Source organism: Cherax quadricarinatus, chromosome 22, assembly GCF_038502225.1.
Source record: "Cherax quadricarinatus isolate ZL_2023a chromosome 22, ASM3850222v1, whole genome shotgun sequence".
Classification (NCBI taxonomy): Eukaryota; Metazoa; Arthropoda; class Malacostraca; order Decapoda; family Parastacidae; genus Cherax; species Cherax quadricarinatus.
In genome coordinates, this window is record NC_091313.1 from 28,580,843 (window position 1) to 28,725,021 (window position 144,179).

Sequence of the window (144,179 nt, forward strand, 5' to 3'; positions counted from 1 at the left end):
GAACTTACTGATACGGATCTACTGGAACTTAATGAAGTGGAACTACTGGAACTTACTGCAGCTGAACTACTGAAACTTGTTGATGTGGAACTACTGAAACTTACTGCAGGGGAACTAATAGAACTTACTGATGTGGAACTACTGGAACTTACTGATTCGGATCTACTGGAACTTAATGAAGTGGAACTACTGGAACTTACTGCAGCTGAACTACTGGAACTTACTGACGTGGAACTACTGAAACTTACTGACGTGGAACTACTGGAACTTACTGATGTGGAACTACTGGAACTTACTGCATTTGAATTACTGGAACTTACTGCAGATGAACTACTGAAACTTACTGATGTGGAACTACTGAAATTTACTGCAGCGGAACTGCTGGAACTTACTGGTGCAGAACTACTGGAACTTACTGCAGTGAAACTACTGGAACTTACTGATATGGAACTACTGTAGCTTACTGATGTGGAACTACTGGAACTTACTGCAGTGGAACGACTGGAACTTACTGCAGTGGAACTACTGGAACTTACTGCAGTGGAACTACTGGAACTTACTGCAGTGGAACTACTGGAACTTACTGCAGCTGAACTACTGGAACTTACTGATGTGGAACTACTGGAACTTACTGCAGTTGAACTACTGAAACTTACTGACGTGGAACTACAAGAATTTACTACAGCAGAACTGCTGGAACTTACTGCAGTGGAACTACTGGAACTTACTGTTGTGAAACTACTGGAACTTACTGATGTGGAATTGCTGGAACTTACTGCAATTGAACTACTGAAACTTACTGATGTGGATCTCCTGGAACTTTCCACAGTGGAACTACTGGAACTTAATGCAGTTGAACTACTGGAACTCACTGATGTGGAACTACTGGAACTTATTGATGTGGAACTATTGGAACTTACTGATGTGGAACTACTGGAACTTACAAAGAAAGACAGACTGAAACCCGTTAAATTAGAACTTCTTGAAATAAATGGGGAAGATGTTCTGAAACTTGAATAAGAACCATTAGTACTAATGAAAGAAGAACTACTTAAACTACTGGAACTTGATATGAAAGTAATACTGGAACTTGAAGGAGGAAAACTACTGGATTCTATTCCGGAAGAACAACCAGAACATGACATGAGGGAACAACTAATGCTTAATATGGTATAACTACTGAAATTTGATGAGTAAGAACTTCTGTACTTTAACCTGGAATGTCTGCTGGATTCCAGTGAGGGAGAACTACTGGAAGTTAAGGAAGAACTACCGGACCTTGATAAAGAAGAACTGCTAGAATTCGTTGAGGAAGATTTTCTTGAACTCGTTAAGGAAGAACTGGTGGAAATTGGTGAGAAAGAACTGTTCAGTCTTGATGAGGAAGAACAGCTCAAGATTGATGAGGAAGAACTGCACAAGCCTGATGAGTAAGAACTCCTCACGCCTGATGAGTAAGAACTGCTCAAGCCTGATGAGTAAGAACTGCTCACGCCTGATGAGTAAGAACTGCACAAGCCTGATGAGTAAGAACTACACAAGCCTGATAAGTAAGAACTGCACAAGCCTGATGAGTAAGAACTGCTCACGCCTGATGAGTAAGAACTGCTCACGCCTGATGAGTAAGAACTACTCAAGTCTGATGAGTAAGAACTGCTCAAGCTTGATGAGTAAGAATTGTTCAAGCCTGATGAGTAAGAACTGCCCAAGCTTGATGAGGAAGAACTATTCAAGCTTGATGAGAAAGAACTGCAGGAAACCAGTGTGGGAGAACTGCTGGAATTTGTGAAAGGAGAATTACTAGAACTCGCTGAAGAAGAACTGCTGGAACTTTTTAATGAAGATTTTCTGAAACATGATAATGACCAACTCATAGAACATAATAAAGAACTACTAGAACCTATTTTGGAACTTGAAAAGGAAGAGCTACTTGAATTTCTTATTAAAGAATTGGAAACTGATAAGGAAGACCTAGTTGAACTTAATAATGATGAAAAATTGGAACTTGATAAAGACGAAACGTTGAAACTTTCCGATGAAGAACTCCTGGAACTTGATAAGGAAAAACTACTGGAACTTACTGTGGCAAACCTCAAAGAACTTGATGAAGACGAAATTATGGAACTTAAAATGGAAGGCATCTTGGAACCTGCAGAAGAACCGCGGGAAGATGAAGGACTTCTCGAACTTGTTAAGGAAAAACTACCGGAACTTGCTGGGAAAGAAATTCCAGAAGTTGACGAGAAAAAACTTTTTGAAATTAACAGAGAACTACTGGAACTCAGTAGGGAGGAAATGCAAGAACTTGATGAGGAAGAGCGACTGAAACTTATTGAGGAAGAACTACTGGAAGCTAATGAGAAAGAACTGTTCGAACTTGATGAGGGAGAACTGCTTAATTTTTCTGACGAAATGCTACTTGAATACGATAAGGAAGAGCTGGAAGAACTTCTGGATGCTGTTGGTGAAGAACTACTGGTTCTTGGTAAAACTGAAGTACTGTAATTTGATGAGAAAGAACTACTACAACTGGATGAGAGAGAACTACTGAATATTGGTACAGATGAACTGTTTGAACCTGTTGAACCAAAACTGCTGAATATTAGTGAGGATGAACTACAGTGAACTGAGTGAGAACTGCTGGAATGTGATAGGGAAGAAAAGTTCATACTTGATGAGGAGAAACTGGAAGAACTGTTGGAAATTGACACGTGAGAATTACTAGATCTTGATGAGGAAGGGGTTCTGGAACTTAATGAGGCAGAAGAAATATTAGAATATAGTAATAAAGTACTACTAGAACTTGGTGAGAAATAACTTATAGCACTTGATGAGACAGATGTATCAGAGCTGAATGGGACAGACCAAGAAGAAATTAATAATGCACTCTTGGAATATAATGAAGATTGACTGCTAGATAATGAGGGGGATGAGCTGCAGGAATTTGTTGAAGAGCTAGAGCTTGAAGAGAAACTGCTGGATCCTGGAGAAGAGCCGCCACAATTTGGCAAATGTCTTGAACTTGATGAGGAAGATTTAATAAAAACTGATGAGTGGCTACTGGAACTTGAAGAGGAACGACTTAAACTTGATAAAGACGAAATACTTCTCGGTTCACAGATACAGTCAATGCTTGAGGAGCAACTGCTGCCACTTGAGGTACTGCTACTTGAGCTGCTACTATGACTACTACTATTGGACTCACAGATGCAATCAATACTTGGGACGTAATTGCTATCACTTGAGATACTGCTACTCGAGCTGCTGCTGCTACTACTACTACTACTATTGCTTCTTGGTTCACAGATGCAATCAATACTTGGGGAGTAATTGCTATCACTTGAGATACTGCTACTCGAGCTGCTGCTGCTACTACTACTACTACTATTGCTTCTTGGTTCACAGATGCAATCAATACTTGGGGAGTAATTGCTATCACTTGAGATACTGCTACTCGAGCTGCTGCTGCTGCTACTACTAGTGCTTCTTGGCTCACAGATGCAGTCAGTGCTTGGGGAGTAACTGCTGTCACTTGAGATACTGCTACTTGAACTGCTGCTACTACTTGGCTCGCAGATGCAATCACTGCCAGAGAAATAGCTACTATCGCTGCTTGAGATGCTTCTGCCTGGGAAACTAAAGTCTTCACACAAACAGTTCATGATCTCATTAACGTGTAACCGGTGACGCACGAGGCAGTAACAGTTGTTACCCGAAGGTTTCAGACAGTAACAGTTCTCGGAACCAGTTCTGTTATAAGAGGTGGAACTATTCGCCGACGACAACGAAGATGAAGACGGGTCCAGCTTTCGGCAACCTGAAACTAATCTGTCCCAGCTCGGTGGCCACCAAGGCGCTGAATAAATTTCTTTGCAGGCGAACAATAATGGTTTCTCAGATGAGACAATCTGGTTGGGCACGTCCTTTTCCCAGACTTTTCGGGAAGTCTCGTTGCATCTCAAACCCACAAGAGATCCTGTGATATTCGGCGACACTGAAAATCGAAGTCGAGCGACGCATCGAAGTAGCTGACTGCCCTCACCTTTTCTGTAGAACACCGCGTTATCATCGTAGACATCCTGGGGAGGGGGAGGGAGAGAATGGGGAATTAGATACATTGCTGGAGAAAGATAGTTGAAGACACACACTGTAAATCAAGCTTTTACTGAGGCAACGTCTCGCTCTATTAGAGCGTCATCAAATCGTTTCTTCAATACTGTTGCCACTCAGTCTTTTAGATTCACCTTAAGAGAGTGTAAATGAGGTATATAGACATGCTGGGGAAAGAGAAATGAGTTAGAAGCATAAAAATGCCACTCATAATGCATTCCAACTCATTTGTATTACCAAGCTAAGATTCCTATTCTCAGTGCGAAGTTTCGTTCACAGAATCTTCCACTGAGTTACTAGCCAGACCTGACAGAGCTTAACTTGACTAGCTGGAAGAGCTAGAGTGTTATAATTGTTAGCAGTTATCATAGTTGTTAGTGGTTATCACAGTTGTTAGTGGTTATCACAGTTGTTAGTGGTTATCATAGTTGTTAGTGGTTATCATAGTCGTTAGTGATTATCATAATTGTTAGTGGCTATTATACACGTTAGTGGTCATCATAGATATTAATGGTTATCACAAATGTTAGTAGTTATCAAAAAAGTTAATGGTTATCACTGATGTTAGTGGTTATCATGAAGGTGGGTTCGACGTCCCGTGGTTTGAATGACCTTGACATGTTGTTAATAATTAGCCTCATATATTCTACCATTCAGTCGTCTCATATCATTAAATGAGGTGCCCATTAACACTGATGGATCTCGCCTGTAAACGAGGCACTTATCAGCTAAATACCGCAACGATTGCTATATGATACTTATATTTTAAGAGGCGCGCTGATAAGCTGGTGGCGAACAAGGGAGAAATGACCAAAGGCTCCACTAAATAGGTGATTTTATGGTGACCTACTGAGGAAGATCCTCACCCGTCAGGCGAAATTTTCCCCATTTCTCCTGACGAAGAAAATACTTGCAGTGATAGATGATCTGTGATATATGATGTACGCTCTTTCACACCTGCAAGAGGGCAGCAGCTACACCTGTGGAACAAGCTGGCTATAATATATCCATCTTCCGCAAGGTCAGGAAACTTATGGATGCGCCTGCAGTACCAACAAGAAATGCAACTCTCTCGAGGTGCACAGGAAGCGGTCTCACTGTCCATCGCTCGCTCTACGTACTCTGAGTTTAAAACTCACAAGAGTTTCTTCAGCAGTGATACCACTTCGTTACACAAATAACCCACAGGTAGGAGAGACAGAAACTTGTAAATGGTCCAGCGTCGTGGTAAGCTCTCTCCTATGTGCGGGTTATTTGTGTATTGTACCATTCTGATATATAATCTTTTTGAACTTGGAAAGTATGTATATATGTTTTTCTCTTTCACTATTTTTTACTATTAAGTCAATGGTAACAAATTCGAACAAGTTGATGGATAAGACACATATACAATACCTGGATATGTCTATCATGAAGACATTTCGCCAATATATAACATCTGTACCGAATTGAAAACGTCACTGGTTGGAGAAACGTCTTCATAATAAAGATTCCTACCCTTATTTACTGTTATTGTTATGTCATTTATTTATTTATTAAAATGAGAGGAGCGGGCGATTCTCCCAGTTTACATAGAGCAGGGAAACCACTCAGTCATTTCTACGACAAATGCCAATAATAGCCTTGGATCTACGAGAGAAGACGTGCACTCTCGCACCTGCCAGGCGAGCCACACCTGTCAACCACACTCACGATATATTAACCTCCTTTCGTCCCAGTAACCTGCACATGCGGTGTCAGGCAGATTAACGCGCAGTAACAGCTTTGCGGAGTTCAGTGTTTTTTTTTTTTTTTTTTTTTTTTATTCGCCAGTATTCTCCCCGCCCGGGTCTTTTCCAAGTAGTGGTGACCCGGCCTTGGCTCCCTATCTGGGGAGTGTCTCGAGACTTAAGTCTCCCATGGGAGGAGGTACAGTACCTCCTCATCTTTGGGACCAAGTGTCCCCAGGCCTAGCCACATTCCCCGCCCTCACGGGGCTCGTAGGGAGAAGCTAGGCCTCTGGTCTGCCATCTACCCCGCCTCAAAGGGGCTCGTGGGGATTGCAGTCTTGTGAGCTGCAGATGGTAGCAAGCTCAGGCCTTGAAACCCCAGTTCAGTGTTAACATTTAATGTGGAATATTTAACCCATCGTGGAAAGTGTCCTGATGCCGGTGAAGAGTTCTTGACCCAGGATGTGGGACGGGCTTAGCGTTCCTTCTGTGAATACAATAATCATCTACTCTCTCTCTAAGGAAGCATCCCGGGGGAATGGGGGAAGAAGGGAGGGAGGTTAAGTAAACAGCCAGGTAGCATATCTCTCTCTCGATTTAGCGAACGAAGGATCGAGCCTCCATCGCTCTCACGCTGAACGACACACACACACACACACACACACACACACACACACACACAAGACTACTCAGACGAGTCACATGGACGTTAGGAAGTATTTCTTCAGTCATAGAGTTGTCAGGAAGTGGAATAGCCTAGCAAGTGAAGTAGTGGAGGCAGGAACCATACATAGTTTTAAGAAGAGGTATGACAAAGCTCAGGAAGCAGAGAGAGAGAGGATCCTGTAGCGATCAGTGAAGAGGCGGGGCCAGGAGCTGAGTCTCGACCCCTGCAACCACAATTAGGTGAGTACAATTAGGTGAGTACACACACACACACATACACACACACACACACACACACACACACACACACACACACACACACACACACACACACACACACACACACACACACACACACACACACACACACACACACACATATACTACACAGAGTAACAGAGACCGATAGACTGCATGTTCCTTGACTGTAAGAAGGCGCAGAAACAGTGCGGACCGCGGGGGCGTTGACCCCTGAAACCCTCTCCAGGTATACTCCAGGTGAATGCTAGAAACAAGCTGACTGAATATATTTATATTGAAAAAAAAGTTTTCGATAGAATACATCACACAACTATTTACATGGAAAAAATGAATATAGAAAAGTGCAGTGGTCGGAGAAGTGGCAGATGCAGTTTAACTTAGACAAATGCAAAGTTCTAAATGTTGGAAAGGAAAATAAGCATGCCATATATAAACTAAATAATGTAGATCTTAATATTACTGATTGCGAAAAGGATTTAGGAGTTCTGGTTAGCAGTAATCTAAAACCAAGACAACAGTGCATTAATGTTCGCAATAAAGCTAACAGAATTCTTGGCTTCATATCTAGAAGTATAAATAATAGAAGTCCTCAGGTTGTTCTTCAACTCTATATATCCTTGGTTAGGCCTCATTTAGACTATGCTGCTCAGGAAAACGTACAAAGGAGGATGATCCCATGTATCAGAAATCTTCCATATGAGGATAGACTGAGGGCCCTGAATCTGCACTCTCTCTAAAGGCGTAGAATTAGGTGGGATATGATTGAGGTGTATAAATGGAAAACAAGAATTAATAAAGGGGATGTAAATAGCGTGCTGAAAATATCTAACATAGACAGGACTCGCAGCAATGGCTTTAAATTGGAAAAAATCAGATTCAGGAAGGATGCAGGAAAGCACTGGTTTGGTAATAGAGTTGTGGATGAGTGGAACAAACTCCCGAGTACCGTCATAGACGCTAAGACGTTGCGTAGTTTTAAAAATAGGTTGGATACATACATGAGTGGGTGTGGGTGGGTGTGAGTTGGACCTGACTAGCTGGTGCTACTAGGTGGGATGCAGTGCTCCTCCCTTAAGTGATGTGTCTGACCTCCCTAGGTCAAGGCAGTGGCTTAAGCCAGTGGGAGAATTGGAGCTGCCTCGCATAGCCCAGTAGGCCTGTTGCAGTGTTCCTTCTTTCTTATGTTCTTATGTTTCTAGAGAGGATCAGCTCTCGCAAGGAGAAATTGTCGAAGCCAGACTGAGAATTATAAAACCTAGAATCACTATTAATAATAATAATAATAATAATAATAATAATAATAATAATAATAATAATAATAATAATAATAATAATAATAATTATTATTATTATTATTATTATTATTATTATTATTATTATTATTATTATTATTATTATTATTATTATTATTATTATTATTATTATTTTTATTAATTATCATTATTATTATGATATACAAGATTCTGGTAACAGGCTAAAATAGGGATGAACAGACATTGGAATCTTGAATTTATTGATTATTTGGCTTTGAGTTTATCCAAGTCGGACCGAAACGTCGCCATAAGTTTCATTCTCCTATGTGCAAATTATCTGTGTATTACGTGATTCAAAAATTATATAATGAAAAACGTAAAACAAATTAAAATATAAATAACATTACGTAAGAGGTTAATTATGGTGAACTTGAAGTCTGTGTAACGACACCAGAGAGTACAGAAGAGCCAACAGCCCCAGCAGCCCCAGCAGCCCCAGCAGCCCCAGCAGCCCCAGCAGCCCCAGCAGCTCCAACAGCCCCAGCAGCCCCAGCAGCCCCAACAGCCCCAGCAGCCCCAGCAGCCCCAGCAGCTCCAGCAGCCCCACCAGCTCCAACAGCCCCAGCAGCCCCAGCAGCCCCAGCAGCCCCAGCAGCCCCAGCAGCTCCAACAGCCCCAACAGCCCCAGCAGCCCCAACAGCCCCAGCAGCCCCAGCAGCCCCAGCAGCCCCAGCAGCCCCAGCAGCCCCAGCAGCCCCAGCAGCCCCAGCAGCCCCAGCAGCCCCAGCCTCTTAATAACAATCAGCATTTCACTGTTGATAAGACAGTCAAACGGGTGACTGTTCACCAGCCTTAAATAGGGGTTATCTGACTGTGTATATCAGAATGCCTGGTGGGTCTCGAGTCACTCATCACCAAGAGGACACCTGCTGCACTACGCATCGGGAATTTCATTTATTTCATACGATGATTTACATATATATAGCAAGAAGTATGTTTCTCTCTATGTGTATATACGCATTGACAGATTACTTTAATCACTGATTTAGTAATAAAATATCCCTGACTGTGGTGTACAGTGACTTGGAGCCTTAATGACTCTCGTCTAGTATCCATTATATAGTAATAACTTTCTTTTGTGTCTAACCATACGGGAATCAATGCCCCGCGGCTCGGTCTGTGACCAGGCCTAGCGCATAAAAATAAGCAAAATTTTGAATTTGAATTTGTGTTTGTAACCAGCACACAGCAGAGGTGTTGGCGTCAGTGACGCTTGTAGGCACTGGGTACCTTTATTGACGTCTTCAACTCACATTCAGAGGGACCGGGATTCGCTGGCTCTCCGGCACGGGTGAGGCGTTAGGAATTTTTCTTTACCCCTGCTGTCCCTGTTCACCTAGAAGTAGGTAGACACCCGAGTGTTAGTCGACTGTTTTGGGTCGTATCCTGGGGGGATGGGGTTACAAGATTAATGGACCCCAATGGAATTAAAGAGACAGTCCCTGATGACGCGCTGTGTTGGTATATCCTGAATGGCTAACCCCCCCCCCATCCCGGTTGAAAATCCCAACAAATCTTATCTTATCTTATCTTAACAGCTCGCCTACACAGTGGGCGAACTGTGTGCTTGAGACGTTGTTAATTGAAGTAACCTCTTCACGTAAGTATTACTTACAATGTATTTATTTTCTTCATTTGGATTCACAACTGGTAATGTGGTATAATAACGTGAAAAAAAGTCAGTGTGACTTTGTAAATGGTCCAAGTCGGACCGAAACGTCGTTGTAAGCTCCTCTCTTCTGTGTGCGGGTTATTTGTGTATCGTTCCAGTCACGGTATTGTGCTTTTTTTTGTTATTTAACGTGAAAGAAAGGTACAGAGTATGATCATAAAGTTGTGTGATCACAACAGTACGTGCACCCTGGTTTTGATAGGAAGGTCGCGCTCTCTTCTCTCGTCAGGAATTTGGTCAGTCGGGGTTCAGTAGGACGGGAATCATTTCTCGGAAGAAACTTCAAGGCTCCTTCGGTCCACACAGTTATATTATTATGGGGAATTATAGACACATAAAAAGACAGATTCACAGCATCATAGAGATTTGGTGATGTATGAAGGAGGGTAAGTTTGCAAGATAAACGGATCACCTATCACAAAGCTAACAGAGGGAAAATTCTTAGGAATCCACCTTGATAATAGACTCAAATTTCATACACATATACAACAAATTTCTAAGAAAATTTCCAAGACTGTAGGCATACTATCGAAGATACGGTACTATGCTCCACAGTCAGCCCTCCTGGCCCTATATCACTCTCTTATTTACCCCTATCTCACCTATGGAATTTGTGCATGGGGCTCAACAACAAGTAACCATCTCAGACCACTAATTACCCAACAAAAGGCTGCAGTTAGAATGATAACAAATTCTCACTACAGGCAGCACACTCCACCAATATTCAATACACTCAACCTACTCACCATACAAAACATCCATACTTATTACTGCACCTATTACATACATAGAACACTCAACTCTGATATTAACCCTCCCCTCAAACATCTCCTTGCCAACCTCAACAGAACACATGACCATAACACAAGGCACAGATCACTCTTTGATATTCCTCGTGTCCATCTCACGCTATGCAAAAACTCAATGCACATAAAAGGCCCTAAAATCTGGAATTCATTACCTGTTAATATAAAAGAAACACTACCTGTTTATAAATTCAAGTCTCTTCTCAAAGATCACTTACTCACCCAAAACCAAATAAATACTGAATAACTGAACCTTATAAATTGTATATCTTAAATGTTTCTCACAATTATATCACATAAATGTTAAACCTAAAACCCAATCTAACTTTATTATTTTTTAAATTCACTACCTAACAGAATACTCCATTCTACTGAATTTACAACAATGCATGCAACCATATGACCTGTCTTTGTAATACTCACTTGTGCTTTATAGTAATCAGTTTACATTAATGTTTTTCACTGATTTCATCATTGCTTAGTTAATCTTAAGTTAATTTTAAGCCAGCCCGTAATGCTATGCATAGTATAAGTGGCTTTGGCATGCTGCTCTTATCTGTATTTTTTTTTTTTTTGTACCTCTGTAAGTGTGCTCAAATTATAAATAAATAAATAAATAAATAAATAAATTACACATACGCTCCATATTTACATGTAAATATTTATGTAATTAGAGCAGTACGCTTCACTTACAACTTGGTGTGACTAACGGGCTAGCTTGTGCTGGTAAATATAGGGCGGAGAGAGAGGATATCCTCAAGTAACCCACAGGAATGGAAGCATTACTCAAATAACCCGCAGGTAGGAGGCTGACTTGGACTTGGACCATCAGTTAGTCACATAAAGAAATGTGAAGGGATGGGAGCCAGAATATATAAGAGAGGGGGGCTGTGAGCGGGAGTGGTAGAATGGGAGGGAGTAATAGTATTATTGCAGTAGTAGTAGTGGTGGTGGTGGTGGTGGTGGTGGTGGTGGTGGTGGTGGTGGTGATGGTGGTGGTTATTATTATTAGTAGTAATAGTAGTGAAAGTTAAGACACATGTGCAACATCTGGATATCTTTATTGTAGACGTTTCGCCATCCAGTGGCTTTATCAATACAGATTCTAGGACATAATAGGAAGACAGTAGAACTATATACAAAAGATGAGGTAATCAGTCCCTCAGCCTTGGAGTTAGTGTTCACAGCATCGTGGTGGAGGAGAATCTGGAGCAAAGGCAAGAAGACTGGCGGTTATATAGGCGTCAGTGGATAAGGACGGGCAGCAGACGAGGGTATAGTCACTGGTAGGCGGGATTCCCCAGTGGAAGTAGGTCCTTCCCAAAGAGATGGGTTAGTTGTAGCAGCCGTGAAGAAGGTCTTGTAGATGTCCTCTGAACCAAGATTCCATGATGTTGCAGTGTCTGACAAGTTGGGAAGGACCTACTTCCACTGGGGAATCCCGCCTACCAGTGACTATACCCTCGTCTGCTGCCCGTCCTTATCCACTGACGCCTATATAACCGCCAGTCTTCTTGCCTTTGCTCCAGATTCTCCTCCACCACGATGCTGTGAACACTAACTCCAAGGCTGAGGGACTGATTACCTCATCTTTTGTATATAGTTCTACTGTCTTCCTATTATGTCCTAGAATCTGTATTGATAAAGCCACTGGATGGCGAAACGTCTACAATAAAGATATCCAGCTGTTGCACATGTGTCTTAACTTTCATATTGTCGGTATTTTATACCTTTCTTGCACAGTAATAGTAGTAGTGCAACAGTGATAGAAGTGTCATTTACTCATTTCTAAATATTCTATTCCACCGAGGTTAAAGTCATGGATATGTTGGTACAGGGTTACATAGTTCTGAAGGTCGTTCGTTCCCATGCTTCTTTTCAAAGCTTGCATCACACACACACACACACACACACACACACACACACACACACACACACACACACACACACACACACACAGGTCACTGACGAAATCTTTCCCTCACACTCAAGACACTGACGGAACTTCTTCGCCAACGCAGATCACGAACGGAACTTCCCTCCCCGCTCAGGTCACTAAAAGCACCACACTTTCACACAGTTCACCGCTAGAACTTCCCACCCACACAAATCACCGGTGGCCTCCCGTACATACCTTATTAGCGTAGACGCCGTAGAAGAGGAGCATCAGAAGGAGCATGACAATCCGGTAAATGTAGAGTGAGGAAGGCAGTGGGTAACGAACCCAGAGGGTGGACCAGAGATGGTGTAGAACCATCATCGTGGCATGCAAAAAGACTGGACCGTCCCTTCCACAACAGCAGCGTCAGGTCAGTTGCTCTCGGTAATGGCACTCCGCTGAGAGCTGCTCTCGTGGACAGCAACTGCCGCGGAAAATATTTAGGCTCACCACTTGTGTCTTTACGTCCCATAGCCACGTCGGATCCCACCCACCTGCTGCTAAACACCAAATCCACTTCCTTCACTAACTCCACTTTACCAGCCTTATAGAGCAAAGGTGACGGGGGTGACTACCACCAGAGCATTTATCTCCACTCGCCATTGTCAAACACAGAGAGACGAAGTGACCATTTTCATTGATATTAACGCACTTAAGTCTCTTGAAAATATTTTTCAGATAATCTTTGGCAACTGACTTCAACTTTACACCTGTAACCTGTCACCTGTGAAACCAACAAGTATCACTGAATGCACACATGGCCCTTAACATCTATACCCTTAATTAATCAACCTACTAAATGAAAGTCTTTACATCCCATAATTGATCACGACATAGAAACACACACACACACACACATTCATATATATATATATATATATATATATATATATATATATATATATATATATATATATATATATATATATATATATATATATATATATATATATATATATATATATATATATATATATATATATATATATATATATTAGGTGCTGGTTTCAGAGTCTGTATATACTGTATAAAGACTAATAATCTAAGGTGAAGAGAATTAAACTAAAAAATTCAAAATTAATAATATATTCTGTTATAATGGCTGGTTTTGTTATCTGGTCTCTGTTTACCCAACAACTTTATGTTATTTCATTATTTTGTTGACTCTGATGTGGAACAGGGACTTAAAAACAACAATTGAAATCTTCTTTAAAATTGTGTGTTCATGACTCTTTTTATATTCAGATTGATGGAGTTACAGCTGGTTCTCCACTCTGGCCTACATTTACTAATGCTTTAATAATAGTCTAATTTATTTTAAATCTGCAAAATGTTTCAGATTACAGGCAGAACTGTTGTCCAGTCAGCAGAAAAGCTTATTATAAAAATCCTTCCTGAGACCAACCTCCTTCTCGTCTTAACTACAGAGAAGAACATCCTGTGTGTTCGTCTTGGTGACCCCGTTATCCTCTGAGAAAACGAATTACAGTATCTTAAATGAAAAAGATTGCCTGTCATACAGTAGGTCGGTAACCCAGCTTCGTCTCCAAGGGAAAAAATATTATGAATATCCTATTCCAGAGGTGCCCAACATTCTTATTAAATCCTCTCCGCTGTCGTTCCTACTTCTTTGATCTCTGCCAATGTTTATACTCTCCACCAGAACACTCTTCTTCGGCGGTTCCTTTGATGCATCCACCACCATCTTCAAACACTCGAAAAAACGGCAGTCCAAAACTTCCTACCATCCTATAGTCCCTTCACAATATCCTTTTTCTATTAGTCTAATTCGCATACTTCCACTACCCCATCTGTACATACATACACCCCCTTCCCTCCTCTTCAGGAGACAACAAACCACTGCCCTGACCACAGAAACATTTGAGGCCATATACCCATTCATGGGAGAGACAAAGCTCAAATGGGATCTCGACAACCCCTAACTTAAAAAGCATCATACAATGCTAATTTCGACAGTACATTACCTTCATATAGTCTTCCTCCACACACCCCAACGTACACACCTCCCATGCACAAATCTCTAATTAATAATTTACTGCTGCCGCCACACATCGACTTTACTAGCCATCTTAACTCACAGATACCACCTGCTCTCTAGTACTGTTTTATGACTGGTAACCAATAATGATATTACAGTGAGGTGAATGAACTCGTATACAACATTTAGGAAACATTTCTCTCGGCAGGAGCTTTGTCAAGCCTTAATGTGAGCGAAAAATAGCCTGCAATAAAGTGCCATTAATGTATTATATTTGTCCATTTGCCTAACACACTATCCTTATTTTCATTCCTTTCATACTCTAACATTAGAATATTCTATCATAGGATATACGGAGAAATTGGAAACAGCTCCAAATGTTGATTTCCCAGTTTTTTCCCCTGAATGTCGTTTACCAGAACCCAGGCTACATACCTCGGCTGGAATTCCAATCTCCGGCACAACAGCCGACAAGTATTATTACAATATAAGTCTACAACACTGGCTAAGATTCATCAGTACTAAGATACTGAACTCCGGCTTCCAGGTTGAGAGACAGATCACCTCATATTTTACTGTCTTCTGGGTCTAGTTCTGCAACGCAGAGGGACTAATTGTCTCATCCTCTAATGTCGCCGTACATCATCTCTACTGAATTGCAAAAGTCACTAGTTGGCGACACGTCTTTGATTATGTAAATAATCACAAACAAGCGAGCTTAATAATGTAAAACAAGCCACACTGGTATGCAAAGGTTTAGCGCAAGAGCTTTTGCAGTCTCCTGCGTCAGGAGCTATGAAATGTTGCAAGTCTAGCGTTAGATGATAGGGAAAAATTCTCTCAAAGGCAAAGTAAAAGAATGCCAGCGTTGACCCATACCATTGGCGGGATTTCCACTCGTCACACTACCGTTCCGACGCCTCTTCCCGGACAGTCAGTCGTTGTTTTGTTCCTGTTAAGCATTCCTTCATCCTCTCTAGTGCCCTCCCTGTTATTCCTGCCTGATTCTCTGGTATTTGTCTTAGCTTCTTGTCTTAGTGTGTACCCGCCTATTCGTGATTGCAGGGGGCGAGGCCCAGCTCTTGGCCCTGCTTCTCATTTTGCCGCTTGCCTGATTTACTCCCTGTGTGTGTGTACTTACCTATCTGTGGTTGCAGTGGTCGATTCACAGTTCCTGGCCCCCGCCTCTTCGCTGGTCTTTACTAGTCTCGCTCTTTCCCTGCTCAGTGAGCCTTATCGTATCTCTTAAAGATATGTGTGGATCCTGCACACGAAAATCACTCCTTACGACTGCAAAAGACTCGGCAGACGATGCAACATCCCCCCAATGAAAAGCAGGGGTGCCACTAGCACCCCTAAGTGTCAGGGGCCCAAGACTGTTCAACTGCCTCCCAGCATTCATAAGGGATATTACCAATAGACCCTTGGCTGTCTTCAAGCAGGCACTGGACAAGCACCTAAAGTCAGTACCTGACCAGCCGGGCTGTGGTTCGCGCGTTGGATTGTGTACAGCCAGCAGTAACAGCCTGGTTGATCAGGCCCTGATCCACCATGAGGCCTGGTCACAGACCGGGCCGCGGGGGCGTTGAACCCCGGAACTCTCTCCAGGTAAACTCCAGGTAAACTACATCACTCTCCAGATTGTTCCTCTTCCTGACAACTCTGTGACGGAAAAATACTTCCTATCATTCCCGTGACTCATCCGAATCTTCAACTTCCAGATGTGACCCCTTGTTGTTGTGTCCCATCTCTGAAACATTTTGTCCTTATCCACCTTGTCAATTTCTCTCAGTATTTTATAAATCGTTATCATGTCCCCCCTACCCCTCCGGTCCTCCGGAGTCATCAGGTCGATTTCCCTTATCCTCTCATCGTAGAACATACCTCTCAGCTGTGTGTGTGTGTATATGTACTCACCTATTTGTGCTCACCTATTTGTGGTTGCAGGGGTCGACACTCAGCTCCTGGCCCCGCCTCTTCACTGACCGCTACTAGGTCCTCTCTCTCCCTGCTCCATGAGCTTTATCATACCTCGTCTTAAAACTATATATGGTTCCTGCCTCCATTACATCACTTGCCTGACTATTCCACTTCCTGACAACTCTACGACTGAAGAAATACTTCCTAACATCCCTTTGACTCATTTGAGTTTTCAACTTCCAAATGTAAGTAAGTAAGTTTATTCAGGATTACACAAATTCAGTTACATAGATTATCATACATAGCAGTATAAATGTAGAGAACCTGGGATAACCTAAAAAGTCAGACAGAGTGACTTGTTTCCATTGGGGTCCTTTTACCTTATTATTATTATATAAAAGAGATAATATCTTATCATTATTCTATAAAGGTGATAATGTCTTATTATTATACTATAAAGGAGATATACTAGGAATAAGGGAAGATTACATGCGTGTTAGCTAAAAAAATAAAAAATCATTCTCCTCCCTTTCTGTCGCTACATTCATTAGGTACCTCTTGGCTGTCTTCTTGAACTGGTTCATGTCATGACTGGCTATGACATATGCAGGCAGTTTGTTCCATTCCTTTATTGTTGTATGATAAAAGGTGTTCGAAGCCTGGCCACTGACTGTATATACTACAAAGTTGTGTTCTCTCCCCCTAGTACTGTGATTGCTTTGGTTCCCAGCCTTAACAAAATTGTCAGCAAGATATTCTGGATACTGTGAGCAATTTTATAAACTTGATTTAACTTCAGGAGTTTTACTCTGTCTTCAGCATTCAGCATATACAGCTGTTGTAATTCATTCTGGCCTACATGCTCTCTTGGACCCAGGTCCAGAATGAATCTTACCATTTTGTTCTGGGTGATTTGCAGTCTATCTTTCAGTTTTTTTTGTCAAGGCAGAGTACCATTAAGAGCAAACGTAATCCATATGACACTGTATAAGGGCCAGACATAGGGTCCTACGAGCCTCAGTAGGTAGACACTGTGCTTGTCTGTAGAGGAACGTCAGTCTGGCTTTCGTTTTCTTTACTACACTGTTCCCTATCAATTCTATTGACATCTCTGGGACTTCCTGTACTCACCTATTTGTGGTTGCAGGGGTCGATTCATAACTCCTGGCCCTGCCTCTTCACTGATAGCTACCTGGAGTTTACCTGGAGAGAGTTCCGGGGGTCAACGCCCCCGCGGCCCGGTCTGTGACCAGGCCTCCTGGTGGAGCAGAGCCTGATCAACCAGGCTGTTGCTGCTGGCTGCACGCAAACCAACGTACGAGCCACAGCCCGGCTGATCAGGAACTGACTTTAGGTGCTTGTCCAGTGCCAGCTTGAAGACTGCCAGGGGTCTGTTGGTAATCCCCCTTATGTGTGCTGGGAGGCAGTTGAACAGTCTCGGGCCCCTTACACTTATTGTATGGTCTCTTTACGTGCTAGTGACACCCCTGCTTTTCATTGGGGGGATGGTGCATCGTCTGCCAAGTCTTTTGCTTTCGTAGTGAGTGACTTTCGTGTGCAAGTTCGGTACTAGTCCCTCTAGGATTTTCCAGGTGTATATAATCATGTATCTCTCCCTCCTGCGTTCCAGGGAATACAGGTTTAGGAACCTCAAGCGCTCCCAGTAATTGAGGTCCTCTCTCTCCCTGCTCCATGAGCTTTATCATACCTCATCTTAAAGCTATGTATGGTTCCTGCCTCCACTACCTCACTTGCTAGGCTATTCCACTTCCTGACTACTCTATGACTGAAGAAATACTTCCTAACATTCCTATGACTCATCTGAGTCTTCAACTTCCAATTGTGACCCCTTGTTTCTGTGTCCCCTCTCTGGAACATCTTGTCTCCGTCCACCTTGTCTATTCCACGCAGTATTTTGTATGTTATTATCATGTCTCCCCTAACCCTCCTGTCCTCCAGTGTCGTCAGGCCGATTTCCCTTAACCTTTCTTCGTAGGACATTCCCCTTAGCTCTGGAACTAACTTTGTCGCAAACCTTTGCACTTTCTCTAATTTCTTGACGCGCTTGATCGAGTGTGGGTTCCAAACTGGTGCTGCATACTCTAGTATGGGCCTGACGTACCTTACTAAGGTATCGGAACGTTATTCTCAGGTTTGCCAGGGGTGTTATACTCACCCCAAGATCTTTCTCCTTGAGAGAGGTTTGCAGTCTTTGGCCACCTAGTCTATACTCCGTCTGCGGTCTTCTTTGCCTGGTGGCAAAAGCTCTCGCTTCACACGCTGAATGTTTGGGTTCGATTCCCGGCAAGGGTAGAAATATTGGGCGTGTTTCCTTACACCGGTTGACCCTGTTCACCCACCAGTAAAGTGGGTACCTGGGTGTTAGTCGACTGGTGTGGGTCGCATCCTGGAGCAAAATTTGCCTAATTTGCCCGAAATGCTCTGCATAACAAGGGGCTTTCTATATAGCAGTGTGTCATTGATGTCAGCTAGGCCTGTATACTTTGTATATGTACTTGTAGAAATAAAGATTATTATTATTATTATTATTATTATTATTATTATTATTATTATTATTATTATTATTATTATTATTATTATTATTATTATTATTATTATTATTATTATTATTATTTTAATAGTATAAGGTAGTGAATATACGACGGCGGGTGTGGTGGCCCTAACATCCATCAACAACACAAACAAGATGGCAGGTGACACGAAGGCAGCCGAGACCAATGAAAAGCTCCCCAATAATCCCCTCTCGAGGAAGATCAACAAAATTCTTGAAACCAGGCTAGAAAATGACAAGGTACCTTACGTTCTGCCTCTTACCGAGGCCCAAGTGTTATCATAGGGCTCGTGTAGGTGGCCCACTAAAGTGCCAGGGTGGCACCTCTGAGAGATGGTCGTGTGTTGTATATTGGTTGCGCTGTATAGCCCTTATGGTTTAGCGCTTCTTTTTGATTATAATAATAATGTACATTGGTTCTGATTTTTAACCCCGGAGGTTTAGCCACTCAGGATAACCCCAGAAAGACAGTGTGTCACCAAGAAAGACATGTATTCTAATTCTTTATTTATTTACCTTTGATGCTGAAGGGCTCTTGATCCTGGGAATTGGAACGGATCTCCATTTCCTTAGATCGAACCTGATTACTTTCCATTCCACAGGCGCTGTGTGACTCATATGGGTTTAGTGTTTCTCCATTAATACAATAATTAAATTATTCTTTATGTGGATCACCCTTCCAGAGCCAATTCTGTGTATTAAGAGCCGGTGAAGGGCTCTTGAGCCAAGGGGTTGGACCTGTCCTCCCTTTATCAGTGTATCACTTCCCCTTCCTTGGATTGAACCTGATTGCCTCCTGTTTTCCATGCATTGTATGATTTCAACACGGGTTTAGGGCTTCCCAATTATAATCATAATAATAATGACTATGTTAAATAAATTTATTATTTTAGTATGGAGCTACATTATATATTCTGTACATTACTTAAATTTTAATTTTGGAGAATTTAGTTTAAAAGTTTCTGAATATGTGGCTAAAAATTCATTACAGAATAAAATGAATTTCACTTAATAACTTAAAACAAAGTCATGAAGTCAAGACTGTAGATATTATCAGCATAATCTCTATGAAATGATTGGGAAAGGAAATAAAAGACATAGTAGGTCTAATTTTTTATTCATTTATTGTGTTTGAAAATTATTTCAGGACACACTTGATGCACTGAAGGAGTTATCTACATTCTTCTCTGAGAACACATTAAGGAGTCGCAGGAACCTGAGAGGTGAAATTGAAAAGCGAAGTGTTGGAATTAGTGAGGTATGCACGGATGTGAATTATGGAAGCATCGGATAATTATTAATCAGATTAATGAAACATCAGCAAATTTAATGGTATTTGCAGTAAATGTCACTTGTAAATGACATGCTCTTGAATAATATAAAAGGTGCTACTAAGTTTTTAGTGACACTATCAGTAAAGAGTCAGACACACCTACTAGTTTAGCTACAATCAAGAGTTCAAAAATTTCAGTAGTCACATGTTTTTACTATTTTTAATTTATGAAGTCTATGTATAATCAGAGTTGTATTGTGTATCTTATGTTTCAAATAAAAAGGCACAGTACCACGACTGGAACAATTCACAAATAACCCACACATAGGAGAATGAAGCTTAAGTTTCATTCTCCTATATGCAGGTTATTTGTGTATCTTATGTTTATTAAAACTTGCCATTGTAAATGCATGTAATGTGTTTTGCAAGACAGTTTGTGTCTTTACGCTTGGGATTACTGACCTGTTTGTAGTTAGAGCAAAGTTATGCTCATGGTATTCAGTGTAAGTATTTTTAGATTTCCTGTGTTTGTAGCACATATTACTAAATTGCTTTTTGTATTTGAGTCTAGCAGTCGATCACTCTATTTGTAAAGCATTGTTTTCTAGTATAAGTTTGGCACTGCTTTTCTAAAAGCAGTGCCAGAAAGCTGAGGCTTCCTGATCTCCCTGTTATCTTTTATGATCTAAGATGTGGTTATGTCTTCTCTCTTAATCCTGTCAATTAGCATTGGATTTTAGTGTTCTAAATTTTTCTTTGTAACTCCCTGCTTATGTTTGTTTGGTGCATTTAAATTCTTATTTTATATTAGTCATTCTCTCATCATGGTTTCACCACTTCCAGACACACTCTCAGTCTGTAAGTGATGAAACCAAGATGACAGAATGATCAATGGAAAATAAGTATTTAAATGCACCAAATAGACATGTCCCTCTGTGTCTTTTATTTGTTGTTGTTGCTGTAAGATTTACTTATCTTAGTTCATTTTTATAGTTCTGGCTTTTTGGTGATATTATTGAAAAATCATGTGTATGTATATGTAGAATATATGGAAGGTAACTACACATAGTCTGGTATATTTAATTTTATTTACTTTTGTCAGAAAATTGTCTCATCCTCAGATTTTCTTTTTATAATATGCATTGAATGACTTTTTCAGGAATTTGTTCTTGCCCTTCGAGATGTAAAAGAAGCAGTTGATGAGATATACACAGAGGTTAGCTCCATGAATGAGGTGTGTGTTGACATGAAGCGAAGACTACAATCAACAAAATCTGAAACACGCCACCTTATTCATCAGACGACCTCACTGCAGAATCAAAGGTGGGGCAGTGTGAATTTTAGAATTAGTGTATTCCCTCTCATATTATGCCTTTTGATGTATAGTATATTCCAGTGATGAATATTTATTAATGCACTGTATATTAAAATCTACTGTATATGTAAGTCTACACAAAGTAGACTTAAAATTATCTGTTTTCCCATACTTTAGAAGCTGTTGCACATTTAATGGCAGCAGTTTACTGGGGATCTTCAAGCAGCGGCTAAATTTTAAATTTTTTATAGTAATATTTCTATATTAAGATTCTTGAACCTCTTTGGGATTATAATTACCTTTTCTTGCATATCTTTATTGTAGATGTTTGGCAATTTTATTCCTTGTTTTAGGAAATAAAATATCATTGATGTTACTGCCTTAACTACCCTCACTAAACAGATTTTAATGTTAACAAATCTGAACCACTTTGTAGCCTCCTTTTTTATTTTGTTTTTGTCCTGTCATTCAAGGTTATTTTTCTCAATCTTAGATCTGTATTGTTGTCTTACCCTGCTCTTATATGTCTTTTTTCTTTTGTCCTAGGTTCATGCTGTTAGATTCTTGAGGCAACCCATTTATCCATTAAATTCATGATTCTATGGAACACTTTCCCCTTCAATCAGCTCTTTAATAAACCTCCTCTTTTTAGTGCAGTTTTTTGTAAATCTGGTTGAAAAAGTAAATCAAAACTTATATAGCACATGCTGTGAGAACCTTTCCATGCACTGTTCAATTTTGGATGAACTTTTTCAATCACAATTCTAAAAAATTGCATGAGAATAGAGGAGCTTTGTAAGGGAGCTGACTGTGTTTAGTAACATGCGATAGCCAGAAATTTCAAGGAATTCTTTTGCAATTGATTCACATTGCAGTTTTCAGTAATTGTTGCTGACATAAAGGTATTTGAACATGGTGTCACCCTTAAAGGCTGAAGGCATTTGAAATGGTTTGTTAGTTCATTCCCCAAGGAAGGGAGTTTTCATGGGGAACTTCAGTACAGGCATACCTTGCTAATACATCAGGGTAGGTTCCAGACCACTGATGTAAAGTGAATATCGCCTTAAAGCAAATCACAACCTTTTTTTCCCCCTTCCCAATACATATAAATGCCTAAAAACATGTTTACACTATTATTAAATGTGCAATAGCACTATGCCTAAAAAAAGATGCACAAATGCTGTGAACAGACTGAGCACGGGTAACAAAATTGCGCCAGTCAGCTGATGCACGCATCACTGCCAAAAACAATAAATATGAATATAAATGAAAAGCACCATATTAATAAAGTGCTTTAAACCAAATGCCGTATTAGTGAGGTATGCCTGTACTGAATTTTTTCAATTTAACCTCCTAAGATTCTTGCAGCTTCTCAGTGTATTCTTGAAGAATACACTGTAGAATACACTTGTAGAAATATACCTAGTTGGATGAATCTTATTGTGGCTAGCTGGTCTAGTGGTTAGCGCGACGGGCTGGAGTTTTGAGACTCTATGACCGCGGGTTCAATCCCGGCCGGGGGTATGGTTTATTTGCAATCGTGTCATTACGATTTCTTAAGTCAAGTCTTTGATAACCCCTTCTGTATATCAAATTAGAACATAGGAATGGAGGAACATGTCCATTCTTATGTTAACAGTTGAATAAGGAATACAGTACAATGAAAGTGTAGAGAGATAAAGACCTTATATACTTGAATATATGTATATCGTATGTTTGTATTAATTCTTTACTTTTCTGCAGTAATAAATTACACATGGAAGAAGATGTTGCTGATGCCTTTGTAAGAACCTTTCAACTAACTCCTGAACAAGTGGCTATTATAAAGGGCTCAACTAGGGAGTCACCAGTTACCCTGGAGTTTTTTGCTGTTCTAGAAAAAACGCAGAAGATTCGAAACAACACAAAATATTTACTGCAGGTAAGCAGAATGTTAATGTCTGAAATCATTTCAAGTGGATTAATGGCTATACAGGTACTCCTCGACTTACGATAGGGTTATGTTCCAACGAACCCATCGTAAGTTGAAAATTTTATGAATATGAATATGATATGACTTATATGATGTGACTTAGGTCACACTACACATACATGTACACGTTTATTTATACACACTCATCTGAGTTTTCTTTGATTTTATCTTAATAGTCCTTGGTCTTATTACTTTTCCTTTTATATCCATGGGGAAGTGGAATAAGAATCTTTCCTCCGTAAACCATGCGTGTTGTAAAAGTCAACTAAAATGCCGGGAACAATGGGCTAGTAACCCCTTTTCCTGTAAAGATTACTAAAAAGAATAAGAAGAAGAAAATTGTCAAAGTGGGAAGTCTGAATGTGCGTGGATGTTGTGCAGATGATAAGAAAGAGATGATTGTGGATGTTATGAATGAGAAGAAGCTGGATGTCCTGGCTTTAAGTGAAACAAAGCTGAAGGGGGTGGGAGAGTTTCAGTGGAGAGGAATAAATGGGATTAGGTCAGGGGTTTCAAATAGACTTAGAGCTAAAGGAGTAGCAATAATGTTGAAGGATAAGCTATGGCAGGAAAAGAGGGACTACAAATGTATTAATTCAAGGATTATGTGGAGTAAAATAAAGATTGGATGTGAAAAGTGGGTTATAGAAAGCGTGTATGCACCTGGAGAAGAGAGAAGTGTAGAGGAGAGAGAGAGATTCTGGGAAATGTTGAATGAATGCGTGGGGAGTTTTGAATCAAGTGTGAGAGTAATGGTGGTTGGGGATTTCAATGCTAAAGTGGGTAAAAATGTTATGGAGGGAGTAGTAGGTAAATTTGGGGTGCCAGGGGTAAATGTAAATGGGGAGCCTTTAATTGAGCTATGTGTAGAAAGAAATTTGGTAATAAGTAATACATATTTTATGAAAAAGAGGATAAATAAATATACAAGGTATGATGTAGCATGTAATGAAAGTAGTTTGTTAGATTATGTATTGGTGGATAAAAGGTTGATGGGTAGGCTCCAGGATGTACATGTTTATAGAGGGGCAACTGATATATCGGATCATTATTTAGTTGTAGCTACAGTTAGAGTAAGAGGTAGATGGGAAAAGAGGAAGGTGGCAACAACAAGTAAGAGGGAGGTGAAAGTGTATAAACTAAGGGAGGAGGAAGTTCGGGCGAGATATAAGCGACTATTGGCAGAAAGGTGGGCTAGTGCAAAGATGAGTAGTGGGAGGGTTGAAGAGGGTTGGAATAGTTTTAAAAATGCAGTATTAGAATGTGGGGCAGAAGTTTGTGGTTATAGGAGGGTGGGGGCAGGAGGAAAGAGGAGTGATTGGTGGAATGATGAAGTAAAGGGTGTGATAAAAGAGAAAAAGGTAGCTTACGAGAGGTTTTTACAAAGCAGAAGTGTTATAAGAAGAGCAGAATATATAAAGAGGATAAATAAATATATAAGGTATGATGTAGCACGTAATGAAAGTAGTTTGTTAGATTATGTATTGGTGGATAAATGGTTGATGGGTAGGCTCCAGGATGTACATGTGTATAGAGGGGCAACTGATATATCGGATCATTATTTAGTAAAGCAGCTGGAACTGATGGGATCATGACAGAAATGTTAAAAGCAGGGGGGGGATATAGTGTTGGAGTGGTTGGTACTTTTGTTTAATAAATGTATGAAAGAGGGGAAGGTACCTAGGGATTGGCGGAGAGCATGTATAGTCCCTTTATATAAAGAGAAAGGGGACAAAAGAGATTGTAAAAATTATTGAGGAATAAGTTTACTGAGGTTGGTAGACAGCAACCACCCAGGGAAGTACTACCGTCCTGCCAGATGACTGTGAAACAAAAACCTGTAACTGTTTTGCATGATGGTAGGATTGCTGGTTTCTTTTTCTGTCTCATAAACACGCTAAGATAACAGGGATATCTTGCTACTCCTACTTACACTTTGGTCACACTTCACAGACACGCACATGCATATATATATATACATACATCTAGGTTTTTCTCTTTTTTCTAAATAGCTCTTGTTCTTTTTTATTTCTTCTATTGTCCATGGGGAAGTGGAAAAGAATCTTTCCTCCGTAAGCCATGCGTGTCGTATGAGGCGACTAAAATGCCGGGAGCAATGGGCTAGTAACCCCTTCTCCTGTATACAATTACTAAAAAAGAGAAGAAGAAAAACTTTATAAAACTGGGTTGCTTAAATGTGCGTGGATGTAGTGCGGATGACAAGAAACAGATGATTGCTGATGTTATGAATGAAAAGAAGTTGGATGTCCTGGCCCTAAGCGAAACAAAGCTGAAGGGGGTAGGAGAGTTTCAGTGGGGGGAAATAAATGGGATTAAATCTGGAGTATCTGAGAGAGTTAGAGCAAAGGAAGGGGTAGCAGTAATGTTAAATGATCAGTTATGGAAGGAGAAAAGAGAATATGAATGTGTAAATTCAAGAATTATGTGGATTAAAGTAAAGGTTGGATGCGAGAAGTGGGTCATAATAAGCGTGTATGCACCTGGAGAAGAGAGGAATGCAGAGGAGAGAGAGAGATTTTGGGAGATGTTAAGTGAATGTATAGGAGCCTTTGAACCAAGTGAGAGAGTAATTGTGGTAGGGGACTTGAATGCTAAAGTAGGAGAAACTTTTAGAGAGGGTGTGGTAGGTAAGTTTGGGGTGCCAGGTGTAAATGATAATGGGAGCCCTTTGATTGAACTTTGTATAGAAAGGGGTTTAGTTATAGGTAATACATATTTTAAGAAAAAGAGGATAAATAAGTATACACGATATGATGTAGGGCGAAATGACAGTAGTTTGTTGGATTATGTATTGGTAGATAAAAGACTGTTGAGTAGACTTCAGGATGTACATGTTTATAGAGGGGCCACAGATATATCAGATCACTTTCTAGTTGTAGCTACACTGAGAGTAAAAGGTAGATGGGATACAAGGAGAATAGAAGCATCAGGGAAGAGAGAGGTGAAGGTTTATAAACTAAAAGAGGAGGCAGTTAGGGTAAGATATAAACAGCTATTGGAGGATAGATGGGCTAATGAGAGCATAGGCAATGGGGTCGAAGAGGTATGGGGTAGGTTTAAAAATGTAGTGTTAGAGTGTTCAGCAGAAGTTTGTGGTTACAGGAAAGTGGGCGCAGGAGGGAAGAGGAGCGATTGGTGGAATGATGATGTAAAGAGAGTAGTAAGGGAGAAAAAGTTAGCATATGAGAAGTTTTTACAAAGTAGAAGTGATGCAAGGAGGGAAGAGTATATGGAGAAAAAGAGAGAAGTTAAGAGAGTGGTGAAGCAATGTAAAAAGAGAGCAAATGAGAGAGTGGGTGAGATGTTATCAACAAATTTTGTTGAAAATAAGAAAAAGTTTTGGAGTGAGATTAACAAGTTAAGAAAGCCTAGAGAACAAATGGATTTGTCAGTTAAAAATAGGAGAGGAGAGTTATTAAATGGAGAGTTAGAGGTATTGGGAAGATGGAAGGAATATTTTGAGGAATTGTTAAATGTTGATGAAGATAGGGAAGCTGTGATTTCGTGTATAGGGCAAGGAGGAATAACATCTTGTAGGAGTGAGGAAGAGCCAGTTGTGAGTGTGGGGGAAGTTCGTGAGGCAGTAGGTAAAATGAAAGGGGGTAAGGCAGCCGGGATTGATGGGATAAAGATAGAAATGTTAAAAGCAGGTGGGGATATAGTTTTGGAGTGGTTGGTGCAATTATTTAATAAATGTATGGAAGAGGGTAAGGTACCTAGGGATTGGCAGAGAGCATGCATAGTTCCTTTGTATAAAGGCAAAGGGGATAAAAGAGAGTGCAAAAATTATAGGGGGATAAGTCTGTTGAGTGTACCTGGTAAAGTGTATGGTAGAGTTATAATTGAAAGAATTAAGAGTAAGACGGAGAATAGGATAGCAGATGAACAAGGAGGCTTTAGGAAAGGTAGGGGGTGTGTGGACCAGGTGTTTACAGTGAAACATATAAGTGAACAGTATTTAGATAAGGCTAAAGAGGTCTTTGTGGCATTTATGGATTTGGAAAAGGCGTATGACAGGGTGGATAGGGGGGCAATGTGGCAGATGTTGCAAGTGTATGGTGTAGGAGGTAGGTTACTGAAAGCAGTGAAGAGTTTTTCCGAGGATAGTGAGGCTCAAGTTAGAGTATGTAGGAAAGAGGGAAATTTTTTCCCAGTAAAAGTAGGCCTTAGACAAGGATGTGTGATGTCACCGTGGTTGTTTAATATATTTATAGATGGGGTTGTAAGAGAAGTAAATGCGAGGGTTTTGGCAAGAGGCGTGGAGTTAAAAGATAAAGAATCACACACAAAGTGGGAGTTGTCACAGCTGCTCTTTGCTGATGACACTGTGCTCTTGGGAGATTCTGAAGAGAAGTTGCAGAGATTGGTGGATGAATTTGGTAGGGTGTGCAAAAGAAGAAAATTAAAGGTGAATACAGGAAAGAGTAAGGTTATGAGGATAACAAAAAGATTAGGTGATGAAAGATTGAATATCAGATTGGAGGGAGAGAGTATGGAGGAGGTGAACGTATTCAGATATTTGGGAGTGGACGTGTCAGCGGATGGGTCTATGAAAGATGAGGTGAATCATAGAATTGATGAGGGAAAAAGAGTGAGTGGTGCACTTAGGAGTCTGTGGAAACAAAGAACTTTGTCCTTGGAGGCAAAGAGAGGAATGTATGAGAGTATAGTTTTACCAACGCTCTTATATGGGTGTGAAGCGTGGGTGATGAATGTTGCAGCGAGGAGAAGGCTGGAGGCAGTGGAGATGTCATGTCTGAGGGCAATGTGTGGTGTGAATATAATGCAGAGAATTCGTAGTTTGGAAGTTAGGAGGAGGTGCGGGATTACCAAAACTGTTGTCCAGAGGGCTGAGGAAGGGTTGTTGAGGTGGTTCGGACATGTAGAGAGAATGGAGCGAAACAGAATGACTTCAAGAGTGTATCAGTCTGTAGTGGAAGGAAGGCGGGGTAGGGGTCGGCCTAGGAAGGGTTGGAGGGAGGGGGTAAAGGAGGTTTTGTGTGCGAGGGGCTTGGACTTCCAGCAGGCATGCGTGAGCGTGTTTGATAGGAGTGAATGGAGACAAATGGTTTTTAATACTTGACGTGCTGTTGGAGTGTGAGCAAAGTAACATTTATGAAGGGATTCAGGGAAACCGGCAGGCCGGACTTGAGTCCTGGAGATGGGAAGTACAGTGCCTGCACTCTGAAGGAGGGGTGTTAATGTTGCAGTTTAAAAACTGTAGTGTAAAGCACCCTTCTGGCAAGACAGTGATGGAGTGAATGATGGTGAAAGTTTTTCTTTTTCGGGCCACCCTGCCTTGGTGGGAATCGGCCGGTGTGATAATAAAAAAAAAAAAAAAAATGAAAGAGGGGAAGGTACCTAGGGATTGGCGGAGAGCATGTATAGTCCCTTTATATAAAGAGAAAGGGGACAAAAGAGATTGTAAAAATTATTGAGGAATAAGTTTACTGAGTATACCAGGAAAAGTATACGGTAGGGTTATAATTGAAAGAATTAGAGGTAAGACAGAATGTAGGATTGCGGATGAGCAGGGAGGCTTCAGAGTGGGTAGGGGATGTGTAGATCAAGTGTTTACATTGAAGCATATATGTGAACAGTATTTAGATAAAGGTAAGGAAGTTTTTATTGCATTTATGGATTTAGAAAAGGCATATGATAGAGTGGATAGAGAAGCAATGTGGCAGATGTTGCAAGTATATGGAATAGGTGGTAAGTTACTAAATGCTGTAAAGAGCTTTTATGAGGATAGTGAGGCTCGGGTTAGGGTGTGTAGAAGAGAGGGGGAATACTTCCCGGTAAAAGTAGGTCTTAGACAGGGATGTGTAATGTCACCATGGTTGTTTAATATATTTATAGATGGGGTTGTAAAAGAAGTAAATGCTAGGGTGTTCGGGAGAGGGGTGGGATTAAATTATGGGGAATCAAATTCAAAATGGGAATTGACACAGTTACTTTTTGCTGATGATACTGTGCTTATGGGAGATTCTAAAGAAAAATTGTAAAGGTTAGTGGATGAGTTTGAGAATGTGTGTAAAGGTAGAAAGTTGAAAGTGAACTTAGAAAAGAGTAAGGTGATGAGAGTATCAAATGATTTAGATAAAGAAAAATTGGATATCAAATTGGGGAGGAGGAGTATGGAAGAAGTGAATGTTTTCAGATACTTGGGAGTTGACGTGTCGGCGGATGGATTTATGAAGGATGAGGTTAATCATAGAATTGATGAGGGAAAAAAGGTGAGTGGTGCGTTGAGGTATATGTGGAGTCAAAAAACGTTATCTATGGAGGCAAAGAAGGGAATGTATGAAAGTATAGTAGTACCAACACTCTTATATGGATGTGAAGCTTGGGTGGTAAATGCAGCAGCGAGGAGATGGTTGGAGGCAGTGGAGATGTCCTGTCTAAGGGCAATGTGTGGTGTAAATATTATGCAGAAAATTCGGAGTGTGGAAATTAGGAGAAGGTGTGGAGTTAATAAAAGCATTAGTCAGAGGGCAGAAGAGGGGTTGTTGAGGTGGTTTGGTCATTTAGAGAGAATGGATCAAAGTAGAATGACATGGAAAACATATAAATCTATAGGGGAAGGAAGGAGGGGTAGGGGTTGTCCTCGAAAGGGTTGGAGAGAGGGGGTAAAGGAGGTTCTGTGGGCGAGGGGCTTGGACTTCCAGCAAGCGTGCGTGAGCGTGTTAGATAGGAGTGAATGGAGACGAATGATACTTGGGACCTGACGATCTGTTGGAGTGTGAGCAGGGTAATATTTAGTGAAGGGATTCAGGGAAACCGGTTATTTTCATATAGTCGGACTTGAGTCCTGGAAATGGGAAGTACAATGCCTGCACTTTAAAGGAGGGGTTTGGGATATTGGCAGTTTGGAGGGATATGTTGTGTATCTTTATATGTGTATGCTTCTAGACTGTTGTATTCTGAGCACCTCTGCAAAAACAGTGATAATGTGCGAGTGTGGTGAAAGTGTTGAATGATGATGAAAGTATTTTTCTTTTTGGGGATTTTCTTTCTTTTTTGGGTCACCCTGCCTCGGTGGGAGACGGCCGACTTGTTGAAAAAAAAAAAAAAAAAAAAAAAAAAAAAATTAAGGGAAACCGGTTATTTTCATATAGTCGGACTTGAGTCCTGGAAATGGGAAGTACAATGCCTGCACTTCAAAGGAGGGGTTTGGGATATTGGCAGTTTGGAGGGATATGTTGTGTATCTTTATACGTTTATGCTTCTAAACTGTTGTATTCTGAGCACCTCTGCAAAAACAGTGATGGTGTGTGAGTGTGGTGATAGTGTTGAATGATGATGAAAGTATTTTCTTTTTGGGGATTTTCTTTCTTTTTTGGATCACCCTGCCTCAGTGGGAGACGGCCGACTTGTTGAAAAAAAAAATAAATAAATAAATAACCTAGGTAGTAGGTTGGTAGACAGCAACTGCCCAGGGAGGCACTGCCGTCCTTCCAAGTGAGTATAAAACGAAAGCTTGTAATTGTTTTACACGATGGTAGGATTGCTGGTGTCCTTTTTTCCGTCTCATTAACATGCAAGATTTCAGGTACGTCTTGCTACTTCTGCTTACACTTAGGTCACACTACACATACATGTACAAGCATATATATACACACACCCCTTTGGGTTTTCTGCTATTTTCTTTCTAGTTCTTGTTCTTGTTTATTTCCTCTTATCTCCATGGGGAAGTGGAACAGAATTCTTCCTCCGTAAGCCATGTGTGTTGTAAGAGGCGACTAAAATGCCAGGAGCAAGGGGCTAATAACCCCTTCTCCTGTATAAATTACTAAATTTAAAAAGAGACACCTTCGGTTTTCTTTTTTGGGCCACCCTGCCTCGGTGGGATACGGCCAGTTTGTTGAAAGAAGAAGAATAAATAAATAAGTAAATAAATAACTACTGTTACTGAAGAAATAAAAATAATTACTGTAACTAACTAAATACCAGTATTGAAAAGTAAATAAATGAATGCAAGTTTATCCTATCAATAACAATAATTGTACAGTACTGTATAGTACAAAAAAAAGTTTTACAGTACATTGACTTGATTACCTGTGGATGATACAGGTACAGTACATGTAGTGATATGTTGTACAGGTACTCACTGTTAATGTACATTGCTACTACACCATCATAAAGTCAAAATATCATAAAGAGGAACACCTGTTAATTGTATGAAGGTACCATTAGCCTTTATTACCCCACCTCCCCTCCACCCACCTACCTTTTTCCCATCTTTCCATCCTTACCCATCCTTCTTCCTTCCCCATCTTACCAAAGCTCTGGTCATACCTCACCTCACTTTCTCTTTCCTTGGATCAAACCTGATAACCTCACATCCTAAGGCAGGGTGGCCCAAAAGGAAAAACGAAAGTTTCTCCTTTTACATTTAGTAATATATACAGGAGAAGGGGTTACTAGCCCCTTGCTCCCGGCATTTAAGTCACCTCTTACAACACGCATGACTTACGGAGGAAGAATTCTGTTTCACTTCCCCATGGAGGTAAGAGGAACTACACAAGAACAAGAACTAGAATGAAAATAGAAGAAAACCCAGAGGGGTGTGTGTATATATATGCTTGTACATGTATGTGTAGTGTGACCTAAGTGCAAGTAGAAGTAGCAAGGCGTACCTGAAATCTTGCATGTTTATGAGACAGACAAAAGATACTAGCAGTCCTACCATCGTGTAAAACAATTACAGGTTTTCGTTGTACACTCACTTGGCCGGACGGTAGTACCTCCCTGGGCGGTTGCTGTTTACCAACCTACTACCTAGGTTTTTCAGGATTATAATAGTAATTTTAAATTGCACAGCTTTATTTTCACCTTACTTTTATAATCTGTTGTATAGATTTTCCTTTTTGCTTTTCACTTTCCTTCCTACATATCTAAAATAACATCACTTAAAAGTTGCCTATCGTTATTCTCAAATTATTCATTGACCTCTGTAATTTGTAATTTGCTCGCTTACCTGAGAGGTGTTCTAATCTTATTTTATTCTTCTTAACTCTTTTCTTTCAGTTATTAATATATTTATTTGAAATGCTAAATCCATGTATGTCATTTAGGAAATGGAGTAATGGAAGCTCAGTCCTCAATTTCTAACTATTGCCACTATTTGTTGATTTTCAGACAGGCCACCAGAAAACAGCCTTAGATGTGATGGAGCAAATGAACGTGTGTCGTGAGGCTGGACTGGAGCGCTTGTACCGCTGGTGTCAGTCCCAGTGCCGCTCACCAGATCCATCCCCTCTGCTCACTCAAGCCTTGGCTGCTCTCCAGGAACGACCTGTTCTTTTTAAGTTAGTAAATGTTACAAATTTAAAAAGCATTTACTTTTGGTAATGACCTAATCAGTGTTTTTTCTGTGCATTTAGATAGATGCAGCAAAAATGCAAAAAGCACCATTTTTTATTTAAATACATCCATCAGACCTGCCAGCTGGAGATCAAAATATGCAGCTTAATTTTCATGTCAGTGTCTCCTTTGGGTTTATTCAAACATTGAAAAGAACACATTACTCTTCAAAGTTTCCAGTTAAAACAAAATATTGAGATTTAGAGATTATACAAAAAGTTCCACAATTAGGGCATTTTATTTAACAAGTAAATTAGTATATTACCTAGGCAGTAGGTTGGTAGACAGCAACTGCTCAGGGAGGTACTACCATCCTGCCAAGTGAATGTAAAGCAGAAGCCTGTAATTGTTTTACACGATGGTAGGATTGCTGGTGTCTTTTTTTTTTTCTGTCTCATACACATGCAAGTTTTCAGGTACGTCTTGCTACTTTTTTTTTATTATTATTATCACACTGGCTGATTCCCACCAAGGCAGGGTGGCCCGAAAAAGAAAAACTTTCACCATCATTCACTCCATCACTGTCTTGCCAGAAGGGTGCTTTACACTACAGTTTAAACTGTAACATTAACACCCCTCCTTCAGAGTGCAGGCACTGTACTTCCCATCTCCAGGACTCAAGTCCGGCCTGCCGGTTTCCCTGAACCCCTTCATAAATGTTACTTTGCTCACACTCCAACAGCACGTCAAGTATTAAAAACCATTTGTCTCCATTCACTCCCATCAAACACGCTCACGCATGCTTGCTGGAAGTCCAAGCCCCTCGCACACAAAACCTCCTTTACCCCCTCCCTCCAACCTTTCCTAGGCTGACCCCGACCCCGCCTTCCTTCCACTACAGACTGATACACTCTTGAAGTCACTCTGTTTCGCTCCATTCTCTCTAAATGTCCGAACCACCTCAACAACCCTTCCTCAGCCCTCTGGACAACAGTTTTGGTAATCCCGCACCTCCTCCTAACTTCCAAACTACGAATTCTCTGCATTATATTCACACCACACATTGCCCTCAGACATGACATCTCCACTGCCTCCAGCCTTCTCCTCGCTGCAACATTCATCACCCATGCTTCACACCCATATAAGAGCGTTGGTAAAACTATACTCTCATACATTCCCCTCTTTGCCTCCAAGGACAAAGTTCTTTGTCTCCACAGACTCCTAAGTGCACCACTCGCCCTTTTCCCCTCATCAATTCTATGATTCACCTCATCTTTCATAGACCCATCCGCTGACACGTCCACTCCCAAATATCTGAATACATTCACCTCCTCCATACTCTCTCCCTCCAATCTGATATCCAATCTTTCATCACCTAATCTTTTTGTTATCCTCATAACCTTACTCTTTCCTGTATTCACTTTTAATTTTCTTCTTTTGCACACCCTACCAAATTCATCCACCAATCTCTGCAACTTCTCTTCAGAATCTCCCAAGAGCACAGTGTCATCAGCAAAGAGCAACTGTGACAACTCCCACTTTATGTGTGATTCTTTATCTTTTAACTCCACACCTCTTGCCAAGACCCTCGCATTTACTTCTCTTACAGCCCCATCTATAAATATATTAAACAACCACAGTGACATCACACATCCTTGTCTAAGGCCTACTTTTACTGGGAAATAATTTCCCTCTTTCCTACATACTCTAACTTGAGCCTCACTATCCTCGTAAAAACTCTTCACTGCTTTCAGTAACCTACCTCCTACACCATACACCTGCAACATTTGCCACATTGCTCCCCTATCCACCATGTCATATGCCTTTTCCAAATCCATAAATGCCACAAAGACCTCTTTAGCCTTATCTAAATACTGTTCACTTATATGTTTCACTGTAAACACCTGGTCCACACACCCCCTACCTTTCCTAAAGCCTCCTTGTTCATCTGCTATCCTATTCTCCATCTTACTCTTAATTCTTTCAATAATAACTCTACCATACACTTTACCAGGTATACTCAACAGACTTATCCCCCTATAATTTTTGCACTCTCTTTTGTCCCCTTTGCCTTTATACAAAGGAACTATGCATGCTCTCTGCCAATCCATAGGTACCTTACCCTCTTCCATACATTTATTAAATAATTGCACCAACCACTCCAAAACTATATCCCCACCTGCTTTTAACATTTCTATCTTTATCCCATCAATCCCGGCTGCCTTACCCCCCTTTCATTTTACCTACTGCCTCACGAACTTCCCCCACACTCACAACTGGCTCTTCCTCACTCCTACAAGATGTTATTCCTCCTTGCCCTATACACGAAATCACAGCTTCCCTATCTTCATCAACATTTAACAATTCCTCAAAATATTCCCTCCATCTTCCCAATACCTCTAACTCTCCATTTAATAACTCTCCTCTCCTATTTTTAACTGACAAATCCATTTGTTCTCTAGGCTTCCTTAACTTGTTAATCTCACTCCAAAACTTTTTCTTATTTTCAACAAAATTTGTTGATAGCATCTCACCCACTCTCTCATTTGCTTTCTTTTTACATTGCTTCACCACTCTCTTAACCTCTCTCTTTTTCTCCATATACTCTTCCCTCCTTGCATCACTTCTACTTTGTAAAAACTTCTCATATGCTAACTTTTTCTCCCTTACTACTCTCTTTACATCATCATTCCACCAATCGCTCCTCTTCCCTCCCGCACCCACTTTCCTGTAACCACAAACTTCTGCTGAACACTCTAACACTACATTTTTAAACCTACCCCATACCTCTTCGACCCCATTTCCTATGCTCTCATTAGCCCATGTATCCTCCAATAGCTGTTTATATCTTACCCTAACTGCCTCCTCTTTTAGTTTATAAACCTTCACCTCTCTCTTCCCTGATGCTTCTATTCTCCTTGTATCCCACCTACCTTTTACTCTCAGTGTAGCTACAACTAGAAAGTGATCTGATATATCTGTGGCCCCTCTATAAACATGTACATCCTGAAGTCTACTCAACAGTCTTTTATCTACCAATACATAAGCCAACAAACTACTGTCATTTCGCCCTACATCATATCTTGTATACTTATTTATCCTCTTTTTCTTAAAATATGTATTACCTATAACTAAACCCCTTTCTATACAAAGTTCAATCAAAGGGCTCCTATTATCATTTACACCTGGCACCCCAAACTTACCTACCACACCCTCTCTAAAAGTTTCTCCTACTTTAGCATTCAGATCCCCTACCACAATTACTCTCTCACTTGGTTCAAAGGCTCCTATGCATTCACTTAACATCTCCCAAAATCTCTCTCTCTCCTCTACATTCCTCTCTTCTCCAGGTGCATACACGCTTATTATGACCCACATTTCGCATCCAACCTTTACTTTAATCCACATAATTCTTGAATTTACACATTCATATTCTCTTTTCTCCTTCCATAACTGATCCTTCAACATTACTGCTACCCCTTCCTTTGCTCTAACTCTCTCAGATACTCCAGATTTAATCCCATTTATTTCCCCCCACCGAAACTCCCCTACCCCCTTCAGCTTTGTTTCGCTTAGGGCCAGGACATCCAACTTCTTTTCATTCATAACATCAGCAATCATCTGTTTCTTGTCATCCACACTACATCCACGCACATTCAAGCATCCCAGTTTTATAAAGTTTTTCTTCTTCTCTTTTTTAGTAAATGTCTACAGGAGAAGGGGTTACTAGCCCATTGCTCCCGGCATTTTAGTCGCCTCATACGACACGCATGGCTTACGGAGGAAAGATTCTTTTCCACTTCCCCATGGACAATAGAAGAAATAAAGAAGAACAAGAGCTATTTAGAAAAAGGAGAAAAACCTATATGTATGTATATATATATATGCATGTGCGTGTCTGTGAAGTGTGACCAAAGTGTAAGTAGGAGTAGCAAGATATCCCTGTTATCTAGCATGTTTATGGGACAGAAAAAGAAACCAGCAATCCTACCATTATGCAAAACAGTTACAGGTTTCTGTTTCAGTCATCTGGCAGGACGGTAGTACTTCCCTGGGTGGTTGCTGTCTACCAACCTACTACTTGTACTTACAATTTGGTCACAATGCACATACATGTACAAGCATATATATACACACCTCTCTGGGTTTTCTTCTATTTTCTTTCTAGTTCTTGTTCTTGTTTATTTCCTCTTGTCTCCATGGGGAAGTGGAACAGAATTCTTCCTCCGTAAGCCACGAGTGTTGTAAGAGGCGACTAAAATGCCAGGAGCAAGGGGCTAGTAACCCCTTCTCCTGTATATATTATTACATGTAAAAGGAGAAACTTTTGTTTTTCCTTTTGGGCCACCCTGCCTCGGTGGGATACGGCTGGTGTGTTGAAGGAAGAAGAAAGAAACATGCAAGATTTCAGGTATGTCTTGCTACTTCTACTTACATTTAGGTCACTAGGTCACACTACACATACAAGTACAAGCATATATATACACACACCCCTCTGGGTTTTCTTCTATTTTCTTTCTAGTTCTTGTTCTTGTTTATTTCCTCTTATCTCCATGGGGAAGTGGAACAGAATTCTTCTTCCGTAAGCCATGCGTGTTGTAAGAGGCGACTAAAATGCCGGGAGCAAGGGCCTAGTAACCCCTTCTCCTGTATAAATTACTAAATTTAAAAAGAGAAACTTTTGTTTTTCTTTTTGGGCCACCCTGCCTTTGTGGGATACGGCCAGTTTGTTGAAAAAAAAAAAATGTATATACACACCCCTCTGAGTTTTCTTCAATTTTCTTACTGGTTCTTGTTCTTGTTTATTTCCTCTTATCTCCATGGGAAAGTGGAACGGAATTCTTCCTCAGTAAGTCATGCATGTTGTTAGAGCCAACTAAAATACTGGGAGCAAGGGGCTAGTAACCCCTTCTCCTGTATACACTACTAAAGTTAAAAAGAGAAACTTGTTTTTCGTTTTTGGGATACAGCTGGTTTGTTGAAAAAAGATGATGATTAGTATATTACCTGGGCAGTAGGCTGGTTGACAGCAACCGCTCAGGGAGGTACCACTGTCCTGCCAAGTGAGTGCAAAACAGAAGCTTGTAATTGTTTTACATAATGGTAGGATTGCTGGTGTCTTTTTTCTGTCTCATAAACATGCAAGATTTCAGGTACGTCTTGCTACTTCTACTTACACTTAGGTCACACTACACATGCATGTACAAGTATATTTAAATATACCCCTCTGGGTTTTCTTCTATCTTCTTCTAGTTCTTGTTCTTGTTGTTTATTTCCTCTTCCTCCATAAGCCATAAGTGTCATAAGAGGCGACTAAAATACTGCGAGCAAGGGGCTAGTAACCCCTTCTCGTGCATATAATTACTAAATTTAAAAGGAGAAGCAAATGTTTTTCCTTTTGGGCCACCCTGCCTTGGTGGGATACAGCTGGTTTGTTGAAAGAAGAAGATTAGTATATTACATATTCTATTATACTTTAGGTTAAATCCTGTCAGGAAGGGAAATATCTTATATTACCACATTTTATACCTCGGTTTAAATCCTGCCATGGAGACGAATCTCCTAATTGCTTGTCCCATTTAAAGCTTATGTTTACCTGGTCACCCCAGGCCAAATTGTGCGTAATCAAACAATGTCACTTGTGTTTTCCACAATCTCAAAATGCCTGAGCTGACTTATTCACATTTTTAGCACAATGTGGGTTCAAAAGCAAATACATGTGAAACTATTTTTGACTACAAAATTAGGGAAAGTATACTTAAGAGCATACATGATTGGAATTTTAAATATATGGTATGTAATGAAAACTGTTAATTACTGTAGTTTATAAAGTATGGTAATAGGAATAAAAATATGTGCCCAGATGTTGCACACGTCTGATTCTTAATCTGCTTTAAAAATGTTTCACATTAAGGGTAGAATTCATGAATGTATGGCTAAGTCTCAGTTAGTGTGAATAACAATTCCCACGAAGTGGTCACATTATTTCAGTTCACACAATTTGAATTATATGTAATTTTTGTGCACAATTTGAAGAGTTTGGGGAAAGAAACTAGCATTAATTAGTTTTGTACTAAATCGAAATTCGCATTACTTGAACTCAAATTAATTGAGATCTGGCTGCATTTACATTCATATCAGATATGTAACTCAGCAGTGACTCATAAGATGCATGTTGAAATTGTGATTTTATATTCTGTACATTATAGATAGCTCTTTAGATTTCAATAATTTAATTGGTCTCTGTTTTTCACTTTTACATTCTTCTTTGTATTGTATGAAAAGTTAGAAAATGCTACAAATGTCCTTTATTCCAGTCAAATCTTTCATTGCAGTTTAGTAACTGAAGAATGGATAGTTGTTCGACGAGGATGGCTGGTGCGAGGTTTCTTAGATGCACTTACCATTGGTGGACCCGGTGGCTCTCCCCGACCCATTGAGCTTCAGGCTCATGACCCCTTGAGATATGTTGGTGATATGCTAGCATGGGTGCATCAGGCGCTGCCATCGGAGCGGGAAGCTGCTCAGATCTTGTTTGCGAAATGTTCAAATATTGGTAAGTTGATGAGATGTGTATTTTTTTTTTTAATTCCTCCCCAATAATGGATTTTTTTGTTTTTTGGAAAATCTTATGATTCTATATTTACAGATCCTGTAGAGCAGACACAATCTACTGTAGCAAGCATATCTGAAAGTGTGTGTCGGCCCCTCAAGACACGAATAGAGCAAATGATTGTGACAGATCAAAGAAGAGAAGGTGGTAAAAAGCCAGTACAGTTATACAAGATAAGCAACCTTCTTCGATTTTATCATAACACCATCCTTCAGGTCACGTAATATATGAAATGAATGGTTTCCTAGTAATGTATATTTCACTTTTTTTTTTATTTATTTTATGCAGTACATGAACTATTACAAATCTGAGCTAAGATAGCCTAAACTCAAATACAGTGGAACCTCGACTTAGGAGTTTCATTCGTTCCGTGATCTAGCTCGTAACACAGTTTCCTTGTATATCAAATTAATTTTCCTCATTTAAATTAATTGAAATGCCATTAATTCATTCCAGCAGAATTCCTGTTCTCAGGAAGCAGGACAGAATACTTCAATATAACGCTAATATCAACTCTATGGCTTATTTATCTATCACAATAGATCTAATATGACATAATATATAAACAATATAAATAACATAGAAACATGATATACATATACTCTAGAATGAGTAAAATATGTCTTGTGATGAGTGGTGGCAGCCATTTCCTCTCCTGCTCTGACCATATCTTCCCATGCTCTTATTATAAGAGAAAACAGTGTTTATAAGACTAAATGCACTAGATTACTAGTTTCATAAGGAAAACACTGAAACAATGTTTTTATAAATAAGAAATATTGTATAAAAACATAATAATACCTAATAGAGAACGTAAAGAAATAAACTGGTTTTATAAAGGGTACATACATATTTACCTTGGAGAAGAGATGCTGGCAGAGTGACGTATGCTGTCAGTGGCCCTATAAACCCCAACAACAACGACATTGGAAGAGTTCGTTTTGTTTCGTCTTTTTTCTATCACTTAATTGTTTAACTTACTTGCTATGCTCTTAATGCTACACTTTATTGCTAAACTTAACTGCTACAATTTTTTTTTTTTTTTTCACTTCACTTTTCACTGATTTACTTGCTACACTCTTAATGCTACAACCCACAACCCACACACCTCGCTTGTGTTTATCTGTGATTTCGTGCTTTAATTCCATGGACATCATCCTCTTTTTCTTCTCAGCACTGTCCTTTGCACCTACTTTCTTAGGACCCATGGTTAGAAAAAACAAATTTGGCAAAATAACTGCACAAAACGCAAGCAAAACAAAAGAGAAATGCTTCCACGGCGAGGTAAATATGTGCACTGCTTGGCAGATGTTGTTGCGTTCACTGCACCAACTAGTGGCGGCATTCTGAAGCTCACTTGTTATTATTACGTATTATTATTATTTTTATAATGGGGAAGTGCTAATACCGTAGGATTATACAGCGCCTGTGGGGGGAGAGGAGATGGAAGGTATTCAGGCTTAATTTAGGGAACTGGAGCACAGATCCAATTTCCTAGATCAAGAGCCCCTCACCTGTGTCAAGGAACCTTTCTTGAGGGGGAAGCTCACTCGTAACTCGGATTTTGGCTCCTAACTCTGAGCAAAAAATCGACTGAGTGATGGCTCGTATCTCGAAAAGCTTCTATGATGGGGCACTCGTAAGTCGAGGTTCCACTGTATAGAAACAAAAATTTAGAGATTTTACAACAAGGATTTAGTTTTTTGATGTAGCAGTTAGTACAGTAGAGCATTGCGTTGTATATTTTTGTGTTTTATGTTGGTGCATATGATGTGTATTTGATAATGAGGCATTAATATTGTCTGATATCTACTATTGCCAGTTTTTGTTTAGATTTTTTTATTCTTTTAAGGTATGTGACTTTTTGCAGATTTAGATTGCTGATTATAAATGGTATCTCCTGAGTAGTGAAAATATAAATTTAATAAAGTTTAAAATATACTTTTATCCTTTATTATATTTTAAAACTCTCATCTAATTTATTTTGTATTTATACCCAAATTTAGCAAATCTTCTGTTTTAGACTCGTGTATTATCAATGATCGGTTGAAATATCACCCTGCCTATACCGTAGGTATTTCCACTAGTGTATTTCACGGGACACAAATATTATTCTTTATATTATACTAAATACTTAGCTATAAAAAACTCTCTCACTTATTATAGCAATGCATCCTTAACATGAAATTCAGTTGTTACTTTTGTTTTCACGTAATTTTTTTTGATTTTGTACTTTTTGAAAATATTAAATTATTTGCAGGTAACAAATGCTGGTCTCTTAGTAGCAACACTTGACGAGCTTCACCAGCTGAGCCACAAAATGTTCATGTCTGCCTTACAAAATCAGGTTTGTACAGTAATTGTTAGCAACTTTCATAATTTTATAGTTCATGTAGATGGGATATGGCCGGTTCATTAAAAAGAAAAAAAATTCATGTAGTACAACCCTCTGACTGCAACATCCCCACCCCTCCTTCAGGGTGTAGGTGCACACTGTTCTTCCCACTTTGATTTCCCAGAATCCTTTTATAAATATTACATTGCTCACACTCCAACAGTGCATTAAAGCTATAAAAGCCACTTGTCTTCACTCACTCTGATGTAATATGTTCACCTAGAGCATGCTAGATGCTCTAGCATTCAAAACCTCCTTTGACCCCCACCTCCCTCCAGCCCTTCCTGGGATAATCCCTACCTCTTCTCCTTATCTGTGATTTCATGCTTTAATTCCATGAACATCATCCTCTTTTTCTTCTCAGCATTATCCTTATACATTTTCATACTCCATCCTTTCTAAATGTATATTGTGCTTAGCATTAATTTTTGTTCATAGGTGAGTCATGTAAGTGAACGAATCGAGCCCCCCGGAGAAATGCTAGCTCCAACACCTGGTGTTGCTCGTACACTCGGGCTACTGACTGAAGTAGTAACTGCTGCAACCATAGCAGATGATGCCCAGCATGACTTCAAGCAGGTAAAATAAAAAAATAACAAGCAAAACAATTTTCGTAGACTGCAGTGTGGAACTATTCTTACGTATGCATTTTCATCCCTTATTCTGTACACTGTCATTATCATTGAAATTACTTATTTTTTTGTTCCATGTCAGATGCTCTTCTTAATGACATAGCTTTGTAACCTCATTTCTTATTTATGTTTCAGTGACTCTTGTGTCTTGTTTTACTGTTGTCATTTATTTCTTGTATGTTCCTTCAAGGGAAGTGGAAGCCTAGATGATGGTAAAGGGCTCTTGATCTAAGGAATTGAAGTTAGTCTACCCTTCCTCAGATTAAGCCTGATCACCTCCCATTCTTTAGACACTGTAAGAAAAGTATGGGTGTAGCATTTTTCCACAAATATAATAAATTTTGAATATGCTTTCACCCACTTTTTACTCATTACATATTTCATATAACAATGATGTATGTGATGTTAATAACTGATAAATGATGTATTTTCAATTATTCTTACCTCTGGCCTCAAAAATTTGAAGTTTATTTACTTAAAGCAAACATAGAGGAGCACTGCAGTAGGCCTGCCACTCTATACATGATAAGCCCTTCTCATGCTCATTTCAACCTTTTCAGAATATTTTCTTTTGGTATGGTAAGATGTGGCCTTGTAAAACTCATGCAGCATTTGTGTATTCTTCAGCAATATACTTCCTAGATAATTTGTAAATTAAGGATTTGAAAAGAACCAAATCATGACTTTTTTTTCTCATTATCATTCTTTTTATTATTATAAGCCCAGTTACCATATTCATATTTTCGTACTTCTGCAGATTGTCAGCTGTGTAGTTGATCCACTGGTAAATGCCATAAACGAGAGTGCGTCGGGGTTAGGAGCTGTAGAATCTGCTGTCTACTTACTAAATTGCTTCCATCAGTTGCATTCAACTTTATCTCTCCTACATGCTACCGGGGAAAAATTAGAGATGATTCAGGTATTACTCGGTGGAGTATTTGGTTTGGTCACATAACTTACTCATGTCACAAGAGGATAATTCATTATCAATAAAATTTTTGCTCATACTTCATTTGATAATGAGATGCGAACACATGGTCAGAGTATTTGAAAATGATGTTGCCTGTTAGAATATAGTAGGGAACTGACTGACTTGTTCCTAATTTAAGATGATTTACACTTATGACATTGGCACTTTGGAATGAATTAATTACTTATGAACAAGTAAATAAATTTCTTTTGAACAAGAAAATACTTATGAAAGTATTTTCTTTTTGGGGATTTTCTTTCTTTTTGGGTCACCCTGCCTTAGTGGGAGATGGCCGACTTGCTAAAAAAAAAAAAATGAACAAGTGACTCGTACATCCAATAGCAGGAGAACTTTATTCACAGATTTTCTTAACCTTTAATTATGAATACAAGTACTCCTTGGTTAACGACCGAGTTTCGTCCCTAAGAGTAGGTCTAGGTATAATATTGAGTAACAAGTGTTGAATGATGATGAAAGTATTTTCTTTTTGGGGATTTTCTTTCTTTTTTGGGTCACCCTGCCTCGGTGGGAGTCGGCCGACGTGTTGAAAAAAAAAAAAAAAAGGAATACTATGCCTTGGGAACACATTATTCATGAGTTTCTCTGGGTAGCTAGGTTCTGAGTAAGGAACAATGTACTTCAAATACATTTTCAGGAACTCATTAACGTTGTAAGCTGGGGCCTTATAGGTCTGTGCTTTACGCATAAATTAAGAAATTATTCATATTGGTTTAAGCTCTAGTCATGTTATTAATTAAAATGAAGACATCTTAAAATCTGCATGTAGCCAAGACATGTATCTCTGAGTCTGTAGACAAGGATAAACTGGTTTCCACTTAAGTTCCAAGCAACTACACTCTCAAAAAAGAAAAGATCAGTGTTTACTTTTTAAAACTTTGATGTGACTATGAAATGTAACTCAAACTTTGGTCATAAAAGTCTATAATTGTTTGTAGTTTTACTTATAAGATCATGTATAGTACTGTACGTTGACAGTTTCTAAATTGGAAGCAATTACTGTACATGTTCTGTATGTGATTTCATTGCAGTTACATATCTTATGCAGTAATCAATAGACATTTGCTTAATTTTGAAAATAATGTAAAAGTTGAAAACTTATTTTGGATTTTGCAGGGGCAGATTGATGCACAGCTGGATACCCTGGCTCAGGAGCAGATTAGTGGAGTTTGTCATAGTGTTGGTGTGGCAAGCATGTATCCCTTCATCAGTCATCCACCAACAACACCACTCTCACAGAACCCTACATGTCAGCCTCTTGCCATACAGGCTTTCATGGTATGTCAAGAAATCTTGTATGCAATATATTATAACTTTTATTTGGTGGTTATTGTTGATATTACAGATTTTCTGCACTTGGTCTGAGAACAGGCTGTTAGAGGGCGATGATCCCCAAAACTGTCAGCAGGCAGAGAATTTTTAAAACATCATTTAATTCCATTTATGTTTTATGGTTCAGATGTCTCTTCATTCTCAATATCTCCCAGCAACACTCAAGACATCTCATTATTTGCTTTAGTTTAATGTATGTGATATTGGTAATAGGAACTTATTGCTTCGTTGTACAACAGTACATACTGTATTTCACAGCTTATTAGACGCATTCTTTTCCACAAAAGTCTCCAAAAACCACCCTGCGTCCTATACACTGAAGGTCAGTGATGGGAGTTATAAGTTTGGGGTGTGGGGTGGGCTGCAGCTCTTCCAATTACATCCGATGCTAAGCCATTGAAACGGAAACAAGTCTTATAAGCTGCGAAATGCAGTACTTCTAATGCAGTGATTGCTTTCTTCTTTTTCTCATTTTATATCTTTAGTATCTATTTTATAGGTAGTGAATTTATTAATTGGAGATGAAAAGGAAACTAACAGATCAAATCTGGTGAATTTAAAATAATGTGAATTGTTTCTCTTCCAGACTAAACTTGATGGTTTCTTGGCAGCACCTGATCATCTCATGCTCCCTCATACACGTCTCCTGCTTAGCTCAAATTTTCGTCGGACTTTACAACAACGAACAGCAGAAGCAATAACATCAATGTACTCCAAACTTTATGCTCTTGTCCATGACCCCAATCATGGCTACAACGATCCAAGCTCTCTGCTGACCCGTGAACCAGACACTGTTAAAAATCTTCTCTCGTAGTGCACTAGTATGTCTCCCTTGGCAAGATAGTCATTGAAATAAAAAAAATTATTTATGTATAAATAATTTGTCTGTGTATGTGCATGTGCAAGGTCGTTTGTACACTTGCACTGTGTTAATTAGTACAGTAATTTAAAAGTGAGAGGTCAGAAGTTGTTAGTCTGTTTAAAGATATAATGTTTTGTTTCTTTATAGTATATTTTCAATATGTACTATTTAATAAATTAATTTGTATTCATTTTCACTTGTTTGTATTAGCTTTATCTTGTATATGGAAGAAGATTTGGCCTATGTAGTGTATGGGGACATTGATTGTATTTTGTAGAAGGATTATAATTACTATCCATCGAGTTTTGTAATAAAGAATATTCTATTGTTTTGAGCATTAAATGATTTTCAAATTTTTCTTTTGAGTTTTGTATTCACCTAAATTCAGTTTATAATTCATAACCAATGTTCCTGGCACATTTGAAGTGTATCATTTAGAAAAATAGGTAAATCTTGTGCTAAAATGTTCATGAATATGACACAGGTGCAACACCTGGGTATCTTTATTGCCAAAATGCTTCACCTGCACAATAGGCTTCTTCAGTCGAATATAACAGGAGACTGTAGCAGTAGATTTGAGGTGATCGTATTTGCTTGGACCCTCTTTTCTGCAATGTTTCGAGCTCCTGATGATGTGTTGATTGCATAATGTAAGGCCTAGAGCTATCATTCAACTCCCCCGTGGTTGTGTTGCATCTTGTATCGCTTGTTCGTGATATTTGCGTAATCCTAATGTGTATGGAAATACACTTAGTTGGGCAAGTCATATTAGGCTGGCATGGTACATAGGACAACTTGCTGACCTGTCGGCTGTAGGACTGACTTGCCGTGGTTTTGAATCCCACTTGTTCTGTGATAATACTGCATTGACTAATAATAATAATAATAGTAAATATAAAATGTGCTATGATCATAGACTTGAGGCTGGTGAAGGGTTCTTAATCTAATGGAACCCCTCAAGGAAGGCTCCTTGACGCTGGTGAGGGGCTCTTGATCTAGGGAATTGGATCTGTGCTCCAGTTGGATCTGTGCTCCAGTTCCCTGAATTAAGCCTGAATGCCTTCCATCCCCCCATAGGCGCTGTATAATCCTACGGGTTTAGTGCTTCCCCCATGATTATAATAATAATAATATTTTTTTTTTTTTTTATTATCACACCGGCCGATTCCCACCAAGGCAGGGTGGCCCGAAAAAGAAAAACTTTCACCATCATTCACTCCATCACTGTCTTGCCAGAAGGGTGCTTTACACTACAGTTTTTAAACTGCAACATTAACACCCCTCCTTCAGAGCGCAGGCACTGTACTTCCCATCTCCAGGACTCAAGTCCGGCCTGCCGGTTTCCCTGAATCCCTTCATAAATGTTACTTTGCTCACACTCCAACAGCACGTCAAGTATTAAAAACCATTTGTCTCCATTCACTCCTATCAAACACGCTCACGCATGCCTGCTGGAAGTCCAAGCCCCTCGCACACAAAACCTCCTTTACCCCCTCCCTCCAACCCTTCCTAGGCCGACCCCTACCCCGCCTTCCTTCCACTACAGACTGATACACTCTTGAAGTCATTCTGTTTCGCTCCATTCTCTCTACATGTCCGAACCACCTCAACAACCCTTCCTCAGCCCTCTGGACAACAGTTTTGGTAATCCCGCACCTCCTCCTAACTTCCAAACTACGAATTCTCTGCATTATATTCACACCACACATTGCCCTCAGACATGACATCTCCACTGCCTCCAGCCTTCTCCTCGCTGCAACATTCATCACCCACGCTTCACACCCATATAAGAGCGTTGGTAAAACTATACTCTCATACATTCCCCTCTTTGCCTCCAAGGACAAAGTTCTTTGTCTCCACAGACTCCTAAGTGCACCACTCACTCTTTTTCCCTCATCAATTCTATGATTCACCTCATCTTTCATAGACCCATCCGCTGACACGTCCACTCCCAAATATCTGAATACGTTCACCTCCTCCATACTCTCTCCCTCCAATCTGATATTCAATCTTTCATCACCTAATCTTTTTGTTATCCTCATAACCTTACTCTTTCCTGTATTCACCTTTAATTTTCTTCTTTTGCACACCCTACCAAATTCATCCACCAATCTCTGCAACTTCTCTTCAGAATCTCCCAAGAGCACAGTGTCATCAGCAAAGAGCAGCTGTGACAACTCCCACTTTGTGTGTGATTCTTTATCTTTTAACTCCACGCCTCTTGCCAAGACCCTCGCATTTACTTCTCTTACAACCCCATCTATAAATATATTAAACAACCACGGTGACATCACACATCCTTGTCTAAGGCCTACTTTTACTGGGAAAAAATTTCCCTCTTTCCTACATACTCTAACTTGAGCCTCACTATCCTCGTAAAAACTCTTCACTGCTTTCAGTAACCTACCTCCTACACCATACACTTGCAACATCTGCCACATTGCCCCCCTATCCACCCTGTCATACGCCTTTTCCAAATCCATAAATGCCACAAAGACCTCTTTAGCCTTATCTAAATACTGTTCACTTATATGTTTCACTGTAAACACCTGGTCCACACACCCCCTACCTTTCCTAAAGCCTCCTTGTTCATCTGCTATCCTATTCTCCGTCTTACTCTTAATTCTTTCAATTATAACTCTACCATACACTTTACCAGGTACACTCAACAGACTTATCCCCCTATAATTTTTGCACTCTCTTTTATCCCCTTTGCCTTTATACAAAGGAACTATGCATGCTCTCTGCCAATCCCTAGGTACCTTACCCTCTTCCATACATTTATTAAATAATTGCACCAACCACTCCAAAACTATATCCCCACCTGCTTTTAACATTTCTATCTTTATCCCATCAATCCCGGCTGCCTTACCCCCTTTCATTTTACCTACTGCCTCACGAACTTCCCCCACACTCACAACTGGCTCTTCCTCACTCCTACAAGATGTTATTCCTCCTTGCCCTATACACGAAATCACAGCTTCCCTATCTTCATCAACATTTAACAATTCCTCAAAATATTCCTTCCATCTTCCCAATACCTCTAACTCTCCATTTAATAACTCTCCTCTCCTATTTTTAACTGACAAATCCATTTGTTCTCTAGGCTTTCTTAACTTGTTAATCTCACTCCAAAACTTTTTCTTATTTTCAACAAAATTTGTTGATAACATCTCACCCACTCTCTCATTTGCTCTCTTTTTACATTGCTTCACCACTCTCTTAATTAATCTAATGGAAACAGAGCTCCCCTTCCTTGGATCATAGCTTATTCCTGGGCATTGTATAACTCCAACGAGTGAAGCGCCTCTCATGAAATTAATAATAATTACAATAATAATAATAGGGTTATAATGACTTCTATCAAAAAATCAAAGAAGGTTAATATACAAAAATGGAACATTTTATTTAAAAGCAAATAAATTAATATGATTATTATACAAGTGTAAATATAGTTACAATAAAGTTATAAATAATTGATATGGTCACCCATATTGCTGAATTAGTTACTAATTTCTAAGAACAGAGTTATTCATTTAAGGCACATCAAATGTTGGGAATTTTGATACATGAGGGAGAAAATTTTGGTATGTGAATATGCAGAGAATTTGAATTTTTAATAGACTAATGTTTATATTGTTGTAGGAAAAATGTTCAGACCTGAGTGCATTTTGTGGTGAGGCATATCTTTTGTTGAGTGAATGGTGTGTTTGGATTGCATTTGGTGTTATTGGGGTTGTGGAGTTTTAAGTGTTGGTTATCAATAATATTGTCATATTTTAAGTATGTTCGACATACCTATGTGTATAAAGTTATGTAAAATATATAAAAAATATTGAATACATGACAGTAAAGAGTATTTGTATCATAACTTTATTTTGGAAAAACGTATTTCTGTTTGATGATGGCTTCCCGAGAAAAGCTATTCTTATTTAATACCATAACCTCGCTTTTAATCCTGAACTATAAAGATTTTGCATTTCTCTCTCCCCTCAAGGAAGGTGCCTTGATGCTGGTGAGGGGCTCTTGATCTAGGGAATTGGATCTGTGCTCCAGTTCCCTGAATAAAGCCTGAATACCTTCCACATCCTCCCACAGGCACTGTATGATCCTACCGGTTTAGCACTTCCCCCTTGATTATAAAAATAATGCATCTCTCTCTCTCTCTCTCTCTCTAGTACTTCCATGGTTCCTTCTTTCAGTACCTTGGCATATATTCTCTTGTCTTCACATAGCCCACAACAAAATCAAAATCAATACTGTCTTCTCCCACACATACTCCTCCTATTGATCATCTTAGAATATAATGTAATATAGGCCATACCAGAGTCACTGTATAGGACACACACACTACTACTACCTTACTGTCAGGTTGCACATCAGCAGTGAGAACCAAGTGCTCTAACACACATTCTCTGTATCTCTCTTTAATGCCTTTGAGTCAAGGACACAACTATTTAAGAACTAGCACAGCATTTAAGAGGATCTCAATAAACTCAAGTTTCCATGTAAGATCCACCTCATCTGGTTTAGTTTGACATATAAATTTTATAAATATTTATGTGAAGCACATGTAGCAGAGTCAGCCTTCTTATATTTTCAGCATTTCACATCTTTCTCTTTAGGGTAAAACTTTGTCTAATGAAAGACCCTTGTAGGTTTAGTGCTTCTTTTTTTTTAATATAATAATAATTTTCTAATGAAAGAGGTCACTCTGCTTCATGTGTTTCACATTCTTAGTCCCTGAAGCTGGGTCACCTGTACACAGCTTGGATGGAGAGGTGATTCTGTAAGCTGGTTTTTTTTTTTTATTTCGGGACGTAGGAGAGGGGGAGGGGTACTATCTCCCAAGCACAGTTCTTGGTCGAGATTGGCCCCCATTACACGATAAGAGTAATTCCCTGTGTTGTGTTTAGGTGACTATTATCTACCAAACACAATTCCTTGGCCAGAGAGCAAGCATTTTCTTTGGTTTACAAAGGCAAAGATAGTTCACTATTCCTCAAAAATTCAGAGTTGTATGACTATCAGCAACAGCTCAGCATTTTCTGAAGAGTAAAGTATTTAAATACTTCGTCCTTCAAGAAGCATCTTTGAAGGTGGTGACTGGATTATAGATTTTCTCCGACCTTGAGGTTCTGAAGGGCATTTTTCATATTTTATGTGGAGCATTTGTTTTGATAAGGTAGGCCTGCTCCTTAATGTTTTTCAATAGAAATGACAACCTTTCGAATTAGTAACAATGAACTGAAGATCACATAATGTATACATGCATATAACAATAATGTTATTCATATTAATAATATTACATGTGTAGCTTATTGTGCACATATCGTAATTCTAAAGAGTCCCAGTGCTTCAAACTAAGTATTGTTTTGTATATAAAATGATGGAAAATAGAGTGTACGTATTTATGTTTTCAAGTAAAATAAATGAAATAAGCCCCATTACAAACTGATCTAGCACTTCTTTTTGATTATAATAATAATAATACAAACTGATCTGTGTACTAATGTCTCATACAGATACCTGCCTTTAATTGTTAATAGATTCCTGAAGAAGAGTACACTATATACAGAGAAAGAGCCCATGACAATTAATAGTTAGGTGAAAGTGCATTAATGTATCATGACTTGAATTTTTTTTTTCTTTTTTTTTTTTTATTATTAACACATCGGCCATTTCCCACCAAGGCAGGGTGGCCGGAAAAAGAAAAACTTTCATCATCATCATTCACTCCATCACTGTCTTGCCAGAGGCATGCTTACACTACAGTCATAAAACTGCAACATTAACACCCTTCCTTCAGAGTGCAGACACTATACTTCCCATCTCCAGGACTCAAGTTCAGCCTGCCGGTTTCCCGAATCTCTTCATAAATGTTACCTTGCTTACACTCCAACAGCATGTCAAGTCATAAAATCCATTTGCCTCCATTTGCTCCTATATAACATGCTCATGCATGCTTGCTGGAAGTCCAAACCCCACTCACACTAAACCTCCTTTATCCCCTCCCTCCAACCTTTCCTAGGCCGACCCCTACCCTGCCTTCCCTCCAGTACAGATTTATACACTCTCAACTGCAGAGTGCAGATACTGTACTTCCCATCTCCAGGACTCAAGTCCGGCCTGCCGGTTTCCCGAATCTCTTCATGTTACCTTGCATACGCTCCAACAGCAGGTCAAGTCCTAAAATCCATTTGTCTCCATTTGCTCCTATCTAACATGCTCATGCACGCTGGAAGTCCAAGCCCCTCTCACACAAAACCTCCTTTACCCACTCCCTCCAACCTTTCCTAGGCCGACCCCTACCCTACCTTCCCTCTACTATAGATTTATACACTCTCAAAGTCATTCTATTTCGTTCCAGCCTCTCAACATGTCCAAACCATCTCAATAACCCCTCCTCAGTTTTGGTAATCTCGCACCTTCTAATCTCCAAACTATGGATTCTCTGCATTATATTCACACCACACATTGCCCTTAGACATGACATCTCCACTGCCTCCAGCCTTCTCCTTGTTGAAACATTCACCACCCATGTCTCACACCCATGACTTGAATTACATTTTAGAAATTGTGCAGGTTCACACTAGATGGCATGTTCCGCTGTATGACCCTTGTAGGTTCAGCGCTTCTTTTTGATTATAATAATAATAACAAGATGGCATGCATATAGGTTGCATTGACATCACAAAATCGTATGAAAGGCTCCTTCATCTCACATAGTTCCCCAAATATTTAATATGCTTTCATTTATTCTCTGCATAGCTGCATTTGTAGTTGGTGCAGTCAGCCATCTTGTAAGCAGAATTCTTGAAGATCTCCATGTGCGCTTTGAGCTTCCGTGGCATAAAGAACTCCAGCAGACTGTGGAAGCAACGTGTTCAAAGTTACTAAGGTGACAACAGTGTTATAATATACACAAATAACCCACATTTAGAGGACTGAAACTTAGGACGAGGCTTCGGTCACTCCTGGACCGTGTTATTTGAGTATTGTTCCAGTCATGGTATTGTCCCCCCCCCCCCCTTTTTTTTTTAATATACTTTGCAACGGGATGGGAAATTTCTTGATGATTATGGTAATGTCTTAACAGCAGCTGTCTCGGCAAGGAGTGGAATTTTGATGCATTGAAGTCTTGATACGATTTTGGAGAACCAAACGATTTGTTTTCCTGATATTCTCTAAAGTTTAGACAATAGAAGGAACTGCGATAATGGCGCAATAAATACTATTTTGCTTTTAGGACTTATGTACTATAATTCCAGGAACAACAGCATATTTAAACAAGAGGGTTTAACTGCAGCATAGTTTAACAACAGCATAGTTTAACAGCAGCATAGTTTAACAGCAGCATAGTTTAACTGCAACATAGTTTAACTGTAGCAATTACCAACAGACCCCTTGCTGTCCTCAAGAAGGCACTGGACAGGCACCTAAAGTCAGTACCTGATCAACCTGGCTGTGGTTCGTACGTCAGCTTGCGTGCAGCCAGCAGTAACAGCCTGGTTGATCAGACCCTGATCCACCATGAAGCCTGGTCTCAGACTGGGCCGCGGGGGCACTGACCCCCGAAACCCTCTCCAGGTAAACCTCCAGGTAGCATGGCTTAGCAGCATAGTTTAACATCAGCATAGTTTAGCATAAACATAGTTTAACAGCAGCATAATTTAACACCAGCATAGTTTGACATCAGCATAGTTTAATAGCAACATAGTTTAATAGCAGCATAGTTAATAGCAGCATAGTTTAATAGCAGCATAGTTTAATAGCTTAGTCTAACAGCAGCATAGTTTAATAGCAGCATAGTTTAATAGCAGCATAGTTTAATAGCAGGATATTTAACAGCAGCATAGTTTAACATAAACATAATTTAACAGCAACATAGTTTAACAGAAAATGTTTTATATGTTAATTTTTATTAGTAAATAGCAATAATGCAATGGTGAAATTCATTATAAAATTTTGATAGGACATTCAATAGCAGGACTATGAAAAAAAATCTAGTTAAATTTATTTCGAATTTTAAAGATTAAAGAATCATTGATTAGTGACCAGAAAATCTGATTTCTTAATAACCCTTATGCAGTCGACAGACGTTAAAAATTACTTACTGTACAAGTTGGTTGATTAATTGGGCATAAAACCTACTGACTTCTAGTCGAGAATTATTTAACCTCCAAAAATAGGGAATAAACTCTTGGTGTATATGCACAATTGAGTTTATACACTTCTCAGTGTATTTAATGTGTTTTCCAGAGGCCACATGACTGTCAGTAACTGAGGAGTACTGACCTTAGTGCTGTAGTGTAGCTGGTAGCATATTTGCCAGACTCACAGACCAGCCGTGGCAGACACTCCTCACTCTCCACAGCCTCCGTCACCGCTAGCGTCACCTGCACCAGACATATATGAATGTACAGCTAGCGAAAATAGATAGCGAGGACGACACTATGAATTCAATGTTTTGTTAATTAACGCTTTCATCGTAAATGTAGTGTCTTTCTGGCTCACCGACATGTCTCAGCTCACCCTAACATGACCTTCAAGGATGATGCTGGAGAAGAGCTCTTGACTCAAAGAATTACAACCATCCTTCCCTCTCCTTTCTTTGACCAAGCTTGATTGCTTCTCATTTTTCTAGACTTCGACGGGTTTAGTGCTTCCTTATAATTATGGCACTGGTTACAGGAGTTGTGGAAGTAGTAGTAGTAGTAATTGTAGAAGAAATAGTTGTAGTAATAGTAGTAAAGGTAGTGATAGTAATAGTAGTAGTAATAGTAGTAATGAAAGTAGTAGTAATAGCAGTAGTAGTAAAATTAATAGTAGTAGTAGTAGTAATAATTATAATCCCTCACCTGGTCAATGGTATCCCACGGGACATAGGAGGAGACCAACTCCCTGGCTTTCGGTATGTCAATGTCTGGTTTTTTTACTCCTGGAAAGGTGAAGGGTGGGACAGAGAATTTGGGAACCAGACCAATGTCCTTGAAGGCGATGATACCCAGGAAGATGCAGATGATGATCAGCGGAGCCAGAAGCTGAAGGTTGAGAAACACATTACTGTTCTAAAATTTCAAACATGGCAAAATAAATGGACGGTGAAAATCACACTGAAACGTCGAAATGTGAAGGGAAAAATTTATTTTTGTGTAGACAAAAAAATTTCACTTTCTGCTGCGACATGCAAATGGTTGTGTCAATATCTGGAGTAAACTTATGGGATGTGATGAGATGGGAGAATAGCAGCAAGAATGTGCAGCTGACAAATCCGCAGCAACTGTACTCACCTATTTGTACTCACTTATTTGTGGTTGCAGGGGTCGATTCACAGCTCCTGGCCCCGCCTTTTCGCTGATTGCTACTAGGTCCTCTCTCTCCCTGCCCCATGAGCTCTATCATACCTCGCCTTAAAACTATGTATGGTTCCCGCCTCCACTACGTCACTTTCTAGGCTATTCCACGGCCTGACTACTCTATGACTGAAGAAATACTTCCTAACATCCCTTTGATTCATCTGAGTCTTCAACTTCCAATTAAGAACATAAGAACATAAGAACGAAGGAACACTGCAGAAGGCCTACTGGCCCATGCGAGGCAGGTCCAAGTCCCTACCGGCTTAAGCCAATGCACCCAACCTAGTCAGGTCAGGTCACATTGACTTAAGGGAGGAACACGGCAACCGACCTGTTAGCACAAGCTATCAGGTCTAACTCACACCCACCCACATCTACTCATGTATTTATCCAACCTATTTTTAAAGCTACACAACGTTCTGGCCTCTATAACGGTACTTGGGAGTTTGTTCCACTCATCCACAACTCTATTACCAAACCAGTACTTTCCTATATCCCTCCTGAATCTGAATTTTTCCAACTTAAAACCATTGCTGCGAGTCCTGTCTAGGCTAGATATTTTCAGCACACTATTTACATCCCCTTTATTTATTCCTGTCTTCCACTTATAAACCTCAATCATATCCCCCCTAATTCTACGTCTTTCTAGAGAGTGCAGTTTCAGGGCCCTTAGTCTATCCTCATAGGGAAGGTTTCTGATACATGGGATCATCTTTGTCATCCTCCTTTGTACATTTTCCAGAGAATTTATATCCATTCTGTAATACGGTGACCAAAACTGTGCAGCATAATCTAAATGAGGCCTAACCAAGGATGTATACAGTTGAAGAACAACCTGAGGACTCCTATTATTTATGCTTCTTGATATGAAGCCAAGGATTCTATTAGCTTTATTGCGAACACTTATGCACTGTTGTCTTGGTTTCAGATTACTGCTAACCAGAACTCCTAAATCTTTTTCGCAATCCGTAATATTAAGATCTACATTATTTAGTTTATATGTGGCATGGTTATTGTCCTGTCCAACATTTAGAACTTTGCATTTGTCTATATTAAACTGCATCTGCCACTTCTCCGACCACTGCATCAGTCTATTCAAATCTTCCTGGAGTGCTCGAATGTCCTCGTCAGAATGAATTCGACGGCCTATTTTGGTGTCATCGGCAAACTTGCCGATGTCGCTCTTTATGCCCTCATCTATGTCGTTTATGTAGATTGTGAACAGCAGGGGGCCCAACACTGACCCCTGTGGAACACCGCTCGTGACGCTTCCCCACTCTGATTTCTCCCCATTTATGCAAACTCTCTGCTGCCTATTTGTCAACCATGCCTCTATCCAGGAAAAAATTTCTCCTCCTATTCCATGTGCTTTAATTTTCCTCAATAGTCTCTGATGTGGGACCCTGTCAAAAGCCTTACTGAAGTCCATATACACAATATCATATTCGTTACCATGATCTACCTCCTCAAATACCTTAGTGAAAAAAGTTAATAAATTCGTAAGGCAGGAACGTCCCTTTGTAAAACCATGCTGAGATTCGTTGATTAATTTATACTTTTCAAGGTGGCTACGAACTGCCTCGGCAATTATTGATTCCATAAATTTCCCCACTATGGAGGTTAGGCTTATTGGTCTATAGTTCGAAGCTAAGGACCTGTCACCTGTTTTGAAAATAGGTATCACATTTGCCATTTTCCACTTATCTGGCACCATGCCAGTTTGTAGTGATATGTTGAAAAGATTAGCCAAAGGTGTGCTAAGCTCCTCTTTACATTCCTTTAGAACCCTTGCATACAGTTCATCAGGGCCTGGGGATTTGTTAGGTTTTAATTTATCTATTTGCCTAAGGACCATGTCACTTGTGACCCTAATAGTGCACAGTTTATTATCGTCCTGTTCTACATAATTTATCATTACTGGAATATCACTGGTATCCTCCTGTGTAAAAACTGAGAGGAAGTATGTGTTAAAAATTCTACACATTTCCTTATCACTGTCAGTGAGCTGACCCGAGGAACTTTTGAGTGGGCCTATCTTGTCCCTGATCTTACTTCTGTATACCTGAAAGAATCCTTTTGGGTTAGTCTTCGATTCTCTTGCAACTTTAACCTCATAATCTCTTTTTGCTTTTCTAATTCCCTTTTTTATTTCTCTCTTTAACTGAATATATCGATTTCTTAATTGCCCCTCTCCTCTTTTGATTTGCCTATATATGCCTCTCTTTTGACCAATCAGATATTTTAATCTATTGTTCATCCATTTAGGATCATTTTTGTTTGATCTGATTTCCCTATTTGGAACATAATTTGACTGAGCAGCTAGAACTATGCCCTGGAAAGCATCATATCGGCAACCATCACCACCTACCTGACCCCTAGTCAGGTCATTCCAGTTCAGCCCACCTAAGTAATTTTTCAGTCCTATGAAATCAGCCAAGCGAAAGTCAGGGACGGAGACTTGATTGCCATTATTAGGGGAATTCCATGATATGTTAAAACTGAGTGATTTGTGATCACTCTCCCCAAGCTCATCATTAACCTCAAGATTATTAATTAGTGTTTCCCTACTGGCAAGAACCAAGTCAAGGAGGTTATTTCCCCTAGTTGGCTCTGTCACAAACTGTTTTAAAAAACAATCCTGGATCGTATCAAGAAAGTCACCCGACTCTAAATTTCCTGTCAAATTGCTCCAGTCAATCTGTCTATAGTTGAAATCTCCCATTAGCACAACATTTTCGTATGTAGATGCCTTACGAATTTCGTCCCATAGAAGTTTACTGCACTCCCTATCAAGATTTGGGGCCCTGTAAATCACACCCAAAATTAGTTTTTCTCGGCCCTCGAGAAGCTGTAACCAAACAGATTCAGTGGCTGACGCTTCTAATTTAATATCTTGTCTAACACAACAATTTAAATTGTCTCTGACATACATCGCTACTCCACCACCTTTCCTGTTGACCCTGTCAGTGTGGAATAATTTATAGCCTTGTATGTGACATTCAGAGGGCATCTCTCTATCTTTCAGATTGAGCCAGGTCTCTGTTATAGCAATAATATCTATGTTTCCTGCACTTGCAATTAATCTTAGCTCATCTATCTTATTTCTAACACTCCTGCTATTAGTATAGTAAACCTTAAGGGAGCTAGTCCCTTGCTGCCCTCTGCTGTCCCCCTTTGTTTTCTGACCTGTTCTATTGTCTTTATTTATAACTTCATGCTGAATGCCTTTTATACATTTACTGTTTCCAACCCTAGTGTTGCAACCTGCTTGTTTCCCACACACACCCATACCTCTATCTTCCATCAGTTTAAAATCATAGGCATTTCACCAATGGCCTTCTCCATCGAGTCTGCAAGTGCTACCACCCCTGCCCCAGAGAGATTGTGACCTCTTGTGTCTGTGTCCCTTCTCTGGAACATCCCGTCTTTGTCCACCTTGTCTATTCCGCACAGTATTTTATATGTCGTTATCATGTCTCCCCTGACCCTCCTGTCCTGTGTGTGTGTGTGTGTGTGTGTGTACTCACCTATTTGTACTCACCTATTTGTGGTTGCAGGGGTCGAGTCCTAGCTCCTGGCCCCGCCTCTTCACCGGTTGCTACTAGGCCCTCTCTCTCCCCGCTCCATGAGCTTTATCAAACCTCGTCTTAAAACTGTGTATGGTTCCTGCCTCCACTACGTCATTTTCTAGGCTATTCCACTGTCTTACAACTCTATGACTGAAGAAATACTTCCTAGTATCTCTCTGACTCATTTGTGTCTTCAACTTCCAATTGTGGCCTCTTGTTTCTGTGTCCCCTCCCTGGAACATCCTGTCTTTGTCCACCTTGTCTATTCCACGCAGTATTTTATATGTCGTTATCATGTCTCCCCAGACCCTCCTGTCCTCCAGTGTGGTCAGGCCGATTTCCCTTAATCTTTCCTCATAGGACATTCCCCTTAGCTCTGGAACTAACCTTGTCGCAAACCTTTGTACTTTCTCTAGTTTCTTGACGTGCTTTATCAAGTGCGGGTTCCAAACAGGTGCTGCATACTCCAGTATGGGCCTGACATACACGGTGTACAGTGTCTTGAATGATTCCTTACTAAGGTATCGGAATGCTGTTCTCAGGTTTGCCAGGCGCCCATATGCTGCAGCAGTTATCTGATTGATGTGTGCTTCCGGAGACATGCTCGGTGTTATACTCACCCCAAGATCTTTCTCCTTGAGTGAGGTTTGCAGTCTTTGGCCACCTAGCCTATACTCTGTCTATGGTCTTCGGTGCCCCTCCCCCATCTTCATGACTTTGCATTTGGCAGGATTAAATTCGAGAAGCCATTTGCTGGACCAGGTGTCCAGTCTGTCCAGGTCTCTTTGAAGTCCTGCCTGGTCCTCATCAGATTTAATTCTCCTCATTAACTTCACATCATCTGCAAACAGGGACACTTCTGAGTCTAACCCTTCCGTCATGTCGTTCACATATACCAAAAATAGCACTGGTCCTAGGACCGACCCCTGTGGGACCCCGCTCGTCACAGGTGCCCACTGTGATACATCATTACGTACCATGACTCGTTGTTGCCTCCCTGTCAGGTATTCTCTGATCCATTGCAGTGCCCTTCCTGTTATATGCGCCTGATGCTCTAGCTTCTGCACTAATCTCTTGTGAGGAACTGTGTCAAAGGCCTTCTTGCAGTCCAAGAAGATGCAATCAACCCACCCCTCTCTCTCTTGTCTTACTTCTGTTATTTTATCATAAAACTCCAGAAGGTTTGTGACACAGGATTTGCCTTCCGTGAATCCGTGCTGGTTGGCATTTATACTCCTGTTCCGTTCCAGGTGCTCCACCACTCTCCTCCTGATAATCTTCTCCATAATTTTGCATACTATACACGTCAATGACACAGGTCTATAGTTTAGTGCCTCTTTTCTGTCTCCTTTTTTAAAAATGGGAACTACATTTGCCGTCTTCCATACCTCAGGTAGTTGCCCAGTTTCCAGGGATGTGTTGAAGATTGTGGTAAGTGGCACGCACAACATATCTGCTCCCTCTCTAAGGACCCACGGGGAGATGTTGTCTGGTCCCATTGCCTTTGAGGTATCGATGTCCCTTAGCAGTTTCTTCACCTCCTCCTCATCTGTATGTATGTCGTCCAACACTTGTTGGTGTATTCCTTGCTGGTGTCCCCATCTGGTCTGTCCCCCCAGAGTCCTTCCTGTCTCTACTGTAAATACTTCCTTAAATCTCGTGTTGAGCTCCTCACATACCTCTTGATCGTTTCTTGTGAGTTCTCCACCTTCTTTCCTCAGCCTTATCACCTGGTCCTTGACTGTTGTCTTCCTCCTAATGTGGCTATACAGCAGTTTCGGGTCAGATTTGACTTTCGATGCTATGTCGTTTTCATACTGTCGCTGGGCCTCCCTCCTTATCTGTGCATACTCGTTTCTGGCTCTTCTACTAATCTCCTTGTTTTCCTGGGTCCTATGCCTCCTGTACCTTTTCCATTCTCTGTTGCACTTAGTTTTTGCCTCCCTACACCTTCGGGTAAACCAAGGACTCGTTTTGGTCTTCCTATTATTTCCGTTTCCCTTGGGAACAAAACTTTCCTCTGCCTCCTTGCACTTTGTTGCCACATATTCCATCATCTCGTTTACTGATTTTCCTACCATTTCTCTGTCCCACTGAACCTCCTGCAGGAAGTTTCTCATACCTGTGTAGTCCCCCCTTTTATAGTTTGGCCTGTCCCCTTCAGTTCCTGTTACCTTCTCCACTTGTAACTCTACTATATAGTCAAAACTCAGAACCACATGATCGCTAGCTCCAAGGGGCCTCTCATAAGTGATGTCCTCAATGTCTGAACTGCTCAGGGTGAACACAAGATCCAGTCTTGCTGGCTCATCCTCCCCTCTCTCTCTGGTTGTGTCCCTGACATGTTGATGCATGAGGTTTTCAAGTACCACATCCATCATCTTGGCTCTCCATGTTTCGGGACCCCCATGTGGCTCCAGGTTTTCCCAGTCGATCTCCCTGTGGTTGAAATCGCCCATTACCAGTAACTTTGCTCTGCTCGAGTGAGCTCTTCTTGCCACCTCAGCCAGTGTGTCCACCATCACCCTGTGTGTGTGTGTGTGTGTGTGTGTGTGTATGTGTGCGTGCGTGTGTGTGTGTGTGTGTGTGTGTGTGTGTGTGTGTGTGTGTGTGTGTGTGTGTGTGTGTGTGTGTGTGTGTGTGTGTGTGTGTGTGTGTGTGTGTGTGTGTGTGTGTGTGTGTGTGTGTGTTTGTGTATGTGTGTGTGTATGTGTACTCACCTAATTGTACTCACCTAATTGTGGTTGCAGGGGTCGAGACTCAGCTCCTGGCCCCGCCTCTTCACTGATCGCTACTAGGTCCTTTCTCTCTCTGCTTCCTGAGCTGTATCATACCTCTTCTTAAAACTATGTATGGTTCCTGCCTCCACTGCTTCACTTGCTAGGCTATTCCACTTCCTGACAACTCTATGACTGAAGAAATACTTCCTAACGTCCCTGTGACTCGTCTGAGTCTTCAGCTTCCAGTTGTGACCCCTTGTCCCTGTGTCCCCTCTCTGGAACATCCTATCTCTGTCCACCTTGTCTATTCCCCGCAGTATCTTGTATGTCGTTATCATGTCTCCCCTGACCCTTCTGTCCTCCAGTGTCGTCAGTCCGATCTCCCTCAACCTTTCCTCGTACGACATTCCCCTGAGCTCTGGGACTAGCCTTGTTGCAAACCTTTGTACCTTCTCTAACTTCTTGACGTGCTTGACCAGGTGTGGGTTCCAGACTGGTGCTGCATACTCCAGTATGGGCCTAACATACACAGTGTACAGTGTCTTGAACGATTCCTTATTAAGGTATCGGAACGCTATTCTCAGGTTTGCCAGGCGCCCGTATGCTGCAGCAGTTATTTGGTTGATGTGTGCCTCCGGTGATGTGCTCGGTGTTATGGTCACCCCAAGGTCTTTCTCCCTGAGTGAGGTCTGTAGTCTTTGTCCACCTAGCCTATACTCTGTCTGCGGTCTTCTTTGCCCCTCCCCAATCTTCATGACTTTGCATTTGGCTGGATTGAATTCGAGAAGCCAGTTACTGGACCACATGTCCAGCCTGTCCAGGTCTCTTTGCAGTCCTGCCTCATCCTCATCCGATTTAATTCTTCTCATCAACTTCACATCATCAGCGAATAGGGACACTTCAGAGTCTATTCCTTCCATCATGTCGTTCACATATATCAAAAATAGCACTGGTCCTAGAACTGACCCCTGTGGGACCCCGCTCGTCACAGGCGCCCACTGTGATACCTCTTCATGTACCATGACTCGTTGCTGCCTCCCTGTCAGGTATTCCCTGATCCATTGCAGTGCCCTCCCTGTTACATGCGCCTGATCCTCCAGCTTCTGCACTAATATCTTGTTGGGAACTGTGTCAAAGGCCTGCCTGCAGTCTAGGAAAACGCAATCTACCCACCCCTCTCTCTCGTGTCTTACTTCTGTTACCTTGTCATAAAACTCCAGGAGGTTTGTGATACAAGATTTGCCTTCCATGAACCCATGCTGGTTTTCATTTATAATCTTGTTCCTTTCCAGGTGTTCGACCACTCTCCTCCTGATAATCTTCTCCATGACTTTGCACACAATACATGTCAGAGACACAGGTCTGTAGTTTAGCGCCTCGTTTCTGTTTCCTTTCTTAAATATGGGGACTACATTAGCTGTCTTCCATTTCTCAGGTAGTTGCCCAGTTTCAAGGGATGTGTTGAAGATTGTGGTTAGAGGCACGCACGGCATCTCTGCTCCTTCTCTAAGGACCCATGGGGAGATGTTGTCCGGTCCCATCGCCTTTGAGGTGTCAAGGTCACTTAGGAGCTTCTTCACCTCCTCCTCAGTTGTTCGTATGTCATCCAACACTTGTTGGTATATTCCCTCTTGATGTTCCCTTCTGTGCTGTCTTCCCACAGCCCTTCCTGTCTCTACTGTAAAAACTTCCTTAAATCTCCTGTTCAGCTCCTCACATACCTCCTGATCATTTCTTGTGAGTTCTCCACCTTCTGTCCTTAATCTGATCACCTGGTCTTTGACTGTTGTCTTCCTCCTGATGTGGCTATACAACAGTTTCGGGTCAGTCTTGATTCTCGATGCTATGTCATTTTCATACTGTCGCTGGGCCTCCCTCCTTACCTGTGCATACTCATTCCTGGCTCTGCGACTGATCTCCCTATTTTCGTGTGTTCTCTGCCTTCTGTACCTTTTCCATTCTCTATTGCACTTTGTTTTTGCCTCCTTACACCGTCGGGTAAACCAGGGGCTCGTTCTGGTCTTCCCGTTGTTACTGTTGCCCTTGGGAATAAATCTTTCCACTGCCTCCTTGCATTTTGTTGTTACATATTCCATCATTTCATTTACTGGCTTTCCTGCCAGTTCTCTGTCCCACTGGACCTCCCGCAGGAAGTTCTTCAACCCTATGTAGTCCCCTCTTTTATAGTCAGGCTTTTCCCATTCAACTCCTGTTATTCTCTCCACTTGCAGCTCTACTATGTATTCAAAGCACAGAACCACGTGGTCGCTAGCTCCTAAGGGACTCTCATACTTGATGTCCTCAATGTCTGAGCTGCCCAGGGTGAACACAAGGTCCAATCTTGCTGGTTCATCCTCCCCTCTCACTCTGGTAGTGTCCTTAACATGTTGGTGCATGAGGTTTTCCAGCACCACGTCCAACATCCTGGCTCTCCATGTTTCGGGACCCCCATGTGGCTCCAGGTTTTCCCAGTCAATCTCCCTGTGGTTGAAATCCCCCATAACCAGCAACTTTGCTCTGCTGGAGTGAGCTCTTCTTGCCACCTCAGCAAGTGTGTCCACCATTGCTCTGTTGCTCTCTTTATATTCCTCTCTTGGCCTCCTGCAGTTCTGTGGTGGATTATATATCACTGCAATGACCACTTTGTGCTCCCCAGACTGAAGTGTACCTACTATGTAGTCTCTTTCTCCCGTCTCATCTATGCCTTCCATTTTCTCGAATTTCCATCTGTTTTTTACGAGCAGAGCAACCCCACCTCCCCCCTGCCCCTTCTATCTTTCCTCATGATCTGGTATCCTGGTGGGAAGATTGCATCTGTTATTGTCTCCGTGAGTTTTGTTTCTGTAACTGCTATGATGTCTGGGGACTTCTCATTGATTCTTTCTTGCCATTCCTCATGTTTATTCGTTAATCCATCTGCATTTGTGTACCAAACCTTCAACTTCCGTTCTAATACTGTAACTGTGGTGCGGGGGGTGGGAACAGAGGGATCGGTGTGTGATGGATGGTTTGGATTGTTCAGTTGCCTTGGGGCTGTCGTGGCTGGAGTCCTTCTGCAGGTGTTTCTGGGGGGTGTGCTTGTCCTTCCATTTGATCCTGGGTTAATCTGCTCTCCTTTTTCATTTCCTCCCATTTCTCCTTTCGTTTTTGAACTCTCTCTTTCATCGTCTTCCTTTCGTCCTGTGTTCTGTCTCGATCGAGGTACACACTCCGTGTGATGCTATTATGTTAACATGGACCAGAATCGCTAAGGAATGTTTCCAGCACCCTGTTGAGTCCATGCCACGAAGGGTTCAGGCCGTTCTTGCGTGTCAAGAGAGGCCCTGCCCAATAATAAATGGATGTACCTAATACAGTAGCCACCTAATGTGTTTCTGAGTGTCGAGCGTGATCTAGTGTACAATGCTCGTGTTTATTACTATCATACTCAACTTCTTTGCTGTTGGAGAAGCCTTTTAAGTCCTTAAAGAAAAACATCCTATGGCTATCTAAGATATTAATGCTCTCTGTACCTCTCACTTCGACCAAAGCCGACTGTCTCACCCTCAACCAAGGCCCGCTGTCTCTCACCTTCTCTCCGGTGCACTTATCGTGATCCTTGAAGAGTTCCTTCTTCTTACCCTTCTCTTCCTCCAGGGGGTAGTAATAATAATAGACCCCACTGTCAGTCTCCGGAGGGCTGGCTGGCATATCCTGCAATAATAATAATAATAATAATAATAATAATAATAATAATAATAATAATAATAATAATAATAATAATAATAATAATAATAATAATAATATAAATCTTCATTTCTACAAGTACATGATACAACTGGTACAGATCTAGCTGACATCATTGGCATACTAATATAGAAAACTCCTGGTTTTGCAGAGCATATCTGGCAATTAAGTTAATCTTGTCCCCCAGAACACCACCACAACAGAATTCTGACACCCGTACCGGGATCGATACCCGGACCACCCTCAGCGTGTAAGCTGAGGACGCCACAAGGATCTCAGTGCCAGGCGCAAAAGCAGGGCCACAGAGCCACAATACAAAGGTGCCAAATATTAAGAGTGTCACATGCTCGCATAGTACCGAGTGGTCAAATAAAATATTTAGGAAGTAACGACTGTAATGCTGTTAAATTACATTAGTGTTACATAGTGTCAAATGATCAGATTCAAAGAGGCTTATATGCTTGTGTCTGTCAATTGTCTTATTTATGTCTATTTTTAAGCAAAAAAATAACAGAATTTGAATTAATAAAAATGGTTTTACTCTGGCAACTAACGAGAGTGAAAAATATGACATACATGAAAAAAAAAACAGTGACAAAATAGTGAAATTCCAAGCCTATTCGTGATTTCTCAGATTTTTTAAGGAATAGTGACTATTCCTTGATAATGTGAGAAATCATGAAATCGCTTGGAACTTCACTATTTTTTTTTCTGTGGATATTTTGTATATTTTGATATCTGTTTACTGTGATCATATTCCGTATATATATATATATATATATATATATATATATATATATATATATATATATATATATATATATATATATATATATATATATATATATATATATATATATATATATATATATATATATATATATATATATATATATAATGTATATATATATGTCGTGCCGAATAGGCAGAACTTGCCATCTTGGCTTAAATAGCAACGCTCATCTTGCCATATAGGACAAGCGAAAATTTGTGTATGCAATAATTTCGCCAAAATTATTCTGAACCTAACGAAAAAAATATATTTCACTGTGTTTGTTTAGTATTAAATTATTGTAAACAAATCTAAAATAGATATAGTTGGGTTAGGCTAAAATAAATTGTTCTTGTTATAATAAGGTTAGGTAAGTTTTCTAAGATTCTTTTGGTGCAAAATTAAAAATTTTTACATTAACATTAATGAAAAAATATATCTTTAAACGTATAAGAGAAAATTTTAGAAACGACTTAATTTTAAATGAGTTCTTGCTAATTGACCAGTTTTACATATTCGGCACGACATATATATATATATATATATATATATATATATATATATATATATATATATATATATATATATATATATATATATATATATATATATATAAATATATATATATATATATATATATATAATATATATATATATATATTTCTTTCAACACACCGGCCATATCCCACCGAGGCGGGGTGGCCCAAAAGGAAAAATGAAAGTTTCTCCTTTTACATTTAGTAATATATACAGGAGAAGGGGTTACTAGCCCCTTGCTCCCGGCAGTTTAGTCGCCTCTTACAACACGCATGGCTTACGGAGGAAGAATTCTGTTCCACTTCCCCATGGAGGTAAGAGGAAATAAACAAGAACAAGAACTAGAAAGAAAATAAAAGAAAACCCAAAGGGGTGTGTATATATATGCTTGTACATGTATGTGTAGTGTGACCTAAGTGTAAGTAGAAGTAGCAAGACATACCTGAAATCTTGCATGTGTATGAGACAGAAAAAAAAGACACCAGCAATCCTACCATCGTGTAAAACAATTACAGGCTTCAGTTTTACACTCACTTGGCAGGACGGTAGTACCTCCCTGGGCGCTTGCTGTCTACCAACCTACTACCTATAAATATATATATATATATATATATATATATATATATATATATATATATATATATATATATATATATATATATATATATATATATGTTGAGTGAATGCGTGGGGAGTTTTGAATCAAGTGTGAGAGTAATGATGGTTGGGGATTTCAATGCTAAAGTGGGTAAAAATGTTATGGAGGGAGTAGTAGGTAAATTTGGGGTGCCAGGGGTAAATGTAAATGGGGAGCCTTTAATTGAGCTATGTGTAGAAAGAGATTTGGTAATAAGTAATACATATTTTATGAAAAAGAGGATAAATAAATATACAAGGTATGATGTAGCATGTAATAAAAGTAGTTTGTTAGATTATGTATTGGTGGATAAAAGGTTGATGGGTAGGCTCCAGGATGTACATGTTTATAGAGGGGCAACTGATATATCGGATCATTATTTAGTTGTAGCTACAGTTAGAGTAAGAGGTAGATGGGAAAGGAGGAAGGTGGCAACAACAAGTAAGAGGGAGGTGAAAGTGTATAAACTAAGGGAGGAGGAAGTTCGGGTTAGATATAAGCGACTATTGGCAGAAAGGTGGGCTAGTGCAAAGTTGAGTAGTGGGGGGTGGGGTGGAGAGGGTTGGAATAGTTTTAAAAATGCAGTATTAGAATGTGGGGCAGAAGCTTGTGGTTATAGGAGGGTGGGGGCAGGAGGAAAGAGGAGTGATTGGTGGAATGATGAAGTAAAGGGTGTGATAAAAGAGAAAAAGGTAGCTTATGAGAGGTTTTTACAAAGCAGAAGTGTTATAAGAAGAGCAGAGTATATGGAGAGTAAAAGAAAGGTAAAGAGAGTGGTGAGAGAGTGCAAAAGGAGAGCAGATGATAGAGTGGGAGAGGCACTGTCAAGAAATTTTAATGAAAATAAGAAAAATTTTTGGAGTGAGTTAAACAAGTTAAGAAAGCCTAGGGAAAGTATGGATTTGTCAGTTAAAAACAGAGTAGGGGAGTTAGTAGATGGGGAGATGGAGGTATTAGGTAGATGGCGAGAATATTTTGAGGAACTTTTAAATGTTAAGGAAGAAACAGAGGCAGTAATTTCATGCACTGGTCAGGGAGGTATACCATCTTTTAGGAGAGAAGAAGAGCAGAAAGTAAGTGTGGGGGAGGTACGTGAGGCATTACGTAAAATGAAAGGGGGTAAAGCAGCTGGAACTGATGGGATCATGACAGAAATGCTAAAAGCAGGGGGGGATATAGTGTTGGAGTGGTTGGTACTTTTGTTTAATAAATGTATGAAAGAGGGGAAGGTACCTAGGGATTGGTGGAGAGAGCATGAATAGTCCCTTTATATAAGGGGAAAGGGGACAAAAGAGACTGTAAAAGTTATAGAGGAATAAGTTTACTGAGTATACCAGGAAAAGTGTACGGTAGGGTTATAATTGAAAGAATTAGAGGTAAGACAGAATGTAGGATTGCGGATGAGCAAGGAGGTTTCAGAGTGGGTAGGGGATGTGTAGATCATGTGTTTACATTGAAGCATATATGTGAACAGTATTTAGATAAAGGTAGGGAAGTTTTTATTGCATTTATGGATTTAGAAAAGGCATATGATAGAGTGGATAGAGGAGCAATGTGGCAAATGTTGCAAGTATATGGAATAGGTGGTAAGTTATTAAATGCTGTAAAGAGTTTTTATGAGGATAGTGAGGCTCAGCTTAGGGTGTGTAGAAGAGAGGGAGACTACTTCCCGGTAAAAGTAGGTCTTAGACAGGGATGTGTAATGTCACCATGGTTGTTTAATATATTTATGGATGGGGTTGTAAAGGAAGTAAATGCTAGGGTGTTCGGGAGAGGGGTGGGATTAAATTTTGGGGAATCAAATTCAAAATGGGAATTGACACAGTTACTTTTTGCTGATGATACTGTGCTTATGGGAGATTCTAAAGAAAAATTGCAAAGGTTAGTGGATGAGTTTGGGAATGTGTGTGTAAAGGCAGAAAGTTGAAAGTGAACATAGAAAAGAGTAAGGTGATGAGGGTGTCAAATGATTTAGATAAAGAAAAATTGGATATCAAATTGGGGAGGAGGAGTATGGAAGAAGTGAATGTTTTTAGATACTTGGGAGTTGACGTGTCGGCGGATGGATTTATGAAGGATGAGGTTAATCATAGAATTGATGAGGGAAAAAAGGTGAGTGGTGCGTTGAGGTATATGTGGAGTCAAAAAACGTTATCTATGGAGGCAAAGAAGGGAATGTATGAAAGTATAGTAGTACCAACACTCTTATATGGGTGTGAAGCTTGGGTGGTAAATGCAGCAGCGAGGAGACGGTTGGAGGCAGTGGAGATGTCCTGTTTAAGGGCAATGTGTGGTGTAAATATTAAGCAGAAAATTCGGAGTGTGGAAATTAGGAAAGGTGTGTAGTTAATAAAAGTATTAGTCAGAGGGCAGAAGAGGGGTTGTTGAGGTGGTTTGGTCATTTAGAGGGAATGGATCAAAGTAGAATGACATGGAAAGCATATAAATCTATAGGGGAAGGAAGGCGGGGTAGGGGTCGTCCTCGAAAGGGTTGGAGAGAGGGGGTAAAGGAGGTTTTGTGGGCAAGGGGCTTGGACTTCCAGCAAGCGTGCGTGAGCGTGTTAGATAGGAGTGCATGGAGACGAATGGTACTTGGGACCTGACGATCTGTTGGAGTGTGAGCAGGGTAATATTTAGTGAAGGGATTCAGGGAAACCGGTTATTTTCATATAGTCGGACTTGAGTCCTGGAAATGGTAATACAATGTCTGCACTTTAAAGGAGGGGTTTGGGATATTGGCAGTTTGGAGGGATATGTTGTGTATCTTTATATGTGTATGCTTCTAAACTGTTGCATTCTGAGCACCTCTGCAAAAACAGTGATAATGTGCGAGTATGGTGAAAGTGTTGAATGATGATGAAAGTATTTTCTTTTTGGGAATTTTCTTTCTTTTTTGGGTCACCCTGCCTCGGTGGGAGACGGCCGACTTGTTGAAAAAAAAAAAAAAAAAAAATATATATATATATATATATATATATATATATATATATATATATATATATATATATATATATATATATATATATATATATATATATATATATATATATATATATATATATATATATATATATATATATATATATATATATATATATATATATATATATATATATATAACTATGCATCAACTCTGAAAACGTACTAAAATATGTGAATGAATAGAATCATGTAAACAATATGTACAGGAGAGCAGAGTCACTGTGAACATGGCAGGTCATGACCTGTGCCTTGTGGGTCGAACAAATTAAAAATTCCCAAGATGCTTTGGAGAAAGCTCCTCAGACCAGGGCAAGAGGAGTGAGCCTTTTCTATGTGAAGATCTAAGCCCGTGTGAGATTCAGCGCAAGGTGGTGGAGCCTCGATCCTCCGGTCAGTAATCGAGAGACACTACCGAGATGAACTCAGTTACAGAGGTTGTTCTCCTGAACTGTCACGCTAAGTATTTGAAGAGGAAAGAAGAGAATAATTTATTCAGAATAGTAACGCAGGTGGATCATACAGTGATGGTTCGTGGAGTGGGAGGGCTGAGAGTAGTGGATGCCTCCATAATGCCATTTATTACCAATACAAATACAAATGCTCCTACTATTATGATTGCCGAGAAGGGCAGAGACATGATAAAACAAGAGTGGAAGCGCTCAGCAGGACTGAATATATAAATCAGACCTATCAAATAAAGACCTGGTCTCAGACCAGACCACTGGGGCGTTGACTCCCAAAACCCTCTCCAGGTATCTCCAGGTATATTCCAGGCTAACCATTGAAAGCCAGTCAGTGTAGCATATTTAAAATGAGGACTGTGGTGGGTTACATCTTTCCCAAGATGTCACCCACCACAGCTAGCTAACACTCAGGTAACTATGCACTAGGTGAACAGGGTTAGTAGATAATAGAAGACTCATCCATTCGGCTTTCTCCCGCCCAAGATTTAACCCGGGAACTTCGACTGTGTGCAGAAGGCTATACATCCGGGGTACTGGGAACACATACCCGATAAATTTGTACTCCTGAAAAAACATAACGAAAGAAAAGTGGTCTCACCGCCTGGATACCGTAATCCCTCTTCTGGCGTATTTTGGAGGATTCCAAAGAGGAGTCGCTGGATAGGGGAATGGAGTGGCTGGGCAGGGGCATGGAGGGCCCAAGAACAGAGACAGTGGCCAGAGCGGCTGTGCACAGTGTTGCTGCTGCCACGCACACAGCTGTCACCTTCATGTTGAAGGCTCAAGAAAAGGCGATTTTGTAGATTTTTACTCTGTCAGCTGACTGCTGACTGTACCCGTGCTGACTGTACCCGTGCTGACTGTACCCGTGCTGACTGTACCCGTGCTGACTGTACCCGTGCTGACTGTACCCGTGCTGACTGTGCCCGTGCTGACTGTATCCGTGCTGTCTTGTGTCTGTAAGATTGAACATATTAATAATAATAATAACAACAACAACAACAACAACAACAACAACAATAATAATAATAATAATAATAATAATAATAATAATAATAATAATAATAATAATAATAATAATAATAATAATAACAATATTATTATTATTATTATTATTATTATTATTATTATTATTATTATTATTATTATGATCTGGCAAGATTACTGGTCTTTTGTAAGTAAGGAGCAAGTTAGATGGCAGGTACATCTTACTCTACTTACATTCTATATACACTCTGTGTACCTTCCTGTGGATGTTTCATACCAGTTGTTATTTTAGTAATATTTCCTCTTAAATTTAGGAGGCCTGGTCTGAAACAAGGCCTCCTATTATTACTACTACTACTACCACTACTGCTATTATCACTACTACTATCACTACTAACACCACCATTATTTATCTCTGTGTTAAATATTTAATTGATTTAACATTTCACTGTATTACGTCAGAAAAAATGCTGAATTATTTCAGTGACAGCAATAAATAAATATTAGAGAGCCAGAAAATATAACCGTTTTTTTTATAAGGTAAAGTTGTCCCGCAGTGAAATACCTAATAGCCAGGAGGCAGAGAAATATACCATGACACGAGTTTTTGACAAGCTATGGACCCGCTCGTTTAATATGTGTACTTCCTTGGTTCTATTAACAGCTGCATGGGTCATAAATATTCTTCCATGAATAGGTCATCAAAGGGTTCTCCTGCAGAGGTCGCCTGCAGAGGTCATCAGTGGGTTCGCTTGCAGATGTCGTCAATGGATTCGCCTGCAAACATTATCAATAGGTTCGCTCGCAAAGGTCGTTCTTCAGTTTAGTACCCTCTGCTGCCTTGGTGGTATTCTGAGCATTTTTAGATCAATCTTACAATAGGTATTGTCTTGAATGATTGACAAGATGGGTAGCTGACGATGTGAGCATGATAGGCCAGATTCTGACTTGACTGGGACCTGACAGAATGGGAACCTGAAAAGACGGGAACCTGACAGGATGGGAATTTGATTTAATGGGGATCTGAAAGGCGAGGATATGAGAGGATGTTACCTTTGGTAACAGTATGAATACCTCATCAGTTATCTTCCTTGTTTATACACCATGTATACTTATTTACATGTATGCATGAATATGATCATGGTATACAATACCGATGTGTTGATAAGTAGGACATGTGCAACAGTTAGGTAATTTTATTCCCAAGTGTTTGGCCTACACAGTAGGCGAAACTTACTCGACTGAAGAAGCCTACAGTGCAGGCGAAACGTTTCGGAATAAAGTTACCTCTCTGTTGCACGTGTGTCTTACGTATCAACATGCATACATGATTCACAAAATCGAAATAACACAATTGCAAACAAGCCACAGAACGGGTGGGATTTGAACCCATGGCGAGTGAGTAGTAAAAATTCCATCAGTAGTAAATATCGATAGTGAAATTCGGTATGATTTCGGTACAAATACCGAGTCACCTGAGTACCTCCTATACCCAAGGCGTTTTATATTCCCTAAAGTTTTAGCGAGTCTTCGTTGACTATATAATAACAATAATATTAATCTAGGTTGTGTCAGTCATAAAGAGACACAGGAATCATGGAGGTGAAGCCTAGTTATGGATAGCGTATTTAATTCAATAAATTTGAAGACACGAGCGCTGGACTCCTGCCTTCTGTCTTTCTTCTCTCTGTTTTTTTGTTTACTTCTTGACTCGGGTGATAGATACTGCAAATATCTGTTCCTGTGTGAGCTAATTTTGTCTCGCTATTTCAGAATCATGTTCATCAGTGGCTTATCACATGCAATGTTTTACCAGCAGTATGTTCAGAGAGTAAAGTTTACTTGTGTTCTCGACTACGCTCTTTCCGTGTAACCCTCAGCAGTGCAGATGTATCTTTGTTGTCCCTGTTCACTTAGCGGTAAAATTGGTACCTGGGTGTTAGTCGACTGGTGTTAGTCGACTGGTGTTAGTCGCTGGTGTTAGTCGACTGGTGTTAGTCGACTGGTGTTAGTCGCATCCTGGACACAAAATTGACCTAATTTGCCCGAAATGCTGTGCATAACAAGGCCCTTTTTATATAATAACATGCAATTGATGCCAGCTAGGCCTGTACACCTTGTACTTGTAGAAATAAAGATTATTATTATTGTTTTTATGTTCATCTTGTACCTTTCGGTGATTTTTCATTTTAGCTTTCGTCTCAGCATCTCACCTTCGTGGTAGACCACGAAGGTGAAATTCTCAGACGAGGAATTGTTTTGATTAGCTGGGACAAGACAATTTTTCAACTACTCTTCCCTGAAGAACAGAAGTCACAATATCGTGGTTGGAACAATTCACAAAGAAATGGGAGGTAATCCAGTGTGATCCAAGGGGATAGGAATGGCCCTAATTCCTTGTATCAAGAGCTCTTTTACAGCATACTTCAAGCGGGTTGCAAAGTGAGAGAGGGAAGGTAAGAAGGGTGTGGCTGGACATTTTTATGAGTGGAAGGGAGGTACGTATGTTTAGGTGGATGGGGTACATGGGTTGTGGTTGATGGGGTGTACATGTTTGGGTGGTAATGTGGCTGGGGTTGAGGGCGAGTGCAGGGCAGCGCAATGAACGTGAGCTCCACCCCGAACTGCAAGTGCACATGTGCACATCAGCCACATGTACACCAGCTACATGTACACACCAGCCAAGTGTGCACATATAAACAAATGCAACATTAGTAAATATACCAAGCAACACAGACTGGGCAAATTTCTAAGAGGCCATTAAAAAAATACAAGAAACGTCATAACGCGAATTATAAAGCAGAGATAAATACCCCCTTCCCCTTACAATTTTAATGGAAAGATTAACTAGTAAATAAGACGGACAATGCGCTTTGCGATATTTTATTGTGATGGCGTCTCGTTCACCAGAGACTAAATTTATCAACTTTAGTTTAACCTGACGTAAACGTGTGAACTGATAAAGTTCCTGGAGGGCGAAACGTGTTATTTACGTATTTTCAGCATACACTACCTTCTCGTCGTAAGTCTGTTTCACAGAGGATCCAAATGTCGCACTGAAGACAATAGTGAACTAAAGACACTCATTGCGGAATATGATTTCATTCACACAGCGTTGATAAAGTTCTAGCCAGAGTGAACTTTCTCAGTCGAAACTTTACTTTCCTGCAACGTGTCTTTTAATTTTCCTTCTATCATGAGCTTGTCGAGTGAAGAAAATGAGGTTTACTCATGTGGGACAACATTCTCTGGTTTACTTATGAGGGACAACACGCTCTGGTTTACTCATGTGGGACAACATTCTCTGGTTTACTTATGAGGGACAACACGCTCTGGTTTACTCATGTGGGACAACATTCTCTGGTTTACTTATGAGGGACAACACGCTCTGGTTTACTCATGTGGGACAACATTCTCTGGTTTACTTATAAGGGACAACACTCTCTGGTTTACTCATGTGGGACAACACTTTCTGGTTTACTCATGAGGAACAACACACTCTGGTTTACTCATGTGGGACAACACTCTGGTTTACTCATGAGGGACAACACACTCTGGTTTACTCATGAGGGACAACACACTCTGGTTTACTCATGAGGGACAACACACTCTGGTTTACTCATGTGGGACAACACTCTCTGGTTTACTCATGTGGGACAACACTCTCTGGTTTACTCATGCGGGACAACACTCTGTAGTTTACTCATGTGGGACAACACTCTCTGGTTTACTCATGCGGGACAACACTCTCTGGTTTACTCATGTGGGACAACACTCTCTGGTTTTTCTCAGAATGCAGTGATGCATTCTGATGACTGAGTCGCGAGAGAAAATGTAAAGGTCGCTTCGAGGGGTGAGTTTATCTGGTTACAGCTGTGTGGGATTTTAGTTAATTTTAGTTAAAGGAGAGGTGGAAAGGAGACAGCTTGCAGAGAGGAACTGAAGATGCCTCTCAATAGGCGAAATGTTTCAAATTTATGGGTGGTTTTGATGAGGACATACCATGTATTGGCCAGTAGGCCTGCTGCAGTATTTCTCCATTTTTATGTTCTTAACAGAGTTACATTGTGCAGTTGTGCCTTTTTCACCCTTTGTCGACTCTGCGCCATTTATCTCCGATTTCAATTAAAGCTACGTGAAGAGTGTCTTCAATGGCCCTGATACTGGCGAGGGGCTCCTGACAAAGAAAATTAAAGGCCTCCCGCCTTTTTTATAAATTAAATATGATTACCTCATATTCCCCAGACCCTCTGCAACTCCTACGTGGGTTTAGCGCTCCCCCATGAGTGTAATAATAATAGTAACAGTAATAATAATAATAATAATAATACGTTAAGAATGGTGGTGGTTTATTAGTCAAGAAAGCAGACAGTGTCTCCTGAGCAGAGACACTGTCAGGTGATGACCCAGAACTGGTGAAGCGTTCACTGGCTTATTGGAGTTATTCTACACCGTGTTGTTGTATGTGTCACACAAGATTGCTGTTTTTCTTCGAATATCATCATAATTTACCGTATATTAAAAAAAAGAAACACTCTATGTTTTACGATATTCCCATGGGTATCCAAAATTATATTGATTAATAAAACATTCATGTTAATAATGTGTTTCAGTGGAGTTTCAGTATATGACTGGCATTATTTTGCTTTAAAAAACGTGCCACTTGCAAATTTTTCAAGGTATGTAATAGACGGAATAAACATAACCTCGACCAAGATGGAATTAAGACCTTAACAAAAAATTGTGGAAATCGCAGGTGATCAAAAACGTAAATTTGGTATATTTATGGTATTCAGATTTGCATTATTAAAAATTATTTAGTTCCGAAGACAAATTACTTATACAAAGTAAAAAAAATGTATGTCGTTAACCTGTATAATAACTTTTTTTACATGAAATTCGGTATATTTGTCAATATTTGCATGTGTTTTCGAACGTGTTACACTGCAATGGTTCCCGGGCGATCTAAAACGCCACAAAAAACAATCTATATTATTTCAAGGTTAAGTATTAGACTAACGTAACGTAACCTGTAACTACATAGTGTACGTAATTCCCAACAACGAGGCAATGGTAACAAGCACCTTATGTCCAGCAGTGCGGAACACACCGTAGCTCCTTAATGAACAACCCAACGTTCTATTTAGGACTCACGAAATCGTAATCACTCGATTGCAAACAGACCACGGAATGGATGGGGTTAGAACCCATGGCGAGTGAGTCGTGAAACTCAAGGCCAGTGCGTAGGCCAGCTGACTACAGTAGGATTAATCCAGAGGAAAAGTCATCTGTAAAGGCTTGCATATGTGGTCACAATGTGGCCCTTGCTAACTCCCTATGGTGTATAAATATACCCACTCTTATTATAGCCAGCTGGACCAGTTGTGATTCACACAGTCGCTTACACACGGCTTGAAGTTATACGACTCACTCGCCATGGGTTCAAAACCCACCCGTTCTGTGGTTTCCGTCCGCTTGAGGACGGTGGGTGCAGAACAGCACACACAAACAGTTGCCACAGAGACAGGTTTATTGCTCAAGTGAGATGAGCTCACCTAATTTTGGATTCCTAAGCGAATACGACCTTTAACCAAACAATGTCTCTTACTGCTACAGTGAGGCTCCCTCGCATATAATATTTGCTGGAGTGTAGATAAATATTTGTGAGATGACCAAAAGCTCCAGTTGCGGGTCATCACATGACCAAGACCCGCGTCAGGAAACACTTGTCCTGCTTCCTGACAAACCTTACTAACATTATGTGTATATATATATATATATATATATATATATATATATATATATATATATATATATATATGTGTGTGTGTGTGTGTGTGTGTGTGTAGGAGGTCAACGCCCCCGCGGCCTGGTCCATGACCAGGCCTCGATGTGAATTAGGCCTGATCAGCCAGGGTTTTACTGCTGGCCGCACGCAAACCGACTTACGAACCACAGCCCGGTTGGTCATGAACTGACTTTAGGTGTCTGTCCAGCTCCCTTTTGAAGACCGTCAGGGGTTTATTGGTAATTCCCCTTATGCTGAGAGACAGTTGAACAGTCTTAGACCCCTGACACTTATTGTGTTTTCTCGTAGCTTACTCATGGCGACCCTGCTTTTTCCTTCGTTGGAGTGATTTCCTAGTGCAGGTTTGAGACTAGACCCTCTAGGATTTTCCAGGTGTATATTATCATGTATCTTTCTCGCCTGCGTTCCAAGGAGTACAGATCAAGGGACTTCAACCGTTCCCAGTAATCCAGATATTTTATTGTACTTATACGTGCAGTAAAAGTTTTTTTGCATATTCTCCAGACAGAATAAAGAGGAAAGGAAAGAAGGTGGAAGAGCTAGAAGAAAAGGTGGAAGAGGAATAAAGTGGTAAAGCTCTTCTTGAGCTACACTTCTCGAGCTACACTTCTCAAGCTACACTTCTCGAGCTACACTTCTTAAGCTACCCTACGCACCATTATAATGAAGTCTTAAGTAATAATAAAATCTTACGTAATAATGTCTTACGTTATAATTAAGTCCTATGCACCCCACAAGGGAGGTTCCTTGAAACCAGAGAAGGGCTCTTGATCCAAACTCGATCTGACTTCCCCTTCCCGTGGGTCGAACTTGATGACATATTCCCTCAGGCGCCGTAGTGCCCCTAATCTGTTTAGCGCTCCTCCATACATGTAATAATAATAATAATAATAATAATAATAATAATAATAATAATAATAATAATAAGACTATGTTCCTCTCTAGGGAGAGTTTTTATTTCCAGGAGCAAATAAAAGCTTCATTACATCGTTGTGTCTCTGTCCCATCACCTGGTGGCATAGTGCCCATCGTACCACAAAACAATATGCATAATACGATAGTTAAACGAGACTTTCGGGAAATATAAAACAGCCGGTCCATGCTGGTACGCAGTTAAGGAATCATTGGCATCCTGATCTGGAGATGGTGTACCCGTGTATCTGTGCTGCCCCTGGCAGGTATCTGCTGTAAACTTCTGGTATTGGGAACAAGTGTTCGAGGGGACACGAGGGAAGAATGTTGGATCAAAAGGTGAAGAAAGACAAGGGAAGGATGAGGGAGGGAATTAAGAGTAAATAATATTGGAAGGGGTGAGAGGAGAGGAAGGGATACATCGGGTAGTCATTGCTTCCTCATCCAGGTCATACCACTTCCTCACGGCAACTGAAAACGCGTTTTTCACCTTCCTGTAACTCATTCATATCTCTCGCTAACGACTATATCATGATGCTCCTGAATCTCGCCTTCCAACGGGCCTGCCCCTGTACGTGCTCCCAAATTTTCCCAAGTATCATGTAAGTCTTGATAAAATCTTCCTAGTCTTTCTCGTCTTTAACGTTGTTAAATGATCGAGTAATTCTCACTTCATATGTTGCAGACCCACAAGTATAATTGTATATATGGCGCTAAAGGACTCTTTTCTTTGATCTCTGATGTCAGTTCAAAGGTTCGCTACTCTCACTGCGTTCGTGATGTCGACGTTATGTTGACATGCGCTTCAGGTGATATGCTCGATAAATATTCACTCATCGAGAATTGTAGTCTCATTCCGTACATGCTGCATTTCTTTGCTGATTTTCTTTTTTCCTCTCACAGTCTAGTAACTTTATCCTTGATACATATGAAATCTAGAAGCTGTTTATTTGACAACTCCAATATGTCCAATTCACTCTGCAATTTATCCGTGTCGTCTCTACAGCATTATGTAAAATGTACTCACTTCATGGAAGGCCACTGATGGCCCCAGCCACCAGTGGCCATCCTGCAGGTCGCAGATGAGTCTCGCAGAATCAGATCAAAGTGTCGTGTCGGGGACAACGCAGTTTATCCAACCAGAAGATAAGTAGCGCTCTCCGCCACGCGGATTATGGTACTCGGCTTTAACCTTCTGACAGCTGCGTGCCGAAGTAGTCACTGCAGCATGTAGGGAGCGAGGATTTCTTCTTAGAAAAAGCTATTACCAAATGGGAATTCGAGGCTACAAGATTTTACCAGGCATGCATTGTGGAGCAGTGTACGTGGCGTGCATCAAGAGAGGCGTGTAAGTGGCGTGCATCAAGAGAGGCGTGTAAATGGCTTGCATCAAGAGAGGCGTGTAAATGGCTTGCATAAAGAGGCGTGTAAGTGGCGTGCGTCAAGAGAGGTGTGTAAGTGGCGTGCATCAAGAGAGGCGTGTAGGTGGCGTGCACCAGGGGAATCTTGTGAAAGATCTTATTACTACAGTTTTATCTCCTAGGCGTAAAATAACCTATTTTTACAACCATAATAAAGATCATCTGATTTATACGTCTTATTACCCTCCTTGTACCTCTTCGGGAGATATTTCAGCGCTAACTGGTTTAGAACCGAAACGTTTTCTAATAAATATATCTTAGAGTTTGCTCATATGTCCTTCTAAACCAGTTTGTCGGTATCTATTAGCAAGGGTTATACCATGCTAAGTATAATAAAACAAATCTTCTCTCACTACAATAAAACACATCTTCCGACACTAATAAAAAAAATACAAATAAATTTCCTCATTTCTAATCAGCTGTTCTGTTCTTTACGACAATAAATCAAAAGGCTTGTTATTCTCGCTCCTGACGTAGGCTGTTGTTTTCGTTATACTCACGCGTTATATTTTATAATGTGCTACATTATTCACAACATGTTCTCACTCATTATAAAACGTGAGAGTGGGTTTTCGATGCCGACGAGGAGCTTTTGATCTAAGGACTTGGACGTGTTCCTCCCCTCGTTAGGGCGAACCTAAAAAAGACAAGAAATATGCTCAAAGAGAGGATAAGTTCAATTCTTTGCAGTAAGAGCCCCTCACCAGCGTCAAGGGGACAAACTACGTGGTCTTGTCGATGCCAAATTCGTCAGAAACACTGTCCAGACACGGGTCTTAGTCAAATTATGACCAGTTACTGGCTGCCGTACTAGTAAGTGATCGTAATCGCAATCTGGTGATTGACATGCGTTTGCCTGCGGGGAAATCACACACGAGTACATCTGCCAAGTGCGTGTCTGTCAAAGATATTCTTCGAGAGTATACCTGGCGTATATCGGGTGTGTAGAAGATGTGACAAGAACGTGGGAACGTCAGGTGACCTTTGACCCCCACTGACGTATACAGTGAACCGCACCCTTCCTTCGCCTGGTCAACCCTGGAAAGCCTTGCAGTCCTCTTTTTTGTGTGCCGGTTAATTATGTGTTTACCACACGACGTGGAGACCTGTGTTAGTAGGAGTAGTTATTACATCCTATACACAATGACCCACCCTACTCTCCCTTCTTATCCACAGTCACTCTTTAGATGGTGTTCTACAGTTTTGATATACTCTGTGCGGTCGGCTCCAAATAGCGTAGTGTCGACAGTAGTATATCTCGCTCTGTGTAGAGGTTTAACAAGTCATATATAGTATCCTAACTGTGGTATGCTTGTCATAAAAAAAAAACACTTTGATGGGACATCAAGACGACCCTTTCAGCGATGCCGTCACTCGGACCACTGTGTTTAGCATTAGTAAGCCAGTGACACCTGCAGCCATCGGCCACCCCACCTTCGCGTACTCTTATACAAACCGTCTTGCCATATTCCCCATACCTTCTCTCATACAGCGCCGGCACCACTCAGCGGTTCATCAGTGCTGTCTTAAGACATACGTGGGTGGCTAATGACCCTATGGAGGACCAAGGCAACACGCTGACTTACCTGTGCTAGACTCAGTGGTCTGAGCAAACACGAACTTGTATACAAACTGTTTAGGGAGGCTCGCGTGACAAACATGATGCCGACCACCCCAGCGACCTTTCCGTCGCTATAATTATACTCGCATATATCGTATATACTGAGCATCACACCTATCGGTGGGTGTACACCGAGAAACCTAAAACCACAGACAGTTTTTTCTATCTGATTTAACTGTATTTGAACTGCTTTTAGCTCTTGTTTTGTGACTCCTCTCGTGCCTCGCTTTCTTTGAAATTAAATTTCTTAATATTATTCCAGTAAATTAACACATCTAATTAAACACTCAAAGGGAAACACGTACATTTTTTCACATGTAATCCTAGAACGCACATAGGAAATTGCCAGTGGTTCGGGTGGTCATGTGAAGACCAACCAACCCTACAAAAATGGCGCAGCCAGCTGTTGATCAATACCACTTGTTCGTGGTTACAATAATATATAAATGCTGCTCGTGAGGCTAGTACACCAAACAGGGATGAGAATGAAATTAGCTTAGAAGCTCCCACACCTCCGTATGCCCTCTGATGGCGGTCCAACAGCTAGCTGTGTGCTGGCTGCACCATTCTTGTAGGGTTGGGTGGTCCTGTGGTTTAAAGCGTCATATGATTCTCGCTTACCATGAGGCAGACCAGTACAACATGGGTTCGAATCCTTGGCTAGCGCAGTGTTGTTATTGATATATATATATATATATATATATATATATATATATATATATATATATATATATATATATATATATAAGAAAGATACACACTTCTAGTTGAATATACACTAAAAAAACACATACCTCTCGGTGCATATAAACTGAAAGATCTAAGCAGCTCTCAGTGTAATATACCTTGTTTTGCCCGTGTGCTCCTTCCAGAGCAGAATATGCTACTTGATCTCAAGAGAACTCCAGGAATCACAAGAGCGTGGTATCCTTCCCACCACCAGAATATGTCTTCTCTACTACCTCTGTGGTGAGACAACGCTGCTCTTTATATACCCCTTTACGGAGATCCAAGTTATTGTCGTCGTTGTTGTTGTTGCACGACCAGTTACACGACACCAGGCACACCTCAGTGGGAACTTCGTGGAGGGGAGGAGCTGGGAAGGCAAGAGGATGGGCTTTACTGGTGTTGGGGAGGAGCATTCGGTAAGATTCGTGTTGAAAATTTACGGGGGCAGCTAGTGATGGCCAGATTGTTGGTGTTTTGGGAAATTATTAGTGCTGGGGAGATGTTTAGTGTTCGGGAGGAGTTACTAGTTTTGGGGAGGATTTTTACTGTTGTTGGGAAGTGGTTTACTGCTTTTGGGAGGGAGTTTGCTCCTGTTGGAGAGGAGTTTACTGCTATTGGGACGTGGTTTACTGCTGTTGAAAAGGAGTTTGCTGCTATTGGGAAGGAGTTTACTGCTGTTGAGAAGTTTAATGCTGTTGGGAAAGAGTTTACTGCTGTTGGGAAGGGGTTTATTGCTGCAGATAATGCTGAGTGAAGGGAAGGGAGGTAAATGTGATAAGCATAGATGGGTATCAACAGTAATGGAGGAGCAGATACCGTGATTGAGGACCACTGGCTACAGTAGTAGGATATAAGCTGTAGTGTAGCGGTGGAGGCCGTAATGTCAGAGTGGAGGCTGTGATGTTGGAATGAAAGTTGTAATGTTGGAGTGGAAATTGTAATGGAGAAGGGGAGCTGTAATGGGCAAGGAAGGTCGTAATGTCGGAGTACAGGTCGTGTAGACTACAAAGTCACCTTCCGTGGCTGGAACAACGAACCAGAAACTTGCTCTTAAGAAAGGAGACTTATGACGACGCAGTCACGACTGACCATTGTCACGTTACGACTGACCATTGTCAAGTCACGACTGACCATTGTCAAGTCACGACTGACCATTGTCAAGTCACGACTGACCATTGTCGATTCACGACTGACCATTGTCAAGTCACGACTGACCATTGTCAAGTCACGACTGACCATTGTCAGGCCATGACTGACCATTGTCAAGTCGTAAAAGAATGGAAATATAAGGAGGAAAAGAACAAGCTTAATGCATTATTCTTAATAACCAAATTATTAAAGTCTCGTGAGAAACGCAAAACCCGTAAGGGTGGTATAGCTCCTTTAAGAGGTTGGTGGATAATTAGGCCTTGATCCGAGGATGGAAAGTGCAGCTAAAGTTCCTTGGATCAAGAGCCATTAACCAGTATCAAGGTGCTCCTCTTGAAGGGAAGGAAAGTAATTATCAAGAGTACTTAAAACCTTGAAATACCGGGCTCTTGATCCGAAGAACTGGAGGTAATACCACTTGAATCAGATCTATTATTATTATTATTATTATTATTATTATTATTATTATTATTATTATTATTATTATTATTGCTGTTATTATTATCACTTACATCATTATTATTAATATTTTTATTATTATTATTATTATTATTATTATTATTATTATTATTATTATTATTATTATTATTATCATCATCATCATCATTATTATTATTAATATTTTTAATCATTAACACACCCATGGACATATAAAGAGAGAATCAGCACATGGGGTTAGAAGGCTTAGAAGTCGATTAGAAACTAGGTCGAGGATATCGTCAATCTTGGAGTGACGGAGGCGGTCGCCCAGATACTGACACGACGCCTTGGGCGAGTGAATATATGCAAGAATGGGGTGAGAATATAGGATATAAATATATATGAATTATACTTAAACTGAAGTTCAACGTGGGGGTCATTCACCTGTAGGAGTGGTGGAGACTCGATCCTCTGATCTTTGAAGGAAGTCGCGGCCTATATGTATGTTCATGGATTTATATATGTGGTGGGAAAAGCGCTAAGAGAGCACAGGAAGATTAGCCAGTGTGAATATTGTTGGGATGACGTTTCAAGCTGTTGAGAGCTTTATCACGGTCATCCAATCGCGTGAGATGAAGCCGGTGAGCTCTTCATCCAAGGAATATAACCTATTCTCCCTTTCCTTGCATCGATCCTGACTGCCTCTCATTCCCCAGTCTGGGACGTTGTTCCAGATAGAACAATGTTTTTGAGGGGTTATCCCAGGTTCTCTACACATATGCTGCTATGTATGATAATCTATGTAATTGTATTTGTGTATGCCTGAATAAACTTACTATGGAACAAACCTGTTCTCCAGGCTGAGGGACTAACCACCTCAAAACTACGTCTTCAAGGGTGATGGACTGATTACATCGTCTTTACATCTCTACTGCTTCTGCTGTCTCCTCTGTACCCGACTGAAGAAATCTACTCTGTGTGTTGTGTTATATTTTCTTTCGTGCTGTGTGTGGACAGTGGATTAGCTAACACCGTGATATAGTTTGTTATAAGATACAGCGATTTTATAAAATATTCTAAATCCAATTCAAAACAATAATATCAGAGAAATACACATTCGTCATCTAATGAGACTTTCAATCACAACTCACATTATTGCTATGCTATTGTTCCTAAAAGCCGACATCTAAGGGGTTTTCTCTTCTGTGACGACGATGATGATGCCCTAAGATAAATCACGAATGCGATTGTTTTCATATTGGAACTCTGGTCTTCCAGCGACCAGCATTCAATGACATTGGTTTCCCAGTGGCCAGCACCGAGATGATGATTCTCAAGTAAGCGTAACTCAGGCCATTTTCCAATGAAATAGTTGAAGCTCCCGTAGTTATCGAACCCAAAATAGAATGCTGAAGTTTCCCAGGTCAGGCTGACATATTTCATTACCTCATGTATGAAATCCATCATGAATGGGAAAACAGCTAACTTTTGTTCCCACAATTTAACTGTCATATACAGTAAGGAAGCTGCGCACCGCAGATGAAGTAATATATCAAATGAACAATATAAACATTAAAAGAGCATACCAAGGAGAGTATGCTACCACAGACTGAGGCAAACAAGTACTAACTACATGTTCCACTGGACCGGGTTGACTAGAAAAAAAAATAAATCTAATATACAGACTCTACAAAAATCTTAAATTTATCCGATTTTGTGCTTTCACTACGATTTTAACGCTATTAACACTTTACATGTAGTATTGTCTCAGCATAAAATTAATATATTATAACAAACAAAGTCCTGTTTGTATCTATATTTTAACACTAAGATTGAGTCCAGTCACCGGCTGAGGCAGCTTCCTAATATCAGTACTTGTGTGGACATCCAAGTCTGGAAACTGAAATAGTGCTTGAGTTGAAAGAGGGAAGAGGAGGAATAGGATGAGAAAGAGGGAATAGGAGGAGAAGGAAGGAAGGAAGGAAAGAGGAGGAGGAGGAGGAGGAGGGAAACAAGATGGGCGGAGAACTAGAAGGAAGATGATAGGAATGGAGAAAATGGGATGAAAACTAGGAAAAGGGAAGGGGGGAATAAAGCTACGTATTGCTGAAAGAGGCAGGTGATTAAAACAAACAAATGAATAAGATGAGAAAAGAAGAATAAAACAAAGGAATGTATGTGAGCATGATAGAAGGTGGTGAGAGGAATGTATCTGTATATTCTAGTCTACTTTCTACTTTGGGAATATGGGATGATAGGGAGTGAGGGAGGGCTAGACCGTGCTTGCTGGGGAGGACAGGTGAAGGGTGCTGGTAACGGGGAGTGGGTACGGGATTTTAGGGGGAGGGTAGGGGTACATGGGCCCTGGTTACCTGAGGGGGCTTACAGGGTGAAGGCATAACAGATGATTGCCGTATTTCGGATTTTGAGCCATTTACGCTACAGAATTAGTTGTGTGTATCTAAGAATCAAGATATCGTGCATGAGACTGAGGGCGTACACGGCAAGACACACGGCAAGACACTGGTATTTTACACGTATATAGATTACAAAAAAATATTGTGAGCAGGGGAGCAGCAGGACCCTTGCCTGGGTAAGGATGCCTAGGCCTTCCACGCTAGAAAAACACAGCTCGCCCCATTTCATGAGTCAGTGTCAGGACAACCTCAGCGCCGTCAGCAGCAGTACAGCTCCTGTGTATCCCATCCCGTAGGTGCTCTTTTGATCAAAAGTTGTAATGGGAGTGAGTAACAGGTTTAAGCTCTAGCTACTGATCGTGAGTCATATGCATAAGAGTACAGCCAGGGGACATATGTAGCAGAGCAAGTCTTTCCGAGACAAAATTTCGCTCTTTGAATAACTTTTTCAAGTCATCAAGTGACTTGAAGAAACTCTCCGTAGAGTGAAACGTTGCCAATCAAAGGCTTATTTTTCTTTCTGCTTTCGGTGTCTATAAGGTTACAATAATGTTACATGGGAAAGACAGGTAGAAAGAGATTTGGAAATCCACACCGAGGCAATCTGCTGAAAAGAACTATATACTTCTACGTAGATTGAGGACTATCATGTATTACCTACAGTAGATATGCGAGTCTAGGATAGAAAAGTAGAGCCTCCTGTAGCCTCGTAGCCTCAGAGTAATTGGAGCCTCCAATTCTGAAAATCAGTACAAGAAAGGCGTTCATATATTTTGCTTCAAAAGAAGAATCCTTTGTATTAGACTGGGATATTGTTCATCTAATGTTATGTGGTATTTGTATTGTTTGTATAATCAGGGAATGATAGGGGAATTGTGTTATGATTAATTGTTGATTGCTACATGATAAAGGAATGATTATAGAAGTAATGTTTGCTTAATTATGCATGATGCGCTTAGGATCATGTATAATTAATGTATCTTTATCTTATTAACCGTGTATGACAACTGCTACTATGTGAGATGATGCTGTTACTACATATTCTCATGTGTAAATCGATGCTGTTTCAGTGTGATTTGACGCAGACAGTGTATGATTTGAAGCAATTTTTGTATGAATCAATGAAGTCACTGTATGATTCAAAGGAGTCACTGAATGATTAGACGAAGTCACTGTATGATTCAAAGCAGTTACTCTTTAAAACTATAATCCGTTTGATTAAAGTTGCACTGGAAAATTATTATCTTTATGTAATTCTTATTTTTATGTTATTAATACTCTTGTCTTTACTCTAATATTATTATTCTCAATGCTTTCAGAGTAACAATGAAGACTTTGGTGTTGTTGTTGGCTCTTGTAGCTTGTGTATGTAGTGAGGGAACACACTATCAAGGAGTGGCAGCTTCCACTTCCCGAAAATCTGTTGACAAGTCATATTCGTACCCTGATCCTGTTGCTCGACCCTCTGCTCCAACCTACTCCGAGCCTGCTGCTCCTCCGAGACCAGCTTCTGCTTACAGCGCTGAGCAGGCTAGTCAGTCTCCTCCTGCTTCCTTCGACCCACAGGGATACTACTACTATTACTACCCGGTCCAGGAGCAGAAGGAAAAGGGGTTGTTTGAGTTGAAGGACAGTGACCTCCTGCTGGTGGTGATCGTCGGTATGGTGGTCGTTGGTGGCCTGCTAGTGGCCCTCACTTACTTTGACACCTCTGAGGGACGTAGACTTGACCCCATCCGTGTCTCCTACGATGACATCTACGACGTGGCGAAGACGGTGTATAAAGCTATCAGCAAGAAGTACTGAGCTGACTAAAGCTATTATACTGGATTTATAATGTATGGGGGGAGGGGGGAGGGATACATTATTGACATTTGTTCCACTAGCAAAAACATTCATGTTAGGGGTCGAGTCTCAGCTCCTGGTCTCGTCTTTTCAACTACAATTGCCGACATCATTGTTTCCTGTCTTCATGGGCTCTATTATGTCTACTTTTGAAACGATGTATCGAATTTGTCTCTGTCACATCCTCATCTCATTCCACTTATTTAACACATTAAGACTGAAAAAGTATTTCCCAACATCAAAATAGTTAATCTATATCTTTATATCCTTTCTACGACTGATATACGTTTTATTTAAAAAAGTGTGCCCTTGTGAGCTGTGTCAAATCCTCTGAGTATCTCGTATGTCGTAATCATGTCTCGTATTATATTTATGTGATGTATATCCAGCTGGGTAATGTGTACTGATCTTTTTTGTTATTATCCATTTGTCATTTAATTTGTTGATCAATTAGTTTCTGTTGTAATAGCTCATAGGGACTATTTTCTATGCAACCTTTCACTATTTATAAAAATTAATAAATTAATACAGTAATAAAGAACATGAACCTGTAATTATTTTTGTCATTATATTTTCCCTTGATATATATATATATATATATATATATATATATATATATATATATATATATATATATATATATATATATATATATATATATATATATATATATATATATATATATATATATATATATATATGTCGTGCCGAATATGTAAAACTGGCCAATTAGCAAGAACTCATTTAAAATTAAGTCCTTTCTGAAATTTTCTCTTATACGTTTAAAGATATATTTTTTTCATTAATGTTAATGCAAAAAAATTTAATTTTGCACCAAAAGCATCTTAGAAAACTTACCTAACCTTATTATAACAAGAACAATTTATTTTACCCTAACCCAACTAAATATATTTTAAATACGTTCACAGTAATTTAGTACTAAACAAACACAATCAAATATATTGTTTTTCGTTAGGTTCAGAATGATTTTGGCGAAATTAATGCATACACAAATTTTCACTTGTCCTATATGGCAAGATGAACGTTGCTATTTAAGCCAAGATCGCAAGTTCTGCCTATTCGGTACGACATATATATATCAATAACAACACTGCGTTAGCCAAGGATTCGAACCCATGTTGTACTGGCCTGCCTCATGGTGGTAAATGGTGGTAAATACTAACAAATAGCTAAAATTCACAAATAACCCGCACATAAAAGAGAGAAGCTTACGACGACGTTTCGGTCCGACTTGGACCATTGACAAAGTCACACTAACAGAGGTGGAGCAGGACGGCTATATATGCAGGAAGAGGTGGTAGTAGTAGTAATAGTAGAAGTAGTACAAGAATTGTATATAATACCGACAGGATGAAATTAAGACACATGCACAACACCCGGGCATCCCCATCGTAGACGTTTCGCCATCCAGCCAGCCACTGGATGGCGAAACGTCCACAACAAAGACAACCAGACGCCGCACATGTGTCTCAATTTCAACAGTAGTTGTAGTGGAAGAAGAAGAGGTAGTAGTAGTGGTAGCGGAAGAAGTGGGAAATAAGCCGTCCTGCTCCACCTCTGTTAGTGTGACTTTGTCAATGGTCCAAGTCGGACCGAAACGTCGTCGTAAGCTTCTCTCTTTTATGTGCGGGTTATTTGTGTATTGTTCCAGTCACGGTATTGTGCCTTTTTGTTATTTATTTAGCTAAAATTCATTACTATAGTCCTACATGACACACACACACACACACACACACACACACACACACACACACACACACACATACAGGATTTTACACCTTCCTGTGAAGTGACCCTATAACCCTTCCTTTCCCCCCCATCTCTCTCCCTCTCCTCTCCTCTCTCTTCCTCTCTCTCTCTCTCTCTCTCTCTCTCTCTCTCTCTCTCTCTCTCTCTCTCTCTCTCTCTCTCTCTCTCTCTCTCTCTCTCTCTCTCTCTTTCTCTCTCCCTTTCTCTCATCCTCTCTCTCTTCCTCTCTCTCTTCCTCTCTCTCTTCCTCTCACTCTTTCTCTCTTCCTCTCTCTCTCCCTCTCCCTCTCCCTCTCCCTCTCTTCCTCTCTTCCTCTCTTACTCTCTCTCTTCCTCTTCTTTTCTCTCTCTCTCTCTTCACTTGTCACTCCCCCTCTCTCTTACCTTTTCCCTCTCTCTCACTTTCTCCCCCTTTTTCCCTTCTTTTCCCCTCCTTCTAGGCTCCCCTTCTCTCTCTCCCTATCTCTCACTCTCTCCCCCTTTTTCTTTTTCTCTTTCTCTCTCTCTTTCACTAAAAAAAAAAAAATGGTTGGGACTCGCAGGAATCAGGGATCAGATGACAATGGTACTGGTAGGGAGGATTGGATGGAGGAACAGTGGAAAAGGATAGAGCAAGAATGGGAGAGAAAATTAGGAGAGCTTTCTGAAAAAATGGAGAAAGAGCTCTCTGTGAAATGGGAAAAGAGGTTGGAGAAGGAGACGAAGAAGTGGGAGGCACAAGTCGAAATTGCAGTAGCCAGGGTAAAGGTCCTAGAATTTGAGGTAAACAGGCTGAAGCAAGTCTCAGGGGTAGTGACCAGAGGAGACACACCATACGAAGATGAGAGGCTGAACAGGAAGGAAGGAGATATGAATTATGCTAAGGTCATATCAGCCTGCAAAGAAGGGCCAGGGAGTGGAAGGGAAGAGCAGATGGGTGCAGATGGAGAGGGAGATAGGTCGAATGCTGAGGCACAACCATGCTACCAAGAGCCACTGGAAAAATCAAGGGAGAAAATGACCACATACAGACAGGAACCAGAGTCACAGAGGAAGAGGCAATGGGAGGAGGAAAGGGCAAAATCAGTGATTATCCATGGGCTTCGGGAGAGAGAGGAAAGGACACACACTGAAAGATGGCAGCAAGAAAGAAAGGAGATTGAGAAAATCATCACGGAAATAGGGGGAGAAGACATGGATAAGATTGTAAATTTTCAGAGAATAGGGGAATACTTGAAGGGGAGAAACTGACCGATCAAGCTGATTCTCAGGACAGAAACAGTGCGGAACAGGATCCTCCAAGAGAAACCACAGTTAAAAAGCTCGGAAGAGTACAAGGTGTTCCTAGACAGAGACAGAACACAAACAGAGAGACAGCAGCTGAGGGAGAGGACAAAAACGCGAAAGGAGCTAGGAAAGGAGACAAGGATGGAACCAGCAGAGGTCAGTCAGAGTAGAACAGAGCAGCAAGGGCAAGCACACACACAACTATCCTCAGAACCCCACAACCTATCACACCATCCCAACACACAATACAATCCATACCCACAGCTTCCACCCAACCCCCAACCATAGAATCCCACAGTATGCTACCAGGTCTCCCACCCCCACAGGCCCTCCAAACCACAGTGTTGGAAAGGAAGCTGAAGGTATGGTACACAAACGCTGATGGAATAACAAACAAGTGGGAGGAGTGGCACGAAAGAGTCAAAGAGGCATCACCAGACATCATAGCGATCACAGAAACCAAGCTTACAGGTATGATAACAGATGCCATCTTTCCAGTGGGATACCAGATCCTGAGAAAAGACAGAAGGAACAGGGGGGGTGGAGGAGTGGCATTGCTGATCAAACACCGATGGAATTTTGATGAGCTGGAGAGAGGAGACAGTGGAGAAGAAAGTGATTACATAGCGGGAACGCTTCACTCTGGTGGTCCCAAGGTGATAATTGCAGTGATGTATAACCCACCACAGAACAGCACGAGGCCAAGGCAAGAGTATGACGAGAGCAATAGAGCGATGGTTGACACACTGGCTGCAGTGGCGAGAAGAGCTCATGCATGCAGGGCAAAGCTCCTGATCATGGGCGACTTTAACCACAAGGAGATCGAATGGGAGAACTTGGAGCCACGTGGGGGCCAAGATACATGGAGGGCTAAGATGATGGAGGTGGTACTGGAAAACTCCTTGTACCAACACGTAAGGGACACTACAAGAGAGAAAGGAGAGGATGAACCAGCAAGACTGGACTTAGTATTCACCTTGAGTAGTGCAGATATTGAGGACATCACATATGAAAGACCCCTTGGGGCCAGCGATCATGTGGTTTTGAGCTTCGAGTACACAGTAGAGCTACAAGTGGAGGGGGAAGCAGGAAGGCCAGGACAAATGAAACCAAACTACAGGAAAGGGGACTACTCAGGAATGAGGAACTTCCTGAATGAGGTTCAGTGGGACAGAGAACTGGCAGGGAAGCCAGTTAATGAGATGATGGAATATGTAGCAACAATGTGCAAGGAGGCTGAGGAGAGGTTTGTACCCAAGGGTAACAGGAATAATGAAAAAGCCAGGATGAGCCCATGGTTCACCCAAAGATGCAAGGAGGCAAAAACAAAGTGTGCTAGGGAATGGAAGAAATATAGAAGGCAAAGGACCCAGGAGAATAAGGAGAGCAGTCGTAGAGCCAGAAACGAATATGCACAGATAAGAAGGGAGGCCCAACTTCAATATGAAAACGACATAGCAGCAAAAGCCAAATCCGACCCGAAGCTGTTATACAGCCACATCAGGAAGAAAACAACCGTCAAGGACCAGGTAATCAGGCTAAGGAAGGAAGGAGGAGAGACAACAAGAAATGACCGTGAAGTATGTGAGGAACTCAACAAGAGATTCAAAGAAGTGTTCTCAGAGGAGACAGAAGGGGCTCCAGAAAGATGGAGAGGTGGGGTACACCACCATGTGCTGGACACAGTACACACAACCGAGGAAGAAGTGAAGAGGCTTCTGAGTGAGCTAGATACCTCAAAGGCAATGGGGCCAGATAAGATCTCTCCATGGGTCCTGAGAGAGGGAGCAGAGGCGCTATGTGTACCTCTAACAACAATATTCAATACATCTATCGAAACAGGGAGATTGCCTGAGGCATGGAAGACAGCAAGTGTGGTCCCAATCTTTAAAAAAGGAGACAGATATGAAGCACTAAACTACAGACCAGTGTCACTGACATGTATAGCATGCAAAATCATGGAAAAGATTGTCAGGAGAAGAATGGTGGAACATCTAGAAAGGAATGATCTCATCACCAGCAGCCAACATGGTTTCAGAGACGGGAAATCCTGTGTCACAAACCTACTGGAGTTCTATGACATGGTGACAGCAGTAAGACAAGAGAGAGAGGGGTGGGTGGATTGCGTTTTTTTGGACTGCAAGAAGGCGTTTGACACAGTACCACACAAGAGATTAGTGCAAAAACTGGAGGACCAAGCAGGGATAACAGGGAAGGCACTGTAATGGATCAGGGAATACTTCTCAGGAAGACAGCAGCGAGTAATGGTACGTGGCGAGGTGTCAGAGTGGGCACCTGTGACCAGCGGGGTCCCACAAGGGTCAGTCCTATGACCAGTGCTGTTTCTGGTATTTGTGAACGACATGACGGAAGGAATAAACTCCGAGGTGTCCCTGTTTGCAGATGACGTGAAGTTGATGAGATGAGTTCATTCGATCGAAGACCAGGCAGAAATACAAAGGGATCTGGACAGGCTGCAGACCTGGTCCAGCAACTGGCTCCTGGAGTTCAATCCCACCAAGTGCAAAGTCATGAGGACTGGGGAAGGGCAAAGAAGACCGCAGACGGAGTACAGTCTAGGGGGCCAGAGACTACAAACATCACTCAAGGAAAAAGATCTTGGGGTGAGTATAACACCAGGCACATCTCCTGAAGCGCACATCAACCAAATAACTGCCGCAGCATATGGGCGCCTAGCAAACCTCAGAACAGCATTCCGACATCTTAATAAGGAATCGTTCAGGACCCTGTACACCGTGTACGTTAGGCCTATATTGGAGTGTGCGGCACCAGTTTGGAACCCACACCTAGCCAAGCATGTAAAGAAACTAGAGAAAGTGCAAAGGTTTGCAACAAGACTAGTCCCAGAGTTAAGAGGTATGTCCTATGAGGAGAGGTTAAGGGAAATCAACCTGACGACACTGGAGGACAGGAGAGATAGGGGGGACATGATAACGACTTACAAAATACTGAGAGGAATTGACAAGGTGGACAAAGACAGGATGTTCCAGAGATTGGACACAGTAACAAGGGGACACAGTTGGAAGCTGAAGATACAGATGAATCACAGGGATGTTAGGAAGTATTTCTTGAGCCACAGAGTAGTCAGGAAGTGGAATAGTTTGGGAAGCGATGTAGTGGAGGCAGGATCCATACATAGCTTTAAGCAGAGGTACGATAAAGCTCACGGTTCAGGGAGAGTGACCTAGTAGCGACCAGTGAAGAGGCGGGGCCAGGAGCTCGGACTCGACCCCTGCAACCTCAACTAGGTGAGTACAACTAGGTGAGTACAACTGAGTACAACTAGGTGAGTACAACTAAGTGAGTACAACTAGGTGAGTACAACTAGGTGAGTACAACTAGGTGAGTACAACTAGGTGAGTACACAAGCAAGGTACTGTAACGAGAGTTTAGAAATAATATTTTCACATAAACGAAATTAATAGACATTTTTTATTCTTTAGGAGATATTTAAAGGCATTGTGTTGTATGACCCATGCGGGTTTGGCGCTTATTCTCAAATATAATAATAACAATTGTAATAATAATAAAAGTAATAATAATAAAAGTAATAATAATAATAATAATAATAATAATAATAATAATAATAACAATAAAATAATAATAATAATAATAATAATAATAATAATAATAATAATAATAATAATAATAATAATAATAATAATAATAATAATAATAATAATAATAATAATAATAATAATAATAATAATAATAATAATAATAATAATAATTAGAAGAAGAAGAAGCAGAAGAAGAAGAAGAAGAAGAAGAAGAAGAAAAAGAAGAAGAAGAAGAAGAAGAAGACAATTTTAAGCAAATTTTATGCATCTCAGCATGGGACGCCCCTCTAGGGTAATCCCTATATACCGCTGAGCGGTTTTTAATCCGAGGAAATGAGCTTGTCCCCAATTTCTTCCCAATCAACCTGATTACCTCCCAGTAGTATACCCCTCCTCAGGCGTTGTATGACCCTTACTGGTTGAGAGCTTCACCATGATGACATTAGTAACAAACATTAATAATAACGATGCCGTCCTCAGAACATCCGACGTTCCGAATCGACGTTCGAGCTCAGAGAAACGTAAAGTAATTAGGAAATAGGAAAAGACGTAACTTCTAGTCCTGCTGAGCTTGATGTAAATAATTTTGAAAACCGACAAGTGGAAGAATGAGACACTTGTGCAACATTTAAGAATCTTTACTGAGCGGCTTCTTCAGTCCAATACGGAGAATAACAGTGGAAGATGAGGAGAAGTTTGATGTAATCAGTTCCTCAGCCTCGACTTGTGTGACTTTATTACGTGCACAATAAGCTTCTTCAGTAAAAGTCGAATACAGGAGAATACAGCACTGGCAACAGAAGAAGAAATGTACTGAAAGTTCTTGTGCAGTCTAAACGTTTCGGCAGCAAGGATACCCACAGGGAGGCCTGGTCAAGGACTGGACACTGGGGGCGTTGACCCCCGGAATACCCACCAGGTATTATGTGCCTCAAGTAATGTGATATTTGTCTACATCCTAGGCTGGACCACATCCAGACTCACACATATTTACCTATCTGACTTATATGTGGCTGGAAAGGGTTGAATCGTAGCTCCCGGTTCCTCCTCTTAACTTGCCGTTTGCCAGATTCACTCTCTCTAATCCTCTTGGGCCCTATCATTCTACTGTGAAAACTATGCATGGATCCTGCCTTACCACTTTTTCGCCGAGGTCAGTCCGCTTTCTGACCATTCTGAGGCTGAAGAAATACTTCCAGACATCCATGTGGTTCATTTGTGTCTTTAACTCCTATAGGTCCCCCCCCCCTAAATAACTATTAGCCGCTTCTCAAACAGCATAACTCTGTCAATCTATTCATCTGAATATTTTGTTTGTTATCATGTCTTTCTAAGTTCTTCTGTCCTCCAACGTCATTAGGTTTGTTTCCGGCAGCGTCTCGTAGCTCATACCCCTTAAGTGGATGTGACTTGGACCTAACTGACTTGGGCCAGTAGGTGACTTGGGCCTGCCTAGCATGGACCAGTAGGCCTGCTGCAGTGCTCCTTCCATATGTTGGTGTAGCGTACTCAAAGATGGGTCTGACGTATGTTGTATAAAGTTCCCGGAACAACCATTTGCAGACACTCCTAAAGGCTACTCTTCGATTTGCCAAACGAGCATTTGGTGACCTGATCAAATACAGAGGCTATTCGATAGTGAGTCTCTGCCTATCTAGAGTCTACCTAGAGGGTATACCGGGGATCAACGCCCCCGAGACCCGGTCCGTGATCAGACCTCCTGGTGGATCAGGGCCTGATCAGCGAGGCTGTTACTGCTGGCCGCACGTAGTCCAACGTACGAACCGCAGCCTGGATGATCCGGCACTGACTTTAGGTATCTATCTAGCTCCCTCTTGAAGGCAACCAGGGGTTTATTGGTAATTCCCCTTATGGCTGGTGGGAGGCTGTTGAACAGTCTTGGGTCCCGGACACTTGTTTTGTTTTCTCTTAGTGTACTAATGGAGCCCCTACTTTTCACTGGAAGTATGTTGCATCGCCTGCCAAGTCTGGTGATATACCACAAGTTTCTTCAAGACACCTATTGTTCCTCTTCACCTAACAGTAAAATAGGTACCTGGATGTTAGCCAACTGGTGTGGGTCGCATTCTGGACACAAAATTTACCTAGTTTGCCCGAAATGCTCTGCATAACAAGGGCCTTTCTATATAATATGTCCCTGGTGTCAGCTAGGTCTATTATTATTATTATTATTATTATTATTATTATTATTATTATTATTATTATTATTATTATTATTATTATTATTATTATTAAAGTGCTATTCTATCCCCAATGTTTGTCTCTCCTAGTGAGGTCGCCGTTCCGTTCCCCGAAGCTATACTCTGTGTACATGTGCGCGTATGTGTGCGTGTGTACATATATGTGTGTATAAGTCCGGTGTTTGTCCGCATCCTGACGTACACACACGTGAGGTCGAGACCTTTAATGAGCTCAGGTGAAAGGCGCTGTGGCTCTAAGTTGGCTTAGCTTTCTTTTATTTCTATCAAATTTTGATACATGCGCAATTTGCTGTTACCTTATTCTATGGGAAGGTGTAGAGACAGAAATGAGGGTAGAGTAGACTACCCCACACTTCTGTAATTACCTGTTTGTAGCTATAGGAGCGGGGCTATGCTCGTGGTGCTCTGTCTTCAGTGTTTGTTGCACAGCAGCAGGGCTATGTGGAGAAAAAGACACTTCCGTACAGCGGCTCCATCAATTACTATTCTTCACTTAAATACAGTTCAGGTCATTTATTAGAGAAAATGTTTCGCCACGAGTCCTAAGCTTAGGACTGGAGAAGCCACTCGTGGCGAAACGTTCCTCTGTTAAATGTTCTGAATTGTACATAAGTGTACAAGTGTTTTTTTTCCCCACATCTTGCTGATATCATCAAGCCATTTTTCACCAGTGTTCTTCAACTCCATTTCCTCAGATGAAGCGAGCACTTTCGGCAGCTTTAAAAGTAGATTAGGAAAATATACACGAAGAATGTATGGGAGTAAGTATAATCTGCTAAGCATAGGACAATAGGCTTTTTGTAGTAATCCTCTTGTCTTATCTTGCTAAGTCTTCTTGTAGGCCACGAAGATGCTGCGGGTCTTCCAACGGAGCAGAGGAAGACATTGGATCCACTTTGGGTTTGTTAATTTCTTGTGGTCCCGAGGGTGGTCTTCCCAGTTCTTAACTTCAACCTACCTGGAGTCTACCTGGAGTTCCGGGGGGTCAACGCCCCCGAGGTCTAGTCCACGACCAGGCCTCCCCTATATTCACTTTCTCCACCTGAATACAGGGAAGCTGCAGGGATTGCTAATGGCACAATCGATCTTTGGTATCAAGCTGAAAACGACTTTAGGTTCTCTCCAGTTGTCCTGTGTTTTAATTGTCCTCTATATGAATAGAGGAAAATGAAAGTGGAGAAAAAATCCTGAATTTCTCCCTTCACTGAATGATGAAAGATTTACTGATACATAAAAACATAACACAGAACAGACGAGGTTTGAAACCAAGGCCAACCTTGTGCTGATACTAAGCTCTACCTTTGTACTGTGATAAGTACTTAAAAAAAATAGAAGATCACTGCAAGAGGCCTACTGGCCCATGCTAGGCAGGTCTTTTTTTTAACATTTAACCACTCACTATTATATATATGTCTAAAATTTAAAACTACCGAAGGTATTACCTTCAGTGACACTATTTTAATTACCTATTCTCACAGTAGCACCTCAGATGATGAGACATAACTGGCTGTATCTAACACAATATCTCCAATTTAAATTTTTTATTTTTTTCACCAACAAAACTGCAACTTATATTTTTATAGCCTCGGATATGTAAATAAAAACTTCAAATAAAAATACTGAGATTTCTCCTTGAAACTGATTGAATATTCTGCTTCTCCTCTCTCCCCATATTTCATGTAAAAATGTATATACCTTATTATAACTGAATATCAGAGAGACTCCTAAATTAATTGCTTTATTCAAAGGATATACCACTGACTGTTTGAAATGCCTCACCCTGAGGCCCATTTCTACCCGGTGGTAACTTTTCCCGGATACCCGGAGGTTACTGTGTGACCATACACGGAGAACGTCACAGTCTGGAGTATTTAATTATTATTCAGTATACATTTAATATATAATCTCTGAGTTCTCTAAAATAGCTTTGGGGAACTACGATGATATAATTGTTAAGATATTTTTCAAAATCACTGAATATAAAACCTCCAGTGAATTATTATACGTTATTATCGTACACCGGACATCACCTTACTTGGAAGGGGCCAATCAGAGAACATCTCTTTTCTTAACAGCAGCCAATCAGAGACCATCTCTGGACTATTTACAACAGCAGTGACCACGAGAGGAACGTCAGAGAGTTGAAAATAGGTCAAGGACGAAAAGGAAAGTCAGTTTTAAGAAGGTCACGGAGAGGAGGTGGTCAGGTCTCCAGTAGCAGAAGAACCCACACAGTTTTAAGGGTAAGTATCCCTTAAGTTAATGGGGGTTTGAAGTCTATCGACTACACTAGAGTTATTAAAGTCTGCGTGTGACCTTTCGACGACCAGATGACAATGCCTTATTCTCTAAAGTATGGATCAACGTAAACTCTCACCATATACAAGCTGAAAGAAATACACTTCTCAGTGCAAATATTATTTTTCAGTCCACAGCAGGATTCGAACCTGCGCACTCTGCAGTGCGCAGGTTCGAATCCTGCTGTGGACCAAGAGATAATGTTTGTAAATAATTTCGTCTGTTTGTGAATTGTCAAGCATGTTTATCTGGTCATGTGTCGAGAGATAAATATATAAGAATGTACAATAAAAAAAAACAAGAAAATTAATACATAAAACTTAAATTAATACATAAAACTTAAATTAATACATAAAACTTAAAATTTATTTTAACAGATTTAGAGTAAACTTTTATAGTTCACTGCGGAATGCAACGTTAATTAACATACCCAAGATTATAGTAAGACTTCACACTAGTATTCACGAATAGCCTGGCTGGTCAATAGACTGGGTCTCGTTTAGCGGTCGAAGAATCGAGCCTCCGTCACTCATTGTGCCGAATAACCACTTAGAATTCAACGCTAATTGAAATGCTAATTGTGAAAGAACAAGTCTGCTTCGACACATATTTTGCTGTACTTGACCAGCCATTTTTGAGAACACGTATTTATGATACCTTGTTTCCTGAGGATTAACTTAGATAACTAAGCAGAATGATTACCCTTACAAATGAGAAATAAGTTGTACGCTCCCTTTTATTCTGTCAGGACCATAATGTGACACTAATTGATAAAATATTGAAGATATAATGAGTAGTAAATATGAGTGGCTAATTTAGTTGAGTCATAAGTCAAGGATAAAAGTTTTAGGCATAACAATAACTATTGGAAATATTACAACTGTAAATATTACAATTGCAAATATTACAAATACATTAACAATGGAAGACGGAGTAATAATATGACGTATACAGTTAAGCATTAATGACACTGCTCTAATTAGAGTATCAAGGACACTGCTAATAGAACACTAATAAGGACACTGTTTTTCAAGCAATGTGATGAACACTGCCCTTCAAACGGAATATATGGGACACTGCTATTCAAATATCAATATATGGGACACTGCTCTTAGAGATACTACTCTTGGAAAGCAAAATAAGGAACACTGTTCTTATAAACGTAATGTCAAATGATATCAGTGACATCAACAAAGGTGATGTCAAAGACACTAATTAAACATGTTAAAATTACAAAAAGGGGAGAAAATTAGTGGCACAAAATGAGATAATCTCACAAATTTAACTTTTATTAACAAACTCGGTAATTAGAGGTACTTTTTGCTAGTAGTGTTGAGATCTGGCTCCGCTGTTGTTTCACCAGCCGCTGTTGTCTGACCAGCCTTTACTCACAACACGTTCCAGTTGCTTTATAATACTTTTATCTAAAGTGTTCATTCATCATGATGCTAGTTTGGGGCTGTTGATCCTTCCCTGGATCTTATCTGATTGATTTCCATTCTCCGACAATGACTTCTAAACATATTAATGATAATTTAAACATTCCAAATCCTTACTCATGAAATCGTAATAAGACAATTGCAAACAAGTCACGGAACGAGTGGGACCTGAACCCATGGCAAGTGAATCGTAGGCCGCACTGGCCTGTGAGGTTTAGGGCTTACTTGCCACGAGTACAAGCCTCACTCTTCCATGATTTATTCCAAGACTTTGCTGAGGCATGAAAATGCAGGAGGGATAGAAAAAATCATCTAACATAAAAATGTAAGTTGCAATTTACTCTTCGCTTTTTTTTTTCTTAGCGGTGAGAACAGGATAAATACAGAAAAAAATTTAATGTCCGCTTTGATCTCTGTTGAAGAGCTAACATTAGCCTAATTTTGTTAGCCATCTTAGCTTCCTACCTACCAAATTGTTTATAGATTGGCTAAAGCCAATATATAAATATTTCAGAATTTTAAGATTACCGATGGAAAGCATTTGTTTTCTACGATCCTCTGGCTCTCGACACTCATTTGGAATACTCTAAATGCAAAACTTCTACATCCATGTGGGTCATTCAAGGTGTGGAGTGGTGGAGACTTGAGCCTCTGTCAGGACTACCTAACTGCTTTTACCTGACAATGAAGACGAATAAAAACATATTTACAGATGAAGGCTGTTCTCGCGTTGCTACTGGTGATGGCTGCCGGGATCCTAGCTCAGGACACCCCTAACATGTCTTATGGCGTCCATATTGACAACTCCCAACCACCTGCACAGTCTATTGGTTCCATCCTGCATTACGGGCCGTCTCCTGCAGGGGGAACCAGTTTTCAATACGGACCTCCTCCTCTTCCTCCTCCACAGTCTAATGACTTGGGTCTTATGTATGGCCCTCAGTCTCCCTCTCCCTCAGTAGGGTATAAGAAGAAGCTTCACTCCTATGAAAAGTAAGAAATTGTTGTCTTTGTGTTACATAAGTTACGGACACGTACGTGAATATGTGTTTACAAAGGTTCAACAATAGTTGATGGTGTGTGTGTGTTTATGTGTGTGTGTGTCTGTTTAAATTTCAGTAGCTCCATTTTATAGAAATAGAGCTATTGTTGCCCACAGTCTCCTGTTGGGCTTTGAGTCGACAAGCAGTTGACGAAGACACTTTTAATAAAAGTAGACCTTTTATTATTGGGATGTTTAAACTAAAAAAGGCTCCATCAAGCCCTTGCAGGTGGAAAGTTGAAATGATAATACTTTTCCTTTTGCTATAAATGCCTTGTTTTTCTCATTCATTTTCAGGGATTATTTAAATAGTCGTGTATTCTGTTTGTAAAGACGTATTTCTTGCCACATTTTTTACACAGCTACGTACTCACCTTAATATATTCTCCTGATCTCCCTCTTGCTATTTTCAGTAATGTTTCCCTGTATTATCTTGTTTTCTCTCTAATACTGAATGTGTGTTCAGTGCTTTCAGTTTTACTTCATAAGTCAAATATGTAAGTTTTGAAATTTGTGTACATATACTGATGTTTATATTTTTCCTATTCTTAATATCATTTTCCACCAAGACAATACGACTCAAAAAAAAAAAAAGAGAATAGAAACATTGAATATCACTGACTCCCTGGCTATGTGTTTCCTGAAGGGAACATATATTCTGAAGCACAGAGCTGTATCATTCCCAGCCTGGCTTTCAGAGAGCAGGCACTGTACTTCCCATCTTCAAAACCCAAGTCCCGATAGTCGAGTTTCCATGAATCTTTTCACAGATCTTGTCTTGCTGACACTCCAACAGCATGTCAAATATAAAATAAAATGACATTCACTCTCTTCGATTTAGCACGTTAACAAATGCCTCTACCTTTCCAAGCTTCCTCCTTCATACTCTCCTCTTTCTTGTAATTTCACTGCTACTCCTTCCATTCGCCACAAATTCACATTTCCGCTTGACCAATCTTACCAAATTATATCAACAACTTCTCTTCCGTTTTCAAAATTTCCTCTCTCTTCACCATTTTTTTTCTCTTGAATCGGATCCAGGTGTGTGAATCACGAGAGTCTACACTGATCCTGAACACTTTTTTCCTCACCTTGTTACAGTAACATTAATGTATTATCTTACTTTATCTCGACGACTACATTACTTAACACCATTGTCATATACATTACTAAGCCCATCATATATTTTATTTAAAACAAAAATCCGCTCAATAAATTAATGATACTCATTTCTCTGAAATTATACTTATGTTAAAATAATGTTGCTGGAAAATTAAGTCCGCTCATTTAAAACTAATGCCAAGACTAGTGTTTTTTTTTTTATTTGACTTCTCCTTGTACTGAGTGACCCATAAGGGTTTAGCACTTTAGATAAAAAAATATTGTAAACATATAATAATTTTTTATTCGCAAATAACCCGCAATTTGAAGATGAAACTTCAGACGACGTTTCGGTCATCCTGAAGCCTTTATCAGTTCAAAATTGATACCATCAACCTAAAATAATGTGCAGTAAAGCTGAGTCAGATTTGGTACAATAGCTTTTGAAGTAATATTTATCACAGATTTTAAGCACTGTCTTATTCTAAGGTACTTTTATTTTTTGATTATCATTTTCGAATCGTTCCTTTTCATTATATAATTCTGACTATTTTTTCCGAATACCTTAAGAAATATGAATTTCTAGTTGTTTGCCGTCTCTCCCACATAATCTGTCATTTGACAGATTATTGTGTCAACGCTTCGGCTTGACAAAGCTCCTGGAGAGCGACACTTTGCCACAAATCGTTTCTGTTCAAGAAAAATCGAGAAATGCTTTAGGACGACCCGAAACGTAGTCTAAACTTTCCTTTCCAAAGATCTCTGTTTTGTGAATTGCTCCAGCCACATTATCGTGACTTTTTCTTTGATTTTTTTCTCGATCTCTGTCGCTCGCAGTGCTCTCTCGCTCTTCGATGACGAATGCGGTTACTGGAAGTCCTTGAGCGTGATCCTTCTAGTGAGCCTCGGTGTGACGAGTCTGGGACTCCTCTTGAAGACGTGGCCACTCCAGAAGAATCTATTCGGTAGCGAAGACGCAGTCAACATGCTCAAAGATCCAGAGTTTGTGGCCTCCGTCCAGGACAAGATCAATGACATCTCTAGGATTCTGGCAAGTCTCAAAGAGTCCTCAGAGAACGATATTGAAGAGTAACGAGAGAATTGTGTGTGCTAACAGTGGTTGTCTATGATAATGTAAGACTAAAAACAAGTGAAGACAATCAAATGACACAAAATCTGTAATGGGAACTATAATGACGTTTCGCTCACGCTTTGTGTGCGAAACTGTTATTATAACGCATCCCATACGACTTTCGTGTCCGGTTCTCCATCATATAGGTACTTTTGTGCATTTCCAGCTAGGATTGGGGATAAAATTAACCAGTTAACTACGATTATCTCACTGTTGTTTATGTACTTAATTTACGATTACTAACGCTTGTCATTTATTTAATAAAATAGTTTTCGTCTCGTAGACGTTACTGGAATTCACCCAATATTTTTTTTTTTACCTCATCGGCCGTGTCCCGCCAAGGCAGGGTGACCCAAAGATGAAAACACATTCATCGTCATTCATTCTATCGCTGTCTTTCCAGAAGGATGCTGACATCACGGTTCGGATTATCCTCCGATATCATTGTGCCCATCTTTCCCTCAGAGTGCAGGCACTGCCATCCCACTGGCTAACCGGTTTCACTAGAACACAAGAAGGAACACTGCAGCAGGCCTACTGACCCATGCGAAGCAGGTCCATGTCACCCTGCGGCATAGCCCAATGACCCACCTAGTCAGGTCACTTCTCTTTAAGGAAGGAACACGGCATCAGACCTAGTAGCACAAGCTAGTCAGGTCCAACTCACACCCACTCACACTCCAACAGCACGTTCATTAAAAATCACTTTTGTCTCCATTCACTCGTATCGAACACTCACACAAGCCCCGAATCTCAAAGCCTCTTTTATGGCGTCCCTCCGATCATTCCTGGAACGACTTTCCTTCCCCACGACCCTCTGTGTCATGCATTTCTACTTCACTGTTTCTACAAGCCCAAACCACCTCAAGAACCTCCACACACCACACATTACTATCAAACATAACATGAAATAAATATAATAAGAAGAATAAGAAGAAGAAAGGGAAGAACATGTTGAGTCAGGCCTTAATATTTATATTTTGTCGGAGCAACTTTCCTCATACTCGTATTTTATTGAGCGTATAGCTGTATAGCCCTTGTGGCTTAGCGCTTCTTTTTTGATTATAATAATAATAATTGAGCGTATAATTTGCAATTCGTTCAATTTGCTTTGTTGCAGTGAAAAACATACACATTATACACTTTACACAACATGTAGGACAAATATACAACCCAAGTTTAAGACAATAATGTTTATTATACATCATAACTTGTACACTAACAAAGTGCAACAATAAATATATTATAAAAATAAAAATAAAAAAATCGGCCATTAAGTCGCCTCACTCCTCATGTTTACGTCCATTTTTTTAATTTAAATATGCGTGCATAAAATTTTCTTACAAATATTAAGTAAAAATATTCCGAGTTATATTCACCGTGAGATGTATGTCTCTCAGTGTATATACACCGAGCATCTACTTATTTAAAGCCGTATTTTAGGGATTAAAGTCTTCTTTAGGGGTATTGTATTGTCGACAGTCATTAAATATAATAAAATAACCATACCTATTTATATATGTTTATATATATTCGCCATGATTACGTTAAAGTGCAGTGAATACTTGTCACCGTTAAAGAAAACCCATAAGTAGACTAGGAATACACATTAATGAAATTTAGATATTTCGACCTCCAGCTAAGGTCCTCTTCAGAAGAATGTGCAAGTGATAGAAGAAGACAGGTTTATGCAACAAAGTGTAACTTGCTCAAAAAATATAATTATTGCGAAATGAAGAGTATCTGAGAGACCAGATGAGAACAAACCAGCTGGTACTGATCCTACTGTAAGAGACCAAGTGAGCACAGACCAGCTGGTACTGATCCTACTGTAAGAGACCAAGTGAGCACAGGCCAGCTGGTACTGATCCTACTAACAGATAAGATAACGTCCTGCTAGAAGTACTGAAGAAAAACACAGGTGTACAAGAAACTTTGTAACAACGATCTATCCTGTGTAGAGCGAAACGTTGTTTATCATAACTTAATCAAATTTTTCAAGAATGTGTTGACGAAACTCTACAAAGGGCGAAATGTTGTCACCATGAAAGCTTCTTCTGAACCTGTCTCATTTATGCTAATAGAGTCCTACTCTATGTAATAAAGACACTCATGAACAAAAAACACTTTAGCAGCAAACTTTTCGCTCACCGAGAGCTTTGTCAGGTGAAATGCATATATCAGGTTGCTGTAGCCAGTCCATCTATAGGTGACAGGCTGCTGTAATAGATCGAGCGATAGACAGAATTTGGCATAAGTTTCCCTGTGCAGAATTATACTAACATAATAAATAATATTTGACACGCAGATTAAATATTTAAAAAAATGAACAGAAATAACTTTAATAACATATATATATATATATATATATATATATATATATATATATATATATATATATATATATATATATATATATATATATATATATATATATATATGTCGTGCCGAATATGTAAAACTGGTCAATTAGCAAGAACTCATTTAAAATTAAATCCTTTCTAAAATTTTCTCTTATACGTTTAAAGATATATTTTTTTCATTAATGTTAACGTAAAAATTTTTAATTTTGCACCAAAAGATTCTTAGAAAACTTACCTAACCTTATTATAACAAGCACAATTTATTTTAGCCTAACCCAACTAAATATATTTTAGATTTGTTTACAATAATTTAATACTAAACAAACACAGTGAAATATATTTTTTTCGTTAGGTTCAGAATGATTTTGGCGAAATTATTGCATACACAAATTTTCACTTGTCCTATATGGCAAGATGAACGTTGCTATTTAAGCCAAGATCGCAAGTTCTGCCTATTCGGCACGACATATATATATATATATATATATATATATATCCTAGGTAGTAGGTTGGTAGACAGCAACCGCCCAGGGAGGTACTACCGTCCTGCCAAGTGAGTGTAACACGAAAGCCTGTAATTGTTTTACATGATGGTAGGATTGCTGGTGTCCTTTTTTCTGTCTCATGAACATGCAAAATTTCAGGTACGTCTTGCTACTTCTACTTATACTCAGGTCACACTACACATACATGTACAAGCGTATATATACATACCCCTCTGGGTTTTCTTCGATTTTCTTTCTAGTTCTTGTTCTTGTTTATTTCCTCTTATCTCCATGGGGAAGTGGAACAGAATTCTTCCTCCGTAAGCCATGCGTGTTGTAAGAGGCGACTAAAATGCCGGGAGCAAGGGGCTAGTAACCCCTTCTCCTGTATATATTACTAAATTTGAAAGGGGAAACTTTGGTTTTTTCTTTTGGGCCACCCTCTCTCCAGATAAACCCTGCCTCGGTGGGATACGGCCGGTGTGTTGAAAGAAAGAAAGATATATATATATATATATATAATTTATACATAATAAATAATTAATAAATAATTAATGAAAAGAAGAAATGGAGTCACTCTCTACTTTCTCGGATCAAACCTCGTTAATTCCGTCGCTTCCTATTTTCCATGAGCTATGCCCTTTCCCAAAAATAAATTAATAATAACAATATGACAGAGATCCAGAATAAGGAAATGCACATTAATAAAGACACATTTCGTGCATGAAGGAAACGTGTTGCTTACTTGATGTTTCTTACATGAAAGAGAACACGATGTCTAAGCCATATTTATGTCTCACAATGCCTGGAGTTCCTGTCTCTTGTTCTTCATGGTAAAAAGCCTCTGTGGACAGGGGAAACTTTTATTTATATTCTACGTTTCGTTCTATACTGAACGAAACGTTGTCTATAAATAAAGGGAATATAATGATTTAAAATACCGAAAAGACGGCAAGAGAGACTCAAATACGCTTTCACGAGATCCTTCACTGACGTTTTTAAGTTGATAAAACCAATTGTATGGCCGAAACGTTGCCAGTAAAAGGCTATGGGATACTACATGCATGTCTCTTTCACTTTGTCTGCCAGGCGCTGACTCTATAGTTTCTTCATCTTGCTGCAGCTGTATGTTGCACACGTCTCAGCGTCCACTCCGGAGGAGAACTTGTTATACAAGTCGCTAAACTTTGAAGTCGTCATGGAGGAGACCAACCTGAGGGGAAGGAAGGAGTTATATGTTGTCTTCATACGAAGCATGGAAACTGTATTGTCTTAGCACGGGGCTTGAGGCCTCACTGTCTTAGCACGGGGCTTGAGGCCTCACTGTCTTAGCACGGGGCTTGAGGCCTCACTGTCTTAGCACGGGGCGTGAAGCCTCACTGTCTTAGCACGGGGCGTGAAGCCTCACTGTCTTAGCACGGGGCGTGAAACCTCACTGTCTTAGCACGAGGCGTGAAGCCTCATTGTCACAGAACGGAACTCGAATCCTCATTGTCTTAGCAAGAGACGTGAAACCTAAAATATGGATCAAAGTAATTCTAAGTATATATACGCTAAGAGAAGTACACATCTCGGTGTGTATATCCAGTGTCCATTATTATAATATAAAATTCTGAGTTTATCTGGTATTTATACAATTTATGTAAATATTTTTTTTTCTAGTGTATGAAAATATAATACAGGAAATATTTAGTTTGATAAATAATATACATCTAATGTATTAGTGCATCACAGTAAATACTGAAGAAATTAAATAAATAAAATCTTTCGCATTTTTTACATAACGGATTGAGAACACGAGTGGAAAAAAATAGAATAAATTGGGATGTCATCACGGATAAAATACCTGAGACAACTGTATCGAAGACACAAACATATTAGAGTATATTGAGGACAAGCTACATGCTAATCAGATGGGAGACCCCGTTACCTACACTTACCACACCTGTCTATCATCACCTCACAACCGCCTCACTTACCCACACCTGCCAATCACACCTGCTTCACCGTACACTGCCACACTTACCAAATCTGTCGATCATTACCACACTTCTCACGCTGTATTAAAAGGTATTTGTGTTCTCGCTAATAAGACCATTACATAAGAACATAAGGATGGAGGAACACTGCGGCAGGCCTACTGGCCCATACCAGAAACAGCTTTCTCAAACCCAATCCCACTAACAATTATATTTGCCCAACCCATTTTCAATGCCACCCAAGGAATAAGCTTTGATAAACCCTATTAACTCGTATGCAAGTCCCATTCAAATCCTACCCCTCTCACTCATGTATTTTTTTTTCTTTTTCAACGAGCCGGACGTATCCCACCGAGGCAGGGTGACCTAAAAAGAATATGTTTTTCTTTTTAAATTTATTAATTAATAGAGGAGAAGAGGTTACTAGCCCCTCGCTCCCGTTCATGTACTTAACTAGGCTAAATTTGCAGCTACCCAAGACCTAAATTTGAAACTACCCAGAAACCTAAATTTGAAGTTATCACAATCAATGGATTTTAGTGCCATCCCCGTTAACTTAAACCCATTTATCAACCCTAAGGTATTAAAGAAACTGTGTCACATCGACTCGCCCTTCTATTATCTTCAACACTTTACCATCTTCGTGTAACCTGAATACCAGGAGAGGCTTTGTCAATAATATTTCAATAATGCTGTCGCCATCCGACGCCCAGATTGCTGATCTACAAAATGTTAGTAAATTCAACAGCATTTTCCTTATTGGCGAATTTTTATGTCTTGTGAAACTTCTTATTAATATACATTTGTGTACAAGAGTAAGGCTTCGTGTCTAACTGCATCCTGCTCTCTCCATTTTATATATATATATATATATATATATATATATATATATATATATATATATATATATATATATATATATATATATATATATATATATATATATATATATAATGTATACCAGAGTTGGCACTCATGATCTGGTGGTCCTGAAATCACCAGCCGAACGCATGAAGCGCTAAACCAGTATGGATCATTCCCCTTAAGAAGTAATACTTATGTTGGGGTGACGGAAGTTAGTCAGGTTTGGTGTAAGGAAGAGAAAATGACACTGACCACAAAGTTTGTTTTAAGGAAAAGAGAACGACACTGACCACAAACCTTGGTCTAAAACTGACCACACCAGCCCCAGGGCAACTCTCCCTCACAATGCGAAGCTCTTCTTTATCTCACCTGTGCACAAGTCCCTTGTGTCGCTGCCTGAGGGAGGAGGTCGCTGCTCCCAATTTACAAGCCAGGCGCTGCATACATTCCTCTGACTCAAGGGCTGTCTGATACACCCCCACCAGGTGTTCCGTCAGCCCCTCCTTCACCACCGTCTCTGTACCTGATAAACAAGGTATAATACCGTCAAGGCTTGCTTCTGCTGTCAAATAGTATTTATGATTTTGCATTCATTGTGCAGCTCTAAACCTGCAGGGGCCATACAACGCCTGCCTAATGAAAGATAAAGTGATAATGTACTACTAAAACATACGAAATATAACAAAAACTATTTAAGCCCTAACATACGTTTAACAAAGCTAACAAAGTTTGCAACAAAGTATATAAACCCCAATTAGGGATTAAAGAAAACTTTCAGTTTTCTTTAATCCCTAATTTAGGGAATTAAAGCATGGTTATCCGGTGGGGAAAATGTTACATGCAGTATTGATGACCCTAGTTTAATCAACAGGCTTTAAACTCCATTAACCTTAATCCCCACAACACATTAACGTGATATAACCATACTAGAGAGTGCAGCGGCATTATCATGATAAGATACTGTAATGTCGGCTCACGTCTCACCAGCCACGTCACATAACGAAAGAAAGTGCTATCAGCTATGTATTTCTCTGTTAATGGATTAGTCGCTTAATTTATATTCACAACTTTCTAAGCAATAAAGTCACGAAGCTGTGTACTGAAAATCTTGGCGATTTTCAGTTTCTGGCAGTCAAGCGATAGTTGCTAGACTATAATAAAATCTCAGGTTATAAATAATAATTTCATTAATAACAATAGCATTAATAATAATAATATTGATAATAACAATAATAAAATTAATAATAAAATTGGTAATAATAAAATTATTAGTAATAATGACAATAATAATAATAATAATAATAATAATAATAATAATAATAATAATAATAATAATAATAAAAATAATAATTATTATTATTATTATTATCATTATTATTATTTCTATTATTATTTTTATTATTATTTCTATTATTATTCATTAGGAAGCCCGAAACTCTTAGTGAACATGCAGAGCCTTGATAATAGCGGGTAATCAGGCTTGATTCAAGGAAGATTGTAATAGATTCAATTCCTTGGATCAAGGGCCCTTTATCAGTATGACGGCGCTACTGTAGGTGAACTAATAGAGTTCATGGTGAACAGGCGGTAAGAAAACTCTTGTTCAGTTACTGTTGCATATTTTACGTTTTCTCTGATGGGCAACATTTCATGTTGTATGAATACAGGGGAAATCAGGTTTGATTCTTGGTAGAGGAAGGAGCCTCTGATTTCATGGATCAAGAGCCCTTCAGCTGTATCAAGGCACCTTCCTTGATGAGATGCAGTGTTTAAAGTCGTTCTTTATTAGACTGTATGTTGGTCATTAAAGTTAGGAGGAGTGGTTGATGGAAGGAGTGGTTGATGGGAGGAGTGGTTGATGGAAGGAGTGGTTGATGGAAGGAGTGGTTGATGGAAGGAGTGGTTGATGGAAGAAGTGGTTGATGGAAGGAGTGGTTGATGGAAGGAGTGGTTGATGGAAGGAGTGGTTGATGGAAGGAGTGGTTGATGGAAGGAGTGGTTTGATGGAAGGAGTGGTTGATGGAAGGAGTGGTTGATGGAAAGAGTGGTTGATGGAAGGAGTGGTTGATGGAAGGAGTGGTTGATGGGAGGAGTGGTTGATGGGAGGAGTGGTTGATGGGAGGAGTGGTTGATGAAAGGAGTGGTTGATGGGAGGAGTGGTTGATGGAAGGAATGGTTGATGGAAGGAGTGGTTGATGGAAGGAGTGGTTGATGGGAGGAGTGGTTGATGGGAGGAGTGGTTGATGGAAGGAGTGGTTGATGGAAGGAGTGGTTGATGAAAGGAGTGGTTGATGGGAGGAGTGGTTGATGGAAGGAATGGTTGATGGAAGGAGTGGTTGATGGAAGGAGTGGTTGATGGGAGGAGTGGTTGATGGGAGGAGTGGTTGATGGAAAGAGTGGTTGATGGGAGGAGTGGTTGATGGAAGGAGTGGTTTGATGGAAGGAGTGGTTGATGGGAGGAGTGGTTGATGGAAGGAGTGGTTGATGGAAGGAGTGGTTGATGGAAGGAGTGGTTGATGGGAGGAGTGGTTGATGGGAGGAGTGGTTGATGGAAAGAGTGGTTGATGGAAAGAGTGGTTGATGGAAGGAGTGGTTGATGGAAGGAGTGGTTGATGGAAGAGTGGTTGATGGGCCTTTAATTAAATACTGGAGTCAGATGAGATGATAATTTTGCAGAGGCATGCATGCACTAGTGTGTCCAGCAGATGCATGGGTAGCAAGGGTTGGACCCGGATAGAAATCAAGCCACACTGATTGATTTTATTGGGGTAACATAACTTAAATCTACGTAATGTGCTGTGTGTGTGTGTGTGTACTCAAATTGCCTGTATTATTATAGTCAATTTAAGCGCTAAATCTAAGACTCCATGTACTCTAAACACTTTTGTGCTTTCAGCACTAGTGTCAAAGTTTAAATTTAAGTATGTGAAATCTAAAATCTTATTTGGTATCTAGATTACTTTCTAAACAGCCTAGAGATGTTGTTGCTAGTATTCTTATATTATTGGAACAAAAAAGGGACAGTATAGTGACTGGAACAATACACAAATACCCTGCACATAGGAGAGAGAAGCTTATGACGACGTTTTGGTCCGACTTGTACCATTTACAAGTCACACCAACAGACGAAGGTGGGGAAGCCACCTCTAGTTCCTCCACCTTCGTGGGTTAGTGTAACTTTTAAATGATCACAAGTCCGTTTGAAACGTTGTTATAAGCTTCTCCTATGTGCGGATTATTTGTGAGTGATATTAGTGGCTTAGAAAGCTTAAAAGAAGATGAATTAGACACATGTACAACACTTGGGTATATTTATCATCGTGACGTGTCCCCAGCCACTGGCTGTATCAGTGCAAGGCAGAGAAGAAACAGTGCAAAGACGAAGCAATTTGAGGTAGTCAATTCCTCACCCTAGACAAGAAGTGTACAGTTCCTCAGTCATGATAACACCGTCAGGAGTCTGTTGGTTATGTGAGAAGTTGGTCAACGAGACCCTTACTATACATTCTGAGGGAACTACCACTGCTGGCTGATTACCAGAATATGGCCTGTTTTTTGAAAGGAAAAAAAATCACAAGCTGCTGCTTGCCTTTGCAAGCAGCAGCTTGCAAGAGTACTGCAAGAGTAAGATCGATATGTAGTAATGCTAGCAATACTCAAGAGAAGACGCATAGTTCAAAATAAGTAAGTTTTATCCATATATAAACCCTAATTTTTAAAGGGGTGGACCGGTAAGTCAGCGGAAGGCCTTAGATGACCAAAAGCTCCAGCTAAAGGTCATCATATGACTAAGACCCACGTCAGGAAACACTTGTCCCGTTTCCTGACAAATCTTACCTAACCTAGCAAAACAAATTCTTACTAATACAATGTTTCGCTCTGTTTAAGTCTTTATTAATTCATATGTCAAATGATGTGAATTCATAGAGGACTAGTACCGAACTTGCACACGAAAATCACTCACTACGAAAGCAAAAGACTTGGCAGACGATGCACCATCCCCCCAATGAAAAGCAGGGGTGTCACTAGCACGTTAAGAGACCATACAATAAGTGTCAGGGGCCCGAGACTGTTCAACTGCCTCCCAGCACACATAAGGGGGATTACCAACAGACCCCTGGCAGTCTTCAAGCTGGCACTGGACAAGCACCTAAAGTCAGTTCCGGATCAGCCGGGCTGTGGCTCGTACGTTGGTTTGCGTGCAGCCAGCAGCAACAGCCTGGTTGATCAGGCTCTGATCCACCAGGAGGCCTGGTCACAGACCGGGCCGCGGGGGCGTTGACCCCAGGTAAACTCCAGGTATACAGAGCGAAAGGTTGTCTCAATAAAAGTCTGTTCCGCAACATGTATCTTCCTTCAATTCTTGCAGGAGTGCTTGGATCCACTGTAGTAATGAACCAGTACGTGACAGGTAATGAAGACGAGAACCAACCCGCCCCAAGATTGATCCCGGAGCTGAAGGATATGAGCTGCAAGGAGAGTCAAGTTGAATCTCATATTATTGGAAAGGAGAAGAATTAGAGAATATATATTCAAGACTTACAAAATTATCAACATTACGGTTACAGATAAGCAACTGACTCCATGTCTTAGGCAATTATCACTGTTCTTTCTTCCATCTTGAATCAGCGAAGGAAACATGTTTGGATGGAAGGAGTGCCGATAGGGTCTTAAACACGAGGCCTCCTTCTGGTTCTTGATGGAGCAAACAGACGGAGTGAACAGATTGTGTAAACAGATGGAGTGAACAGACTGAGCAGACTGAGGGAACAAATAGACAGCGCTAACGCATCTGGACATCAACTAGCTACAGCTCCTCAAAATACCACACAATCACCTCGTTCCGTCCATCTTATGAACACAAGTATTAACAAGTTTACTCAGAGCATGAATAATAAACTAATTTTCCTGTCAGCAAACAGCTGAAATTCTCGTCACGAACAGAAACGGACAGATGCAAATAAGCTTCAAATTAATATTCATATACCTGGAAGCACTTGATACATATCAAATATTATGCAGATTTGTTGAAAGTTAAATTTGTTTCTGCCAGTAATGGGCAGGGAAAACTACCAGTGAGGTACGCGACGTAAACCCGTAATTACCTGTCAGCTTTGTGATTAGTTTACGCCAAAGTAAACAGTCATGAAAGTGTAATAGCTATACAGGTATAGCTACGAGCCATTGTCATAGCTTAGTGGTGAGAGTTGTGGCTCTCATCACTGAGGTCCGGAGATCAATAATAAGAAAAATACAAGCTTGACTTCTGCATGTTGTCGGTCTCTCTGTGAAAAACTGTGTTAAAGAAAGCAGGCAATTAGGAAGTTATGTGATTCACTGTGATGACAGTGAGGCTTATGCTACTCCCTCTTACTGTGTATATAAGTATACCTAGTTGGATAACTCCCTTTAGGAGCCAGCTGGTTCAGTGGCTAACACTGGCCTGTGAGTTTAGTCGACAGACTCTAAACATAATTAATCAACGATAATTTCAATCCAAATATTAATTTCAGTGCTTTACAATTAACAACATACCTGTATTCAGCAGTGAATACTGATATTTTGTCTGCTGAGCGCCTCTTGTCTCGCATTCAGCAGAAAGAGGATCAAGCCTCCTCCACGTCTTGCAATGAATGGCCCAAATGGGTTTAGCGCTTTAATACTATCGACGGGCTTTTATTTCAAGGAACTGGAGATAATTTTTCTTTTCTGGTACGTTTAGCTCTCTTCTATGAATGTTATGTGTGGCAGGTGTAAACAATACTTGTGGAAGTCATGCAAAACGACGATTGTTATCCACTTGCAATACTTTTGTAAAGAAGCAGGAATCATAATACTTTATTTTGATGTTATTACACTTAAAGAGAAATAAAGGTGATAATACAGTAGCTATAACAAATCTTAAGTAGCCCCAAATCAGTTGTGAATTGCGATACTTTGTATGTTGTCAGGACAGCTCAGTGGTGAGAGTCGCGGCTCTCTTCATCCAGACCGGGGGATCAGTTCTTAGGCCGGGAAAGAATAATAATGTTATTTATACTTTATGTGAAGCTTTAAACCAGCGTGAGTCATTTAGCACAAAGGCTCGATTCTCCGTTCGCTAAGAGCGAGACAGACACGCTACCTATATAGTATAATACCCAGTTCTACTGTTTTATTCTGAAGCCAGTTGAAGAAACACCACTTACCATTAGCTTCTCGCCTGATCCTGTAGTGCTGATGTTCTGGCCACAGAGCGGATATGGCAAAGACTGCAAACGCAGGCAGGGCCAGGTAAGCGAATGTGTCAGTGGCCACGGTAGCCAGACGGGGCATGATGGACCGTGCCTGCGACCATAGTGAGCGAGGCTGTGCCCACCAGCTACTGCGGTACCGTGGCCCCCTGAATGCTACCTGCCTGTACGAGGTGTGAGCTTGTGCATCAGCGGGAGTGGCTGGGAGAGAGACGATGACCAGCAAGCAGCAGCATAACGCAAGCACCATAGAGGTCACACTAACCTGCAAGAGTAATGGAGATGTTACCCACCTGCGTCACTACGACGACGACGTGTATTGACGGTGAGCATGTCGGGGAAGAGGAGGGAGAAGCCTGTAATGCCAAGGGCAGACAACGCGTATACTAAATAGTTCTCGTCCTTTCGAGGCGGCTGGTACTCTGAAGAAAAAGAGTCTTCATGGACTGCAGCGCTAGCAAGGGTAGCAGCACCTTGCAGAACCAGGAACAGCAGCAGGAAGGAGCGTTGCGTGTTGCCAGCAGCCATGACGATAGTGGACTGACTCTCTGCCGACGCCACCATCTGCTTTTCTTTCTCCAGCCCTCAAACATGACACACAATACAGAAGCATACACACACACACACACACACACACACACGCACACATACACCCACACACATACACATACATACACACATACACATATACATACATACATACATACATACATACATACATACATACATACATACATACATACATACATAAATACACACACACAAAACACTGGAACCTACTCACACAACAGTGGATCACAGGAGCCCACAAACCTACATAAGAAAGCATACAAGAACTGCCATGTAATAGTTTAGAAAACTGAGATGAAGAATGAGACACTTGTGAAACATATTGGGAATCCTTATCGAGGTAAAGTTTCGCCAGCCAGTGGTTTCTTCAGTCCAATACAGAGAAGAAGGGTGAAAGAAGAGGAGGTGAACGAGGTAATCAGTCCCTCATTTTAAAAATTATTACTACCTCGTTCTTACTACATGTGTCTTGCCCATGGAAAATCTCCTCATTAAAATATTCGTCATCTTTAATGAATGTAAACTTCAGTATTGTTCAGGTAAACCAATACTTCGTTCAGTTTCATACTAAAACAAATGCATGTAAATGAACCCTTCTGCAAGCCGCTCTGGCAAGTCACTCTTCACGCTGGCACTCTGAACATGCCCCAGGGTGTCACTTCTTCCGGTGGATTCTTTACCACGGCTTCTAGACACGTACGAGGAAGCAACACCTTTAACTTCTTCACCCCAACCCTCGTGAAGCACCTCTAATGTCAACACTGTAAACTGTACAGGTTTTTAGGAGCTTCATCAGTCGATGTATTTTTATAGCGTTAAACACACACACACACACACACACACACACACACACACAGGGTGAAGAATGACAGGTGGAGGATGGGAGAAATCAGATTTTGGAAGGGGAAACCTAGAGAGAGGAGAGAATTCCTGAATGCAGTGGTCTGGGAAGGTGGACTGGAAGGAAAATCAAAGAATGAGATACACAAATAACACGCACATAGGAGAAAGAAACCTCTGATGGCGTTTCGTTCCGACTTGGACCGAAACGTTGTCTTTAAAGAATGAGTTGAAGGAACACCTAATTACAAACCAGAGAACTTCATGCCCAAAAGATGAGGAGATGAAAAGAATAAAGAACCCGCGGTTAAACCAAAGATACAGGGAGGAAAAAAGCGCAAATACATGTAAAAATTATAGAAAGTAGTGGACAGAAGAAAACAAAGAAGTGAGCAAAAGAACCAGAAACGAATGTGCAGGGGCGAGACGAGAGAGTGAATGATGATAATCTGAGAATGACGAAGTAGCAAAGTCTAAGTCGAAACTAATTTATAGTCACATGAGAGGAAAAAACGATTGTATAAGAGTAGGTAATAAGACCGAAGAAGGATAGGGAAGAGTACACGAGAAACGACAAGAAAGTCTGTGAGGAGTTGAACGGAGGATTGAAGGAGGTGAACGGAGGATTGAAGGAGGTGAACGGAGGATTGAAGGAGGTGAACGGAGGATTGAAGGAGGTGAACGGAGGATTGAAGGAGGTGAACGGAGGATTGAAGGAGGTGAACGGAGGATTGAAGGAGGTGTCCTCCCTAGAAACAAGGCAACCTCGCAACCTCAGAGAGTCAAAGAGAAAGGGTGTACCACAGTGTGTCAGTCACGATACACGCAACAGTAATTAGAGGTGAAAAAAAAATAGCTTTTGACTGGGCTGGATACATCAAAGTCAATGGGACCCGAAAAAAGTGTTACCATTGATTATGCGAGAGTAGAAACACTGTGAACTAAACTGTACAAGTGAATGGATAAGGAACGGTTAGTAGACCTATGGAAGACAACGAATGTAGCCCCAAATTTTAAGATAGGAAACAGACAGGAAGCGTTAATCTGCGGACCAGCGTCACTGATATGCATTTTATGTAAGGTAATGGAAAAGACAATCCAGACGAGAGTGGTGGAGAACTTCGAGATAAAAGTGATTTCTTAAGGGGACGTACTTAGAATACGGGAAAAAATATTCCAATGGATAACAGAGTACCGAATGGGCAAGTAACAGAGAGTAGTAACTAAGAATCTTTCGTTGCAAGGTGCATGCATAGTGTTACCATGCAACGAAACATTATCAGATTTAAAAAATACTCCAGTCAAACGGCGAATATAAATTTAATATACATTAGCGTGGCTGGTAACTCAATTTGTAGTGTCTTCAGTCAGCTTTTGAAGCAATGGTATGGTGATATCGACAAGATGTGGAAAAAAGACACTTATGTACAGTTCAGGACATTTATTAAAGGAAACGTTTCGCCCCGAGTAGCTTCTTCAGTTCTAATACAGGGAAAACTATGAAAACGAGTAATATATAGATTGTAGATGAATGGTATATACAGTGTCAGGTGGAGTGTCGCGTATATGGACGTAGTAGTGGTAGTAGTAGTAGTAGTGGATCTAATGTTATGAGACGGGTTGGGTTAGAGAACGAACTGTTGATATAATGTTACAGCAGTCTCCAGAATAGGTAATATTCTGTTGATTAGCAATTTAGAGATACTGTAAATGCCGGACTTTTGATGGATAGTGTTACTGACAGCAATTAGGGCAGCTTCTAAGCACTTTCGCCGTCATAAATCGTCTTCTTTAAACGCAAGTTTAGCCACAGTCATCATTTCTGCAAGCATTTTTGTGTTCTGTGATCCTAATGTCCAGAGATCTGGCTATTTCCCCAACATATACTTTGTCACATCCCCCACATGGTACCAGCTCATCAACTGCTATTAGGAACCGGGTACAAAAACTCAAGCATGATTCTGGCACAAGTTCAGGAATATACACAATACCATGTGGGGGGTGTGACAAAGTATATATGGGGGAAACAGCCAGATCTCTGAACATTAGGATCATAGAACACAAAAATGCTTGCAGAAATGATGACCGTAAAAACGCGTGTGTTCAACATAAGGACGATGTTGGACACCTCATAAAATTCAGTTAGGCTAAACTAGTGTTTAAAGAAGACGATTTAAGACGGCGAAAGTGCATAGAAGCTGCCCAAACTGCTGTCAGTAACACTATCCATTAAAAGTCCGGTATTTAGAGTATCTCTAAATTGCTAATCAACAGAATATTACCTATTCTGGAGACTGCTGTAACATTATATCAACAGGTCCTTCTCTAACCCAACCCGTCTCACAACATTAGATCCACCACTACTACTACTACCACCACTACTACCTCCACCCACGCGACACTCCACCTGCCACCTGACACTATATATACTCATTTTCTTAGTTTTCTCTGTATTAGGACTAAAGGAACCACTCGTGGCAAAACATTTCCTTTAACAAATGTCCTGAACTGTACATAAGTGCTTTTTTCCATACAACATTTGAAGCACCTGGATTTGATCCGAGCACCAACTGAAACGTCAAGAATATATCTCTGCACAGTTGCTTCTGTTCACTTAGCAGTAAGTGGGTACCTGGATATCAGCCAACTCTTGTGGGTCGCATCCTGGAAAAGACGATTAAGGACCCCACTGGAAATCTGACAGACCGAGGGGCTTTTCGGGTTATGCAGGGTTACTAACCTTTTCAGTTAAAGACCCGATCTAACCCATCTTCAACTGTATCAACACTAGCACTAGTTATAACTAGTTAAAACTAAACATGGCAAACCAGGTGAAAGATGTGCAAACAAGGCATCATGTGGCTATATATATAACCATAGGATATAGACAAGAGGAAACTGGATGAGGAGAGATGGCAGCCACTACATCTTACCATGTCTGGATACAGAAGATGAGGGCGGTGGTGATGACACAAGAGGCAGCGTCAAGGTGAGCAAGAAACAACACACTGAGCAGGTCTGTTGCCCTTGCTGTCTTTATAACATGTGAGCCTCAACTCGTGATGGTGGAGCCGCAGTGACGAACTGCGAAAATATTACCTACCGCCCCGAGGTCCAAACTCTGGGTCAGGAAACGTCACGCTCTGTTTTGAACCACTTCCGCTCTTCTTCCTCCCTTCAGCGTTATTTCTCAAACTGCATTGTAGGCAGGAGAGAACTTGTTATTCAGTAAGTGATGGTAAAAGGTTAAGAACGTTTAGATTATGGGGCAGAATCGATTCTGAGTTAGTCGATTACATTCCGAATTCCATCTGATCGTAAGGTGATAAGACAACACTCTGGCCACTTACAGGCATGAACTGAGATGACGTCACAGCGATTTATGGATCTTATCCAATGACAGAACTCCAGTGAATGACATCACGGTGTAGACTACATGAACCCACAAGTGGGACATTATCTTAACGTTTTAGAGGTGCGTGTGGACTCAGAAACACTGAAGCCTCTGGCGTTTCTCTATCCGTTGCAAATTATCCAGCTTTGCTTTAATGCTTACCTTTGAGTGTGTTACAGCTATCACCAGCTAAAAACGTGAAAAATGCCGTTTGCAACCCAAATCTAATCTCCAGTGCAACAAGTAGGGGATTATCCAGAGACCAGGTTACTAGGTGGCTTGACAAACCATATGTCGCAGCAGTGAGCCAGCACACACAAACACCAACTATTACCGGCCCTACTTGCCTCTAATGCCACGTTATTGACCCACATTTCGCCACATCCGTCCGTAAACACAGGGAATTTTGGGTTACTCTCCATGCGACAGTACTGATGACAGTAGATCAGGTAAAAAAAAATCCCAGAAAATCCCTGATGAAATGTTTGACCCTTGTATAGAAGTAGGTGTACCCAAGACAAGTAGTCGTTCATCAACTGAAGGATCATTACACGTTACATACATGATCTTGCTTCCATTGATGTAACAATAAGGGTGATGAAACTGAAGGCAGATGATGCAGTCTGCTATTTTGAGAAAGAAATATATGACAGTTTAATACAAACATAAGATATATGCAAAGAAAGATATGCATCTCCCAGAGATAATATAATATAATATATATATATATATATATATATATATATATATATATATATATATATATATATATATATATATATATATATATATATATATATATATATATATATATATATATATATATATATATATATATATATATATATATATATATATATATATATATGCAAGGAATTCGAGAGAGCATGCGAAATATACACAAACACTGATCTCTAGGTTCGAGTCTCCCTCAGCCAGAGATCAGTGTTTATATATATATATATATATATATATATATATATATATACATATATATATATATATATATATATATATATATATATATATATATATATATACATATATATATATATATATATATATATATATATATATATATATATGCAATAAGATCACAGTAAACAGGTGATTTCAGAATATGCAAAACAACCACTCTGAAAGAATAGAGAAATTCCAAGCGCTTTCGAGACTACAGATAGTTCCTTGACAATGTGAGTAGTCACGAAAACGCTTGAAATTTCTCTATTCTTTCAGAGTGGTTGTTTTGCATATATATATATATATATATATATATATATATATATATATATATATATATATATATATATATATATATATATATATATATATATATATATATATATTTTATTATCACACTGGCCGATTCCCACCAAGGCAGGGTGGCCCGAAAAAGAAAAACTTTCACCATCATTCACTCCATCACTGTCTTGCCAGAAGGGTGCTTTACACTACAGTTTAAACTGCAACATTAACACCCCTCCTTCAGATTTTTTCATTTATGTTAATGTAAAAATTAATAATTTTGTACCAAAAGAACCTTAGAAAACTTACCTAACCTTATTATAACAAGCGCAATTTAATTGAGCCTAATCCAACTAAATATACTTTAAATAAGTTTACGATAATTTAATAATAAACAAACACAATGGAATATCTTTTTTGCGAAATTATTGCATACACAAACTTTTGTTTGCCTTATTCGGCTATTTAAGCCAACATCGCAAATTTTACCTATTCGGCACAACATTTATAAATAAGCAAAGGTGTGCAGTGTATAGGCTGACTAATTTAATAAGTTGGGGAAAAAGATACAAGCGCAACTAATGTGATATTTTACTTTAGTAATGTTTCGGTCTCCTGGAGCTTTGTAAAGCCGTATTAGTTGTACTTGTGTCCTTTTACCTAATATATTGCCAATAATTTTTGCCAATATTATATTTTAATACATTCGAGCAAACTATAGCACTAGCAACGCCTCCGTCAAGCTAATAAGGGCCCAGTTGTTTGAAGAATTAAAGGCATAGACACTCCATTACTGCCTCTACATGGTCTTGAAATGGACAGTGATGGTCTCTTGATGATTTTAAAGACTAAAAAGGAGGATACCCACAGGTATATACAGCAAAAGAAGCCTTTAAAAAGTTTCGCTCGTATCCGGCAGTGGAACTGAACTCTTATTCACAGGATAAACCAAGGAACTCGGACTCATGAGCTGATAACGCTCACCTGTGAACGAAACGAGAACTGAAGTAGTTTCAAATACCATAAGGTGGAGTAAGCGACAATAATATACACTGAATACCTTTCTTAGCGACAACGCTTCGATCACGCAGTCACTGACTGGTGTAATAAAGCCGCTGCGTGTGTGAAACGTTGTCGCTAATAAAAGTATCCACTGCATTTACGCGTGAGCGAAATGTCCAAACAGGTGACTTTATTCTGCCAAGTCTCCTGCTGCCAGTCTTTCTTGTGGGAGTACAGGGTTTTCAGAGCTCTGCCTTCAACGGGGTACTGGGGTGCCTCGAAGTCTCCTCTTCCCAGGACCTAACCTGATCACCTCCCTCTCCCCATCACCCTCAAGGGCTTACCTCTTCTTCAAGAATAAAATAATACAAATTTTACTGCCCCGTAGGCTAAATTATCTGAATCTGTAAATTAATTTATATTTAGTTTTGTGTTTTTCTTGTCCGGAGATCCCAATATTGTCTTTGTGGAGGTTATCATTTTTGTTTGTCATGTATCATCGTATTACTGCAGTGTGTGACTGCCCTATTTTTATCATATTTTCGTTGTGTGAGAACCCTCAATGTGTGGTTACCCAGTCTTATTTAATAATTACTTTGTGGAGGGAACTGCAGTGTGTGGCTACACTATCTTATATGATAGTTACGTTGTTGAAAAACTCGCAGTGTGTGGAAAACCCCATTCTATATAACAGTAATAATGTGGAACACAAGCTAGCTATGTTTCTCTGTCATATTCCTTCATACGTAATGAAATCTGTCTGGCTGAGCTGGTGAACTTCAGTCAGGAAATGAGGAAATTGTCAAGCATTTCACGGTGGGTTTAGTAGTTTTAAAGGTTCCGTTCCAGCAGGGCTGGAGTTACTGTTTCGTGGATATTACCATTTCTCTCAGGTAGTCCAAACCCACAAAGAGCTAAGGAGGTGATGAGGTTTCCCTTAAAAATATCGACCACAACTATAACCACTACCAGTTACTGGATAGAAGATATATCTAGCACCACCAGGGGTGGTTGCTAGACACGGGCCATCACTAGCGTCACCAGCAGAAGTCACTGCAGACAAACTTCTTCTAGCGCTATCAGCAGCAGTCGCTAGGCGCGACCCACATTAACCAGCAGCAGCAGCATTAAGACACGGCCCATATCAAGCAGGAGCAGTAAGACACGCCCATATCAAGCAGCAGCAATAAGACACGGCCCATATCAAGCAGCAGCAATGAGACACGGCCCATATCAAGCAGGAATAAGACACGGCCCATATCAAGCAGCAGCATTAAGACACGGCCCATATCAAGCAGCAGCAATGAGACACGGCCCATATCAAGCAGGAATAAGACACGGCCCATATCAAGCAGGAATAAGACACGGCCCATATCAAGCAGCAGCATTAAGACACGGCCCATATCAAGTAGCAGCAATAAGACACGGCCCATGTCAAGCAGCAGCAATTAGACACGGCCCATATCAAGCAGGAATAAGACACGGCCCATATCAAGCAGTAGCAATGAGACATGGCCCATATCAAGCAGGAACAGTAAGACACGGCCCATATCAAGCAGCAGCAATGAGACACGGCCCATATCAAGCAGGAATAAGACACGGCTCATATCAAGCAGCAGCATTAAGACACGGCCCATATCAAGTAGCAGCAATAAGACACGGCCCATGTCAAGCAGCAGCAATTAGACACGGCCCATATCAAGCAGGAATAAGACACGGCCCATATCAAGCAGTAGCAATGAGACATGGCCCATATCAAGCAGGAACAGTAAGACACGGCCCATATCAAGCAGCAGCAGTAAGACACGGCCCATATCAAGCAGGAACAGTAAGACACGGCCCATATCAAACAGGAGCAGTAAGACACGGCCCATATCAAACAGGAGCAGTAAGACACGGCCCATATCAAGCAGGAGCAGTAAGACACGGCCCATATCAAGCAGGAACAGTAAGACACGGCCCATATCAAACAGGAGCAGTAAGACACGGCCCATATCAAGCACCAGCAGCAGCATTAGCAAGACACTAGTACCAAGACTCGCCAACCTCTACCCCTCTCCTTCCTTCACCTCCCCGTCCCTCGTATAATTTCCTCCCCACCACCGTCATTCCTCAGCCTGAGTTAACCAAAAACGCCACTAAACCACAAGACAGTAACGAGTTGTTAACTTGTAACTGTGTCTCCTGATCAACTGGGTTGTTTGGACTGGCTTAAAGCCTATCGGTTGCACGAGGGTCATTGAGGCTGCACCTCTACACCACCAACGGAAAATGCTCTGGTCCCTAAAACAAAGATAAAAATAAAACTAATAGTGTATATACACCTCTTGGTATACCGCATATACCAAAGTGTATATGCATCCTGAGGTGTATATACATAAATGTCAGTCATACGTTGTGTATATACTGAGGTCACAGTCCCCGCTTTCGGAAGCCACTTCGAGGGAGGATTCCCTAGAAGCTGGTCTCTCGGTTTTTAAATCATTTCATCCCTTCAAGATAGGGAAGGGATGGGTGAACTGATGCTGCTGAACGGCTCGTGATCCACGGAATGGGATTTACTCTCCTCCTCTTCCTTGAATCATTCGCGATTAACACCCATTTCCCAGGTGCTGTGTGAGTCCTCACGGGCTTCGTCACAGCATTTTCCTGTTACTGGACAACTGGGGTCAGGGTTATTGACCAGAAAATCTCCAATAGTCTTTCACTCCTTGTTCTGTTGTCTTATGGTTGCGTTTGTATTATCAGAGTGAAATCGCACTTTTCTGCAGAGGTTTAGCGATTCCATAATAATAATAATAATAATAATAATAATAATAATAATAATAATAATAATAATAATAATAATAATAATAATAATAATAATATCAATAATCATATCAATAATCATGAAACCATAACCATGACCATTATTTCCATCACTACTCTCTCTCTCTCTCTCTCTCTCTCTCTCTCTCTCTCTATATATATATATATATATATATATATATATATATATATATATATATATATATATATATATATATATATATATATATATATATATATATATATATATATATGTTATATTTATTTATTTTTTATTATCACACTGGCCGATTCCCACCAAGGCAGGGTGGCCCAAAAAAGAAAAACTTTCACCATCATTCACTCCATCACTGTCTTGCCAGAAGGGTGCTTTACACTACAGTTTTTAAACTGCAACATTAACACCCCTCCTTCAGAGTGCAGGCACTGTACTTCCCATCTCCAGGACTCAAGTCCGGCCTCCCGGTTTCCCTGAATCCCTTCATAAATGTTACTTTGCTCACACTCCAACAGCACGTCAAGTATTAAAAACCATTTGCCTCCATTCACTCCTATCAAACACGCTCACGCATGCCTGCTAGAAGTCCAAGCCCCTCGCACACAAAACCTCCTTTACCCCCTCCCTCCAACCTTTCCTAGGCCGACCCCTACCCCGCCTTCCTTCCACTACAGACTGATACACTCTTGAAGTCACTCTGTTTCGCTCCATTCTCTCTACATGTCCGAACCACCTCAACAACCCTTCCTCAGCCCTCTGGACAACAGTTTTGGTAATCCCGCACCTCCTCCTAACTTCCAAACTACGAATTCTCTGCATTATATTCACACCACACATTGCCCTCAGACATGACATCTCCACTGCCTCCAGCCTTCTCCTCGCTGCAACATTCATCACCCATGCTTCACACCCATATAAGAGCGTTGGTAAAACTATACTCTCATACATTCCCCTCTTTGCCTCCAAGGACAAAGTTCTTTGTCTCCACAGACTCCTAAGTGCACCACTCACCCTTTTCCCCTCATCAATTCTATGATTCACCTCATCTTTCATAGACCCATCCGCTGACACGTCCACTCCCAAATATCTGAACACATTCACCTCCTCCATACTCTCTCCCTCCAATCTGATATCCAATCTTTCATCACCTAATCTTTTTGTTATCCTCATAACCTTACTCTTTCCTGTATTCACTTTTAATTTTCTTCTTTTGCACACCCTACCAAATTCATCCACCAATCTCTGCAACTTCTCTTCAGAATCTCCCAAGAGCACAGTGTCATCAGCAAAGAGCAACTGTTATAGTGTTAACATAATTATTAATCAAGTTAAACAAATTCATTCATAAATATATTTATTATGAATTACGAGAACACTGGTTGGATGAAAATATATATTTAAGGAATGCCAAGCGTGCACTTAGGGCCGTTCATACAGGTATTCATGCAGGTATAAATATTAAAGAAGAAATTAACACAGACAGGAAAAACAATCATGACAGGAGAGATGAGGTTGTGTTGTGGTCATACACATTTGGAGGAAACATTCCGATTTTCTTCAAATTTACTGATTACTCGGACGAAGAAAGTTTATCAGTGCTTTGCGCAATAATAGATTTTGTACACACGTACACGTACACGTACACGTACACACACACACACACACACACACACACACACACACACACACACACACACACACACACACACACACACACACACACACACAAACACACACACAAGCAACTACTAACCCACTCTTACATCCGGAAAGTCAGCGGTAATAAATGGATATAAACAACAGAGTAATTTAGGAGTTTTTCTCCAGATTCTGTCTTCAATTTTGCCTTCAGTCACTGCATTTAACTTTGTTTATATATATTTAAATATATATATATATATATATATATATATATATATATATATATATATATATATATATATATATATATATATATATATATATATATATATATATATTTGGAGATGGGAAGTACAGTGCCTGCACTCTGAAGGAGGGGTGTTAATGTTGCAGTTTAAAAACTGTAGTGTAACGCACCCTTCTGGCAAGACAGTGATGGAGTGAATGATGGTGAAAGTTGTTCTTTTTCGGGCCACCCTGCCTTGATGAGAATCGGCCAGTGTGATAATAAAAAATAAAAAAATATTTGAGAAATTCACAAAGAAGGTGCGAGTAATCAGAGACTTACAAAAATTCTATGTATTTAAAGTTGTTATTTTTGTAATTAAAGCCTCAGGACAACACGGACATCGCTGAAAGAAGATTCACTTCTATACTAACAGCAATACTAATATTACTTCTTTCGATATATGAATCTTACCGATGCTTCTTTCTTTAAATTTGCAAACCTGTGTAATGATCATGAGTTGCTTTCTGATTTTCCTTAAAATTAATAACCTCTTAGGATCGGCCATGTCTATACAAATAAATAAATAAATAAATTAATATATATATATATATATATTATATATATATATATATATATATATATATATATATATATATATATATATATATATATATATATATATATATATATATATATATATATTGGGGGTGGTAGGAGAAAATTCTCAAATAGCTTCAGGGAGAATAAACTTGCTTCAGGGAAAACTCAAGGTTCTCCCTGAAGCAAGTTTATTCTTTTCTCTGAGGATGAGGGTCCCTAGGACAGTTCTAGAGGTGTTACCTCCCTATATATATATATATATATATATATATATATATATATATATATATATATATATATATATATAATTCTTACCAATATACACAATAATAAATTAATGTTCTATAGGTCTACATATGACACTGAACACCACTGATAGCACTGAACACCATTGAACACCATTGAACACCACTGAACACCAATGAACACCTGACGACAATTGCTAGACAGCAGGAAGGAGTAAGCAAGTGCTAACAGCTGGTGTTCCTTTAAGGAACTAAGAAATTTCACGCCGAGTAATGCATTCAACGAGCAGTGAAAGCCTTTGGCCAGGACAAGCCTTTTATAAGAATACATTTCGCTCAAGGAGAGCTTCATCCAGTCATAATGCTCTCCCTGAGCGAAACGTTATATACTAAAGGCTTGTTCGGTTGTAAATGTATTTGGTATTGGGAAACCTTTGTCTTTGACTGATACAACTTTTCACCCGTATGGGTGAAACGTTGTACTAATAAAGGCACAGGGGAGAAAAATTAGATGGCGAAGAGAGAAAATAGCCTGAAAAACTATCAAGTTCTAGAGGAGTTAGAGCCAATCAAGAAGTTTAAAAAAAATCGGTATTTTATACCTTAATTCTGCAAGTTAGCGTCTTCGTATTATTCATATTTTTTTGGGTGCTGTGACTTTTACTTAGAAAAAGATAACTTATATAAGCACAATATGTCTATGTGACTGTTCGTCTGTCGAGCTCAAATGGTTCCTCAGACGATATTATTGGCTTGTCGAGCTCATCTGTCAGCCCAGATGAGATTGTTGGTCGGCTTGGCTGATCCGTCTTCTCTAACGAAGTGGATCAGAGGATCTTCGGGGGGACGCACTTAAATTTTTTACACATGCCGGTCTCGTAGCCAGACTCCGCAGCCTCTCTGAAGACGGCCACGTTGTTCTTCATGCAGTCAGGGACCAGAGGCTCGATCAAGCTGTAACGAAGACAGTGTAAAGCAATTATGTTGAAAATGGTATGAAATACCGACGAGTTGATGATTAAGACAAATGTGCAACAGTTAGGTGTCTACTGTTGAATTTTTTCCCCAAGGCTGATGGACTGATTACATCATCTTCATTTCATTACTAGTACTACACTGCTGCCTCTGTGTTTGACTGAATAAACCTACTGTTGCATGTGTCATAATCATCAAAGTAAAACAGTGTTTATCGAAGGTAGAACAATATATACCGAGGAACAGCTTAACAAGTCGCAATTTGCTGTTCATGGCATTTAATTGCTAAAGTCCTTGGTGGACGAATCGTCTCCTCAATAAAAATGCCACAAACTGTTTATTGGGTTTCATCAACAAGGTCAAGCAGTTGCTGGAACAGGGAGAAAAACTCCTTTAGTTGTTAGTCTTCTGGGAAGGTACGTTGATACAAGTGAAGGGCTCTTGACACAAGTATTTGTAGCTGTCATCTTCCCTTCCCCGGATTTAATCTTAATTGCTTCCCATTCAACGGGATTTGTGTGGCCCACTACGCGTTGGGCCTTTCTCCATAAAAATAAAAATTTAAATAAATTCACCACAGTATACACACTGTCAATATTTTACGAGGCAGGGTGGAACAACAGGGAAAATTAAAGTTTCTCCTTTTAAATTTATTAATGTATACAGGAGAAGGGGCTACTAGCCCCTTGCTCCCGGCATTTTAGTCGCCTCTGAGGATAGGCATTGCTTACGGGAGACGAATTTTGCTCCACTTCCCCATATAAACCTACGAATGGCATTACATATTACAGAATTAAGGGAATTACGTTGTGAGAAGACGCACTTCATTGTTTTCTAGTTATAAAACTAGACTCTAGATTTTACATATCTATGAGGAGCTAGTATGAATAACAGCGTGTTCAACTCAAAATATTTTCAATTATCCATAACTAGAGAGAGAGAGAGAGAGAGAGAGAGAGAGAGAGAGAGAGAGAGAGAGAGAGAGAGAGAGAGAGAGAGAGAGAGAGAGAGAGAGAGAGAGACCGAGAGAGAGAGAGAGAGAGAGAGAGAGAGAGAGAGAGAGAGAGAGAGAGAAAGCTGCGTGGTCATGAGATAACGTAGAAATTACGGTCACAGGAGCACGAGCTCAGGAAGTCCATGTTCATTCTGAGCTACTAACCCAGAGCTGCTTCACCATCTGGGATTCAATGCAGTTCAAGATGAGGGGAAACGGGTGGCTTAATGCTGGTGAAAGGCTCTTCATCCAGGGAACTGGAGCTGCCCTCTCTTATTCCTCGGATCAAAACTGAATACCTCCCAGTCCCCCAATTTTAATAATAAGTGCTCATTATTCTTAGAAAGAAGGTAAACAGCATTCTTAATGGCCCCAAGTGTGGTCGACAAACTTCCAGTCTAACGTCCTGACTAACTGAAGGTCCAACGAGTAACGTTAAACAAGAGATATTAACCAGCTTTAGTATTCCCAGACAGTAAAACAAGTAACACTGAACAATTAACGATGCCACATGTTGTTTGAATACGGCAAATATGACAAACCCAGAGTGTAGCTCTTTTCTCTTTCTCATTGTAGCCCAATGCTTGAGTTTCAGTGAGGGAGGAAAGAAGGGAAGACTAGAGCCTCGGTGCCGGGAGCTTTAACTATGGAACTGGAGTTAAACTGTCCTTCATGGGGTTAAACTGTCCTTCCTGGGGTTAAACTGTCCTTCCTGGGGTTAAACTGTCCTTCCTGGGGTTAAACTCAATTGCCTTCCAAGCGCTACATGAATTCTGCGGATTTAGCGCTTCTCCTTAAATACTACTACTACTGCTACTATTATTGCTACTGCTACTACTGCTGTAGATGAATGGCTCAGAGAACCGACAAACTGATAAATTAGACACATGTACAACACTTGGGTATCTTTATTGAGGAAACGTTTCGCCACACAGTGGCTTCATCAGTCCATACAAAGGGGAACATTGAAGAACAGGAGGAGTTTGAGGTAATCAGTCCCTCAGCCTTGAGTCGATGTAATCAGTCCATCAATCTTGAAAAGAATACAGCATATGTGCGTAGAAGTAGCTTATATACCGTAGGCAGGAGAGGTGCAGCAGTCGTAGGTGGTATCACATTTGTCCACTGTGGAAGTAGGTCGTGCCCAAGGGTTAGGCAAGTGAAGAATTCCCTGTATTAAGATCCCAAGATGTTGCTGTGTCAGACAGGAATGTATTCATTTCAAGATTGATGGACTGACCAAATCGACTCAAGGCTGAGGGACTGATTACCTCAAACTCCTCCTGTTCTTCAATGTTCTCCTTTGTATGGACTGGTGAAACCACTGTGTGGCGAAACGTTTCCTCAATAAAGATACCCAAGTGTTTCACATGTGTTTAATTTATCAACTACTACTGCTACTATTACTGCTACTACTGCTACTACTACTACCAAGACCACCACTTGCTACTACTACTGCTGCTACTGCTGCTACTACTACTAGTATTACTATTACTACCACCTCTACTACTACCAAACTCCTACTACTACTACTAATAATATTATTATTATTATTATTATTATTAATAATAATAATAATAATAATAATAATAATAATAATAATAATAAAAATAATAATATTATTATTATTATTATTATTATTATTATTATTATTATTTGTATTATTATTATTAATTATTATTATTATTATTATTATTATTATTATTATTATTATTATTATTATTATTATTATTATTATTATTATTAACAACACGCGCGAGACCAGGACAAGCCTTGCAGGTTACCACTTCCATACTGAGTGGGTGACCAAGCCTTCCTGGGTAGTGGTGACTGAGCTCACATGACGAGGCTCGTGATGTGGGTATTTGGGGCACGATTAAGGTGACCCCCTGGTATATCTTCTCTTATTCCTAGTATATCTCTTTTTATTTCTTAAATAATAAATTAATATAACGACCCCAATGGAATTAAGTAACTTTGTCTGATTTTCTTGGGTTATTCTAATTAATCTACACAGATGCTCTGTACATGAATAAACTTACTGGAAGTAGGGCAGGATAATAAAGGTATGTTTTTTTGGCGAAACGCTTCGCCAGCTCAGCAGGCTTCGCCAGTCATAGAAAGAGGCGATTACGGTACTTGGGACAGTACCGTAATGAGATGAGTGAATATCAAAACGGTAAACAATACCGACAGGTTGGTAAGTAAGACACATAGGCAATAGTTAGGCATCTTTATTCCGGAACGTTTCGCCTACACAGTAGGCTTTTTCAATCGAAGAAGCCTACTGTGTAGGCGAAACGTTTCGGAATAAAGATGTCTAACTGTTGCCTATGTGTCTCCCTTACTGTAAGGTGGTCGGTCTCTTTATCCCCAAGATTGGTTGTAAATAAGAAGGCGATACAAAGAGTAAAAAGATTTGTGTACAGAGTGGTATTCCATTATGATAAATTTGCCTCATAATGATCCCCCCCAAAATTTAGTTGAGTTAAGAATGTAGATTGAGATCCGTGTTCACTCTGGGACCAGTAGAAGCTTTCTGAGTGATGAGTAAGCTGAAGACAGCAGTGAATAATGCGCTGAAGACAATGGTGAATAACGCACCGAAAACAATGGTGAGTAATTCACTAAAGACAATGGTGAGTAATGCGCTGAGTCATGCAATGAGGACAATAATCATACGTAACTTAATGGAAACGGTTAATAAGTATTTATAAGTAGTCATAATATTAGAAACTGTAACTGAATCACCGTTACTTATTAACTGAAAACTAATGCTCGTGCATTGATGAGTATATTTCAGGTGACATGAGTCATGAGAAATGAGAAAAAAATGTGAGGTAGTGTTGAGTCACTTCGAATTAGTGTTAAATTAAGAGTAAATCAACGTTGACTGGCTATTATTATTATTATTATTATTATTATTATTCCAGTCATGACTAAGCGTCACACCTGCTAGGTTAATACAGTGCCTGGAGTATAGGGGTTAATTAGGTTTGATCTGAGGAAATGGAGGAGGGTAGATCTAATACCTCGCATCAAGAGCTCTTCACCAGCGATGACAAAATATTTTAAGAGTTATGAGTCAACAGGATGTTTAAGTATCCTACCCGAGAAGGATGTCTCTGCCCTGGAGGTCCCTGGAGTAGACGCCTACGTCGCAGATTATCCTCTGGCTGCACTCTTGGCTGACAAAGGCGTCGACGTATTTGTTGAAGAGACGCTCGAGTTCGTCATGAAGCTCGGCTACGAAGTCGGGATGTCTGGGCCCATCGGAGAGCGCTCGCCTGCCGGTGAAGTAGACGGCGATGGAGGCGAGCGTCATTAAAGCGCTGCCGATGATCAGCAGCGGCATGACTATGAGGCCGTAGATCTCAGGGTCGTCAGTGGAAGCTGCGAGGATGGATTCAGGAATCACCTGTCGCTTCACTCTAAAAGCAGCGGCCGCCGCCGATGATGTGCTCACCAGGACTAACAAGAAGATCTTGGCCATCATCTGGGGAGACACAGCAAGAAATTAATCATTATACACTAACAGGCGATAAAATGTAGTAATGTATATATCGCATATCGAGTTACTGACAGCATTAAAGGATAGACACGATACAGCATAAGCTTTGTTTTGTGACAACGTCGCGATCTGTAAGAGCTTAATCGAGTCATGAGTTGGTACAGCTCTAACAGTGCGATAAGTTGTCACGTTGTCCCAGTTAATACTTCTTCTGCCTCGTGTGTGTTTTCTTCGATGTAATACACACTGGTCAGTGGCACAAAGGATTCCACATGAAGACAATAAAAAGAAGGTCTTACCAAGACCTTCAGCTGAAGAGGACCTCGGTGTAAGGTCATAAAATACTGTATTCAGTCTTATCATCCTGTTTCATTTCCGCCGTGTGGCATATTCTGCCAAACACAGATTGCGTTTGGCCAGATACGTGTATTGTGTTTGGAGAAATACGTGTATTGTGTTTGGACAGATACATGTATTGTGTTTGGAGAAATACGTGTATTGTGTAGGGACAGATACGTGTATTGTGTTTGGGCAGATACGTGAGTGGGGGTGGTTGGGAATTGAGTCGGACTAACATAATATGGGCCAGTAGGCCTGTTTCTGCAAGCTTGTTTTTTTAGGTGTGTGTTCATATTACATGTATGAGAGTGGGAACCTCTAAATAATACACAGGTCGGAATATTCTGACAAAAAAAAAAATTATTCGAATCCTCTAAATCTGTTATATGGATTCATAGCTCTTATTTCACTGACCCCCACCCCCCAGAAAAAATATCAGTGGGAGTTGGTGAGGAGGTTAATGAGAGGTGAGTAGTCACCCTCAATATCTTGAACAATTACCATTACCATTTGTGTAGTACCATCACTACGGAGACTAAGTACTACAAAGTTTAGAGTGATAGCTATTCACTGTTATTTAGTGGTGATAATATGCACATCAATTTTCAACCAGTTGATTTTTAAGGCTATGTAGACTCATAACTAAGGAGACTCAAAGCTAAAGAGACTCATAACTAAGAAGACTCAAAGCTAAAGAGACTCATAACTAAGGAGACTCAAAGCTAAAGAGACTCATAACTAAGAAGACTCAAAGCTAAAGAGACTCATAACTAAGGAGACTCAAAGCTAAAGAGACTCATAACTAAGGAGACTCAAAGCTAAAGAGACTCATAACTAAGAAGACTCAAAGCTAAAGAGACTCATAACTAAGGAGACTCGAAGCTAAAGAGACTCATAACTAAGGAGACTCAAAGCTAAAGAGACTCATAACTAAGGAGACTCAAAGCTAAAGAGACTCAAAACAAAGGACTCATTGTATTCATAGCTAAATGACTAATTATATTCAAATTGTCATCCATGTGTGTGTTAAGTGAATGACAAGAATAATTAGCTTAGTATATTGGAACGTTTCTAAGTATAGGTGTCTTCTTCTGTTAATCACTAATGATTTGCAGTAATATAGTGTAAACAAAACAAATCACACGTCACAATTCACTAACACTAGAGAAAAGATGTGGTTGCAAGGTACTAGGAAGAGAGCGCCCAGTGTCCTCCCACGGTGCTGTCCCACACTGAACTGTCTAGAGTGTTACTACTTGCATGTCTTATATACCCAAGTTCAGCAGGGACAGAAAAGCGAAGTGGGAGACATGTAAGAAGAAAAATGATCTATCAGCAAAACGCTTAGAAAGTGGAGAAATTTCTAAATCTGTTACATCCCTAGAATACTTTGACGCACTTTTATGGCTTCTATGAGACCGCCTGGGATAAATTAGATGCAGTTGTGACTGTAATGAGAAATTAATTCTCCCTTGTCACCTGCCGTGTTTGGTTGCATCACCAGACTTATAACTCACCAGGTCAGTCATCAGCTCAAGCCTCGAAGGGTTTTCATGTTTGCTCTTATTGCTATTACTTTTACATCTAACAAAACATACGATATATATTAAGGAAAAATTAAATACAGCCAATATTTCGCGCAATTTTGAAAGTAACAATACGAAAAGGAAGGAAGTGTATGGGAGTCGAACTGCCGAGTATCATAGGTAAGAGGCGAGCAAGTTACCCGTGCGCCATTGTCACTCTTAGAATATACGTGTATATACACTCTATATCCATGTATTGTTTGCAACGGATTGATAAAGCTCCTGGAGAGCGAAACGTTGCCACAGTAAAATGTCACATTAGCTGCACTTGTGCCCTTTTACCTAAGATAAAATAATTATTTTAGATTAATTACATAATCCACGTTCAAGTTTTACAGAACTCCAAGTGCTGGTTCAAGTGCCAATTTTTGTTATTATTCACAAGGACTAGAACTAGAACTTGGACAAGGTCTAGGTATAATTTTTTTTTCATTTATTTTAATATTAATAAAGTAAAACGTCGTCCTCCTCATGGGCACATAAAGTTTATTCTTATCATCTACTGAGTTTAGTTATTTTTATAATTATAGGGATACACTAAATCCGTAGGGTCGTGCAAGGTCTGGGGAATGGAAAGCAATACAGTTTGATCCAAGGAAGAGGACAGTGGCTAAAATTTTCACCGCCACCAAGGCACCTACGTTTGCTTGAAGTCACACCGAATAACGTTATACTTAACGTTATATCTTAATTTTAATTTAAATGAGGGTAAGGGATGTGATACACAGCAGTTTATGTGTCGAACCTCATTTGACACAGAGTCGATGCTCTCTCCTCAGTGAGGAAGATATGTTAACAAAAGTATCATGCAGGAGGCGTCGTTGGTCATGCAGAACACACAGGGAGGTGGTATAACTTGTGTGGGCCTTTGCTCTTACTTCGTCAAGAATTCTGCATTACATTCTAATATCAAGAATAGCTTGTTGATATGGAAAAAGACACAAATGCAGTATAATGCGAGTCTTTATTGAGAACGTTCCGCCCATACAGAAGACTTTATTAAGTCACGAACTGGGGGAGAGAGGATGCGTATATTCTGTTTATAGTGAGCGAAGTGACGTGAAAAGTCAGAACTCACGAACTAGAAATAAGACGTTTGCAAACCTGGAGCTTTACGACTCAAGATCCACGGTTTCTAACCCCATCCGTTCTGTGGTTTGTGAAGAGTCAGGTGAGGAATGCTGGGCAGACTGATTACCTCAAACTTCTGATCTACACCATTCTTCTTTGCATAAACTGATGAAGCCACTATGTGGCAAAACGTTTCCACAATTAAGATACCTAAGTGTTGCACAGAGGCACTGGTCATAGCGGCAGTGAAAGCACAATGGCAGTTGCAGTGCAGGGGCTTGAAGGGGAAAACAAGGGGAAAATCACTTAATTTTCTTCCTCTATGGCTATCATCCTTGTCCCCCTCGCCTATATATTCTGGCCCCTTCTCTCTTTTGTGTAATTACAAGTGGTTATAACTATGGCCATAAATTTTAAAGGGCAGGACAGGTAAGCCAGCGGAAGGCCTCGGTCAGATGACCAAAAGCTCCAACGGCGGGTCATCATACGACTAAGACCCGCGTCAGGAAACACTTGTCCTGTTTCTTGACGTAACTTACCTAACCTAATCTAACTCTTTTGGGTTAGTATGACTTTGTAAATGGTCCAAATCGCCGAAACATTGTCGTAAGCTCCTCTCTCTTAATTGTTGGTTCGAAGTAACATAGTAATAGTAACAGTAATCACAGCGTTCGAGTCCCAAATTATCAAAATAATTACCACTATTTTGAGGGAAGATAACAGCCCTGTGTAGAGAGAACAAAAACAAACTTGAAACCATTATTTGCAGGAAATAAGAAAGAGACATTTCTACGTTTAAAAACGAAAAGAGTATTATGTTATCTCCGCATGTAGGTCACCTGAGGCGCCTTTAGTAACTTACTCTGGCTGTCCACAGGATCCTTCCTTTAAAAGTAAATACTTTCACGTTTATGCGAGTAGGTTCATGGGGTTTATGAAATTTTTAAAGGAAATATGCGATTTCTTTTAATAAATGATCTCCAAGCGCAGCAATTTCTAATGGAATATTTTTTTAAAGATGTAGCTATTATTTTTTTTGCACTGACTCAACACTTGTATAGACCCGACTTTTGCAGAACCGCGACTTCCGTAAATATGCGACACTTTTACAAAGATGCGACACTCTTACAAAGATGCGACACTTTTACAAAGATACGACACTTTTACAAAGATACGACACTTTTACAAAGATACGAAGCTTTGATAAAGATGGAACAATTTTGCAAGGAAAAGCACGGCATATGTGTCTCCTTATATCTGGTTGTCTCTTGAGGAGCGGGTGACTTTGTGTCCAATAGCGGGATAGCAACATCACTGAAGGAAGGACTTGAATATTCCATTGAGTATTCCTCACACGAGTGAATGAGACACACAGACCACTGTTAAATATTCATGTGGTGAGTTCCATCACGTGTTTGTGTTGATACTGTGTTCTCAGTATTGTGAGAGTAAATCAAGGGTTATTCAACACCGTTCTTGTATAGGTCAAGAGCACATTTATACATTTATACATGAATAAATGTGTGTGTGTGTGTGTGTGTGTGTGTGTGTGTGTGTGTGTGTGTGTGTGTGTGTGTAGGCACCTAGATATATTCACCTAGTTGTGGTTGCAGTAATCGAGTCTCGGCTCCTGGCCCCATCTCTCAATTACTCTATTTGTGTCATCAAGGCTCCTGCTTCTCCCCGTGAGACTAGCATTTAAGTCATGAAAGTGGGAATAGGGAAAATGTAATGAGTGATTCAGTACATGAGTTAAATTAAGATAAGCTTTTTCAGGAAATCTACGAATATTTTAGAGACAATAATATATATTTGTTTACTTGTTCTGAGGGTACGTTCATGTATTAGGCAAACAACAGTGGTCCAGACATTATGTCCCAATGGAAATAATTCGCGCGGCGACTTATATCCATTGGGATCAAGGGTATATACTATATACAGAGAGGTGTTTATCTTTCGATGTATATGTACTGGTATATATACTTTACTTTCATCCCCATTATAAGGATCAAAGTATTATTGACTGATGTTGTATAGATTTCGTGCAGCCATAATAACCCTTGCTTAGTATATATACTGAAATATACACACCTCTATGCAACAATTCTTCAAGAAAAAAATGTTTTCTTGAGCAACAAATTACATTGTATGATCTATGAGATATAATGAGATGAAAAATATGCCAGTAAATTAACCATCAAGATCTGTATAATACACTAATGTCACAAAGTTCGCTAATAACAGCCAATAATATGCCGTTCAAGAGAGAGAAAAAAAATGCTTGTTGCAGCCCCTCCATGCAACAGAGAAAGGAACCATTTTCTATGTCGCAGAGATGAGTGCACTAGAGGAAGGCAGAAAGTGGGAAATTCTCGACCATCACTCTCTAGAGTACATGTGGAATTGTTGTGATTATTTTAAGAGCAATTTTATCCATATTTATTGCAGAATTCAAGTTTTTTGCAGTTGTCGTATAGAGTAAGTTATGAAAAATAACCACAGTGAAAAAATACTTGAATCCCAATGGCGAAAAGCTCGAAATTCCACTATTTTTAAAAATATTTTTACGGGGAGGGGATGTTGTGATATCTGTTTGCTGTGATCTTATTGCATAGTATCGTATGTATCAAGTAACTTAAGGTTAATGATAAAATCAAGCACTGTGACCTGTTTTCATATGGGTCCTTGGTTTTCTAGGTTAACGAGCGGGGGTTCAAAGCCTATCGACTACACTATGGTCACTATGGCTCCAGTAACCTTCTCACCCCCACAAAAGAATACTTTAATCCTTACAACAGGGATTAAGTAAACTCCCAGCATGTATTCGCTGAGAGAACTACATCTCTGTGTACATATCTTGCAAGGTCTTTGTGTTACATGTTGTGTAGTTAGGAATAAATATATATAGCGTTCTATCGTCTACAATTATTAACATTAATAATCTAAAGACATAAATATATACAAATTACATGAATGTTAGTTACGTGGTTATATCTCAATTATTTCCAGTAAAAATTAATATTAAATAAATATATCATTTACATGGCAGTTTTAGTTACGTTTCCTCTAAATTTATTAATAATAAAAATAACAAGAAGCCTTAATAACCCTCGCGTAGTTGATAGGTTTTTAGTCCCAATTAGCCAGCTTTATTCTATGTCTAAGAAACTGCAGCCTCAGCAGGAAGAACAGAAGTAACAGCAGGAAGAACAGAAACAACAGCAGGAAGAACAGAAGTAACAGCAGGAAGAACAGAAGTAACAGCAGGAAGAACAGAAGTAACAGCAGGAAGAACAGAAGTAACAGCAGGAAGAACAGAAGTAACAGCAGGAAGAACAGAAGTAACAGCAGGAAGAACAGAAGTAACAGCAGGAAGAACAGAAGTTACAGCAGGAAGAACAGAAGTAACAGCAGGAAGAACAGAAACAGCAGCAGGAAGAACAGAAGTAACAGCAGGAAGAACAGAAGCAGTAGCAGGAAGAACAGAAGTAACAGCAGGAAGAACAGAAGCAGTAGCAGGAAGAACAGAAGCAGTAGCAGGAAGAACAGATGTAACAGCAGGAAGAACAGAAGCAGTAGCAGGAAGAACAGAAGCAGTAGCAGGAACAACAGAAGTAACAGCAGGAAGAACAGAAGTAACAGCAGGAAGAACAGAAGTAAGAGCAGGAAGAACAGAAGTAACAGCAGGAAGAACAGAAGTAACAGCAGGAAGAACAGAAACAACAGCAGGAAGAACAGAAGCAGTAGCAGGAAGAACAGAAGCAGTAGCAGGAAGAACAGAAGTAACAGCAGGAAGAACAGAAGCAGTAGCAGGAAGAACAGAAGCAGTAGCAGGAAGAACAGATGTAACAGCAGGAAGAACAGAAGCAGTAGCAGGAAGAACAGAAGCAGTAGCAGGAAGAACAGATGTAACAGCAGGAAGAACAGAAGCAGTAGCAGGAAGAACAGAAACAACTGCAGGAAGAACAGTAGTAACAGCAGGAAGAACAGAAACAGCAGCAGGAAGAACAGAAGCAGTAGCAGGAAGAACAGAAGCAGTAGCAGGAAGAACAGAAGTAACAGCAGGAAGAACAGAAGCAGTAGCAGGAAGAACAGAATCAGTAGCAGGAAGAACAGATGTAACAGCAGGAAGAACAGAAGCAACAGCAGGAAGAACAGAAGCAACAGCAGGAAGAACAAAAGCAACAGCAGGAAGAACAGAAGCAGCAGCAGGAAGAACAGAAGCAACAGCAGGAAGAACAGAAGCAATAGCAGGAAGAACAGTAGCACCAGAAGGAAGAACAGAAGTAACAGCAGGAAGAACAGAAACAACAGCAGGAAGAACAGAAGTAGCAGCAGGAAGAACAGAAGCAGTAGCAGGAAGAACAGAAGCAGTAGCAGGAAGAACAGAAGTAACAGCAGGAAGAACAGAAGCAGTAGCAGGAAGAACAGAAGCAGTAGCAGGAAGAACAGATGTAACAGCAGGAAGAACAGAAGCAGTAGCAGGAAGAACAGAAGCAGTAGCAGGAAGAACAGATGTAACAGCAGGAAGAACAGAAGCAGTAGCAGGAAGAACAGAAACAACAGCAGGAAGAACAGTAGTAACAGCAGGAAGAACAGAAACAGCAGCAGGAAGAACAGAAGCAGTAGCAGGAAGAACAGAAGCAGTAGCAGGAAGAACAGAAGTAACAGCAGGAAGAACAGAAGCAGTAGCAGGAAGAACAGAATCAGTAGCAGGAAGAACAGATGTAACAGCAGGAAGAACAGAAGCAACAGCAGGAAGAACAGAAGCAACAGCAGGAAGAACAGAAGCAACAGCAGGAAGAACAGAAGCAGCAGCAGGAAGAACAGAAGCAACAGCAGGAAGAACAGAAGCAACAGCAGGAAGAACAGTAGCACCAGAAGGAAGAACAGAAGTAACAGCAGGAAGAACAGAAACAACAGCAGGAAGAACAGAAGTAGCAGCAGGAAGAACAGAAGTAACAGCAGGAAGAACAGAAACAGCAGCAGGAAGAACAGAAGCAACAGCAGGAAGAACCGAAGCAACAGCAGGAAGAACAGAAGCAACAGCAGGAAGAACAGAAGCAACAGCAGGAAGAACAGAAGCAGCAGCAGGAAGAACAGAAGCAACAGTAGGAAGAACAGAAGCAACAGCAGGAAGAACAGTAGAACCAGCAGGAAGAACAGAAACAGCAGCAGAACAGAAGCAGCAGCAGAACAGAAGTAACAGCAGGAAGAACAAAAGCGGCAGCAGGAAGAACAGTAGCACCAGCAGGAATAACAGAAGCAACAACGGAACAGAAACAACAGCAGGAAGAACAGAAGCAACAGCAGGAACAACAGAAGCAACAGCAGAACAGAAACAACAGCAGGAAGAACAGAAGCAACAGTAGGAAGAACAGAATCAGCAGCAGGAAGAACAGAAGCAGCAGCAGGAAGAACAGAATCAGCAGCAGGCAGAACAGACGTAGCAGCAGGTAGAACAGAAGCAGCAGCAGGTAGAACAGAAGCAGCAGCAGGAAGATCAGAAGCAACAGCAGAAAGAACACAAGCAACAGCAGCAAGAACAGAAGCAGCAACAGGAAGAACAGAAGCAACAGATTGACGCAGCATTGGCAGGAACAGTAGATGTAGCAGCAGGATGCAACATGAGTATTAGTAGTGGAAGCAGCTGCAGAAATAACAGCAGGAGGAACAGCTGTGGCAGAAACAGTTGCAGTGGAAGCAGTAACAACATAGCCAGTAACATCGGTAACGTAAACAACGGAGGCAACGGTAGCGCAAAGAACGGTAACAACAGCAGCATAAGAAACAATGAAGGTTTTGTGTACTTAATGTATGTGTGTATGTGCAAGTGAGTATATCTCCTGGTCCCTTTTTGTAACTGAGGGGGTTGTTTTACCTTGTGTGTGTGTGTGTGTGTGTGTGTGTGTGTGTGTGTGTGTGTGTGTGTGTGCTGTCTCCTGGCCTCGAGTTTCTAATCCGATGTTACAACACACTGGGGACGAAAAGGATCATAGTTCATCATTCTACATTGGTGTCAATATGAAATTAATTTTCGTCTTACCTCCAGATGTGATGCAGACTATTCATAAACATTCGCTAATTTATATAGATAGTTTAGATATCGTGTCACATAAGAGGGTTCCCCATGACCATAACAAATTCTAGCTTAGTTTTCAGGAAAATTGAAGGAATTATACTGTTTGAAAAATGGTTCTCGGTTTAACATATCTAATTCTTTAGTAGAAGAAATAAAGAACTAGTAAATAAAAAGAAATCAAAACTAACCCTCTCGAAAATATATACTTTTTATATTTGTTACATATTTTTTTTTCAACATGCTCTCTTTTATTCTGTGAATCGTTTCCACTATTTATTCTTTCTTTTAATTAGGAGGGGGATGCAAGAGATGGGCTTGTGATTAATGAAATTAAAGCAACCCACCCTTTTTCTTGCAATAAACCTAATTATGTTCCATTCCTCAGGTACTACATGATTGTTAGGTGTTTAGCACGTCCCATGAGTACAGTGTATTTACCTATCTGGTGTATGGTGATGGCGTTCAGTCGGATGCATCTCTCTCTCGCTGCCCCAGTACTCCTGGCTGCCGGAGTGTATTTGTCTCGCGTTTAGGGGCTGCAGGCTCGAGCCTCCAGAACTCCTTGCATTAAATGACACACAAGAGATATTAGTGCGTCACATAAATCTAATAATTATTAAAGCTGGTCAAGTGTTGCAGGGACTGAGGCAAATTTGTGTGAGAGTAGTAAATAGGAATGAAGGGAAGCGAGTGTTTTTCTCCGATTTGATGGGCTATTAGAGTGTGCGAATGGAATGGTCACCATCTGGAAAATACCCGGGCCGGGACAAACCGGCGAACCTACTACATCTACATCTGGGAAGGAATTCAGGGAAACTGACTTTGAAAGACGTGAGGAGAATGCTGTTGTTTGCTTAGTTATCATTGTTCCGTGACGTCTGTGTCTTTATGAAGAGAAAGCTAGGGAGTGAATGATGGGAAATGGCTGGTGTGTAACACTCATAAACACAACGACACACATATACACAAGCGCACATTTGCACATGCACAGTATTGCTGCTGCTGCTCCTGATGTTAATGCTGCTGTTATTTCTGCTATTTCTGCTTTGGCTGCTCCTTATTTAGTTGCTGTTGTTGTTTTTACCGCTGTTCCTGCTGCTAGTGTCGCTTCTACAGCTGTTTCTTAAGCTGCCCCTGCGGCTGCTGCCTCGAAAGCTTTTCCCTTCTCGTAGTCTCCTGCAGTCGCTACTGTTACAGCTTCTGCAGCTGGTGCTTCTGCTGCTGCTGCTGCTTACGTAGCCACTCATTCTCCTATTGCTGCTGCTGCTGCTCCCACATACGCTTTTACAGCTCTTTTTGCTGCTAATGTTCCACACAACTGTTGTTTGCATCTACTAGTAGAGCACAGTGCTAAAAAAAATCCATTAGGTTTAAAATTCTATAATAAACCCTAACAATGGTTCGTCTGATACCGGAGACTTTTTTTTGTGGGGGGAGGTGGCGCTATTGCTTGTCTTCACGAAGAACAATAGTGTAAATACCCGTGCTGAAACTATTTATAAAGAAATTACTATTGAAGGAG

General features: G+C 40.3%; 7 protein-coding genes across 8 annotated transcripts; 3 read left to right on the top strand and 4 right to left on the bottom strand.

Moving 5' to 3' along the window:
• Positions 1 to 1,296: 1,296 nt before the first annotated feature.
• On the bottom strand, positions 1,297 to 4,118 carry LOC128689581 (uncharacterized). The gene is made up of 3 exons (XM_070087704.1): positions 2,902 to 4,118; positions 2,266 to 2,742; positions 1,297 to 1,519 (listed from the first exon to the last, which is right to left on the bottom strand). Exons 1-3 carry the CDS (start codon positions 4,116 to 4,118, stop codon positions 1,297 to 1,299), a joined length of 1,917 nt encoding a protein of 638 aa, XP_069943805.1.
• A 14,931-nt stretch (positions 4,119 to 19,049) lies between these two features.
• Cog6 (conserved oligomeric Golgi complex subunit 6) lies at positions 19,050 to 46,034 on the top strand. The gene is made up of 12 exons (XM_053778111.2): positions 19,050 to 19,207; positions 20,115 to 20,225; positions 21,400 to 21,563; positions 23,299 to 23,476; positions 32,690 to 32,859; positions 39,190 to 39,410; positions 39,504 to 39,682; positions 41,728 to 41,814; positions 42,301 to 42,441; positions 43,252 to 43,413; positions 44,599 to 44,760; positions 45,401 to 46,034. The coding sequence occupies exons 1-12, from the start codon at positions 19,103 to 19,105 to the stop codon at positions 45,626 to 45,628; spliced, it is 1,908 nt and encodes a 635-aa protein (XP_053634086.1). The 5' UTR covers positions 19,050 to 19,102; the 3' UTR covers positions 45,629 to 46,034.
• A 4,421-nt stretch (positions 46,035 to 50,455) lies between these two features.
• Positions 50,456 to 82,175, bottom strand: LOC128689719 (uncharacterized). Of its 2 annotated transcripts, none has more exons than XM_053778113.2 (6): positions 82,038 to 82,175; positions 71,041 to 71,399; positions 64,895 to 65,017; positions 54,538 to 54,720; positions 53,975 to 54,075; positions 50,456 to 52,546 (listed from the first exon to the last, which is right to left on the bottom strand). In XM_053778113.2, exons 2-6 carry the CDS (start codon positions 71,212 to 71,214, stop codon positions 52,429 to 52,431), a joined length of 699 nt encoding a protein of 232 aa, XP_053634088.1. In that variant the 5' UTR covers positions 71,215 to 71,399; positions 82,038 to 82,175; the 3' UTR covers positions 50,456 to 52,428. The 2 variants fall into 2 exon arrangements, with proteins under 2 accessions (XP_053634088.1, XP_053634087.1); XM_053778112.2 differs by having other exon boundaries at positions 81,987 to 82,143.
• Positions 82,176 to 86,144: 3,969 nt separating this feature from the next.
• LOC128689648 (uncharacterized) lies at positions 86,145 to 88,293 on the top strand. The gene is made up of 2 exons (XM_053778006.2): positions 86,145 to 86,199; positions 87,227 to 88,293. The coding sequence occupies exon 2, from the start codon at positions 87,234 to 87,236 to the stop codon at positions 87,711 to 87,713; it is 480 nt and encodes a 159-aa protein (XP_053633981.2). The 5' UTR covers positions 86,145 to 86,199; positions 87,227 to 87,233; the 3' UTR covers positions 87,714 to 88,293.
• A 10,389-nt stretch (positions 88,294 to 98,682) lies between these two features.
• Positions 98,683 to 104,101, top strand: LOC128689649 (uncharacterized). The gene is made up of 3 exons (XM_053778007.2): positions 98,683 to 98,834; positions 101,041 to 101,321; positions 103,309 to 104,101. Exons 2-3 carry the CDS (start codon positions 101,041 to 101,043, stop codon positions 103,562 to 103,564), a joined length of 537 nt encoding a protein of 178 aa, XP_053633982.2. The 5' UTR covers positions 98,683 to 98,834; the 3' UTR covers positions 103,565 to 104,101.
• Positions 104,102 to 106,918: 2,817 nt separating this feature from the next.
• Positions 106,919 to 120,002, bottom strand: LOC128689650 (uncharacterized). Its single transcript, XM_053778008.2, has 4 exons — positions 119,871 to 120,002; positions 115,483 to 115,792; positions 109,664 to 109,817; positions 106,919 to 107,664 (listed from the first exon to the last, which is right to left on the bottom strand). The coding sequence occupies exons 1-4, from the start codon at positions 119,871 to 119,873 to the stop codon at positions 107,550 to 107,552; spliced, it is 582 nt and encodes a 193-aa protein (XP_053633983.1). The 5' UTR covers positions 119,874 to 120,002; the 3' UTR covers positions 106,919 to 107,549.
• An 8,174-nt stretch (positions 120,003 to 128,176) lies between these two features.
• On the bottom strand, positions 128,177 to 135,143 carry LOC128689651 (uncharacterized). Its single transcript, XM_053778009.2, has 3 exons — positions 135,079 to 135,143; positions 133,179 to 133,564; positions 128,177 to 129,053 (listed from the first exon to the last, which is right to left on the bottom strand). Exons 2-3 carry the CDS (start codon positions 133,562 to 133,564, stop codon positions 128,927 to 128,929), a joined length of 513 nt encoding a protein of 170 aa, XP_053633984.1. The 5' UTR covers positions 135,079 to 135,143; the 3' UTR covers positions 128,177 to 128,926.
• Positions 135,144 to 144,179: the final 9,036 nt, after the last annotated feature.

Bases quoted from the DNA above. Each gene is read 5' to 3' on its own strand.
- LOC128689581 (XM_070087704.1), bottom strand. From the start codon at position 4,118: ATGTATCTAATTCCCCATTCTCTCCCTCCCCCTCCCCAGGATGTCTAC. The intron at 2,743-2,901 runs ATTATATTCCAA...AAGTTCCAGAAC, and splicing joins TTATCTAGCAGTCAATCTTC to CCCTTCCTCATCAAGATCTA. The intron at 1,520-2,265 runs GTTAATTTCAAA...CTTACTCATCAG, and splicing joins CTGAGTTCCAGTAGTTCTCT to GCTTGTGCAGTTCTTACTCA.
- LOC128689650 (XM_053778008.2), bottom strand. The intron at 109,818-115,482 runs GTAAGTGGTGTT...CTTGTTTATCAG, and splicing joins GATCAGGCGAGAAGCTAATG to GTACAGAGACGGTGGTGAAG. The intron at 107,665-109,663 runs GTGAGATAAAGA...CCTTCCCCTCAG, and splicing joins CACAAGGGACTTGTGCACAG to GTTGGTCTCCTCCATGACGA.
- LOC128689651 (XM_053778009.2), bottom strand. From the start codon at position 133,564: ATGATGGCCAAGATCTTCTTGTTAGTCCTGGTGAGCACATCATCGGCG. The intron at 129,054-133,178 runs GTAGGATACTTA...TCTTCGTTACAG, and splicing joins GGCAGAGACATCCTTCTCGG to CTTGATCGAGCCTCTGGTCC.
- Cog6 (XM_053778111.2), top strand. From the start codon at position 19,103: ATGGCAGGTGACACGAAGGCAGCCGAGACCAATGAAAAGCTCCCCAAT. The intron at 19,208-20,114 runs GTACCTTACGTT...AAATTATTTCAG, and splicing joins CCAGGCTAGAAAATGACAAG to GACACACTTGATGCACTGAA. The intron at 39,411-39,503 runs GTAAGTTGATGA...CTATATTTACAG, and splicing joins TGCGAAATGTTCAAATATTG to ATCCTGTAGAGCAGACACAA.
- LOC128689649 (XM_053778007.2), top strand. From the start codon at position 101,041: ATGAAGGCTGTTCTCGCGTTGCTACTGGTGATGGCTGCCGGGATCCTA. The intron at 101,322-103,308 runs GTAAGAAATTGT...TGTCGCTCGCAG, and splicing joins AAGCTTCACTCCTATGAAAA to TGCTCTCTCGCTCTTCGATG.
- LOC128689648 (XM_053778006.2), top strand. From the start codon at position 87,234: ATGAAGACTTTGGTGTTGTTGTTGGCTCTTGTAGCTTGTGTATGTAGT.
- LOC128689719 (XM_053778113.2), bottom strand. From the start codon at position 71,214: ATGAAGGTGACAGCTGTGTGCGTGGCAGCAGCAACACTGTGCACAGCC. The intron at 54,076-54,537 runs GTGAGGGATTAT...TGTCTGGTGCAG, and splicing joins CGTGGGATACCATTGACCAG to GTGACGCTAGCGGTGACGGA. The intron at 52,547-53,974 runs GTCAGTACTCCT...TTGCTTCCACAG, and splicing joins AGCTACACTACAGCACTAAG to TCTGCTGGAGTTCTTTATGC.